This window comes from Saccopteryx leptura, chromosome 9 (assembly GCF_036850995.1).
Source record: "Saccopteryx leptura isolate mSacLep1 chromosome 9, mSacLep1_pri_phased_curated, whole genome shotgun sequence".
Classification (NCBI taxonomy): Eukaryota; Metazoa; Chordata; class Mammalia; order Chiroptera; family Emballonuridae; genus Saccopteryx; species Saccopteryx leptura.
The window spans coordinates 79,213,135-79,355,038 of record NC_089511.1 but is presented as its reverse complement, the minus strand read 5'-3'; the positions used below and the strand labels follow the sequence as shown (position 1 = coordinate 79,355,038).

At 49.1% G+C, this 141,904-nt stretch overlaps 1 protein-coding gene and 2 pseudogenes across 2 annotated transcripts; 2 read left to right on the top strand and 1 right to left on the bottom strand.

Annotated features, from left to right (window-relative positions):
• The first annotated feature begins 16,759 nt into the window (after positions 1-16,759).
• Positions 16,760-17,988, top strand: LOC136381107 (cyclin-J-like protein pseudogene; annotated as a pseudogene).
• An 8,229-nt stretch (positions 17,989-26,217) lies between these two features.
• Positions 26,218-140,675, top strand: DLG5 (discs large MAGUK scaffold protein 5). 2 transcript variants are annotated; one of them, XM_066349183.1, is made up of 33 exons: positions 26,218-26,861; positions 75,381-75,449; positions 83,643-83,805; positions 85,326-85,469; positions 86,119-86,302; positions 100,550-100,809; positions 102,353-102,665; positions 105,338-105,484; positions 106,942-107,126; positions 108,716-108,841; positions 111,573-111,705; positions 112,145-112,272; positions 112,910-113,085; positions 113,453-113,556; positions 116,569-116,661; positions 118,888-119,904; positions 120,647-120,770; positions 121,097-121,241; positions 123,181-123,293; positions 123,883-123,972; positions 124,263-124,413; positions 126,202-126,364; positions 126,495-126,628; positions 127,302-127,448; positions 128,510-128,693; positions 129,281-129,429; positions 130,154-130,324; positions 131,170-131,366; positions 134,921-135,064; positions 135,292-135,419; positions 136,588-136,697; positions 137,400-137,509; positions 138,961-140,675. In XM_066349183.1, exons 1-33 carry the CDS (start codon positions 26,558-26,560, stop codon positions 139,062-139,064), a joined length of 5,910 nt encoding a protein of 1,969 aa, XP_066205280.1. In that variant the 5' UTR covers positions 26,218-26,557; the 3' UTR covers positions 139,065-140,675. The 2 variants fall into 2 exon arrangements, with proteins under 2 accessions (XP_066205280.1, XP_066205281.1); XM_066349184.1 differs by lacking the exon at positions 105,338-105,484 and having other exon boundaries at positions 26,222-26,861.
• Positions 64,670-65,916, bottom strand: LOC136380816 (probable dimethyladenosine transferase pseudogene; annotated as a pseudogene).
• Positions 140,676-141,904: the final 1,229 nt, after the last annotated feature.

Below are 141,904 nucleotides of genomic sequence, written 5' to 3'. Positions count from 1 at the left end.
TTTGTTTTTTAGATTCCACATGTAAGTTAAATCATACAATATTTGTCTTTCTCTGTCTGACTTATTTTACGTGGCATAATATCCTTTATGTCCGTCCATGTTGTCACAGATAACAAGATTTCATCTTTTTTATCGTTGAGTAATATTCCATGGTATGTGTGTGATATATATCACATCTTTTTTTTTTTTTTTCTTTTTTTGTGAGAAGAGGGGAGATAGAGAGACAGACTCCTGCATGTGCCCCGACCAGGATCCACTGGCAATGTCATTTGGGTCCGATGCTTGAGTCAACCGAGCTATCCTCAGTGCCTGAGGCTGACGCTCAAACCAATTGAGCCACTGGCTGCGAGAGGGGAAAAGAGAGAGAAGGGGAAGAGGGAGGAGAAGAGAAGTAGATGGCTGCTTCTCCTGTGTGCCTTGACCGAGAATCAAACCCAGGACTTTCACATGCCAGGCCAATGCTCTGTCCACTGTACCAATCCGCCAGAGCCTGTATCACATCTTCTTTATCCACTCATCTATTTATGGATATCTAGGTCGCTTCCAAATATTGGCTATTGTAAATAATGCTACAGACGGCCTGACATATGGTGGCGCAGTGGATAAAGCGTCGACCTGGAAATGCTGAGGTCGCCGGTTCGAAACCCTGGGCTTGCCTGGTCAAGGCACATATGGGAGTTGATGCTTCCAGCTCCTCCCCCCTTCTCTCTCTCTGTCTCTCTCTCCCTCTCTCTCTCCTCTCAAAAATGAATAAATAAAATTTAAAAAAATAATAATGCTGCAGTCAACAAGTAGGCACAGCTAAGTTATACTTCCCAACAAATTCATGCACCTATGAGTAATTACTATTGCCCCTCTTGTCCTGTAAAACAATATTGAAACTGCGAGAAGCAATCTTTAAAGTATTTCTCCACTAGTGAGGTCTGAGACCCTTGTTCGGACTATCATGGGGTCAGCTAAAGCTGAGTACTCTGTGATGTGGGTGGGACATTTGGCTCCCCTGCCCTCATCAGCTATTATAATTTAATACACACATACAGATACATGTATGTACGTACATTACCTAATGTGATGGGGGAAAATGCTATCTACTCTACTTTTTTGTTAACTATGTGTTTTCATTTTTCACAAGTGGCCTGTTTTTTTTCCTCCCACTGATTTGAGAGAGAGAGAGAAGCATCAACTCATTGTTCCACTTAGTTATGCACATATTGATTGCTTCTGTGTTTTGTTTTGTTTTTTTGGTTTTTTTTTGTATTTTTCTGAAGCTGGAAACGGGGAGAGACAGACAGACTCCCGCATGCGCCCGACTGGGATCCACCCGGCATGCCCACCAGGGGGCGATGCTCTGCCCCTCCGGGGCGTCGCTCTGCCTCGACCAGAGCCACTCTAGCGCCTGGGGCAGAGGCCAAGGAGCCATCCCCAGCGCCCGGGCCATCTTTGCTCCAATGGAGCCTTGGCTGCGGGAGGGGAAGAGAGAGACAGAGAGGAAGGAGGCGGGGGGGTAGAGAAGCAAATGGGCGCTTCTCCTATGTGCCCTGGCCGGGAATCGAACCCGGGTCCCCCGCACGCCAGGCCGACGCTCTACCGCTGAGCCAACCGGCCAGGGTCTTGATTGCTTCTTATGTGTCCTGACCAGGGCTCAAACTGGTGACCTCTGGATCAAGCCAGCACCGTGGGATCAATCCAGTGACTCCAGCACTCCGAAATGACTCTGTATCTATTATGTCACCAGCCAGGGCTACAAGTGGATTGTTTTGAATCCTCTGAGAGCAACCAGGACAGCATACATGGTCCCTTTATTTCCTCATCCCATTGCCATTTCAGACATGGTTGCCACACTTTGATAACTTGCTTTGTCTGGCATCAGGTGTAATAATCAGAGTTCCTGGTAAGAACCACAAACCAAATTTGGCTAATGATGTAGAAAAGGTCTTGTGCTTTTTTTTTTTTTTTTTTTTTTGAGAGTGAGAGAGGAAGGGAGAGAGATAAAAAGTATCAACTCATAGTTGTGTCACTTTAGCTGTTCATTGATTGCGTCTCATATGTGCCTTGACTGGGGGGCTCAAGCCAAGCCAGTGACCCCTTGATCAAGCCAGCGACCTTGGGCTCAAGCCAGCAACCCTGCACTCAAGCTGGTAAGCCTTTACCCAAGCCAGATGAGCCTACACTTAAGCAACTGACTTCACGGTTTTGAACCTGAGACCTCAGCATCCCAGGTCAACACTCTATTAACTGCATCACTACTGATCAGGCGTGTCCATCAACATTTTGATGTACTTAACAGGATACAAAACATCTTCTATATCATTAACTCTTTTTTTTTTAACTTTTATTAATTTTAATGGAGTGACATCAATAAATCAGGGTACATATGTTTAAAGAAAACATGTCCAGGTTATCTTGTCGATCAATTATGTTGCATACCCATTACCCAAAGTCAGATTGTCCTCTGACACCTTCTATCTAGTTTTCTTTGTGCCCCTCCCCCTTTCCCGTTTTTATGTCCCATAAATGTATGGAATAATGCAGTTCTTGTTTTTTTCTGATTTACTTATTTCACTCTGTATAATGTTATCAAGATCCCATCATTTTGTTGTAAATGATCTGATGTCATCATTTCTTATGGCTGAGTAGTATTCCATAGTGTATATGTGCCACATCTTCTTTATCCAGTCATCTATTGAAGGGCTTTTTGGTTGTTTCCATGTCTTGGCCACTGTGAACAATGCTGCAGTGAACATGGGGCTGCATGTGTCTTTACGTATCAATGTTCCTGAGTTTTGGGGGTGTATACCCAGTAGAGGGATTGCTGGATCATAAGGTAGTTCTATTTTCAGTTTTTTGAGGAACCACCATACTTTCTTCCATAATTGGCTGTACTACTTTACATTCCCACCAACAGTGAATGAGGGTTCCTTTTTCTCCACAGCCTCTCCAATATTTGCTATTACCTGTCTTGTTAATAATAGCTAATCTAACAGGGGTGAGGTGGTATCTCATTGCAGTTTTGATTTGCATTTCTCTAATAACTAAAGAAGATGAGCATCTTTTCATATATCTGTTGGCCATTTGTATTTCTTCCTGGGAGAAGTGTCTGTTCATGTCCTCTTCCCATTTTTTTATTGGATTGTTTGTTTGTTTGTTGTTGAGTTTTACGAGTTCTTTGTATATTTTGAATATTAGGCCCTTATCTGAGCTGTTGTTTGAAAATATCATTTCCCATTTAGTTGGCTGTCTGTTTATTTTGTTGTCAGTCTCTCTTGCTGAGCAAAAACTTCTTAGTCTGATGTAGTCCCATTCATTTATCTTTGCCTTCACTTCTCTTGCCTTTGGAGTCAAGTTCATAAAATGCTCCTTAAAACCAAGGTCCATAGTTTAGAACCTATGTCTTCTTCTATGTACTTTATTGTTTCAGGTATTATATTTAGGTCTTTGATCCATTTTGAATTAATTTTAGTACAAGGGGACAAACTGTAGTCCACTTTCATTCTTTTGCATGTGGCTTTCCAGTTTTCCCAGCACCGTTTGTTGAAGAGGCTTTCTTTTCTCCATTGTGTGTTGTTGGCCCCTTTATCAAAAATTATTTGACCATATATATGTGATTTTATTTCTGGACTTTCTATTCTGTTCCATTGGTCTGAGTGTCTATTTTTCTGCTAATACCATGCTGTTTTGATTGTCGTGGCTCTATAATATAGTTTGAAGTCAGGTATTGTAATGCCCCCAGCTTCATTCTTTTTCTTTAGGATTGCTTTGGCTATTCGGGGTTTTTTATAGTTCCATATAAATCTGATGATTTTTTGTTCCATTTCTTTAAAAAATGTCATTGGAATTTTGATGGGAATTGCATTAAATTTGTATATTGCTGTGAGTAATATAGCCATCTTGATTATATTTATTCTTTCTATCCAAGGACAAGGAATATTCTTCCATCTCATTGTATCTTTTTCGATTTCCCTTAACAATGATTTGTAGTTTTCTTTATATAAGTCCTTTACATTCTTTGTTATGTTTATTCCTAGATTTTTTTGTTATTGTTGTTGGAATCATGAAGGGGATTATTTTTTTAGTTCATTCTCAAATGTTTCATTGTTGGAATATAGAAAGGCTATAGACTTTTGTATGTTAATTTTGTATCCTGGGACCTTACTGTATTGGCTTATTGTTTCTAGTAGTCTTTTTGTAGATTCTTTGGGGTTCTCGATGTATAGGATCATGTCATCTGCAAAAAGTGATACCTTTACTTCTTCTTTTCCAATATGGATGCCTTTTATTTCTTTGTCTTGTCTGATTGCTCTGGCTAGAACCTCTAGCACCACATTAAATAAGAGTGGAGAGAGTGGACAACCCTGTCTTGTTCCTGATTTAAGGGGAAAGCCTTCAGTTTTGTGCCATTTAATATGATGTTAGCTGATGGTTTATCATATATGGCCTTTATCATGTTGAGATATTTTCCTTCTATACCCATTTTGTTGAGAGTCTTAAACATAAAATTGTGTTGTATTTTATCGAATGCCTTTTCTGCATCTATTGATAAGATCATGTGGTTTTTGTTCTTTGTTTTGTTGATATGGTGTATTACATTAACCGTTTTACATATGTTGAACCATCCTTGAGATTCTGGGATGAATTCCAGTTGATCATGATGTATTATTTTTAATATGTTGTTGTATTCGATTTGCTAGTATTTTGTTTAGTATTTTAGCATCTGTATTCATTACAGATATTGGTCTATAGTTTTCTTTTTTTTTGCTGTCCTTGCCCGGTTTTGGTATGAGGGTTGTGTTGGCCTCATAAAATGTGTTTGGAAGTATTGCTTCTTCTTCAATTTTTTGGAAGACTTTGAGTAGAATAGGAACCAAGTCTTCTTTGAATGTTTAATAGATTTCACTAGTATAACCTTCTGGACCTGGATTTTTATTTTTGTATTTTAAGAGGGGCACATACAAAAGGCAAAAGGAGCTCTTAAAAAGTAATATATATATATATTAATATATATATTAATAGGAATATTAGAAGGGAAGAACTGAGGAAATCTCCCAGAAAGTAGTGCAAAAATATAGACATGGAAAATTGAAGAGAAAGATAAGAAAACTAATGACTAATCCAGGAAGCCCACCTTCTGAATAATAAGAGTTCCAGAATAAAACAGAGAAAATGGAGTGGAGAAAATGATCAAAGAAGTACATGAAGAAATTTTTCCAAAACTGAAGGCATGTTAAAAGTGTCCATTGAGTGCCTGACAGAATGGATGAAAATAGACACATGCCAAGACAAATCATTATAATTCAGAACACTGAAAACAAAGAAAAGGTTCTACGAGTTTCCAAAGGGATTCGGGAACAGGTCAGGAATTAAAATGGCTTAAATGTCTCAAGAGAACCACTGGAAGTTAAATGGTACATAAGCAATGCTTTCAAAATTCTGAAGGAAAATTATCCCCAATTGCAAATTTTATACCTAACCAAACTATCAATCAAGTTTGAAAGTAGAAAAAGACATTTTCAGTCATTTAAGATAAAAAATTCTTTTCACATATGCAGGAAGCTGCTGGAGGATTGGCTTCACCAAAATAAAGTAGTAAACCAAGAAAGTGACAGAAAACAGGGAACAGGAATCTGACACTGGCGAGCATTGTAGAGAATCCCTCAGGGTATTAGTGAAGAGATGTTGCAGGTTGAACACAATACAACACACCTAGAGGGCAGCCAGCCTAAATCAAATTAGGTAAAAAACTCCAGGAGAGATGTCTTCAAGAAAATAAAATTAGTAGGATACCATTTTAGCGTATCGAGTGGAGATTTCAGTAACTGGAAAAGGTTGGCATTGAGTACAAATAAAAATAAGTGAATGGGTTAGGGGGGTTAATTATTAACTCCAAAAGAAATAAAAACTTATGCATGAAAAGAGAAGTAATGATAGTCCATCCCAGGGCTTATTTTGTAAACACATGGAAATAGTGTTTATCTAGTGGTAATGTAAACACCAACTGTTACTGTAACCAAATTATTATCCGGCTATATTGGGAGGATGAGAGCCAGGAAGTGAGAGTGGGTTGTTGGACTGAGAAAGACAATAAGTAGTGCCTAAAACTTAAAAATAATCAAGTAGCAATAAAAACTACATTATTTAGGAAATTGTGGTAAATACCAAAGGAATGAGCCATCAACATTGAAGGGGTATATCGCTGATGAGGGAGATGGCTCTTCTTAAGTCTTACCCCACTATTTGACTCTGAGCTATATGAAGGAATAACTTTGGTAAAAATTAAAACTTTGTCCTGATTTTTATCTTAGAACGTACAAGCTTAGGCAGGCAGATACAGGAAACAATGTTAAGGAGAGAGAGCTGAAGAATGCAGGATCCTAAAGAAAGGTTAGTAGCAGAGGAAAGCGTGTAGGTGACAAGAAGAGTGGCACTTCCAAACAGAGGCGGGCCCAGGCAAGTAGCAAGACCTCTTTGGACTCCTCCTGGAAGCCAGAACACAGAACATAACCTCTCAATTTGCCCTTCAGGATTCCCCCAGGGATAGCAAGTGAGAGCATCCACAGGAAAGGTGGCAAGGGGTGGGAGCAGTGGTGGGATCCAGCTGGGCTGCACCAGTTCAGGAGAACCGATACCTAATTTTTTGTTGAGTTCGCTGAACTGGTTGTTTATATGGCACTTGTAATCAGGGATCTCTCTAAGTTGGGCACCTGGGCAGCCGCCCAATGTGGAAATCACAAATTTACATTCTTCACTCTTTTTTAACATTCATCTGTGCAACAGTGTATTCTAAGTGCCCGTAGCAATGTTCATTCCATCCATAGGTGAAAACAATTGCAAGTGAGGACGCCAATCAAGAAGCAATATGGAAATATCTTAAATAACAGTTTTTATTGCTTTTTATCAGGTATTATTTAATATTTTTTCACTAATATTTTAAAAACTCTTTCTTATAACATAATCTAGTTTTGTGTACCTCTTTTATTGTTCTTATTTAAGTATCAAATGCCTGAAATAATAAACTACCTTTTGGTATATCATTTTTTTATACTTAAAACGGTCATTAGGGCGGAGAGCCGGTTATCAAATTATTTGAATCCCACCACTGGATGGAAGTGCCTGGAACCTAAAGCAGCCATAGTTCTCCACCCTTTCCTCTGCTCCTCTCCATCCGCTGCTCCATCCTCCAACAGCCCCTGCTCCAGGTCAGTGATGACTGTGCTCGGGCTTACAGAGATCAAACTGGCTGAGGGGATTAGGATGCACTTCGGAGCTAGCAGATAAACCTGGCTTTACTTTTGTCCCTCACTCTCATCCCCACATTCTCTATTCCCGGCCATGGTCAGGTCTGTAACATCTGGGCAGACAGCTCAGCCGGCCCACCTGCTCAGCTTCGCCAGACATTCCACACCTAGACGGTGGTGCCAGGAGTAAAGCTGCAGAGAAAGGGAAGATATTAGGGAGAATTAAGGTGAGGAAGTGAGTCAGCCCAGCATAAGCCGGCAGGCATCCGGAGGAGTGCTTACACAGAGGTGGCAGTCACTCGGTTCAGCTTCCCAGTTGGCCTGGGAGTGTTGCTGGAATGCTACTCGCTCTGCTCCACTGAGCACTGGGGTGGGGAGAGCTGGCTGGACTCCTGCCCCCTCCTCAGCTCTTAGAACATCCCTGGTGGTTTGGGGGGCATAGGGTCCTTGGATTTTGCAAACCAGTGAATTTCTTTCTCCTGGATTTGTTTGCCTGGAGCAAGAAGAAACCAGACTGAAGAGGTGTTTCTAGGGAAGAGCTGCCTCCTCCACTCCTAGGAGCTGCTCACCAGGAGGACTGAAGATGGGCCTTTGGCGCCTGGCTGGGGGGAACAAACCCCTTGGGGCTCATAGGAAAGCTTCTGTTTTGTATAGAATGTGTTCTTGCAGTTCAAATTCAGGTTTTTGACCTTGGACAAGACACAAACCTATTGGAGACTATTTCTTCATAGAACACATCTTGGAAATCAAAATTACCTCATCTATTTATGGTCAAATTCATTCATTCACTCAATCCATAAACACTGATATACCAGGATCTGGGCTCATTTAGCAAGAATTTTTAAAAAGTAAAACACCGCACACTCATTAGAGTGAAACAAAATAAAAAATAAGAAGTATTGATGAGGATATGTAGACATGGGAACTCTCGGGCACTGTGGGAACATAAAATGGTGCAGCCACTGGGGAAAACAGTATGAGGTTCCTCAAAACAGTGCACATAGAATTACCATGGATCCAGCATATATCCATATGCTTCTGGTCATCCACCCAAAATAACTAAAAGCAGGGCCTGGAAGAGATATTTATATCCCCATGTTCATCGCAGCATTATTGGAATAGACAATCCTCAAAAGCAGCTCAACATCTACTGAAGGATGAATGGATAAATAGATGTAGTAGTTCATACAATGGAATATTACTCAGCCTTAAAAAGGAAGGGAATCCTGTCGCATGCTACAACAGGGGTGAACCTTGAGAAATTTATGAAATGATTCAGTCACAGAAAAGACAAATATTGTATGATCCCATTTATATGAGGTACCTAGAGCAGTCAAATTCATAGAGACAGAAAGTAGAAGGGTGGTTGTCAGGGGCTGGGGAAAGTAATGAAATAAAGATTTGTTCTTTAATGGGTATAGTTTCAGTTTTGTAAGGTAGAAGAGTTCTGGGGAGTGGTTAAACAACAATAAGAATGTACTTAACCTTACTGAACTGTACACTTAAAAATGGTTATGATGGTAGCCCTGGCTGGGTAGCTCAATTGGTTAGAGCATTGTCCCGATACACCAAGGTTGAAGGTTCAATCCCTGGTCAGAGCACATACAAGAATCAACCAATGAATGCACAAATAAGTGAAGCACCAAATCAGTGTTTCTCTTTTTCTCTCTCTCTCTAAAATCAATCAATAAAATTAAAAAAGAAAATAGTTACAACAGTAAATTTTATGTTATGAATATTTTAGAACAATTGAAATAATAAACACACACACACACACACACACACACACACACATATATATATTTTAAAAAGAGACTCAATGCCTTCTACTAACACACCCAGGTCTAGCTGGACAGAAAGACAGAAACATAGCCACACTACTTAATGCCTGGTACATAATAGGTGCCCAGTGATAAACTGTTGAATCCTTGTTGGAAAGTGCTAAACCAGAGGTCTCCAAACTTTTTACACAGGGGGCCAGTTCACTGTCCCTCAGACTATTGGAGGGCCGGACTATAAAAAAAACTATGAACAGTCCCTGGCCGGTTGGCTCAGTGGTAGAGCGTCGGCCTGGCATGCAGGAGTCCCGGGTTCGATTCCCAGCCAGGGCACACAGGAGAAGCGCCCATCTGCTTCTCCACCCCTCCCCCTCTCCTTCCTCTCTGTCTCTCTCTTCCCCTCCCGCAGCCAAGGCTCCATTGGAGCAAGGTTGGCTTGGGCACTGAGGATGGCTCTATGGCCTCTGCCTCAGGCACTAGAATGGCTCTGGTTGCAACAAAGCAATGCCCTAGATGGGCAGAGCATCGCCCCCTGGTGGGCATGCCGGGTGGATCCCGGTCGGGCACATGCGGGAGTCTGTCTGACTGCTTCCCTGTTTCCAACTTCAGAAAAATACAAAAAAAGAAGAAGAAGAAGAAGAAAAAAAACCTAGAAACAAATCCCTATGCACACTGCACACACCTTATTTTTTAAAGTAAAAAAACATAATGGAAACAAATACAATATTTAAAATAAAGAACAAGTAAATTTAAATCAACAAACTGACCAGTATTTCAATGGGAACTATGGGCCTGCTTTTGGCTAATGAGATGGTCAATGTCCGGTTCCATATTTGTCACTGTTAGCCTTAACAAGTGATATGACGCGCTTCCAGAGCCGTGATGGGAGTGTCCCGCGTCACTGGAAGTAGTACTGTACGTGAGCGACATTGCGCTTTGCGGCGCCGCCACATACAGTACAGGAGCACAGGATGCAGATTCAACAGTTTATCACTGGGCACCTATTATGTGCTCCTATGCTCCTCTCACTGACCACCAATGAAAGAAGTGCCCCTTTCAGAAGTGCAGTGGGGCCAGATAAATGGCCTCAGGGGGCTGCATGCAGCCTGCGGGCCATAGTTTGGGGACCCCTGTGCTATACCCAAGAATGAACATGGTTTAGGGGAGCACAGAGGAGGAAGCGTTTCATTTTGCTAAGGGGTTGGGGGCTGGGTTATGGAGGAAAGGACATTTGAGCTGCATTCTCAAAGACGAGCAGGTTTTAACCAGACCAGAGAATTCTAGTATTATACCAGCTTTAGGACTTTAGGGAAATTCACTAATCTCCTTAAGCCTCAGTTTTCTCATTTGTAAAATAGGGGGGAAAAGATTACAATATTTTGAGAGTCCAGTGAGGATTAAATGAAAGAATGTATGTCAATACCTTAACACAGGACTGGCACATAATATATACTCATTTAATGGTAATTTCCAGTATTGTTGTTATTATTATTACCATCTATAAAGCCAGGGGCCGCCGTCAAGGCCATGCAGGTTCCTATTAGATTCAGGCAGATGGTAAAAGAACTCTTTCAGTACCCACCAATCTCAGCAGTCCCCCGCCAAACAGGCCTGGCCAAAATCTCAGGGCTCCCAGCCCCTCAGCGCTCTCTCTCTCTCTCTCTCTCTCTCTCTCTCTCTCTCTGCATTTGCCAGCAAAACAGGTTGAGGAAAAAAACCCTTCTAAACCAAACAATAGCAAGCAATGGCCCCTCCCAAGCAGGAAGGCAATCCTCAATTTGCAATCTGCTGCCCGAAGACAAGCCCCCCCCCCACTCCGCCCCAGCCTTCCATAGAAGATACACACAAGGCGTTGACCCAATACAGGTGAGCAAACCTAAAAAAAACCTCTTGTTTACCCAACACCATCATCATCATTATTATTACTGTTTTTTAATTTTTTAATTTTTAATTTTTATTTTTTACAGAGACAGAAAGAGAGTCAGAGAGAGGGATAGATAGGGACAGACAGACAGGAACAGAAAGAGATGAGAAGCATCAATCATTCGTTTTTCATTGCGACACCTTAGTTGTTCATTGATTGCTTTCTTGTATGTGCCTTGACCATGGGCCTTCAGCAGACCGAGTAACCCCTTGCTCAAGCCAGCGACCTTGGGTCCAAGCTGGTGAGCTTTGCTCAAACCAGATGGGCCACGCTCAAGCTGGTGACCTCAGGGTCTTGAACCTGAGTCCTCTGCATCCCAGTCTGACGCTTAGTCTATCCCCTGCGCCACCGCCTGGTCAGGCTATTGTTACTGTTTTATTTTGGTCTACGTTAGGTGACAACAGTTATAGCTAAAAAGATAAATTGAGTCAGATTACAAAGAGCCTTTAAACAGCCAAGAGTTTTGTCATATTTTTCTAGCAGTTAGGGAGCTTTGGAGGCAGACTTATTGGAATATGATAAATGGACTTGTTTGCAGTTGAGTTTTTACCGCATATTTACCTGGGCTGGATGTGTGGGCTTCTAAGATATCCCATCTAGTTTCAGTGCCATGTTTATGTACCAAAGGAACTTTAATAACCGATTTCTTAGGAGAGGCCTCTGGGGAAAAGTCCTAGACTTAGAAAGTCAGGAGTAGAGAACCCTGAGAGGAGGAAGACAAGACTATAACTGAGGGAAAACATCCTTTAACAGTGGCCATGTAGACACCACACTTTCCTAGATGAAAAGATAGTACAGTGTTTAAGGATGTGGCCTGTTAAATATATATTTTATTCACCAGCATTTTGTGTTGTGGCATATGTACGTGTGTGCACATTTGTGTGACAAGAGTATTAGGCAGAATTGCTTGGAAATTCCCTTCTGAGCAAGGGCATCTGTGGCAGAAAGTATTCATTGCCCTACAGTTGTGTTCTCTCTTCTTTAAATGATAGAACTCCCAGTTTATAGGTAGTCATAGGACATGGAAAATAAAGATGATGTTTCCTAGGGTCACGTGCAGTGAGTTATCCGTGAGATTAAGTCTGACCACTGGGACATAAGAGGAAGTCTCTTGTTTTCTGAAAGTGTATTCAGAAAGTGTATTCAGTGTATTTCTGAATACAGTATACTGTATCTTCTGAAAGTGTATTCAGAAAAAGTGATGAAACTGTCTTTTCTCCTTCTTGTTAGCTGAAATACAGATGTGATGGTTGGAGATCAAGCAGCCTCATGGGAGTTGAAGCAGCTCAAGCCGCGTGTGGAGGAGAGTGGAACAAGGTGGAAGGAACCTACACCATGGAGTCACATATATCAGGAGTCACATACAGCAGCAGTGTCAGTAACCACCAAAGGCTGGACACAACTCTAATAACCATCAATAGGAGAATGGCTAAATCCGTGGGTGTTTACATAAAAGAATCTAATGAGCATCAGTGAGCGGGAATGAACTACCACCAAAGCATCTACGTGGGGAACACTCCAAAAATATCACATTGCACAATAAAGCAAGCCACAGAAGAAACTGTGAAGTCGTAGAAAATTCAAAACCAGGCAACTCTAAATAATGTGTTACCTAGTGATACATGGCCAATCTACCCAAAAAAAAAAAAAAAAAAAAGGCAAGAAAATGGTTCAGACCAGATTCAGGACAGAGGTTGGAAGAGGGAAAGAAAGGGGTGATGGGCTGTCACAAAGGAGAATGCAGGAGGCTTCTGGGGTTCTGGCAAGGTTCTAGTGCTTACCATGGTGGTAGGAGAGGGGTGGCTATACGGGTGTTTGTTTTGGAATTACTCTTTGAACTCCACACATGCGCATTCTGCTTTCTTCTGAGTCTGCAGGAGAAAGGCAGAGGAAGAGGTAAGAGTCTGCTGAGACAGTGCAGGGGAGAGAGGAAGACTACCTCTTCCCTCTTCCTTCCCTGTCGGCATCATGACTCATTCGACCTACTACTCTGTTCTGCTCAATTATTGTTGACTATTAATGCATCTGTCTCCCTCTGTCATTAATATATTCATTCAGCTGATAATTACTGAAAATCCCAAAGTGTCAGAAGGAGGGAAGATGGTGACAGGAGGGAGTTAACTAATAAAAGCAAACAAACCTGGCCTTTTTTCTCCTGTGGCTCAGAGTCTAGCAAGAGACAGACAGGCCTCATTTGGCCCTGTGCCTTCAGAGACTGAATTCTAGTAGAAGTGGCAGCACCAGAGGTTAAGGAGTGATCTAGCTGGGACCTTCTTGCAGCTCTTTGCCTCTCCACATAGCACAGCACTGGGGATTGTTGTTTAGGGCCCATATGCAAGTCAGGATGAAGTTCTCCAAGCTTAACATACTGGCTACATTGACTGTCCCTAAAAAGGGACTTCACAAAGTCCCAGTCCTGGGTTAAGTTTCCCAGACTACTGATTAGACTCATCTGGGGTGCAGGGACTCAGGCCTCTGCCCTGGAGGGCCTGGCCTAGCAGGTCTGGGCTGGGGCCCAAGAATCTGGGTATCAAATGTACCCCTCTGCTGTCACATGTATTATCTATTGATGCATACATTCTGTCCTCTTCTGAATATAAGACAAATTTCACCATTTGGAAGGCCCTGAAGTGATTGGTGGGAGGATTAGCAGGGTGGCCTCCTCATTCCCAGAGAAGTGCTAAACCTGAGGTGGAGAAAGCCTTATTCATTTCTGTCCTCCCGGACTTCTCGTGGTGGTTAGCACGTGTCTACGGAACCAAAATGAACTAAGAGTGAATGAGATAGAACCTTAGGAGCAACTTCCCTCAGGTTAAGTCAGCAGGAGGGTTTCCTGGCCCTAATAGATGAGAGTGGGTTGTACAGGTGAAGAGGAGCCAGAGGAAGTGGGGTCCCAAGGGGAGGGCAGCGTAGGTAGGTCACTGGAGCCCTGGGGGAGGTGAGGAGCTAATAGGAGATGAAGTCGGAAGACAACAAGCATTGAATGTCCATCTAAGGAGTTGCATGTTGTCCTATAGGCAACAGGGAGCCAGTGAAGACACGTGAGGAAGAAGAGAGTAAGTAGCACAGTGTTCTGAGGAATGGATGGCGCATGGAGGAAGACCATGTGGGCCAGTCCTGGCCCAGGAGACCTCATCCAGACAGCTGCTCAGACCTGAGCTTCAGCACCACGGTTGTCAAACTACCAATCCTTTGGGAGAAGGAACCAGGAAGTTATCGATTAGTATCAGATCCTTTCCAAATGTGACTTCAAAGTGGTTTTTGTGGAAGAAACACACCTTAGGAGCGTTTTAATGGGAAGGGGAAAGAAACTGTGAGGAGCTGGGGCAGAAGCCTTGCACGGTTGCTGCAAGAGTTGGGTTGGTGTTGAAAAGGACTGAAAACGGAAGTTGAGGACTCCAAAGGACGGCATGGGCTCGGGTACAAAGATCAATGAATTTAGGTGATGAACGTGAATACTTGCCCCTCTTCCCACAGTGATTGATTGTGTGGTTTTGGGCAAGCCACTCTCAGACCTTTATCTGCAGAAGGAGATGGGTAGCCTGAGGGCCTAGCCTGATGCTTGGTCCACAGCAGGCACTCATAAATAGTTGTTATTTATTTATTTATTTAGTTATTTATTAATCATTAATCTTTTCTAAGGTTCTCAAATACTCTGAATCTCTGATCTCCGAATTCTGCCCTGTCCCAGTACTCTGGGCAGGATTCATTACTAGATATGAGTTTCTCTCAGATTTCCTGTTTTAAAATCTTGCCTAACCAGGCAGTGGTGCAGTTGGCGGCCTGGGACACTGAGGACCCAGGTTCAAAACCCCAAGGTTGCTGGCTTGAGTGTGGGTTCATCTGGCTTGAGCATGGGCTCACCAGCTTGAGTACAGGGTCACCAACTTAAGTGTGGGATCATAGACATGACCTACTGGTCACTAGCTTGAGCCCAAGGTTGCTGGCTTGAACAAGGGGTCACTGGCTTAGGTAGAGCCCCCTGGTCAAGGCACATATGAGAAAGCAATCAATGAACAACTAAGGTGCTGCAGCTATGAGTTGATGCTTCTCATCTCTCCCCCTTACTCTCTCTTTCTCTAAAAAATAAAATAAAATAAAATAAAATAAAATAAAATAAAATAAAATAAAATCGTAGGGCATTTGCCTCTGGGCTATTCCTGAACTCAGAACAAAAGTGGTCTGGAAGAAAAATATCTTCATGATTGGGGAAGCTACCAAAAACCAAGTGTAAAAAAAAAAAAATGTATGTATATTTAGGTGAGAGGAAGGGAGATAGTGAGGCATATGTCCTGACCAGGATCCATCTGGCAACACGTGGGCCAATGCTCGAGTACCAAGTTATTTTTAGTGCCTGAGGCTAATAAGTTCCAACAGAGCTATCTTCACTGCCTGGTGCCACACTCAAACCAACTGAGCCACTGGCTGTGGGAGGGAAAGAGAAGAGAAGGGGGTACAGGAGGGAGGAGGAGAAGCAGACAGTGTGTCCTGACTGGGAATCAAACCTGGGACATCTGTACGCCAGGCCAACGTTCTACCCACTGAGCCACCAGCCAGGGCCAAACTAATATTTTTCTTAACAGGTATAGTTCATTTCATTGGCATAGCATTCCTAAAAGTTGTGTGAAACATGGCATTTTCATAAATAGAATTTCATTTTCAGTATCCTGGGAGAATTCATTGTTTTTAAAAACACTTCAAATAAATTGTTTATTTTTATACTTTTAAAATTTAATTTATTGGGGGGACATTGGTTAACAAAACCATACAGGTTTCAAGTGCACAGCTTAACATAGCCTCATCTGGCCCCTGGATGGTACGTCCTCAGCCGAAGTGAAGTCTTTTTCCATTCTCATGGATCTACCTCTCCTTTCCCTCCTCTACCTCCCCGACTCCCCTTTCCCTCTGGCTATCACCATGCTGTTGTCTGTGTCTATGTGATATACTTTCCCTCTCTCTCTCTCTCTCTCTCTCTCTCTCTTTCTCTCTCTCTCTATATATATGTATATATATATATTTCTTTGCTTTGCTTAATCCTTTCACCATTTTTTACCCAGCCCCCAACTACCCTCCCCTCTAACAGCTGTCTGTTTTATGTATCTCTGCTTTTGTTTTTATTCTGTTTATTAAATTATTTTGTTCATTAGCTTCCACATACAAATGAGATCATTTGTTATTTGTCTTTCTCTGATTGGCTTATTTCACTTAGCATAAGTGAATCCATGCTGTAGCAAACGGTAAGATTTCCTTCTTTATTACAGTTGAGTAGTATTCCATTGTGTAAATGTATTACAGCTTTTAAATCAACAAAATGGTGCTGGGGAGGGTGTGGAGAAAAGGGAACCCTTGTGCACTGTTGGTAGGAATGCAGACTGGTGCAGCCACTGTGGGAAACAGTATGGAGATTCCTCAAGAAATTAAAAATGGAACTGCTTTTGACCCAGCGATTCCACTTCTGGCATTATGTCCAAAGAAATCAGAAACACTAATTTGAAAGAATATATGCACCCCTATGTTTATTGCAGCAGTACAGCAGCCAAGATCTGGAAATAGCCCAAGTGCTCATCAGTAGATGAGTGGATAAAAAAGAAAATCCTTTTAAATGTCACATGTCTTAGCAAGAGAGGGAGGCCCCAACCACCCCGAGACTGTGGACCTGGTGGGACCCCAGCGTAAGCAGGGGTGCGGTGGCAAGCTGGGCTGCAGCGGTGGCCAGGGAGAGTGTGGGGTTTGGGAAGTGAGGGCTTAGCTGCCTGCTGGCACCTGCTAGCCTGCTGCCTCGCCTCGGGGAGGGGCTTGATGCCTGCAGCCCCCTACGCCCAGAGGGGGATGCGATGCTCCCTGAGAGCCCGGTAGCTGGGGTCTGGCATTGCAGATGTGGTGATGGAGGAGTCTTTGTGGGAAGGGTCTGTCGCCTCAGATACGCACTGCACTCTGCTCTAGAAGGAACTGAAGCTGCCTGCCTTTCCAAGCCGACTCCTGGCTCCTGAAGAGCCGTCAGTTCTTTGTGGGCATCTTGACCCTGCTGAGCAGCCACAGCCAGCTCTGCCCGAGGCCAGCACCTGGATGTCCACCGGCTGGACCACTCCTGGTTCACTATAACATTACCATCTCAAGCAGCTGTACGTTCTGGTGCCTCCTGCTAGCAAGGAAATTCGAGGCTAGGGAAGACCATATATACCCAAGCTGTAGCAGATACACAGAGGAGGATCCTGAGCAGCCCGAACTCTGCCCTCACCAAGGAGCTCCTGAGCATGGAGCAGCTGCTCCTGGAGGCCTTGGGCTGGGGCCTCTGCCTGCACACGCCCACCCACTTCCTAGACAGCTACTTCCTGGCCTCATTAGTTAGAAAGACCAGCACTGCCACAGCTGGCCCAGCACCTGTCCGCAAGACCAAAAAAGTGCCTCGAGGAGTACGCCCACTACTTCCTAGAGGCCAGCCTGCAAGATTGTATTTTCTACAGTTCCAGCCTTCTGTGGTCGCTGCAACCTGCATTGGGCCCTCTAGAATTTGTCTTCAGCTTTTCCCCGACTGGACCAGAGACCTGCAGAGGGTCTCAAACTATTCTCTGTGACATCTCAGCACATGCATTAAATCCTCATGGTAGCTTATGATAATGTCCTCAAGGATGTCATGAAGTCAGACCCTGGTGATGGTGCCCAGCCTACCCCCAGCCCCAACCCAAATGCTGTCCCAGCCATTTGCCTACCCTGCCCTCGGCCAGCCTTCTCTGGTGGCCCTAGCACAATTCCAAACTCCTGTGCAGGACCTGTGTTCCTATCGGGACTCATTGCAGGCCCACAGTTCAGGGAGCCTGCTCTCAGGGAATACTGGTTTATCCCTCCACACCCTATAATCCTCCCTCCAGCCTCTGGATGTTTGCCCTATGCCCCTCCCTATATCCCTCAGCATGCAGATGGCCACCGCAGCCCAGCCGCCCAGCCAAGGCACTGTCTTGAGACCACCTACAGAAGCAGCCCCACAGGCTGTTTCAACAGACAAAGCCTTATTGGGCCACCCAGGGAGGCTTTGGAGAGCCAGGCAAAGGACTGACAAGGATAGCTCGGGAGAGCAAGTTGATTGGGAGGCTATCCCTGCAGAACCTCGTTGCCCTTGATTAGAGAGGGTCTGTGCCCTTTTAAAATAAAATGGATCCAGAGCACAAGCCAATTAGATACTTCACCCAAGAGCATTCCTCTGGAAAAGTCTTCCACATGTGCCTCAGGTGCAGTAGGGTGGCCTGGTGGCCTTCCCCTGGAGCAGGGTCCCAGAGGCTCAAGAAACACCTGGCAAGAGGCCAGGAGACTGGGAGCTGGATGCAGACACCCACCTGCGAGCATGTCCGGTGTTTAGCATCAACGACTCCTTCATTCTTTGCCAATGAAGAAGACGGGGCAGCCTGATGTGTTCTCAAGACTCCAGTAGATTGCGGACCGGGTGCTTTTCTCCCCTGGCTCTCTGCAGGGGCCTGTGAGTGTGGGGTGCCTGAGCACCTGTCTTCTGAGGCATGGTGGGCGGCTGTCTTGCCTTTAAAGTTGAACCTAAAACCTTAGTTGCCCTTTTAGACATTTCACATGCTGCTGCTTCCCAAAGTGATCTAGCTTTTTGTTCAGTAAAACGTCTTGTTTACATACTATATCAGGGATTTTGTGATACTTGAAAAATCCTTAGGAGAAAAACAATGTTGATTGCCACACTGCCTGTCTCCTGTGCAGGCTGTCGGTTTTACCCTGACTTGTGACTGACCCATGGGTAATAACAGTGTCCCGTTTCAAAAGCATATTATTGGGGAAAGCCACTTCCAGTCTCTTGGTTCCAGAAGATTCTACACCTGGGATGCTATATTCACCTGTAGAACTTCAATAGCCACCCAGAGGTAAAAGGTTGTTGAAAGGTAGGCAAAGGTTTAAAACCAACATCCCACCCTGGCCAGATGGCCTGGTTGGTTGGAGCATTGTTTCAATGTGCAGAGGTTGTGGGTTCGATCCCTAGTCAAGGCACATACTGGAACAGATATCAATATTTCTGTTTCTCTCTCCCTTCCTCTCTCTCTAAAATCAATAAATTTAAAAAAATTAAAAAACAAACAAACTACCATTTCCACCTCCCTCTACTTGTTTCTAGTGTGTGAGGTTAAACCCTAGCTCAGCTCTGAGTTTGACCAACAGCAAAGGTAATAATGTGGAATATGTGCATAATGCCAGCTGGATTTGGGGATGAGAAGCAGAAAGTATATAACACCATCAGTGACAGGCAAGCAGTTGGTTGGATTGAAAGCCAGTATTTGAGTATCTGCAGCAAGGGGGCTTTTAGGACCCCTCTGGTGGCCGCATGCAATATGTTTTTATTCTGACCCTCTGCTTGTGCTCAGCATGTTATTTTTGCTAGGATTGGAGTCAGGGGACACAGTTCACCCAACAGAACTGGGAGGCGCAAAGAACCATGAAAGCATTTGCTTGTTTTTTTAAGAAGAATTCATGCTCGTGTTGTTGATTCACTTGCCCATCCAGGAGACCGGCAGTGGACAGTGGAGCTGCTAGGACAGTGGAGCTGCGCTGCTGAGCTGGGCTCGAAGGCGATGCCTGGACAGGAGGAACCCTCCGCATAAAGGCAGAGTCAGGAGAGAGTGGATGGGGTTTGGCACTGCCACTTTGTCACAGTCACATAGGAAACTGCATGCTCATTTGTCTTTCTCTTTTTCCTTTGCTAATCTGGTTTGAAGTCCAAATTATTGCATCTGTTTATTCTGCAGCTGGGAGTTTGTGAGAGGCCCCCAGAAAAAGGCATCCTGCAATACACACATCACTTGCTCTAAAAAAAATGTCACATCTTGGATGTTGGGCCACCTGCAATTTCCATGATGGGGTGGGAGATCATCTGAGAAAAGATTGCTTCTCTACTCACACACATCCAAGTGCTCATAAAGAGCACAGTTCGTATTCACAGACACCTACACTCATACTGGAACAATTCCACTCTGGCCCACAATGCCCTCACACTTCTGTCGTGGTGCATGTGCACGCTCACATGTGCACAGTCTTATAGACTACCTTGTTAACCACCAAAGGAATTGCACATGTGAAGCAGAGCACCAGGACCGGTTTCTCTGGGAACAAATGTTGCTTATTCATCAAAACATAAAATCCAGGAACAGAGACCCCTGAGACCCCAGTCCACTCAACCTGCAGTTTCTTTGGAATCCTTATTTGAAAACTTCCCTTCCAATTGCTGGTGGAAAACTGGATTCTGTTTTTCAAAGATGTCTTAAGTAATTAGCCCAAAAGCAAGCCCTGGTGGAAAAGTAGGTTTCCATTCATTCACCCAACAGGGTTTTGAAGTGCCTACCAACTGGCAGGCACTATGGTCAAGTTTTCGGGGTTTGAGAGTGTACCACTTAATATCACTTCTGTCCCCACAGAGCTTATGGTCTTTGGGGCTTGTTGGTCTTCTATTGCTACCTTAACATAATTTCCACAAACTTAAGAGCTTTAAAACAATCTACATTTAGTATCTCATAGTTTCGTAGGTCAAAGGTACAGGTTGGCTGGACTCGTTTCCCTGTTCAGGGTGCCACAAGGCAGAAATCAAGGTGTTGGCCAGCTGGGCTCTAATCCAAGGACTGTGAAAGGATCCACTTGCAGGCCCATTAGGTTGTTGGCAGAATCCAGCTCCTTGCTGGTACAGGACTGAAGTCCCTGCTTCCTCGCTAGCTGTTAGCTGTGACTGCCCTTTGTTTTTAGAGCCTCTCTCTGGTCCTGGCATGTGGGCCCCTAACCCTCAGAGCCAGCAAGTCAAATCCTTCTCTGCTTGGACTCCTCTGACTTCCTCTTCTACTGCCTCCAGCCTGAGAAATTCTCTGCTTTTAAAGGTTCATATGGAGTGGTAGAGTGTTGGCCTGGCGTGCAGAAGTCCCGGGTTCGATTCCTGGCCAGGGCACACAGGAGAAGCGCCCATCTGCTTCTCCACTCCTCCCCCTCTCCTTCCTCTCTGTCTCTCTCTTCCTCTCCTGCAGCTGAGGCTCCATTGGAGCAAGGTTGGCCCGGGTGCTGGGGATGGCTCCATGGCCTCTGCCTCAGGCGCTAGAATGGCTCTGGTTGCAGCAGAGAGATGCCCCAGATGGGCAGAGCATCGCCCCCTGGTGGGCATGCCGGGTGGATCCCGGTAGGGCACATGCTGGAGTCTGTCTGACTGCCTCCCCATTTCCAACTTCGGAAAAATACAAAAAAAAAAAAAAAGTTCATATGGTTACCGTGGGGCCACCTGGATAACCCAGAGTACTCTCCCTCTCTCAGTCTGAAACTTTAATCAGATCTGCACAGTTCCTTTAACCATGTAACATAACACGTTCCTTATTCACAGATTATGGGGACCAGGGCATGGACATCTTTGGAGGGGCATGCTGTCTACTACAGGCTATAGAGAAGTAAACTATTTTAACAATACACACTGAAAAATATTAATCAAGGGGAGGTAAAAAGTTGCAATGAGAGCAAGGAGCAGAGACATCTAGACCTTTTCAATAAGGCATGTCCAGCTCCCTAAAGCAGGTAACATCTAAGTTGAAATGTGAAGAAAGGTCTCTGAATCAAAGGGTGAACTCTTCCAGGCAGGACTGTGCTTGCTGAAACCTGGAAGGGGCTGTGCCTAGGACTTCTATTCGCTTTGGTATCTTTACTGGGTTTCTGCCCGGTAGCATCTTTAGCAGGGGCTGGTGGACCAAGCTGGTATGCAGGGGAAGGCAGGGGAGGGTGGGGGGGTCCTGATGCTTAGGTTCCTAGAGGCAGGGGCTTTGCAGTGGGTGGACTTTGGGTTCTAGCATTGAGCTCCCAACCTGCCTCACATAACCTGGGGCACCTGAGATAGTTCGTGAACCTCTCTCCCTTTGCTTCTGTTGCCACTTCTTTTTCAGGTGCCCTCCTTCCCCATTTTTTCCACTTAGAGCAGATATTATTTTTGAAAGGGGCCTCAATGCAAAATTCTGTAGTTCATTCATTCATATGTTCACTGAGTAATTACAAAATATCTGTTGAGCACCTAACCCATGCCAGGCACCTGCTAGAGGAACATAGCAGAGAGCAAGGAAGAAGGGGGCCCTGCTCACCATCTAAATACAAGTGAAATGGACATCTTCCATTCAGAAACCTGGAAACCTCTGCTCAAAACTTGTTGCTATGGGCTGTGGAGTCTGCCTCTCAGATGGATGAGAGCAGAAGCCACAAAAGAGTGACACCTATTGCCTGACCAGGTGATGGCACAGTGGATAGAGCAATGGACTGGGAAGCAGAGGACCCAGGTTCGAAACCCCGAGGCCACCAGCTTGAGTGCGGGCTCATCTGGTTTGAGCAAGGGGTCACTTGGTCTGCTGTAGCCCCCAGGTCAAGGTATATATGAGAAAGCAATCAATGAACAACTAAGGTGCCGCAACAAAGAATTGATGCTTCTCATCTCTCTCCCTTCCTGTCTGTTTGTATCTGTTCCTCTCTTTGTCTCTGTCACACACACACACACAAAAGAGTGACACTTACCATCGACTGAACATTAACTGGGTAGATACTATCATTGATACTCTGATTTTACATATGAGGGAACTGATGCATAGGTAGGTTTAAACATTACCCAGATGATAGGTCGCAAAGCCAGTTTTTAAATCAGGCATTCTGACTGCAGAAGTTGCCGGCTCAAGGACTACTAGGGGGGGTTATATGTATGCCAGATACCAGGCATTGTGCCAGGGCTTTGTGTAAGTCCTGGCATTGGGTTCTCCTAATAAGCCTACCATTCCCGATCTAAAGATACAGAAATATAGGCCCAGGAGTGTTCAGTAATGAGCCAAGGGACACATAGCCTGTGGGTGTCAGCATTGGAGTCTGAGCTGCTACCTGTCCAGCTCCAAAGCGATTCCCCTTCAGGATGAGGGGAGAGAAGAGAAATGAAGAGTCAGCTGTGGGGAAAAGGAGCCAGTGGGGAATGAAAGGGTAGAGGAAGAAAAAGAGGAGGTTCTCAGGGTGGGGTGACAGCGAGCAGAGCTGAGGCTGGCACAGGCGTGAGGAGAGGCCCTGCGGTGGCAGCAAGGGTTACCGTGGAGAGCAGTGTTCGGTGCAGTGCTGTGTGCAGAAGCTGGAGTATGAAGCTCAACTGAGGACTGAGTGGTCTGTGATCATGTGGTGGTCCCCACATCAGGCAGTGCATTGGAAAGGGGGGGCTTTGAGCATGGGGAGACCCCAGCCTGTTTGCTGACAAAGGAGAGGAAAGCATGAGCCAGAGCAGAGGGGACTGTGTGTGTGTGTGTGTGTGTGCGTGTGTGTAAGGTGCAGGGATTGTCTCCAAAGCATGGGAAGGCTGGTCTCAAGGAGGAGAAATGCTCTTTTTCTAAGATCAGAAGAAATCAGGAAAGGTGGGTTAATCTGTGGAGAAATCCTTAGTGAGAGAGTGATGAGACAGGGTAATTTGTAAAATGCGACTCCCATCTTTGTCCTTCATACCTCCCCCACTGTGGTGAGACTGTATTAATTTCCTGGGGCTGCCACAACCAATTACTACAAACTGGGGGCTTAACTCAGCAGAAATGTACTTCTCACAGTCTGGAGTCCAGAAGTCTGAAACCCAGATGTCGCAGGGCTGGCTCCTCTGGAGGCTCCTCTGGAGAAGCTGTTCCAGGCCTCGCCCCTAGCTTCTGCTGGTTGCCAGGGTTCCCTGGTGCTCCTGGGCTTATAGATGCCTCACTCCAACCTCTGCCTCGGTCTTCACATGGTGTTTTCCTGCGCTTGTGCCTGCATCCAATCCCCCCTTCTTATAAGAACACCAGTCACTGGATTAAGGCCTACCATAATCTATGACCTCATTTTAACTTGATTACTTCTACAAAGGTTTTATTTCCAAATAAGGTCAAATTCATAGGTGCTGGGAGTTAGGATTTGAACATTTATTTTTTTTAGGGGGAGGGAGAGCACAATTCAACCCAGAACAGGACACAAAGAATATAGTGTGTGGGAAGGTGCCCTGAAGGGTATAAAATGCTACAGGAATTCAAGGTCATACCAAAATCACTAGTTCAAGAAAATTTAACATTGAATATATTTCTAAAGTAAACTATTTCTTCCAGAATTTATGTTTTGCATAAAACTCCAGAGCTTCCAATAAAGGGTTTGTTGAAAGTAGTGTCCATCACTGCACAGCCCCTGGGCGAAAGCACTCTTAGCAAATGGACTTCCTCGCTGCTTGCTTCCTGGGAAGGCTTCCAGGGACAAAACACACATGCCCCCCACCTTCCTTTTAGGGGTTACTGGGAGAGAGCCTCCCTCTTGCTCCCTCCTGTCTCAGGCACTCCTTGCCTTAAGTTGGGGACTTCCTGTTGGTTCTAACCATAAACCAAATTAGTCTCAATTTCTCTCCCCCAACCACCACTTTTTCACCTTCCTTCTACCTCCTAGATTTCTAGTTAATCCAGCTAAGATCAGAAGTCCAGATGTGTCTGGAAGGGTGGGTGTCTTTGTGGATGATTTAGGCTCTGCAGTTGCTTAAGGCAGTGGTGGCCATAAGGGGGAACCACCTCTTAGGGACAGGAAGAGGAGGCACGAGCTAGGCAGCCATCTGAACCCCAGGCACTGTGCAATAGCCAACTTTCCCCTCTCCTAGAACCTTGTGCTGCCATGGAAGCCCCAGACTCTCTGATCAGGGTGGCAGCTAAAATATTTTTTTCTGCCACTTTGGAGTCCATTTTGGGTCAGGGAAGCCTTCAAGAGTTTGATCAAAGCTATGGACCTCTATCCTAGAAATACACATACATATCCACAGAAGAGTTCAGATAATTTCAAAAGCTTCACTCACACCCTCTAATTTATTCTTGAACCCAAGGCTAGTAAACCCTGATTTGAATATACTCTCTCCATTCCGTTCTCCTGAGGAGAAAACCAAATTCAGCCAGGGTAATCAATTTGCACTCCTGTTGTGCATCTACTTAAAGGGAACCCAAAACTGAGGTGCAAATTTTGGTATTCTTGTTCTAACTACAATATAGAGTTGGTTTTCATTAAATAAAAGTGACTCCTCCCCTTTAAAGAAGGGACTCTGATGGAGAACTTTGCTTTGGGGGGAAGGAGAAAAAAATGATGGAAGCTGGAGTGGCAGTGACACCTGTGGCATCAGTGTGTATAAATGAGACTCCCCCGTTACAACACAGCCATTTGCAATGGTGGGACCCCACTCTGCACTGGGTGCAGTGGGGTTACTGGGAGCAACCAGTTGGGGTTCCAGCTTTCAAGGACCTTACCCACTCTGAAGGTAAAAGTATGTGTTCACAAAGGACTGTGATGGAAAGCTAAAAACCTCCTTGGAGCAGGGCTTGAGACCCTCACTGAGGGGATCCCAGAAGCAAAGGTTCCATAGTCCACTGATTTGCCTCTTCTAGAGACTAGCTAGAATCTGGGGGTGCCATCTAGCAGGGACAGCATCTCTGTTGCACCAAAGATTAATGGTTCTAGAGCAGACCTCCACAACTTTCTTCTTCATCCAGGAACACACCCCTCTTCTTCCCTTTAGAAGCTGGGGACCAACTCATCTCAAATGGGGTGGAGGAGAAAGATCCCGGATAACTGAAATTTAGGGCATTATATTGGGAAAATCTCTCCGTAAGAGTCCCTTGGAGGTGGGGAACTCTCAGATTCCGGGGAGGTTTTAATTGGGAGATGTTCAGGTGTGTGTGTGGGGGGGCATTCACCCTCAGTTGTCTCCAGGCTTTATTTGTGAGTTTTTAGATTAGGAAACCCTGGTTTGGGGTCAGGGTTTTTTGTTTTTTTTTGGGGGGGGGTACCCAATTGTTTGAAGACTGGCCGTGTGCCTGGCCCGACTGAAGGGGCTGGGGGCGTGTGGTGGGGGGTGCGTCTGGCGGTTTCCCGCAGGGCCCCTAAATCTGCATCCCTCACCCGCATTCGCACCTGGGCCTCAGGGACTAGGAGGGCAAGCGAGCGCGACGTCCCCGCCTCCCGGGAGGGCCGGGGGAGGACCCCTCCCCTTGTCCATCCCCTCAGGCCGGCCGTCCCGGCGCTCGGAAGACGCCCGAGGGTGGGGGGGACGGGGGCGGTGGAGAACTGGGCGGGCGACGGCCGCGGGGCCCCGCTGAGCCGGGCCGAGCTTGAGCCGTCGGGGGCCTGGCGAACGCAGCCCGGCCACTTTGCCCTTGGAGTTGGGATCTGGTTTGGGGAACGGCGCAGGGGCCGGGGCGTCGGGCGACTTTTGTCGCGGGGCCGGGAGGGAGCGGCGGCGGCGCGCGCGCGGAGGGGGAGGGGGAGCATGCCCGGCTGGAGCCCGGCCTCGGGGCGCGCCCGGGCCGCCGTCCCCACCTCCGCCTCCTCCTTCTCCTCCTCCGTCTCCTCCTCCTCCTCCTCTAGTCCCGCCGCCGCCGTAGCCAACATGGCTGCGCTCCTGAGCCCGGGAGGCGGCCGCTGCTGAGCGCCACCCGCCGCCCGGGCCCCCCGCGCCCCCCGCGCCCAGGCCCCGGCCCATGGCCCCCGCCGCCTGCCGGCTCCCGGCGCGCTAGAGCTGCAGCCGGGCGCTCGCCGCCCAGGGCGCCGCGGGGCCGCTCGGGAGCCCGAGAGCCGTCCGCGGGGCGGGGCGGCCCGCCACCATGGAGCCCCAGCGCCGGGAGCTGCTCGCCCAGTGTCAGCAGAACCTGGCGCAGGCCATGACGGAGGTGGAGGCCGTGCTCGGGCTGCTCGAGGCTGCGGGAGCGCTGAGCCCCGGCGAGCGGCGGCAACTGGACGAGGAGGCGGGAGGCAGCAAGGCGGAGCTGCTGCTCAAGCTGCTGCTGACCAAGGAGCGGGACCACTTCCAGGACCTGCGCGCGGCGCTGGAGAAGACGCAGCCTCACCTGCTCCCCATTCTCTACCTGAACGGCGTCGTCGGCCCGCCGCAGGCAGCCGAGGGCGCCGGTGAGTGTGGGACCCCCGTCCGGCCTCTCGAACCTGCCGTCCCCGACTTCGCTCTCCTGCTCTCGGAGGGGGGGACTGGGGAGGGCCACTCCTTCACCTGGCGCTGGCCGCGGGGACAACCTCTCCTCCTCTAGCTCGCCTGGGGAGGGAGCGATGCGCAGACCTCTACTTCACACCTCCTCCCCTAGTCCCGCCGTCGCTGTGAACAATGCCCTGCTCTGCAGGCCTGGGCTCTCGGGTGCCAGGGCAGCGGGGTCCTCCCCAGACCACCAGGTCCAACCAGGTCCAACTTCCAGGGGACCGCTGAGGATGTCTGTTAGTCCCATTTCGAAGGCTCTTCACCATTCGCCAGTCCTTTGAGAACCTCTGTTAGCCTTTAATCAACGATACAGGCTGGAAGAATGGAACCTGGGTCAGGACCGGTATTTCTGAATTTTGGTCCCTACTACCTGGTTTCAGGACCTCTGGTGCCTTTTAACTCTCTGTCTGTCTCTGCTCTCTCTGCCCAGAGCTCAGTTTGTTCTCCAGGCTTGGGGTTGATTATGTGCAATGCCTACTAGGTTTCTTTGGAAACTGTGGGCCTGGAAAAGTTGGGGAAGTTGCATTGCACCATGGGAAAATCCTAGTAGTGGCTGCTGGGGCTCAGATCCCTCCCTGACCTGCAGAGCTGTGTGAGGAGGGAAGATCCGTGGCAGGTTCCCTTGGGTAGTGAGTGACCGATTTGTGAGTTTTCATGTGTGGGGGTTATGCTGGGTGTTTATGACAAGTGGTAGGCTTGGACTAGCCTGGTTGGGGAGTGTGGAAACCCAGTCTTTTGCACAAGGAAGCTTCAGGAAGGTGTAGCACTGAGGAAGACGGGAACAAGCATTTATTAGGCACCTACTGTTGTGGCAGGGACTCTGGTTTATCATATTTGTTACTACTCTGTGCCATTATTCTCACCTTGCCAGAAAGAAAGTCTGGCTTGGAGTTGTTAAATTGCTCAAAGTGTTGGATGCCAGTTTTCAGTTATGACCTACTGTTTTATTTAACGCGTTTGGAGCCAGGAAGCAGCAAGTGCCACTATTTCTATGTCTTGTCCTTATTTTAAGAGGGAACTGAGAGGGTTGACAAATTGCTGTGAGCAACTTGTAAGCCAAAGGCTGATGAGACCCATTTATATGGCTGTTAAAAGCTTCGCTTATTAAGGGGATGATTTTATAAGCTGTTCTTGATAACAGCTTTAATGTATATTGACCTTTTTGACCCCACTTTTTATAGTGAAGGAAACTATATAGAGAGACTATAGAGAGACTAAACTGCTGGCCACACAGTACATCATTTTATTGGTGGCCCTTTGTCTCCACTTTGGGTTTCTGATTCTCTAGCATTTACACCCCTCAAACCTACATTCTGTCCCCCAGTTATGATCATGTCTGAGTTGCTGGGCAAACCCATTCCACTCTTAGAATGGTGCTTTTGAAGATGCAGAGAAGGATAGGATAGAGGGAAATCTCATTTGGGTAATTTTTTTCCCTTTTTAATTGCTTTTACCTTTCTGTACATTTAACTCTCTTTGAAGGAGGAGGTTTATCAAGGAGGCATGGAAGTTAGAGCTCAGACTCAAGTCTTTGTTGGGATGTGTTTGAATTAACATTAGCTTTAATCTCTGGAATAGATTGATGAATTACCAATAATTAGTTCCTCCCCTTTTCCTTGACTGATGGAGAAGATGGGCCTCACAGGACCAAAGTTCTAGGAGATGGTCCTGACTTCGAGGAAATGGAATGGAGTTTGGATTTTATCCTAAAGGGTAGTGATTTCAGACTGTTGTTTTACGTCAATGCAGAGTTCTATGGCCTTGCAGAGGGTCATGACATTCTCAGAAAAATAACTTACAAGGGGAAGCTAAGTTTGTTTTCGTTAATACTTTAGGAAAAATATAGGATGGCATTTGTCATGGCAAGATACTGTCTAGAGCAGTGGTGGTCAACCTGGTCCCTACCGCCCACTAGTGGACGTTCCAGCTTTCATGGTGGGCGGTAGCGGAGCAACCAAAGTATAAATAAGAAGATAGATTTAACTATAGTAAATTGTTTTATAAAGATTTATTCTGCCAAACTTAGCAAAAATCCAACATAAAGTACTTGGTAAGTAATTATTATTATATGCTTTAACTTGTTGTAACTCTGCTTTATAAATTTTATAAAGTAAAGTTACTTCCCTCCTTTATAAATCACCATTACTATGGAACCGGTGGGCGGCTAGAAAATTTTACTACTAACAGAGATACAAAGCGGGCGGTAGGTATAAAAAGGTTGACTACCCCTGGTCTAGAGCTTCCAGTGGAGAAGTAACGTGATGTGCAAGTAAACAGTAGAGTACTGGGATCTTTGTAAAAGATGACTTATGGCCCTGGCTGGTTGGCTCAGTGGCAGAGTGTTGGCCCGGTGTGTGGAAGTCTTGGGTTCAATTCCTGGTCAGGGCACACAGGAGAAGCGACAGGAGAGCTTCTTCCCCCTTCCCCCTTTTATCTCTCTCTCTCTTTTCCTCTCCTGCAGCCATGGCTTGAATGATTCAAGCAAAGTTGGCAAGTTGGCCCTGGGCACTGAGGATGGCGCCATGGCCTCGGCTTCAGGCGTTAAAATAGCTCTGTTGCCAAGTAACAGAGCTGTAGCCCAGCTGGGCAGAGTATTGCTTGGTAGGGGCTTGCTGGTGGACCCATTTGGGGCACATGACTGAGTCTGTCTCTGCCACCCCACTTCTCACTTATGGAAAAAAAATGACTTATTGTATAGTGGTTTTCCAACTTTTTATTTTCTTTTAGTCAGGGAGCACTTCTTATGGGGCAGATCTCAGTACATAAAAGAGCTTCTCTGGTTGAAGGGATGGACTTACCCGTCTCATCCCTGAGAAGCCAAAGCCAGGGAAACCCAGCGCTCTATCCTGCCTCCTTGCTCTCCCCAGCAGTTTCTACTCTGCATGCAAGTCCATAGATCTGCCCATAAGTCAGCCTTAGTGCAAAGCCCTTGTGAGATCCTGAGAGAGGAGCCAGTTGGCTTTCTTTGTCACCAGCTCTACATCGGAGGTGTTGCCATCACCCACTTATGGGCTTCCTTGGTGGATTCCGCACCCTGTGTGGGTGTGGAGTGTCGATCCCCTGCCTGGCACTTGTATGCTGTGGGAGTTTGCTGTGCTGCAGGCAAATGATGTTTGGTAGCCTCCGACATGGGGCCTGGAACTGGAAGGATGCTGGCCTAGGTGGTACTGGGCAGGTGAGCATACCAAACTCATCTGTTCTGCTCATGCTCAGTTAGAGCCTTGGACGTTTATAGAGTATGGAGGTGACTAAGAAAACACAGTGTTGTTTTGTTTGATGGGGTCAAGGGGATCCCTATATCAGGATTGACAGTACATTGCTGTTCAGCATATTGTATTTTTCCGCATGCTTTAATATTTCACTTAATTTTGTGGTAACCCCAGTGAGCTGAATGATGTCTTTCCTGTGCTGTGTTGGGCTCTGTGTCCCCACTGGTGAGGTGTGAAGACAGGCCAGAAGTTGCAGGGCAGAGAGGAGCTGGTGTCAAGGTATAGCCCAGCGCTCCTGATTCTGTGTTGGGAGCACTTTTTTCTATTACCTGATTAGGCCCTCCCGCTATAGTTTCAGGCCATTTTCTGCACTGGTGAACTCTGTGGAATTATGTAGCCTTTCCTTGTCTATATACCTGTAAGGAGGAAGTGATCATCTCTGTCCTGCCGGTAGTAGAGATGGGAGAGAACTGATGTTTTCCTCCAAGTGGCTCAGGTCTTTAGGGCTTTCTCCACAGTTTTACCAGGTTCTTGTTTGTTCACTTGGAACCTACACAGTCCTTTGTTTTTTCTTCTTGATTCAGTTACTGACATTTGGGTTTTCTCAATTGAAGAACCGTGACTGCCTGCACCTGGAGTTGAGGGCGCCTTCCCGGCTGTGAGCCTCAGTGTCTTCATCTGTGAGATGGGGCTAAGGGTGCTACTCTTCCTGCCTCATCCACTGGGAGGACTGAAGTGCCTAGTTCTATGCTCGGTCCAGGTGGGGCCGGAGTGCACGTAGAGACAGGGATGTGTAGGATGTAATTCCAGCCTGCAGCTCACTGCCTGGTTGGGGGAATGGGACACTCAGGAGAGTGACATTATGATATAGATCAATTGAATGATACAATACAAGCAGGCTTTTTTCCTCTTTTTAAAGCTCTGCATACTACATGCTTTTCCCAAATACTCTCATTCTCACCCCACTCTGGTCCCCCCAGAGGCTCTTAATTACCATCTAAATGTGAAGGGATCCCTAAACCATTTCACATCAGATCTCTATTGTGGGGAAGAAGTGGCAGAACTTGGTGATTGTCTGCAGGCCCCGGTAAGTGTGTGCTCACAGCTGAAAATTTCTTCCCCTCTCCTTTGTGCCTCTTCTTCAGTTTCCTGCACCGGAGTTGCAGGCATCCTCAAACTACAGCCCGCAGGCCGCATGCGGCCCCCGCAGCACTTCCGGAAGGGACACCTCTTTCATTGGTGGTCAGTGAGAGGAGCACTGTATGTGGCGGCCCTCCAACGGTCTGAGGGACAATGAACTGGCCCCTGTGTAAAAAGTTTGGGGACCCCTGGTAGAAAATGGAGACAGGAGAAGCCGAAGGAGGCTTTGTGGAGGGATAAGGCTTGAGCTGGGTGTAGAGGGAGCACTTTGAACACACAGAAGGAAGGGAGGAGGACATTCTGGGCAGCAGGCCTAGCCACAGAGGAGCAGCGTGTTTCCAGGTTATGGAATTGGGCTGGCTGGAGTGGAGAGGAGCTTGGCACTGCTCCGGTCGCTGGGGATGCGGAGGTGACCTGGAGGACCACAGTGGCTAGCTGTGCGTGGGGTTTGGACCTCTCTTGGAATTGAAGCATTGAACGCTTATCAGAAGTTAAAGCCAGAGGAATTTTTTATAAAAGAAATAACCCTGCCAGGTTTTTCCAGTAGGACAAGTACAGGTGGCTGCTGATTGTCAGGTGTGGATTATTTATTATTCATCAGAGGTTACCTGGGCCTTTTGTTCTCTCCCAACTCTCTTAGGTACCAGCCACCTTTCCTTCATCTACTTTGCCCTGGAGGGTCAGCAGGGACAGTGACCAAAGAAAAAGTTCCAGCCATTGTAATTTTTCTTTTGTGTTGCAAGGAATGGGTGGAGGAGCTTGGAAGCAATGATTGAGAAGTGTTTTCTAAGAGAAAGGTAAATTTCAGTTATTCCTCTATGCTTTATCTGAGGGAGCCTTTATTGCAAGTGACAGAAACTTAGCCTAAATAGTATTAGGCAGGAAAGAGAAAGTTATTATATGATATTCCAAAACCTTGGGATGGATTGGGAAAACTGGCCTTTGGATGGTTGATCCTGAATGCTATACTCTTTCCTATGTGCCTGGAACTTAGGGGCCTGGAACAGGGGCTTCCGTCTTCACAGCCCCTGACCAGAGAATAAAGGGAGCTCTAGCTAATTAGCCCAGGCAGAAAAATCTCATGGAAGGATTTCAGTTGGTCTGATTAGGGTCATGTGTCCACGTGAGGCCCAGTCATTGTGGCCCGGGCTAGAGGACTAAGATTGGCTCAGCCATGGACCCAACTAATAGGGTTGGGTGATGGAATGCTTTGATTAGCATTCCGTACTAGTACTGTATGGTTCTTTAAAGTGGGGAGAAGCAGTTCTCCAAAGGGAGAAGAGTGGGAAGGATGTTGTGCCAGATAAAACAGCTGGTGAATGTCCATATGATTGCTGTGATATGTGATGATCCAGTTAGCAGGCGAGGTCATTGCTAGAGTGGGATGCTGGGGAGGTGGGCAGACTTCACTAGGTTTTAGACTTTGAACAAGGCACTTAACCTTTCTGAGCTTATCTCCTACTCTACAGAATAATTAAAACCATAACTACCTCACTGTGCTATTTGATAATTAGTAAGAAAAAGGAGGAGCATTTGTCAGTGCGGTGAGCAGTACAGCCTGGAGTCAGCCTTAGAGCCAGAACCCTGGGATTCTCCCGGCATTTCAGAGGGTTTCGTGAGAGCTCCTGGTGAACGGTGCTGAGCAGGTGTCAGGGTTGCCTTCACTGTGGCTGTGGATCGCCAAGAGTAGGGTGTAATCTCTACAGCTGAACTCGCTGCTAATATTCCTGACGCCTGGAATAACAGAGTCTGGCCCAAGATAGGTGTTCAGTAAATTTCTGTTGAGTAGATGACTAGTCAGCTGTGTGTAGAATGAGTGGTGTGATGCTGCATAAGTTGCAGTTCCTCTTTAGAAATACGTGCAGATTTCTTAAATGGTAACTTCACAATGACAGAAGGCTGTGGGAGTGCGGGAAGGCTAGGGTGAGTTTCAGATTCACACACAGATGTCACTACGTACATACAGTATATCTGTGATGGAAGCAAGTGGTGTGACATTGGTGTCTGAAGTTCCCAAGGTCACCCATCAGGTACCGGCATTGTGGGGCTGGCTGCCAGGAGCCTTATGGAGCACCAACATTGCCTTTTATAGGATTGGAGAGCCCTTCCCTTCTGCATGTAGAATTTGAATGTCAGCTTGGTGTCCTCAAAAGAGTCTTTGGACATGTATCTGCCCCTAGCTTTGCAACATCTTGACATTGGATGAGCTTCTTAACTACCTGGGGCTTGTTTTTTTCTTTTTCTATCTCCCCTCCCTCAGTCCCTAGAAGTTTAGCCAGGACTGTGGACATGCTCATCCTGTGGAATCCCCAGCGCTTCTAAAGTGGCACTGGGACCAAGGAGGCTTGGTAATAGGGTTGAACTAGATTTTTGAGGCTTCTTCGGCTCTGACCATGTTATTGCTCTCTCATTTAGTGTTAGTGTTGAGTAATTTTTGATACTTTGGCTTTCTATTTCCTGAAAAAGGAAGCAGCAGGGGAGATATATTTGTCTTAGCTATTGATATTTTTAATTTCTTAAAATTTTTTTTTTTATTATTAGTTTTTAGAGAGAGAGAGGAAGGGGGAGAGAGAGAGAAACATTAATTTGTTGTTCCACTTATTTATGCATTCATTGGTTGATTCTTGTATGTGCCCTGACCGAGGATTGAACCTGCAACCTTGGCACTTTAGGTTGATGCTCTAATCAACTGAGTTTCCCAGCCAGGGCCTTTCTTACCTTTTTTGTTCCACCTTATCCAACCACCTATACATTCTGCAGGCCAGTGCGAGGGGGTTCTTCAGTGATTTCCCGTAACCTGGGAAGATGTGAGCCACAGAAATAGTGGATGTAGAGCCAGAGGTCTGAGCTGCCTATCAGTCTCTGTGGTAGGGATGCTGCGCATGTTCAGCAGGGAAGAATTTTAAGTAGGATTGGGTTGGGGGGATCGTGCATCTTTTTCATCTTTTACCTGGGGTAGATTGCTCAGCTTTAAATACTGTGACTATTGATTTTTTTGAGATAGAGTTCCGTGAGAGGAACCTTTTAAACTAGTAAACAGATGTTTGGCATGTTTCATGTTAGCCATCCAAATCTAAACCCTTGGTCTATAATTCAGAGGTGACTATTGACCTTGGTGTTTGTTTCTCATAAAGAATCATAACCCACTTGCTTTTTTCTATTATTATTAAGTGAGAGGAGGTGTGGCAAGACAGACTCCCACATGCGCTGGATGGGGATCCCCCTGTAAAGCCCACTAGGGGATGATGCTCTGCCCAGCTGGGTGTTGCTCTATTGCTCAGCAACTGAACTGTTCTTAGGGCCTGAGGGGAGGCCATGGAGCCATCCTCAGCACCCGGGGCCAACTCGCTCCAATTGAGCAATGGCTGCAGGAGGGGAAGAGAGAGAGAGAAAGAGAGAGAGAGACAAACAGAGAGAGAGAGAGGCGTGAGGGGGAGAGGTGGAGAATCAGATGGGCGCTTCTCCTGTGCGCCCTGACTGGGAATCGAACCTGGGACATCTACACACTGGTGCAGTGCTCTACCACTGTGCCACCTGCCAGGGCCTTTTTTTTTAAATTGTTGTAATAGATATATAGCATAACATTTATTATTTGAACCATTTTTTTCTATTTTTTAAAATTGTGGCAAAATATACATAATCTTCCCCCCCCATATAAACTTAAAAATATTGGGCTATAATTTAAGCCATGAGATTCTAAATTAAAACTTGATTTCTAGATTATCTTGAAAAACTTGGACAACTAAAAGTCTATATATACTTGGGCCCTGGCTGGTGTGTACACACACACACACACACACACACACACACACCCTGATATTTTCTATTTTAATCATCTTTAAGTATTCAGTTCAGGGGTAAGTACATTCACGTTGTTGTAACCATCACTACCATCCGTCACTATACCTATTAAACAGGAACTCTCTATTCCCTCCTTTCCCTAGCCCCAGGAACCACCTTTCTACCTCCTGTCTCTATGAATCTGACTGCTCTAGGTACGTCATATAAACAGAATCATCTACAATATTTGTCTTTTTGTGATGGGCTTTTTCCACTTGTCTCAGTGTTCTCAAGTGGCTGGAGTGGAGAGGAGCTTGGCACTGCTCCGGTCGCTGGGGATGCGGAGGTGACCCGGAGGACCACAGTGGCTACATCCTGTTGTAGCCTGTGCCAGGATCCCCTTCCATTTTGAGGCTGAATACTATTCTGTTGTATGTAGAGACCACATTTTGTTTGTCATTCAGCCATCAGCGGACACTTGGGTTCTTTTGCCTATTGTCTATTGTAATAATGCTGCTATGAACATGGGTGTACAAACATCTCTTCCAGACCCTGCTTTCATTTCTTTCGGATATATATTCAGAAGGGGAATTACGGATCATGAGGCAATTTATGCTTAATTTTGGGAGGAACATATTGCTTGTTTTGAGTTTTTAAAGGAAATCCATACTGTCCGCAGCACCTTGGCTTGGGAGTGATTGGCCTGGCTGGAGTCTTACTTCCAACATTTTCTTTACTTTTTCTTCAAAAAATTGTGTATTTTTTTTTCCAGACCTATTTTGGGAAGTCTCAGGACAGTTCCTCGGGACTTAGAGGAAGATTTAGTATCAGTAGTCATCCATAAGCCTCAAGAGTTATAACCGGTGTGACTAACCAGAAACTCTCAGCAGTATTCATATCTGGCAGCCAAGGGATGTTCACACATTTCCTTTGGGTTTTCAGTACTGATATCTCCATCCCCAAAGGCCTTGAAGTATGTGAGTTATTTCTGCTTTGTAGACACTTCCTTCTTATCCCAATCAGGGCTGGTTTGGTTTGGTTTTTCAGTCCTAAATCCAGGGTAACTATCAAGATTTTCTTTCAAAAGGCTTAGCTCAGCATTTCCTAAGGAAACATCTAAATGCTGGGTTGGTGGGACGTCAGTGGTATTACTCCATTAAAGGGTTCTGTAGGTCAGATGCATTTGACCAGTGCTGATTTGAGCAGGTTACAGGGGCTCCTTTACTGGGGGACCTCTTGAGAGCACTAATGAGCCAGTGTGCTTTGGGACTTCACTGGAATGGGTTCACTCTGCAGGTTTTCCCAAACTGATTTAACCACAAACCCCTCTTTCATTGAGCATTTTGCAACATCAGTGTTCTGAGAAATGCATTTTTGGGAAACTTCAACATTAGTGCACAGACTAGAACATTAATATATACCATTGTTTTTCAGATTTTCCCTCAGCTTTCTCACTTGGGAAACCCAAATCGTAAACTTTTCCATTCTTTTAAATTCTGATGCCAGCTAAAATGCGCACGTGTGATTGTGAGGCCAGTAGATTTTTTGGCTGTGTGATCTTACATAAGGTGTGTGACCTCTCTGGGCCTTAGTTTCCCCAGTGTGGCTTAACAAGAATGAAGTCTGGTTTCGTGTTGGTTGTTCTTTGAGAAGGTTAACCCTCTTCTTGTCTTCTCCAGGAGTGGACTCTGATCCCAGAAAGTGGAACATGGGCTGAGTGGTGGATGATACTGGAAGGTAGAACCAAGCTGAACTTAAGCAGAGGCCTTTCGTTCTTCCTCCCTTCATTCCTTTTAAATTTTATACTATAAAATTATCAAATATATGCAGAGATGGAGAGGGTAGTAGAACAAACACCCTGCTTTCCCAACAACTTTTGTTTTCTGTAGTATTTTAAAACAAATCCTAGACAGCATATCACGCCTCCCCAAAATACTTAAGGAAGTGTCTCTAAGAGGTAAGGCGTTTTAAAAACACATTGCCGGAGACCATTTCTACAACCCACAGTTTTGTCAATGTCATCTCATTCCCAGTTGATAGTCAGTTTTTCTTTTCTCAGAGATGTCTTTTTATTGATGGTTTGTTTGAATCAGGATTTTAATAAGATCCGCATGTTGCATTTAGTTAGTGTCACCCTCAGAGCCTCTTTTCCTTTTTTAAAAAATTTTTATTTATTGACTTGACAGAGAGAGAGAGAGATTTGTGTTTCACTTACTTATACATTCATTGGTCGACTCCTGTATGTGCCCTGACTGGGATCGAATCCGCAACCTTGGCATATGTGGGTGACACTTGAATCAACTGAGCTACCCAGCCAGAGAGGGCTCTTTTATAATCCCTAACAGCTCCCCTTCCCCGGGCCTTTTGTTTAAGGGAGAACTTAACCATCCAAGGTTCCTCAGGGCTCTCCAGAATTTCACTGGCTGGGGTGCTTTTACGGTGTTTCCCATGCTGAGAGAAAAGAGCCCCCACAAAGCCTCACCTTCCTTTGCCTGAGTGGGATTGGTGAATCACAGGTGGGCATGGAGGCTGCCCATGGTGGCAGCTGTGTTCCCATGACATCCTCTTGTCTTCATCTGCTTCCTCTGTTTACCTTTGTAGATTTCCTTTTGGGATAAACCATGCTCTCAAAAATGACAAATGACCACAAAGTGGCTAATGAAAAACCCACTCTCTGCTTCCTAAGATTGTCATGTGGGAAGGAGCAGAGTGAAACACCATCCGATGATTCCTTGCAGTAGGAAGTGGTTACCTTTTTTGAAAAATTAATTCTGTTTAAAAAATGTATATGGTTACTAGCTGGCCCTACACCAACATTACAGAAGAGAATGGTTAGCCGTTGATGCAAACTAGGCCCCTGCCAACATGCATCCTTCAGGTGGGGTAGGTGGGGCTGCGTGTGTGGGGAGCTGTGCGGTCAGAGATAATCACTGCGACTCCCAGCTGCTGCCTTGTCACAGTCTCAAGCCAGGGTGTGTTTTCTCGGCCCACAGTGTTTTTCCAGGTGTGGCGCCCATCTCTTGGGCGGCTCTCAGGCCTTTCTGAGTCAACTTTAGGTTACTTGTCTAAATAGCATCTGCTTGACTCCTTAAAATGGTCTGGGACCTCCACACCAATCTTCTTCATCTTTAGACTGTTGTGAATCTGCTGAACAAAAGTGATGGAAGTCTGTGCTACCCGTGATGAGTAATGTGATGACAAAATAAATAGAAAGAAACTGGGTTTTTATATTTTGATGTCAGAGGTCATACTTTAAAAAAGTTGAATGACCTTTTCAACACTCATGAGAACCTCCGTTCTTATTCAGGGTTACCTCTTTATCTTCTCATCTGGCCACAACTTTCATTTCCTGTTTATGTTTCTTATGCAGCTTAAGGCTGTTGAACGTCAGGGCTGGAAGGGGTCTCAGAGACCATTTTGCCCAAACTGCCTATTTTACAAATGAGTAACAGCAGTTCAGAGACACAAAGCGACTCTGCTGGGGTCTGTATCATGCCCCTGGTGAAGCTGGACACAGGGTCCAGGTTTCTTCCCATGCTGGGGTTCCTTCCAAGGCATCTTTGCCAGCCCCAGGCTGGCGGGGAGTCTGGTTTTTCCTGATCCTGGCGTTGTATTTGCAGGCACCAGCCTTTCCCATGAGGAAGAGCGAGTTACAGGGCCTTGCAGTTAATGGAGTGCTGCTACAGCCTCTCATTCCTGGCCATTGAAATAAATCTTCTGTCAGTTCATGTAATTGGCATTTGCGTTCTACAGATGGGCAGACTAGGCCAAGAGATGTTGCTCAGGGCCACCAGGTGCTCAGAGACTAGGCAGGTTTTGGAATCCTTCTCAGTTTCTTTGTGAAGACTGCAGTTGTTCTATGCTCTGAGCCAGCCTTTGAGTGTCCCTGTTGAGGTGTCTGTGTCCTGAGCCTTAGACACCCCTCCCTTTCTCATCACAGCATTATTCATTGAACATTCTGAGAACCTGTCACACAGGGAACACTGTTTGGATGCAGACATACGTGGTGACATCTGAATTAAGTGCTGAGTCAGATGATGGGTCTGATGTTGGGAGGAGGTACCTCCTTATCTCATTCTTGTGACACAGCAAAAAGCTTCCAGGGCTGATTGCTGTGGCTTCTTAGTGCTTAGTCACAGGACAGAGTTCAGGCAGGAGAATGACCCCACTGAGTCTCTTGCCCCGGAGGGAAAAGCCTTAAATAAAGATAAAAGGGTAAATGCCCCAGGATACTGAGTTGGGGCCCACCCCCATGGCCAACCTCAGTGGGAACTAGATCCAGGAAAAAGCAAGAAAGTAAAGAAAACCAAAATATGCTGGTTCTCAGTCTTTTTCATAAAAAAATATAGCTGAACCTGAAGCCATTTAGAATTTAGGTGCTGTGAGTGAGAGAATTTATATGTCTGTCTGATCTCTTAACTAATTTTTGATAGAAAATGGTAGACCACTATTGTAAGTCCTGTCATATCCCCCCCCCCCCCCCCCCCATTTTATGAGCCCGGGGAGAGGGAACAAAACAGTGACAGACAGTTCGTGCTTTTTATGGAGTTTTGCTTTGTGGAATTTCATGAAAGTTTGTTCTGTGCTGAGCCTCCCCCATAGTAAGGCTTGTCATGAAGACGCAGTAGAGCTGGTCACAGTGTCTCCTTACATGAGATCACACAGCCTCTAGGCTGTCTGTCCATTTGTCTGTCCACCCAACATATACCTGGTCCATGGCTCTGCAAAGAGCCGAGATGTAGAGATGAGAAAGACATTAGCTGGCATCACCCATCATCAACACCATAGACCCAATACCAAAATCTGAGTTCGCTTTGTTCCTTTAGCTGCAGTACGTATCCTGTTGTTCATCACAGCTTTTCATTTTGGGTTGCTCTATTCTCTCTCTGTTCTGCCTGTGCAGCCAGAAGTAATCAGCCTAGCTTATTGACATCCTATTCCTCATCTGCTGTTTTTTGGTTTATAGCAAATCACAAGTGCTTTTGGTTGCAGAAATCTGTAAGATTCTCAGAAGGGCAAAGAGAGATGGTTCTTGCACCCCAGGATTTTCTTGTCCCATTGGAAAGCCCACGTGTGAAGGAGCAGCTATCCAGTAGTACAGATCACGCAGCGCAGGTGTGGCTGCCCCAAGAAGAGTGTACAGTGAGTTGGGCACAGGCAGATGACTGGAGGGCTGGATGGGTGCTGGAGGGAGGCAAGGGGGAAGGCAGGCCTGGCGAAGGCAAGGTGAGACCCAGGGATGAGAGGAGAGAGTTCATTCTCTGAAGAGTGGGTCTCTATGGGAAGTGCAGGTGCCTGCTGGAGGCGGTGCAGGCACGGGGAGGTGAGGCCAGGCTAACCAGCCCCTGGAAGACCAGGGCAGACCCGGCCGCTGCTTCCAGTCATTCTCCCTGCAGTTGGGTTTCTGTGAGGCGTGCTCCTGGGGCTGGAGAGAGGAGTGGCAGAGTTGGCAGCGAGTGGGAGGGTTGACTAGAGTGCGGGGGAGGCTGCTGCGACCCGAGGCCTCAGAATTCCTAGAGGTGTCTGATTGGCTTTCTGTGAGTTGTTAGATGGATTGGAAAGCTAACATTTTCCTAACTTCCCGGTCTGATAATTACTGTGGGGCTATTTAGAAACCAGTGTCCATGAGTCCTCTGGGGAGCTTGAGACTAGTTCCCATCTGCTGCCTTCTCTTTGTGGAGGAGGTAGTGGTTGAGGAGTAAGATGGCTGATGGAGAATGAGTGATTCCAGTTGTGTCCCCATGGCCACCTCACGTAGTCTCTCTATACCTTGTCCTTATCTGAAGGGGCCCACAACACCACTGCCTTCCCAGAGCTAGTATGAAGGTAGGTGGGTAGTGCAGAGAAATGGTCACGTGCAGGTAGATTGTTGCGTGTTATGTAGACGGTGTTTCTATTTCACAGGGTGCGTTGCCTTTAGTTTTGTATTTACCATCCTATTTGATCTCATCAGCAACCCTTTGGGGGTCTTTACTCTACCTTGTAAATGAGGAAACAGGTGACAGAGGCAGGTCACTTGGGAGTCAATTTAGTGGAGTGCTTAAGAGTCTGTATCTAAGCCAATTATTGGGTTCAAATCCTGGATCTGCTACTTCCTTTGACCTTGAGCAAGTTTCTTTCCCCCTCTGTGCCTCAGTTTTTTCACCTGTGAAATGAGGATAATAATAGGACCTTGTATTGTAAGGACTAAAGGAGTTACTATTGTAAAGTGCTTAGAGCAGTGCCTGGCAGGCAGTAAGCACACTGTAAACATAAGCTGTTCTGGGTACTGTTATTAGTGCCACATTAGACTGGTTTTCAGGAGAGGTTGGCTGGTTTGTTCCCACACTCTATCCTCCAGTCAGGGTGTGGTCTGCAGATCAGTGTGGTCTCAAGCTCTTGGTTTCTAGACCGTGATGAAGTTAGCACAGAGATTTAAGAATAAGCATTTAGCAACCTCTAGAGCAATTTGACCTTGCTGGGACTCATTGAGCAGGTATAGACTGCTTCAGGTGCTGTCAGATCACATGGCAGTCACATGGGTGTGAGCTGTGCGTAATAGTCATCAGGTAATAGGACCGTGTGATTGCAAATGAAAGTGAGTGGCCTCAGAGCTCTTCTGCATTGCTGCTACCCTGAGCAGCTAGCTTCCTCGGGAGGAGCCTCTGCCCACTGGAGCAGGCGGGGCCCGTGGCATATTGCAGGCCAGTGTGTGATGGTTGTGCTCTGGCAGTCTGTGCCAATGCAAGGCAGCAAGGTCTCCCTACGAAGATTCTTATTAATGAGCAGTTGTTTCCATTCAGCTCAATTTATTGTGGGAAATGCTTATTGTGGCAAATTCTTTTCTTGCTGTTCTAGCTGGCGTAGTTCTGGCAGGTTTGGTGAGAATCCACAGTGAAAATTTCTTTCTACCTCTTACCCTGGCAGACACTAGAAAGCTGGATGATGTCAATGGACAGTGGTGTATGGGGACTTGGACACGCCCCTGTGCTGGTGCCGCCTTGCTGGAGCCTGATTCCCCCACCCCACAAGTCTCATGGCAGATCCGGCGAGGAAGGGTCCCTGGAAGTGCCTATGGGGTAGCGTCCCTCCCTGGGAGAGCTGATGGGTGTATTGGACATGGGTTGGCAGTCCTCCGAAGCACTTCTCAGTGCCTGATGAAACACACATGGCCATGGCATAGGTCATAAAGTATAGAGCTCAGTGAAGAAGGAAGGTGGGAGATGGGTAACGCAGTGCTGATATGCAGTTAATACAAAATGATACCAATTTGCAAGAACACATGCAAAAAATGATGAACACAAAAGAATGGTCACACAAGGGCATGGGGGAGGAGAGTGGGAAGGGAGATGGGAATAAAAGGAAATAAATGAAATAAGAAGGAGGAAAGAAATGGCACTTTTCTGCCCTGCTGCTTTCTTTGAGGGAAGGCCTTGGGTGTCGGGGCTGCACGGAGACCCCAGCTTCTCGTAGTGTGGCGTCTGTGTAGCTTGGCTTAGCCGGCAACTTCAAGCAGGTTGTTCGCCAAAAATGGCCTTGGTAAAGTGTTACTGGCCAGTAAAGTCACCAGTGAGGGTGGGGCAACTGTTCATGGTACAATGAACTCCGCAGATACACAGGTGTTTTTAATAATCATCTAGGTGAGGTTGAGGGTGGGGAGCAAGAGGTGAACAACGGTCGATTTAAACACAGCGTAAATGTGTCAGCCATGCTTACAAAACTGCACAATCTCATCTTAGCTATCGTGGTAAAATATGGGTGCTTGTCCTTTAAGTCAGTTAAAAAACAGCCCTGTTCCTTGTGTTTATTGAACTTAAGATGCCATGTACTGCCAAGTGTATTAAGGAGACAGGAAATTTTAACCTCAGGAAGATGGACTCCTGTTTAGGATATCGAGTAACTTTAATTGGCAGATACTGCTCTAGGGAAGGGACCGAGCTGCTACTGCCTGCCAGAAGTATCAGGTAGAGCAGTGGTCCCCAACCTTTTTTGGGCCACGGACCGGTTTAATGTCAGAAAATATTTTCACGGACCGGCCTTTAGGGTGGGACGGATAAATGTATCACGTGACCGAGACAAGTGTCAAGAGTGAGTCTTAGACGGATGTAACAGAGGGAATCTGGTCATTTTTTAAAAATAAAACATCGTCCAGGCCCTGGCCGGTTGGCTCAGTGGTAGAACCTTGGCCTGGCATGTGGGTTCGATTCCCGGCCAGGGCACACAGGAGAGGCGCCCATCTGCTTCTCCACCCTTCCCCCTCTCCTTCCTCTCCGTCTCTCTCTTCCCCTCCCGCAGCGAGGCTCCATTGGAGCAAAAGATGGTCCTGGCGCTGGGGATGGCTCCTTGGCCTCTGCCCCAGGCACTAGAGTGGCTCTGGTCCCGACAGAGCGACACCCCGGATGGGCAGAGTGTCGCCCCCTTGTGGGCATGCCTGGTGGATCCCGGTCGGGCGCATGTGGGAGTCTGTCTGACTGCCTCCCCGTTTCCAGCTTCAGAAAACAAACAAACAAACAAACAAACAAAAACCATCGTTCAGACTTAAATATAAATAAAACGGAAATAATGTAAGTTATTTATTCTTTCTCTACGGTACCGGTCCGCGGCCCGGGGGTTGGGTACCACTGAGGTAGAGCACAGGCTGGGCTGGGAAGGACTTTTGTCATCTTCATGGTTGAAAAGTAGTTGCTAGCTGCGCTCCCTCCTATTCTGACTGAGCTTCACATTTTAGGTCTGATGCAAGGTAATTAAAACATAAAAGTTACTTAGTTTAAAAAATATTATTTAGCCATGTTGATGTAGAGAATTTAGAGACGGTAGATAATCAGAAGGAAGATAAGTTGAAGGTAATGTTACTAACTGGAGATAACCACTATAGATTTGCTTTTTAAAGAGTGAAAAGGGAATTCTTTTTAGTGGGTGCACAGTATTGCCCTCGCAGGGTGTGCACTATGGCCCAAGTTCCCTCCTGTGGAGCCTCATTAGCGATTGCCCGTTCTCAGTGTAGGAGGCCGCAGTGCACAGCCTCACGCATAGGGCTTTGTGCACGTCTTATTTCCTCAGGATGCATGCTGGAAGTGGTGCGATTGGGTCAAAGGGTTTGGATGTTAATACAAATTGCCAGGTGGATGGCATTGATCCTGAGTCACTTTTAGGTTTCTCCAGGTGTGGTGTTTGGATTGTCTTCTTCAGAATCACCGAGGAAGCTTCTTAAAAATGACGATTGCTGGGCTGCGCCCTGGGTCTCCTGAGACAGAGCCTGGGAGTGGGCTGGCCTCAGTGGCTACATTTTTCACCAGTGCCCAGGAGGTTCTTATATTCAGTGCAAGGCATTTCCTCAGTGTCCGAGCCTGTCTTCTCTGGGGAGGACCGTGGTGGTTATGGGGTTCAGGGAGTCAGCAGGATAAGGAGAGCACAGGTGAGGGACCTACCTCCGGACACAGTTTTCTTTATCTGTAAAGTGGGAGTCTCCGAGTGGTGGTGATGAGTCAGATGGGCTTTCTGTATGAATACGTATGTGTCGTTTCTCCTACTGATGTCTCTTACAGGTAAGAGGGATCGTACTGGGCCGGGCCAGAGCTGGGAAGGGAGCTCTGGGAAAAGTGGGTCAGGACGGAGAGCTCATCTTTCCGCTTCTTCCCCAAGGGAACCGGGGCTGGTAAACTTGGAGCAGGGTGCAGCTGGCCTAGCCCTCTCTAGGCCCTGGTGTCTTTCTGTCCAGGTCAGCAGAGAGAAGCTGCTTCTGCCCCAGGATTGCTGCTTCCTGTGTCCAGAAGTGAGAGTGCCAGGAGGCCTTGGGGGCTGAGCCGTGTGGGGATGGGCTTCCTGGCCAGTGCCAGCAGGGGGTGGAGAAGGCCCAGAGGTCTCTCCCTAGTAGTGTGGCTCCCAGAAGTCACTGATGCTGCCTTCACTGCAGCTTCCCCATGTGGCTGTGCTGCTTCCTAGCTCTGGAGTTGATAGTCCTGATGGCTTGCTCATGTGCACTCAGCTAAGGATGAACTATTTGCCAGAAGGCTACTCTAGACCAACTGGCTGTTTACCAGTTGTCCCTGCAAAGGTCAAGTCTTCCTCTGACTGTGCTTTGTTTCCTGGTCTGTAAGTCTAGAAGGGAGGTCATTCATTTACTTATTCAAGCCAACATACTGAACTACAGTGATGACAAGATGAATGATCTACATTAGGGAGCAGATGGCAATGCTGTGGGCTTGGGGTCTGGTAAGTTGTGCTTCAAAGTACATCCGTGGAAGGGATTGATCTTGTCTTCTGGAAGGGAAAGTGGTTGGGGCTGGGGGTTGGTCTCATGGACAAGGTAACGAGAGCTGAGCTTTGAGGGTTGACTGGAAGTTGTCAGGTGATGGGTAGCTGCGTTGCAGCTGTGGGGAGAGAACCCTGAGGAAGAGCAGGGAGGCAGGAAGGAGCCAGGCATGCTGGGGGACCCTGGACACTGTGCTGACTGGACATGGCCTGGTCCAGGAGCGGCTGGAGGAGACAAGCTGGAGAGGAGGTGGAGGCAGGGCTCTGACCTGGCCTCCAAGTCTGCTTCTGATGCTTCTGAGCTATGTAGCTGAGAAGTTGGCACAAAATGAAATGCTCAATAAATGTTTGAGCCTGACCAGGTGGTGGTGTGGTGGATAGAGCATCAACCTGGGAGCCTGAGGACCCAGGTTCAAAACCCTGAGCTCACTGTCTTGAGTGCAGGCTCACTGGCTTGAGCTTGAGGCCGCTGGCTTGAGTTTGGGATCATGGACATGACCCCTCGGTCGCTGGCTTGAGCCCAAGGTCGCTGATTTGAGTCTCAGGTCGCTGGCTTGGCTGGAGCTCCCCGGTCAAGGCACATATGAGAAGTAAGCAGTGAACAACTAAAGTGCCGCAACTGCTGAGTTGATGCTTCAGCGCTCTCTCTCTCTCTCTCTCTCTCTCTCTATTTCTCTCTCTCTCTTTCTCACTAAAAAGAAAAAAAAAATGTTTGTCTCCTTCCTTTTAGTGCTGGGGTGAGACTTTTTGACTTTGTCCAAATAGGTCAGAGGGAGCCATGGAATATTGTGGAGCATGGGATTAATAAGATTGTATTTATTTGTTTGTGTATGTGTTTTTTGGTGTTGGTGTCTTTTGGTGGTCTTATGGAAGATACTTTTGGGGTCTAAGGTGGTGAGGGTAGAGATGCCGGCCAAGACTAGGAGGGATGAGAAGATCCTTCCCATCATGGTTCCTTGCTGTGTTTCTTGTCCACCAGCTCCAGTGGGCTGCTGGGATGGCCTGAGCTTTGGGCAAAGGTTTTGGGGGAGAGGCTAATTTGAAATGTGTCTGCAGTAAGCCAGCTACCCCTGAGGGAGGCTGCAGAACTGGATGAACACTTGCTGAGTGCTAGTCTGGTTGTGAGAAAGTGGGGTGAGTGTCAGGTGAGGGGCAGGAGGCTGGGCCAGAGTCCATGCCACAGACTGTGATAGCGTTGGTATGGTGTGATGGTAGACTTTTATGACTATTTATATTGGGTGCCTGGGAGTTTATATGGATGTCTCATAGGTCATCCCAGAAACCCAAAGATGAGGGGCTACTGTCCCTGTTGTACTGCTGAGGGGAACTGAGGCACAGAGAGGGGAAGTTACTTGCCCAGAGCCCCAAGCTAGAAAGTCAGGATTTCACCCCTGGGGTTTGGAATCCAGAGGGTACATGCATGGAGATGTGCTGGGACATTGAGCAGCCTTTGGGTCTGCTAGATTTGGGTTTTGGCTTCTCTTTCCTGCTGGCAGATTTCAGTTGCCCACAAGGAGGGTACCGTGCATAGGAAACTGCTCAGGAATGGGGCAGCTGCCTTTGGAGGTGTGGGCTGAACCTAGGCGGCTCTGGACGGCCACCTGTCAGGGGTGCTGTGGGAGGAAGGTGAGGCAGCACCTCCTGCAGAGATGGTTACATGCTGCTCACCACTGCCAGGCTCAAGACTTCCTGATGGATGCCCCTATTTCCCCCACCTCTTTGTCCCCACATGCCTCAGGAGCAAGTGTGGAACTGGGCTGGAGGTGAGGGTGCGATGTGGATGTTTGCAGAGGTAGGCAGAGATCCCCGTGCATGGAGACAGGAATAAGCCCATGTGTCTTAGAGAATGTTGCTGCTATATCCTGAATGAGTTCAGGGATCAGAAATCAGTCCTGCAGGTGGGCACATGCTTTAGGCTAGTCCACGAGCGGTCACAGTTTATGGAGGGGTGACAGGTCTGGACAATACCATTCCCTTTCTTCTCCAGACAGTCAAGATGCTCTTGCCTGTGGAGCCTGCCCAGGGCCACAGAATTCCTCTCACCCAGAATTCCAGCCAGTCCACCACGGCCAGTCAGTGACAGCTATTCTTGAGCTGTAAACCTCTTTGTCACATCTGGGTAGAAGGAAAATCCTGGCATGGTGACCACCTACCTGTTCAGTGACCTTGGGCCAGAGCCTTCCTTTCTCAGATCTTTGCATCTGGCACTTGGGGACCTTGCATAGCACAGCTCCCTCCAATCCCTCATGCACTGGCTCGCTGTCCCAGGCGTGCACAGGCCTGTTGAGAAGCGGGCCTTGGAAGAACGGGCCCTCCCTGCCTGGGGAGCGCGGGCAGGCCCTGGCCTGACGGAGGAGACCCAGGGCCCCTTGTGACTTGTTTGCCCTCAGGAGCTGCTCCGGTGCTGCTGCCAGATGGAGTCATCTGGGCGCTGGATTAAAAGATAACTATTGGCAGGAGAATCTGCCCTTTCCTGGCTCCACTGGACTCTGGGCGGCCCTCTCAGCTCGCCCTGGGGCACCTCTGCCTCTTCCCAGTCTCTTCTGCTGCGGGACAGCCCTCCAGGCAGGGCTTCCACTCACGTCTCCCTCACCTTGTCACCAGCCTCCCCTCAGTCAATTTAATAGCCCTAAGGAGCAAGTCGGCGGGATTCTCTTTTCCTTCTCTTCTCTTTCTGAGGAAATCAAAGCCCCGGGAATTTCAATGTGAGTGTGGTGGGACAAGGCAGAGATGAGGAAACCGAGGGCGACGTGCAGGGCCACTCCTGGGGCCTGAGAGCACGTGTCGTAGTCACTGGTGGAGGAAGCTGTCTGGCATCTCGAGGAAAATGCTGCTTTGACGCTGGAGTGGTCATGAGTGGTCTTGGGTGGTCCCGTGCTCCCGGACCCTGAGGAGGCAATCACAGGACTTGAGGGTTTGGGAGTCCCAGCAGGCTGTACTGTCTGTGGGCAGTGGAGATGGAGGGGAGCGCCTGCCTGGAAATTTCACCACCACCACCAGCTGACCCACTGGCAAGGGGACCAGAATATTCTGATAGAATATTTTCGTACTTCTTCCCTATGTGTCTCCTATCTTTGCACAGGCCCTCATTTGGGGAATCACATACCTTTTTTTAAAAAATTTAATAATTTTATCACTAAGAAATGGTACAGTAGACTTTTAAAAAATGTATTATTCCTTGCCTGACCAGTGGTGGCGCAGCTGATAGAGTGTCAGGATCCACATTTGAAACCCCAAGGCCCCTGACTTGATCCCAGGCTCATCCGGCTTGAGCATGAGGTTGCTGGCTTGAGCACAGAATCATAGACATGATCCCATGGCTGCTGGTTTGAGTCCAAAGGTTGCTGGCTTAAGCAGAGTGTTATGGGCTTGGCTGGAGGCCACCCCCCATCAGGGCATGTCTGAGAAGCAATCAATGAACAACTAAAGTGACTTAACTACGAGTTGATGCTTCTCATCTCTTTGCCTTCCTGCCTCTCTCTTTTCTTTCTCTCTCAAAAAACAAAAAAAAAGTATTATTCTTTATTTGCCTATACATTGATTTATTAAGAGAAAAAAAGTCTCTTAGGGTATTTTCCTTCTTGGGCAGATAAACCATGGCTGGACACATATAACAGTACTCACCTATTTTTATTTATTTATTCATTTAAAAAATTTTATTTTTAATTGCAGTTTATGTTTAATACTTGTATTAGTTTCAGATATATGGCATGGTGGTTAGATACTCATATACTTTATAAAGTGATCCCCCTGGGCTTCAAATACCTACCTGGCACCATGCATAGTTATTATAGTATTACACAGTTATGACTATTACACTATTACTGACTATATTCCCTGTGCTGTACTTGACATCTCTGTGACTACTTTGTAACTATGAATCTGTACTTCTTAGTTCCTTCACCTTTTTCACCCGGTCTCCCCATTACTCACCTATTTTTAAATTCACAGATATATTGCAACAGTTTAAAAGAATTATCTAGGCCAGGGGGTCCCCAAACTACAGCCCGCGGGCCACCCCTGAAGCCATTTATCTGGCCCCCGCTGCACTTCTGGAAGGGGCATCTCTTTCATTGGTGGTCAGTGAGAGGAGCACAGGATCCTGGAGTACTGTTTGTGGCAGCACCGCAAAGCATGGCGTCACTCACATACAGTACTACTTCCGGTGACGCAGGACGCACGCCTCACGGCTCTGGAAGCGCGTCATATCACTTGATATGGCTAGCAGTGACAAATATGGAACCAGACATTGACCATTTCATTAGCCAAAAGCAGGCCCATAGTTCCCAATGAAATACTGGTCAGTTTGTTGATTTAAATTTACTTGTTCTTTATTTTAAATACTGTATTTGTTCCCGTTTTATTTTTTTACTTTAAAATAAGATATGTGCAGTGTGCATAGGGATTTGTTTATAGTTTTTTTTATAGTCCAGCCCTCCAACGGTCTGAGGACAGTGAACTGGCCCCCTCTGTAAAAAGTTTGGGGACCCCTGATCTAGGCAATGGTATTATGAACTATTTTATTTTTCTTTAAATTTTTCTGTTTTAAACGAATTTCTAATGGTATTGTTTTTACTCTGCCTTTTTTTTTTTTTTTTTTACAGAGACAGAGAGTGAGTCAGAGAGAGGGATAGACAGGGACAGACAGACAGGAACAGAGAGAGATGAGAAGCATCAATCATTAGTTTTTTGTTGCATCACCTTAGTTGTTCATTGATTGCTTTCTCATATGATCCTTGACCGTGGGCCTTCAGCAGACCGAGTAACCCCTTGTTGGAGCCAGTGACCTTGCGTTCAAGCTGGTGGGCTTTTTTTTTTTTTGCTCAAACCAGATGAGTCCGCGCTCAAGTTGGCAACCTCGGGGTCTCGAATCTGGGTCCTCTGCATCCCAGTCCAACGCTCTATCCACTGCGCCACTGCCTGGTCAGGCCTCTGACATTTTGTTTTATAAATTTTCAGATCCACAGAAAAGTTGTAAGAATAGTAGTACAATAAACGTTTGTATAGTCTTCACCTATATTCACCAGTGGGTACCAGCCTGCATATTTGATTTTTCATTCTATCACTCTCTCCATTTATATTCACATACCTTTTGTTTCTGATTTATTTAGGAAAAAGTAGCCGTGAGGACACTTCACGTCAACACTGAAGTGTGCGTCCCTTGTGAGCTAGGCTGTGCCCCCTCCTCAGCCACCTCTGCTGTCATACCCAAGGAGTTCAGTGCTGGGGCAGAAACGTTATCTACTGTGCAGTCCATTTTAAGTCTCTCTGATTGTCCTTAACATGTCTATTTTAGATTTGTAAAAATCTAGGCCCCGTCCTGGCCAGATAGCTCAGTTGGTTAGAGCATTGTTCTGAAGTGCAAAGGTTTTTGGTTCGATCTGGTCAGGGCACATACAGGAACAGGTTGATGTTCCCATCTCTCTCTCTCTCTCTCCCTCTTACCATTCTTCTCTCACTAAAATCAATAAATTAAAAAAATTGAAAAAAACCTAGGCTCTATAAACATGTGTTTGGTTGTTATCCTAATGTTATTAAAAACATGGTTTATAAACTTGATTAATCATCAGTGATTGACATTTCTTTGTTAGAATCCATTGTTATAATATAGAGATGTATATACATGCTACTGATGGTCCCCTAGAGTAGACAGTCTTAGAGTTTGTGAAATTCGGGAGAGCTGCTCTATTTACAGAATCTGTGGCCTGAACAGTTGAGAGACCTTCCCAGGGTCCCAGTGTTGTGGTTTGCATGTGTTTTGAATTTCTTCAATTTATGAAATCTGATACCTCCCTGTCTGGACATTTTAAACTGTCCTGCTAAATTCTTCTAAGTATCCAGAGTTCAAATGTACCATTGCCTCGAGTGTTAGAGGTCATTTGACATAAAACAGAAAAACCAGTAATGTCTTCTACAAAGCTCAAAACCTCCTCCCTGCCTTCCTCCTTTTAGTGTGGGGTCACTGCCTCCTTAGCTGTGGACACCCTCCAAAGGGGGCTGCTCTGGGGCCACTAGCACCCAGGCCCCGTCAGGAAGAGGGAGGTCCCAGAGAAGAAGGAGGAAGGATGTGAGCATTGACTGGGGGAGGTGGAAGGGAGAGCAGAGAGAGAGGTGTCACCTTCGCCAGTGCAGTTCTGCACGTGGAGCTCGGCCACGTAGTTGGCCCTAGGGTCTGTTAGCTGAGGTCCTGCCCAATGCCTTCCTTAGGAGAGTAGTGTGGGGAGTGAGTCCTTGATTGGAATTGGTTAGCTGGCTTGAAGTCCAGCTGTGGGACTGGCCCATCACTTCCCTCCCTGAGTCTCTCATCCACTCATAGGGTTGCAGTGAGTATCCAAGAAGGAAATTCAGGTGAGTGCCTTGAAGTTGCAGAGGAAGGAGGTGGCCTTGCCCTCAGGACTGCCCACTGCGGGGCTGACAAGCTTATCACCCCGGCACCGACGGACACTGGAGCAAGACGGGCTTGTGCTGGAGAGGGCAAGCACCGGAAGTGGTGGGCAGGGATCAGGAAAGGGTGTTCCCAAGGAGGAGGGTTGCCGTGGAGGCCCCCACGGAAGCCCTCTCGGAGGAGGCCAGCCTCCAGCCTTCCTGGGTGGACAGGGTGGAGAAGAGGTGTAGTGGTGGCGGGCAGCTGAACGCCGGGGCTGCCCTGGGCGGTAGGGATTCTGGCCTGCAGGGGTGTCCCTGGAAACGGTGGCGTGAGAGGGTTGCCTCAGCACCGTGTGCTTGGAGGAAGGGGTTCCTTGGGATTCTGAGTTGTTCTTCCTACTCCATCTCAAAAAAATAAACTTAAAGCTTTATTCTTTGCTGACAGTAAAGCTTGCATATTCATGCAGGAAATTTAAGGAAGAAGGAAAAAGAAAAGCACACAAAATCCCTGCGGCCACACTGTTAACACTGTGCTGGGGGTAAATGGAGCTTTCCTTGTATGCCAAACAGTGCCAAATGTTATCTCGCTTCATCCTCACAAAAGCCTTGGGAGGCAGGTACTTCTATGATCCCTGTTTTACCAGTGAGGAGAGTGAGGCACAGAGAGGTTAGGGAAGGTGCCCTGGTCGCACAGAATGCATGATCTGGAATTCCCAGCAGGCAGGTGGCTGTAGAGCCCACACTGGTAACCCTCCCGGACACAGACTGCCTGTGCAGATAGCTGACAGGTGTATATGTGCACTCATGTCCTTATACACACACAGGCTAGGATTCAGATTCTAAGTGGCTGATGGAGGCCTAACCGCCATGCAAGGGGTACCAGTAGACATGGCAGTTTGCACCATCTTCTACCAATAGCTCCCTGTGTGAAACCCTTTGGTCGGTGGCCTGGGGTTTAGAAATAGAGTCTGGTGTACTTGCTCCGCTTGCTGAGGGATAGAGGTCTCCCATCTGTGGGAAGAATGCAAATTGGCCACATTAGGAAGAGGAGACAGTAGGGAGTGGAGGAGGGGACTCCCCAGCTTAGGACCACTGAGGAGGTGGGGTCTAAAACTGCCTCCCTCCTCCCCCATCTGCTGTCAATGATGTTAATTGCAGGAAAATTGGAAAACCTGGCAGTGGTGTCATCGGTGACTTCTAGGCCATAGGGTGTGGTTATTTCTTTCCTTGGCTATCTGAGCTTCCTTGGAGTTCTGTCCTTGTGCCTCAAGGCATGGAATGGCCCACAGCTGGTGCTTCCTTATGGCATCCGGGGACTGGCTGTGGGCCTGGCAGGTCACAGCCAGGATTGACGCCCAGAGAGACGTGGGATTGGCTGGTATTGCTGCTGTCTTGGGGACTAGCACTCCTTGACCCCTTCCCTCCCAGGCCCCTGCCCCATGGCCTGGGTCAGTTAGGACAGGAGTGAGTACAAGGGTTTCTATGGGCACTGCAGGAACTCGCACGGCCTCTGAGACCTTGTTTCTTCCCCATCTGTTCAGTGGGGCTGATCATGTCTGTTCTCCCTGCTTACCGGTGACCTGGTGGATGAGGAAGAGGCAGTGTTCCTGGGGAGTCTAGTCCCACTCACGCGTTGTCTTCAGAGCATGTATACGTTCCTTTCATTCCTCCTTGCTCTGATACTGGCAGGTAGGCAAGGTGAGGTTTATTTATCCTCCAGCTGCAAATGGAAGAAACTGAGGTCAAGAGAGGCTGCTCATATAGTGACATGGTCCACATGTTAATGTCAGAGGCAGGGCTGGAAAGAGGTCTGGTCCCTAGCCCAGTGCCCTAACCCTGCAGCACACAGCTGACTGGTTCGTGTGCCTTCCCGTGTTATCTAGCACCTGCTGCATTCAGTCTGAGAAGAGAGCAGGAAGCAGGTGACACAGGAAGCCAGAGCTCCACAGTCAGCTTTGTTTGCCCCTGACTGTGTGACTTTGGTGTGTCTCTGAGTCACTTATTTGTTGAGCACCCATAGTAATCTGACTCTGAGAGATGCTAGAGCTTCAGAAATTAAAGAAGTGACACCCTGGTGGCAGGGAACTCGCAGTTTGGGGGGACAACTTGTAAACCGTCCGTGCTCATACAGTGTACAGGGGCAGTGTCCAAGTGGAGCATGGTGGGCTCTAGGAGCTCAAAGGTGGGCAGAGCTTCAGTTTTCCCATCTGTCAATGGGTTTATTAATGGACCACTTTGAGTTTTGGAGTCCCTCTGCCTTTTACATTCTGTGGCTCTTCAAACACACCTCACATCAATCAAAATTTTATGTTGAAAGTGCTTCCAAGTCAGATGGAGAGAGAGGAATCTACTGTGTTTTATGTATTTATCTCTTCACAAACAATTACTCCTTCTCCGGTGAGACAAACACATTTATTTTACATGGCCAGGGAGTGTTTTTGTTGCAGATTGGTTTGGCATATGGCTGTGCACAGGGTAGAGAGGGATTGAGGGCCTGCGTCCGATGTGCTGCTGTGGGTCTGAGCCAGGGTGCGGTGGGATCCCATTAGTGGGTGTCCTGGGGAAGCGGCTGCCATCCCGGGATCCTAGGCTGTCTGGCCTGGGTGGGTGTCTGTCCTCCCGAGTCTAGGCCTTGTGGGCACCGCAAATGTCGCTTGTGAGAGCAGAGTGTGGTTGGTGGTCACTGTGGGCCCTAATTGCTCTAGTCAGTCAGGCTTCAGGCAGGGGCCGGGCTGGGACCAGGTCTGCAGGAGGGGCAGGGCAGGGGAGGCTGTGAGGGCCCAGTGCCCCAGGGCTCTCCCTTTCCAGGCCTCATGCTGGGGGTCATGGTCAAGGTTGTCTAAAGCTCCTCAGAGAGCAGGCTTTCTGGTCACCAGTGTTTCATTAAGGTGAAGCACTGGGGGCTGCATTTCAGTAGTGTCCCAGGGCCTTTTTCTTGGTGTCCTGTGGAGACCCGAGGGATATGTGGTTGTAGAGAGTGACCCGGGGTGAATTGCTGCTCTCCTCGCTGCTCTGCCTGTGCGCGTGTGTCTAGGAGGGAGGGAGAAAGGTGAGTGGCCAGAGGCGGCAGGGCCCTTATTAACTGCCCCCCTGGAGCAGACCCTCCTGGGCCCTCACCTCTGTTCCTCTGCACCGAATCGCCACTGTGGAATGGCTGCTGCTGCGTGCTGTGGGGAATGCAGAGCTAGCCAAGAGCTCCTTCCCGGAGATGTCCTCAGCAGGACTAAGGATGCGATGTGTGGTCACTGCAAACTGCGAATGTGCAGCCCCTTGCTCGTAGGTTATTAAGAATTTTAAGATGGCTACAGCAGAGTGTGAAGCCAAGCGCAGCGCCTTGTGAGACCGCACAGCTCGTGTGCCCAGGGTGCCAGCCCTGGTCCCACCTCACAGGGGAAGCCAGGCCCAGTAGACATCAGTCAGAATCAGGGAGGAACAGGCAAGGGAGATCATAACAGGTCATTTCCTGATGGAAGGAACTGGGATGCTCCTTGGAGAGGTTCCATTTCAAGCTGAGCGTGGAGGGATGGCTAGGACTTTGGTGGAGATTGAGGTGCTGGTACAGGTGGGAACGCATAGGCGTGGGCGGGGAGTGATGAGCACCCAGCCTTGTAGCCTGGCTGGAGGCCTGGGTGGTGGGAGGTGGCAGGGGGAGGGTGCAGACAGATTGGTCCCAATTCTCTAAGACCCTGAATTGCCAGCCTCAAGGGAGGCTTTACTGTGCAGCCAGGGGCTCCTGGGCACTTGGGGTGGTGCAGAGCTGGGTTCTGGGGAGCATTCTCGGTACGTGGTGCTCAGTAACATTCCAGTAGCTGGAAGGACTGATGTTGAGATACTTGACATTGATTATTCACTTAGTCATTCTGAGCCATTGTAGAGGAGAAAGCGGAGGTGCAGAACAGAGGTGTTCTGTACTTGACCCACGGTGTTATGTGGCCGAGCTGGGATCTTAGAGGCCTGAGCAGAATTGGGAGGTGGCTGAAACAGTTGGGCTGGGAGAGGTGTTACTGGGATGGTGCCAACAGAGAGGAGTGACGAGTGTGAGAAGGTGTGAAGGTAGCTCAGGTGAACATTGCCACTTGAGTTGGCTGCAAGGTCAAGAGTTTTCCACAGCTGAAGCAGCCTGAATCCTGGGGGGTGGTCATCCTGTTGTAGGTTGGAATCAGCAGTGGTGGGGGGCATCCACTTTGAGAAGCTTCTTGCCTATCTTATCAGTAATCCTGCCAGTTGGTAGCTCTTGGATTTTTCACCTTAATCTGTCTCTAAATTTTTCCTTTTTCTCATCATCACCCTTTGGGCATGTAAACGCATGAGTCTGTTCTCTGGGCCTCTTATTTATTTTTCTTTTTGCAACTCTTGGTTCTTTTTTAGCACCCACACTCGTTGGGTTTTTTTGCTGAGTATGGGGTTCTGGCCTGGTTAGAACAGTTGGGAGAGATGGAACTGACTTTGAGCAGTCTCAGCGGTTGCTCTTGGGTTTTAGATATTCCTGTGCTTTGAATGAGTTCCGTATCTTTGGCCCCTCCACCCACTGGGGCCAGTAGTGCCCCTCCCCATCATGTGTCTGACCACTAAACTATGTCCCCACACATTCCTCCCAAGGAGGGCTAACTCCTCATATCCTGTATCCCAAGACCTGGCCAGGTTACTCATGTGACAAGTTCTAGACTTGTTCACGTTACCACCTTTCTTCTGTCCTCAAGTGTCAGGGAATACTTAGTGTAGAGGGATGAAACAGCCTGCACCTGACCCTGCCTGACCCCTTGCTGGGCCTGGAAGGTGAATCCTACACAGTCTCCCCGCCTGGCAGGTGATCTGCAGAGCTTGGTAACTTGACACTGCATTGATAATTGTCTGCTTAGGTCACATCTAGCCCTTGTCACTGCCCAACCACCAGGACCACAGTTTCTCAACTGGGCTAACTGGTTGAGCCACTGTTCTGGGCACTCATGGGAAACAAGTGGCCTTTGTGGTGAGCTGGTGGACAGGGTGGCAGTCAGCATGGGCAAGGTGGCTGCACAGGCAGGCCTTCCAGGCTGTGCGGGGCCCAGGGAGCCGGGAGGCCCACAGCGACCCTGTTTTTCTTGATGATGTGGGACACAGAGTTGCAGGGACTGCACCTCCCTTTCTGGTGGCTGCTGAGGCAGTGTTTCCCACTGTTTTAAAGTCACTGGTGTTCTGCGTGGCCTCGACCTGGGAGGTTCCTGGTGGGCCCGGCACTTCTGTGTGCTAGTGTTTTACCAAGTCTTCTTGAGGTGCAAACAGAGGGGAAGTGAGACTTCAGGAGATTTAAATGTTTCCATTTTGACAATTCTTCTTAGTTACCTTGAGAGAACACTCCCCCTAAATGCAAACCCCCAGTGCACTGTACATTATAAAAGACCACACACTTGAAAGGAACTGGGTAAGTATTAGTTGACTTGGTTCAATTCGGTTTAACACATGAAACTTGAGAAGTTGTATTTAATAATAGGGATTGGGATGGTCCTAGATGTCTTTGCCCCAGAATTTCGTTTACTTGACACCCTCAAATGGTGTAAAGGTGGATTTGGGCACAGAGGTTTGTCTTTTGAGAACTGTTTTAAGAGGCTCCAGTGAATGATCTTAGAATGAAAAAGTGGCTGGCCCTTTAAAATGGTTCCAGAAGGATCGGTATCATTAACTAAAACTATATCCAACAGCTTTGTCCAGTGAATATTAGTAATTCTTTTAACCCCTTCACCCTGTTCTTTCCTATGGGAATTTCCTGTCATCATAGTTTTGTTGCTCCCCATCTTGCAACAATTTCTTGCAACTCTTGGTTCTTTCCTACCTCCCACATTTGTCGCAGCTGTGCGTTCTGTGTTCTGCGCTGAGTGTGGTGGTTCGCGCATGGTTAGAACAGCGGGGGAGCTGGACCTGGCTGGGGCATACTTTTCTCTGTCATTACCCTCTGCAGGACGGGGCTGGTCGTCTGGAGGAAGGTGTGCTCACTTAGCCTGGGGCATCCACGCAGGAGCTGCCGAGAAGGGGTAGCTGTCTCTTCCCACATGGACCCTTTTGAGGTGATTGCTTTGAGATTGACCCTGCAAGGCTGGGTGAGCAAAGAGCCTCCTGCTGCATTTTGCCTCCTAGGCATTCACTGGCTCTTCCTGCACTCCTGACAGTCCTCCCTACCTACGGCTCTCATCTTTGATGTAGTTGCTGTGAACAGAAAGCTCAGAAAATACAAGAACAAGTTGTCGACTTAGAATGTTTGCCCCCAAGGAAAGCACATGTTTGCACAAAACCCTGTCTGACAGTTTCCATTTAAACAAGGAAGTTGGGGGCCCAGCAGGCCTAGGAAATATGAAAATTGGTGCTTTGTTGGGCTTCAAGCCTGAGTTGCTCCATGTCTCGGTCCTGTCTGTCAATAGAGATTCAAACTTTCAGATGAAAATCACTGACTAGCTGTGGGCGATGTGTTGCCTGTCGCTGGGAGCCTGCTCATCTGTCCCCCACGGTCTCCTCTTTGTTTTCCTGCAGTGTGATAGAGTGGAGTGTATTTTCTGGAAATAGCCTGGCTGGGATGGTTGGCCTTGCCAGCCTTATTTCTGCTCCCGTAAGTTCCTTTTCTCATAGTGGGTGATGGGACACTGGCAAAGGCTGCTTGTACTTAAAAAAAATCTTAATAGCCTTTCCAAATATATTCCCTTGATCACTTATTTATTTGCACACAGGCTGAAGATTTAATAGAATTCCGTAGCTTTTGTTAAGCATTTTTTTCTTGTTTAAGTTATATTTGTTGATTTTAGAGGGAGGGAGGGAGAGAGGGAGAGAGAGAGGAATATCATTCTGTTTCTGTGTGTGCCCTGACCAGGGATTGAACTGGCAACCTCTGTGCTTCAGGATGATGCTCCAACCAACCAAGCTATCTTGGCCAGGGTAACCTTTTTTTCTTAAGAATATATATTTTTTCTGATTATCAAAGTAGTGTTCATTAGATGGAGGAGGAGGGGGAGGGGGAAGGGGAGTGGGAGGAGAAGGAGGAGGGGGAGGAGGAGGAGGAGGAGGGGGAGGAGGAGGAGGGGAGGAGGAGGGGGAGGGGGAGGAGGAGGGGGAGGGGGAGGAGGAGGAGTTGTTCAGTTCTCTTAAGTCTTGAATTCTCTTAAGTATCTGCGAGAGGCCTGAGGCTGGGGAAGAAGGTACAGTGGTCTCAGACCCTGGTCTGAGGAGCGGGGCCATCCAGGGGATCATACTGTGGCTGCCGGGTGGATGAGGGAAGGGCAGAGGAAGCAGGGTTTCGCTTAGCGGCAGCTCAGAAGAAGTTAGAGGTTGCAGGCTACATCTGGTTTCAAGTCTAGCTGATTGATCTAGGGCTAGTTCCTTAACCTCTCTGAACTTAAAGATCGCTGTAAATTGGGACTAAAGGCAGCGCCTCGTTCCTGAAGTACTCAGAGTTTTAAGTAAGATACCATGTTAATTTGTGGTTTTTTCAAGGCTTTCACTGTGGATGATGTCTACATTGGACAGGGCTGCGCAGAGCCTAGCGCAGTAGCAACTGTGTTAGTGTGACAGGGCTGCTGCAACAAGGTACCGAGGTACCGTAGACTGAGGGTGGGGGTGGGGGCTTTCTAACAGCAGCCATTTACTGTCTCACAGTCCTGGGGGCTAGAAGTCAGGGTTGGTTTTCTGAGGCCTCTTTCCCTTACAGATGGTTGTCTTCTCTCTGTGTCCTCAAATGGTCTTTCCTCTGTGATATATGTGTCTGTGGCCAAATTTCCTTTTATAAGGATTAGGGCCAACCATACTGACCTCATATTAACTTAATTACTTCTTTTAGACCCTATCTCCAAAATAGTCACATGCAGAGGTACTGGGGGTTAGGACCTCAAACATAGGAGGAATTTTGGAGAAAACACAATTCAGCCCTTCACAGCAATTATTTCTGTTATGCATGGTTCTGTAATGGTGAGAGGTGCTGAAGCTGACCTTGGCACTGTCTCCAGCTCAGTGGGATGACTTGGCTCGGCTGTGCCTCCCCTGGACATCTGCAGAATGCCAGGACTGGGTGGTATCGGGGTCCTCTTAATCTCTGAGGAGGCTGAAGTGTAACTGGAAAACATAGAGCCAGCTCTTACTCTTTCTTCAAGCTTGAGCTACACTGGGCCTGGGGGTGGCAAGCACAGTGATGCAAGCTGGGGTTTCCCGTCCACAGGGAGGACACTGGGCATGTAGCTGGCAGGGCTGCTTGCAGATGGCCAGAGGACCAGGAAGGAGGGGAAACTGGCACCTTTGGGGACCGGAGTGGTTTCGTTTGCTGTTCTCTGTGGTTGTAGATATGGATTTTGTTTTTTCTCTCCTTGCACAAAATAGTAAAATACTTTTCTCTTGTTACCTAAGATCAACTTTTTTCCTGAGGGCTGCTTCTGTGTGGAAGGTACCCACTCCCCTTTGTGCGTTTGAAATACTTCTCTTATATCCTCCCATTTCTTGGAGTTGACTTGGGGCAATTTGAAGACATTGTGTGACCAGATTTGGTCTAGGGTGGGGTAGGATAGCTCTTTTTTCTGTATTTGAAGAAGGAATGACCGTGGGTCTGTTGTTTGAGCAATGGTACATGACTGGTCATGCACCCTGTGAGCACTGGATTTGCTGGAATACTAGGTGTGGAACAGTAGCATGATGGAACTCTTTGTTACTGGTTTTAGCAAGAGGGATGCTTGAGGTGTTTCCCCTTTATTTGGTGGGGCCTGGAGGTGGCTGTACAAGTAACAACACTCACTGCCTGAGTGTGTTGGTGAAGCGGGTCTGTTGCCCAGATTCTTATTAGAAGCTCCTCCCCTCGCTCTGGGAGTGACAAAGGGGAACATTTGATACCTGAGCGGCTTTCTGTTGGTGAGAGTGTGCAGCTGTCCTTTTTGTAAAACACTCGAAAAGGTCCCTATGGTTTTGGAAATGAATTCTTTCCACCCACTTCTGAAGGTCACCCTTTCAAAACCCACCCACGGTGCCATGTAAATAAGAGGTGAGCCCTCCTGCATGGTGCCACCTTATCCAAGAGGAAGGTGCATAAAGGTCCTGTAGCTCATCTTAGGTAGACGCCCATCTGCTTTGGGCAGGGCCTCCCACGATGCTATGAAGGGCCCAGCTCTGCACTCTGTTTTTCAGGGCCTCAGAAGAATAGGTGGGAAGAGATCATTGTCCTTCTATTTTCCTCTGAGGGCCCTTTTATTCCTGGTGTCATTTAAAGAATGTCAAGTTTGACCTGTGGTGGCACAGTGTATAAAGCGTCGACCTGGAACGCTGAGGTCGCCAGTTCAAAACCCTGGGCTTGCCGATCAAGGCACATATGGGAAGCAACTACTACAAGTTGATACATCCTGGTCCTTCCCACCCTCCATCCCCACCCCCTTTCCCTTCTTGCTTGCTCTTTCTCATCTCTCTAAAATCAATAAATAAAACCTTTTAAAAATTTTAAGAAATGAAAAATGTCGAGAAACAGATTAGATTTGGAAGACTAGAGTAAGCTTGTGAGAACCGACCACTATGAAACTGTTTCTGTTGGTGGACCCTATTAGAAACCACCCAGACTGGGTGTGATGCTTGCCTCTGTCTTGCCCTCAGCAGTCATTACTGACCATTGTGGGCTCCTTTCCTAATGAGCCAGGTGTGCCTCACGTTCTTTCAGCACTGAACTTAGTACTTCAGGCAGTTACTATGAGACATGGCCATTTCTTGTGTAATCCACGCCCTCCGATTCTGATGGGGAAACCAAAGCCATCATTGCCTTACGTTGACCAAATCAAATGTTTCTTTGCGTTCTGTGACCCGCCCCAGCTTTGGTGTGGCAGTCTGGACTCTACAACCACTTTCTGTCTCTCTGCCTTCTAGAAGATTTCTTTCTCTTGTTCCTTCTGTCTCCCTGAGTGATCTCTCTGTATCTATTATGTGTCTCTTCCAGAAATTTCTATTCCTTCTTGTATCTTCACATGTCTTATGTCCCAGGATTTTGTCCTGTGTGTGCCTGGAACAGTATTTCCTACATGGGAATACATTCCTATTTAGGAAGTCCTAGCTCTGGCCCTCCCCCTTCCTTCCTTTTTTCTTACCCAGGGGCTGCACATTACCATTTAGTGACCCTGGACTTGTAACTCACATCTGTGGGGTGACTCCCATGTGGACTGCATTAGCCTGGAACTTTCTCCCCAGCTCCAGACGCTGGTGTCTGACCATCACCAGGCCTCTGGACAGGGATTTTCTTTAGCACATTCAACCTGAATCATTTTTGTTTTTTCCTTTTTTGTATCTGATTTATTTCTCTTAACTCAACTTGAATTCTAATCTCATTGTCCCTCTTAACTGGTCTTCTTAAGTCTTCTTCCTCTGTTTACTGTAGTACCTTCCCAGACACCCTAACCGAACCCCCCAGCTCTTCCTCCATTCCCCCCACCCATGGTCTCCCGGATCCTATCCTCCTCGCCTCTGCACTCCTGTCCCCTCTCGGCCTGCACTCCTTGACCGGTGGCTCAGGCGAGATCTTGCAGGAGTATCCTGATTGTCTTCTTTACTTCTTGACTTTCCCTCTTTTCTTCTTTCCTGTTTGTAGTTACTGGGGGCAGTTTCCAGAAGCTCATCCCTGCTTGTGCTCAGAACCTTGGGCATTCTTGAGTCTCAGGGCTGAGGAGGTGGGGCTTTCTCTTGTTGTAGGGACCAAAGTCATGATAGGATTGTGTGAAGCTAATGGGATTGGACTGCCCTGAAGGACCAGAGATTCTGGATAATAACTATAATGGAGAGGGAGGGAGATTTGGGGGTCCCATTTTATTTTTTTGGTAAGGCACACATAAAATTTACCATCTTTATAATTTAAAATATATATTTCAGTGGTAGCAAATACATTCATAGTGTGCTACCATCACCACCGTCTATCTCCAGGATTCCTTTCATCTTGTAAAACTGAAACTGGACCCTTAAACAATAATTCCCATTTCTTTCTTCCTGCCCAGCTTCTGACAGTTATCACTCTACTTTCTGTCTCCATGATTTTGACTACTCTAATTACTTCATATAAATGGAATCAAACAGTATTTATCTTTTTGTTACTGGCTTATTCTACTTAGCATGATGCTAAAAATTTATCTATCTTGTAGAATATGTCCAAATTTCCTGCGTTATTAAGGCTGACTAGTATTCCATTGTATATATAAACTACGTTTTGCTTATCCATTCATCAGTCAGTGTGTACTTGTGTTGCTTACACATTGTATTGTGAATAATGCTGCTATGAATATGGGTATAGGAATGTCTCTTGAGATGCTGCTTTTAGTTTTTTTGGGTAAATGGCCAGAAATGGATTTATTGCATCATATGGTAATACTATTTTTAATTTTTTGTGAAATCACTATATTAGTTTTCAAAGTCACTATACCATTGTTTTGTTTTGTTTTGAGAGAGAGGGAAAGAGGAAGGGAGAGAGATGAGAAACATCAAGTCATAGTTGTGTCACTTTATTGATTGCTTCTTGTACGTGCCTTTACAGGGGGTGGGGATTCAGGCTGAGCCAGTGACACCTTGCTCAAGCCAGAGACCTTGGGCTCAAGCCAGCAACTTTGGGATTACATTGATGATCCCATGCTCAAGCTGGCGACCTTGGGGTTTCAAACCTGGGACTTCAGTGTCCCAGGTCAGTGCTTCATCCAGTGTGCCACCGCCAGTCAGGTAAAGTGGCTATACCATTTTACATTCTCACCAACAGTGCACAAGAGTTCTAATTTCTCCACATTCTCAGTAACATGTATTGTTTTCTTGTTTGTTTTTTTTTGTTTTTTGTTTTTTTTTGACAGAAGCCAGCCATCCTAAGAGGTTTAAAGTAGTATCTCATTGTGGTTTTGATTTGCATTTCTGTAGCGACCAGTGATGTTGAACGTTTCTTCATGTGCTTATTGGCTGTTTGTATATATTCTCTGGAGAAATAGAACTTATTCATTTTATTTGCCTATTTTTGAATCGGGTTGATTTTCTATTGTTGAGTTTTAAGAGTTCTCTATATTTTCTGATATTAACCCCTTATCAATTTGTGATTTAAATATTTTCTCCTATTCTGTATATTGCCTTTTTACTGTTGATGGTATCTTTTTTTTTGAGGCATAAAGAATGAAGGTATTTTTATTTCCTTATATAAATAAAATAACCAGATATTATATATAATATATTGCTATTATATTGATAAAGATTTAATTAAAACTTGGTTAAGACATGTTTTGAAATTCTGAACCTTATATTTTAAAAGTAGCTTAAACTAAGCATCAGGTATACGAAAAAGTACTAGAAATTTTAATTAGCCAGAAGTTATAGGAATACTGGGGTCCTGTAGGGAAAAGGAGTGGTTGCGTTTTTTTTTGTTTTGAAGCTGAAGGGCAAACATTTTAAAATTTTAAATCAAGTTTTGATTTACAAAACCTTTGGAAATGTCATTAAACCTATGACAGTCTCCCCAAGAAAAAACATACAATCTTATTTATAATTCATTTTAGTCTAGTTGAGCATCCTCATTTTACAGGTTAAGGAATCATACCCAGATGTAATATGTCCGGCACCACATGGTCTCAGTGGCAGACTCAGTCTTACCCAGAACCTTGATGCTGTGATGCTACAGGATAGCTAAAAGAGTAGGCAGTAGAAGTTTTATAGCATAAACAGAGAAACAAAACATTTTAAGAAAATTGTTTTACTGTACACATGAATTACAAGGAGGAAGGATATGGGGAATATGTGACTCGGTTAAGCGTATTTTAACTTTACAACATGAGAGACAAAGGCCTAAAGTAATTATAATGTAATTACAGTAATTATAATGTAAAAATATAAGAGTGGCCTGACCTGTGGTGGTGGCGCTGTGGATGAAGCATCAACCTGGAACCCTGAGAGTTGTTGGTTAGAAACCGTGGGCTTGCCTGGTCAAGGCACATATGGGAGTTGATGCTTCCTGCTCCTCCCCCTGCCCTTCTCTCTCTCTCTCTAAAATGAATAAATAAAACCTTAAAAAAAAAGAAATAGAAGAGTAACATCTTTCTACAATAACCTGTTAGAAGTGATACATTTAAATGTGAAGTTGTGTGTGTCTGCGGCTCTTGACGTTTATCTTGTATAGACAGGACTCTGCCCTATGTCAACCACAATCAAAATAACTTGGGTACTTAAAATTGACTTAATTATGTTAGAAATTCAGGGTAATAACTCTTAACAACAGTAGTATTAAATCAAATATAGTCCAGCAGTGTCCCAGTGGATGACAAGCATACTTCATCTTTTCAAATTATTAAAAATGATCCAAGTTTCTTTTCTTGAGTTTGAAAAATTTTGTTTTCCTAATACCTAAGAAAAATGGATACCTTCTGCATTGAATCCATGTAACAATCTGATAAAGTCATCTATGTCCATGGAATGGGCCCGCTTGTCCCTAAAACCTGTGCTGGTTAGGATTTGCTGTATTTTACCTGCTATGCTGAAATCTTCTGGTATTATAGTATTACTGACCGAACAGTGAATTCTGTATTTTTTTCCAATAGCTGCTGTACTGCATTTGACTTAAATGCAGCAGACAGTGTCTTGTTTTTCCTAACAAAGGTGATTCTTAATAGGCCATCCCATTCCTGAAAATTGATAGGTGGCGGCAGATTCTTAGGTTCTACTCTTACAGCACTGGATTCAGCCTTGGGTGGTGGTCTAAAGTTATACTCTACAGCTTTCATTAGATGGTCCGCCCGTGCCAAAAGCTGTGTATTAATTGAGAGTCTGCAGTACAACTTATCTCCAGGTGTAGCAACTGGTCGGAGAGCAAATGCTCTTTGAAACATAAGTATAGCACATCTGAAAAAAGGTCGGTGCAGCAACAGCTTGAAAACAAAAAGCAAAGATATCTGATAAGGTAAATTTGCCACACAAGCATCAAAGAATGGCAAATCAGTTTTCAACACATCACCCACCATTACTTGAAGTTTGCTGGCCAGAGGTGTGCCCTGAATGCTTTTGTGAAGTTCAGCTACTAGCTTTGGGTCGAGTTCATAGGCAATTACCTTTTTTGCCTTTTCTAGCAACCTAACAGTCATATTGCCAGTTCCAGGTCCCACTTCCAGTACCACATCTGTTGATCTTAAGGCAGCCTTATCGATAATGCTATTAACAATAAGAGGATTTTTCAAAATGTGCTGCCCAATCCCTGTGTTGAACATGAGTCCTCGGCGCTCTGCAGCTCACTGCGGCGGCTGCTCGCCCCTGACTTGATCTTCGGCATCAGGCCCAGGATGTCAGCCAGGAGACAGGCCGGCTTCCCCAAGTATCGCAACATGTGGGAACCACCTTCCGCACCAACCGCTCGGTTCCTAGCCCCTTGATGGTATCTTTTGATGCCCAAGTTAAAAAAGTTTTTTTTTTTAAGATTTTATTTATTGATTTTGGAGGGGGGGGGAGAGAGAGAGAGAAAGTGGTGGGGTAGCATCAACTCGTAGTAGTTGCTTCTCATATGTGCCTCGACTGGGCAAACTTGGAGTGTCAAACTGATGACCTCAGTATTCCAGTTCGCTGCCCTGACCACTGCTTCACCACCGGTCAGATCCAAATTAAACATTTTTAATGAAACCCAGTGTGTCTATTTTTTTCTTTTGTTGCCTGTGCTTTCAGTGTCAAACCCAAGAAATCATTGCCAAATGCAATGTAATGAAGCTTTTGCCCTGTATTTTCCTCTAGGAATTTTATAGTTTTAGTTCTTACCTTTTAGACTGATTCACTTTGAGTTAATTTTTGTATATGGTGTAAAGGGTCCAAGTTAATTCTCTTGCACGTAGATATTCAGTATTCCTGGCATCATTTCTTGAAAAGACTGGTCTTGGCACCTGCCAAAAATTATTTGACCATCTATGCAAAGGTTTATTTCTAGCCTCTCTATCTATATGTTTGTCTTTATGTCAGTACTACACTGTTTTGATTACTGTAGCTTAGTAGGAAGTTTTGGAATCTGTAAGTGTTTTACATTGGTTTTAATTCTTCTTTCCCAAGATTGTTTTGGCTATGTGGAATTCCGATTAAAATTAGGATAGGTTTTTCTATTACTGCAAAAAATGTCATTGGAATTTTGAAGGGATTGCATTGAGTCTGTAGATCACTGTATGTGTGATATGGGAATCTTAACAAAGTCCTTTCCTTTTTATACATTTCCCTGTGTTGTTTGTGTTTTGAATAAGTAGAAAAAAAGGAGATGGAATTTCTGATAGAGAAGAGGCTAGTGGTCAAGAGTAGGAGAATGAAGGGAACTGGAAAGATCAGCAGTGGAGTCAGGGAACAGGGAGATTAGGGTCTCTTGAGCAAGTTGGAACAGAACATTTGTGAGCAGTTCTTTTACACTTACGAAGAACATTCAGCATCTGTTGATTTTATTTGCTTGGCACAACCATCCGTGAACTACAGATAAAGACTTTTTATAGTCCTAGTGTACAGATGTACAAACAGTAGGATCAGAAAAGTTACTTGCCCCTGGTCACCCAATAATAGTTGGCCATATTAATGAGAGCCCAGGTCCATCCAGCTCTTGATCCTGTGCCTTTCCCACTGTGCAGAGTTACTGTGCACCTCCCTCCCCTCTGGCAGGCATCTTCTTGGTGGGTTCATACTCAGCAGGAATATTGTGGGGCAGTGTTAGGGAAGTGGGCATTTCTCTGTGATCTGAGTCCTGAAGACCCAGGCTGAGTTGTCTTGATCAGTGATTTTCAAGGTACCACACAAAGCAGATAAGGAGTGGTGTTGATGCTGTTGGAGGAAGAGGGGGCAGTAACAGCTCGTTGCTGATGAAGACAAGACTTTTCCTTTGCAGCCTTTGTGGACTAAATGTCCCTGACCTGTCTAGCCTGGGGTATTAAATCCTCGTGCACTTCCCAGCTCATGCTATGAGACTCAGGCTGTCCCCTGAGCTGTCATTTCCTCTGGCTGACTCCTCAGCTTACCCTGATTGGAGATTAATGAAAAAATAGCCATGTGATGGATGGCATGGCATTAAGGGGATAGTGAGAGTGAAACATCTTTTTCAGTTCTTTGTATTCAGTCTGGTCATTAGAATTCTGATCAGGTTTCTCAAACCCCATTGGTTCATTCTACCTCCTGCTGCTTTCTAAGCCAAGATGGAAATATTGATCTAGTTTGTTCCAGAGATTGTACTGGTCTTCCCTGGGTGGACCAAGGTTAGCTGATGGCCTGAGGAGTGACAAGTTGGAGGGTAGAAGCCAGGAACAGAAGACAAGGCTGGCAGAGGAGGTGCAGCAGAGATGACTAGAAACCAGCCTTCCTTCCCTTCCTTCTTTCCCACTGTTGGAAGACATAACCTTGGCCACAGTGATGAATGCTGGCTCCTAAGCCTCTTCCTGGCACAGCTGCTTATCAGAGTTTCTGAGCCATCAGTTGTGACTCCAAATGCTTCTCTCCTCAACATTGCCATTGAGCGAGGGGGTGGCTGTTGCCATCCTCTGCTGTCCATGGGAGGAGGAATTGGTGAGTTTCAGTTTTTCTGATCTTATGGAAAGGAGGTAGTAGAGTTAGTGGATGAAGAGTTATGTTTGAATCTGGACCCACTGCTTACTAGCTTTGTGGTATTGAGCAGGTTACTTGGTTATTTGCCTCTCTGAGCCTGTATTTCGTCATCTAGAAAATAGGTTGTTAATAGTCTCTTTCTCATAAGGTTGTTAGGGGGATTAAATGAAATAATCTTTATAAATAGTGCCTTTCCTGTGACAAGTAATCAAAAAATGTTAGTTGCTATAAATAGTCAGTGTGGCACTACATTCAAGAAATACCCTTGAGCCAAAACCTGTATACATTGATGGCTGTCCTTAACGCTGCCTGAATCATTTCTGTCCACTTGATACCTAGGAAAGTTCAGGGAGTAGGTGGAGTGCAGGTGCAATTTGAGCAGAAGTCAGGAGAGTTGTATGCCCCTCTTACCTTCATCATCAAGCGTCCTGGGCGTATGAGCCCACCTCTAAGCCCCTACCACATGCCTTTGTGTCCAGTCTCTGCTCGGCCAGTTGGCTCTCCTGCCTTACTGCCTGCTCCTCCTTGGTCGTCTTTGTTGATTCCTCTTTTCACCTGCAGCCCCGAATGCTCATTCCTTGGATCTCTCCACTACCCTCCCTGTCCACACTCCCTCCTTGGGTTGTCCCATCAAGTCTCATTGCTTCTAATGCAGAGCATGTGCTGACAGTTCCCAAACGAGAGATGTAGTCCCAGCCTCACCCCTGCACTTCAGCCCATATATCCGGCTGCTTATCTGACATCTCCACTTGGGTGTCTGTAGTTGCCTCAAACATAGCTTGGCCAGACGTGAACTCACGATTCCCCACCTCTCCGCTGCTGTTCCTCCTGCAGGCTCCCCATCTCAGTAACACCAGCCTCCTCCGTCCATTTCCAGGCTGAGAACCTTGGAGTCATTCTTCCCATCCCTTCCTTTCCTGTTCCACATTTAGTCTGTCAGCAGACCCTTCAGCTTTACATCCAAGATCCCCCCAGGCCAGCCCCTTCTCACCAGCCCTACTCTCGTACTCCCCTCCTGGCTGCCAGCACAGCGGCCTTGGTGTTGCATTTGCTGTCTGACTGGGTTCCCGGCTTCCAGCCTTCTCTACCTGTGATCCTGTCAGAGTGTCAGACCGGGTCGCCCCTCTACTCAAACCTAGAGGTTTTTTCCATCTCACTCAGTAGAACTCAGTGCCTCTTTATGGCCCACGAGGTCCTGCCTGAGTCCTTCATGTTCCCTACACAGATTTCATTTGTATATCTCGGAGCTACCTGCAAGGTAACTCCGTTCACCACCATCATTCACCATCAAAAATGGACTGCTGGTCCTTGTGGCCACAAAAAGCGGGAAATAAGCATCCTCACTATGATGTTTCAGCAAGCTCATTATCTTTCTTCCAAAACTTTCTGGAGGATACTGAGTTATATGTCAGTTAGGGAGAACTAATATTAACTCTCGGACTTGACACTTTGGGGAGTGGACTGTGCATACTAGGGTTGAGTCTTTGCCTGGCCCAAAGGTACCAGTGGGCCGGCCTCCGGTGCCTGTCAGGGAGTGGGGGTGGTTTCACCCGGAGCAGGTATGTAGCGATCCTGAAGCGGACTTCCTGGATCGGTGCCCCAGCCTTTGTGGCTGCTCTGTTCCAGAGCCATAGTCACCCAGACTTCCCTGAAATGTTGGGGCTCATCAGCCTCCAAGTTTGGGTCTCAGGGTTCACAGCCTTAGGCCGTGTTTTAGAGGGAAGGAGGCTGAGGCCCTGAATTCTGGTTCTGCAAGAGGGCTTCTTAGCAGCCACAGGAACCCACCCTCCCAGCACCTCCTGAGGTCTTTCTGAGTGAGGGTGCCCACACTCTGGGGGCAGCCTGGGCACCCAGCGTGGACATGGGCGTCGGGGTGGCAGGAAGCAGCAGCATCTATCAGTGCCATGGAGCCAGGGCCCCTCACCCTCTCTCTCCCCACAGCTAGTCCTTAGGCTGAGCTCAGCTCGCAGTGTTTGTCGAGTGTCCTCTCGGTGGGGGGAGGGGACAGGGAGGGAACAAGCTCACTCTGGGGGTATCCAGGCTTGCACAGGGTGACAGGTGTGCCTTTGTCTCCTTCAGGCTGATCTGGCTTCTCGGGTGGTTATCCACGTTCACTATCCTCCAGGGCCAGTTCTAGACCCCTTCCTCCATGAGGTTTCCCCTGACTGCTCTTCAACCTTCAGAGCTGGTCAGCAGCGTTAGAGGGACCAGGAGTGCAGGCTTTGGGCTAGACTGCCTGCGTTTGTATTCTGTTTGCTCCTCCATAGCTCTGCCATGACCTTAGACAAATTACTTACTTTTTCTAACCCTTAGTTTCCTCCTCTATGAGGTGGGACTAACGTCAGCCTCATGGTTGACGCGGGGATCAACCCACAGCACTCATGGAGCTCTCACACATCCTGGCTCTGGCCTGTTAACTGCTAATTATTATTGTTAGTGAGGTCCATGCCGTCTAGCAGTTGGTCATGGTGAGCTGTGTGACCTCGTCAGGCTGGTACAGCTTCCAACTTAGGTAAAGAAGAGACTGAGACAGACAGGTTGGAAGGTCTGGTTTGACAGTAATAGCAGCAGCTGACAGAGTGCTGGCTGTAGGGGTCCTGTTTCCAGCCCTTCCCAGCCCTTTCCCATTAACTTAGTTGATCCTCTATGATGTAAATACTCTTATTATCCCATTTTACAGATAAGCACAAGGAGGCTGGGGGAGGCTGAGTGATTTACCCGAGGGCATAAAGCTGCTAAGGAGCAGAGTTGGGAGTTGAACCCAGGCTGGCTGGTGCCCCATCTGTATTCTAGTCATTACTGCCTTGATTTACAGACGAAGGCCCTGTGCTCAAAGAGGGGATGGGACTTCTGCTGAGTCCCCAGCAGGTGAACACCCTCTGCCGCCCCAGCTTCTCCCCTTGTTAGCACACCTGACTCAGCGCTTTGCAGGGCTCAGGCACTCATCAGGGACCTGGTGGACAGTGACCCCACCGCCTCCCATCACTCGTGTGCCTCTGTGATTCCTCAGGTGTGAGCTAGGAGAGGGGACCAGCATGAGGCAGTGGCCTGGTGGTGACTCCCAGTAATCCCCGCCCTTTCACAGCCCCTGAGCGGACGGTGGCTTGCCTTCTCTGTCTCCTCAGGTGCCTTGGGGAGGGGCGGTGCACATCTTCCCAGTGACCAGAGCTGTCTCAGGGCCGCTGGGCACCAGCCTCTGTTCACCCTCCTGCAACCGAGGGAGGACTGTGCTGGTTCCAGGCTGGAACAAGTCTCTGCGTTGGGCATTTTGCAGGGAGAAAGTGTGAGTCTGGGGCCTTGACAAGCTTCAGGTGAATGGAAGGCTGTGTTAGGGACAAATTTCTGTCTCTTTTGGGCCCCACAGGCTGATTATCACTTGGGTGATTTTACTGGAAGTTCTTTCCAAGTGGTCTCCATGACCCAGTGGGGCTGGGTCACAGAGTAAACACAATCAGCGCTGATGGTGTTCTTGGGAGGGATGCAGACAGTGCATGGCCCAGGCCCATCCCGGAGTGTGTCGGCTCCCTTCCAGGCCTCTGCCTCGGCTTCCTTTGCGTTCCACCTGCTGCCTCTGGTCAGCCTTGGCACCGGCATCCATTTGTGCATCCAGGGGCTTGTTAGAAAGGCAGAGCTCTCAGGCCCCACCCTAACCTGCCTATTTAGAACCTGCAGTTTAACCAGGCCCAGAGGTGATTCCTGTGGCAGTAAAGAGCCCCTCTGTTCCACATGGCCATGAAAACCAGGCTCATGCTTGCTCTCTGTTGCTGGAAACATTTCCAGATCATCCGACCTTCTCTGGGTCCTCTCAGGACCTCTGCACAGGCTGTGGGAGGCTGTGGGGCGTGTCCTGAGTGGCAGTGCTTGCTGTCCTGTGGGTGTGAGGGATGGATGGCAAAGGAGTGGGGCAGTTCAGTGAGGGAGCTCATTAGTCTGGGCCCCTTGAGCAGGTGGGGGTAAGTGCCCTCAGGGAGCATGGGAAACTATCCAGTATGGCTGAGAGTGAGGGGCTGTGAGGGGCAGAGCCATGTGGGCCCGTGAGATAGGACTCCTGTTGGCCTCCTGATTTGATTGTGAATCCCCAGAGGTAGATGACGCTTGACACCCATCCCTCAGAAGCACCGGCTTTGGAAAGACACTGTATGACTTTGGAGTAGTGACTCCTTTGTTTCTTCCCGAAAGTCCTGACCACACAGGCTTTTTAAGACCAAGTAGCTGCAGAGACAAAGCATGACCAAGACGACGTTGTCTTTGGGCTCTTTCTTCCCCCTAATGACGTCTAAGGTCCTGGGAACATTGTAGAAGCTGGGCCCTGTCCAATTTTAATCACTCCCTGCTGGCCCTCACCCCTAGCTCCCTGGAGCCTTGCCAGCTGACTTGGGGTGGGTGGTGGTGCCCAGATGCAGACAGAGATGTCACAGCATTCCTGGGTCAGGCCCCAGAGCTTCAGCAGCACTTGGGGGACAGGGAAGAGGAACAGAATGTGTTGGTTGGCCAGTTGACTCCTCTAGCTAGGGCGGGAGATGGGCGGAGAAAGAGACTGGTGTCTGCCAAGTTTAATTAACAGCGGAAACTGGCCATGGGGAGGGAAAGACCTCTGCAGAGCAGGGGCGGTTTACTGGAAGATGAGGCCCTGCTGATGCCAGTAATGAGCAAACAAGCGTTCCTGTAGGAGCGTCTCCCAGAACACCGGCCACGCTGTCCCTCCTGTTGCAAGCAGATGGGGCTGCGCTCAGATCTTGGAGGTGTGAGTGGGAGAGTTTATTCATGCCTGCTTTTCTGAGTTGGCGTCTTTTGAAAACAGTTACCATCATACCAGCCAGCTAGCCTTCCTTGCCCCATCAACGAAAGAAGTAATTAAGAAAATGGTGATTGAGTTTTAAAAATAGGCATTGTGTTGCATTCTTGTTCTCTGAAGATATCAATGGATTGTCTGAATTGCTTCTGACTTTTATTTTATGGATCTTTACACGACACTTAATGATCTGGGAATAGAGATGATTTGAGAAATTTGTGATGCTCATTGTTTAAGACAAAAATGCAGAGATGTTGGACAGTAAAATGAATAGTTTGGGTTGAACTTGAAATACAGGAGGTATTTCATTGAACATTGTTATTCCTTTTTTTTTTTTTTTTTTAAGTAGGATCAAGGAATTTCAGGGCTGAATGGGATTTTCTGCTTCTGTTTCTCTTATGATGTGCAGATTCGCCTCTGAGAGCCCTGCCAGGTGTGCGAGGGACAGCGTGGACTGTTTTGCCATCCTGACCTGCAGCTTTCTCTAGCACTTACCTGCTGTTTCCAGCCCTGCTGCTGGAGGCCATATCGACCACATTAAACCCCTCTGACAGTCCTCTTGGCAGACAAAACACTTGCCCACTCCCCAGATCATCCTCCTCAATCCAGGAGAAACACCAGCAGGTTCTTCAGAGAGTCTCAGAAAATGAGGTGGTGCGGTCACTGGTCATTCCTGGCCACTGTCGTTGTTTCTGCCATTACCAAAGTCCCCTTTTCTTCTTTTCTTTCTCTGCCTGTTATCTTTTTCATGTGGGCACACTTGCTAGCTCACCTGCACACTGTATACCACCATTGTCCACCTCCTTACCCTCCAAGGGTGGTCTTTATTGCCTCCCCCCAAATCTTCCTGTTCCCTCCTTACCTCCCAGGACTGCCCCTCCTCCTCTCCATCTCCTCTGTCTACTCCCGTTTCCCTCTTCTTTCCCTTCTGAGGATGTGCTTGTATAGGGTGACTAGTCAAGAGTGGAGATGGGAGAGAACCCTTTAAATTTGGCCCTTAATGTCTGGTCCTGGAGCTTGGGTTCCCATTAGCTCTTGGCCGCATTCTGACACTGAAGTCCTAAGGCTTATTCCAAAGTTTTATTGCTAAAATCCCATCTCGGGCTCACCCACTTGGCCCAGTACACAGACTGCTCTGCTTATAGTTCTTTTGGTTCCAAGAACAAAACATTGCATTCTGCCATTATCTTGTTTTAACTGACCCACCATCTCTGCGTGTTGTGCTTTTTTAAACTCCCAATTTAGCCTCTGAGTTTTTTCACCCTCTCAGTTTTGTCACCTGTACTCTTGGTAAGCAAAGCACACTAATCAGTGGAGAATGTAATCACTGATAGGACAGGGAAGGGACCTTATAAGCCATCTGGTCAAATGCTTCATTTTACAGACCAGGAAACAGTGTCAGAAAACTGAAGCGCTTTGCTCAGCATCACCCAGCTCCTCGCTCATAGACAAGGGCTCTGTGTTCACAAACTGGGTGTCCTGACCCACAGGCTTTTCCTGATGCCAGGCGGGTAACATCTTGTCTTTGAAAATACTTTAATTCAAATCAAACCATCATGGTTGTGCGTCTACAACCGAGAGTTGGCAACATTGTGTCAACAAACAACAACAACAAAAACAGGCTCTTTCCTGCCTGGCCTGTGGTGGCGCAGAGGATAACATGACCTGGAATGCTGAGGTCACAGGTTAGAGACTCTGGTCTTGCCCCGTCAAAGCACATATGAGAAGAAACAAGCAACCAGTGAACAACTAAAGTGAACCAACTATGAGTTGATGCTTCTCACTCCCCCCCTCTGTAAAGTCAATAAATAAAATCAAGTGCTCCCCCCTGGCTTTGATGACAGTGTAATTGCTCATGATTTGACAAGTAACTTTTAGTAAGGGGGTAGACACTGACTAAATTATTTAGGATTGAGCTTGAATATACAGTTAGACCCTAAGAACAGAATAGTCAGGCAAAAAAAAAAAAAGTTCACAGATGTTTAATTTATGCTCTGTTAAATTCTGGCCTGAAAGTCAGATCATATTGATATAAATCTGTAGGGAATCCCCACACCTTGTTCTAACCTAGGGCGTGTTGTTCCCTTGCTAAGCCTTCCCCAGATGTCCCAGTAAGAAGCCCGCTGACTGAGTCCACTCTGCCTGCCTGTGTATAGTCCAGTCTGCAGAGCTGGAGGGTGGCAGAAGGTGAGGCAGAAACACCAAGGACGAGGAGTCCCTGCCGGCCGTGCATCCCCGCCTGGCCCCTCGGATGTGCTCTTTGGTCCCTGGTATAATGCGGACTCTCAGCCTCGCCATGACTGAAGATCAGTCGGTCTGACTGTGGTTTGTGGTACAGACAAGAGACCCCTCAGGCGATGGTAACAAATGGTCTTCCTTTCTGTCCCCAGGCTCCACCTACAGCGTCTTGTCCATCATGCCGTCAGACTCGGAAAGCAGCAGCTCCCTCAGCAGTGTGGGTGAGTACTGCTTCCTGGGGCTCCCCTCCTTCCTGAGGACCACCAGGGTCATGGAAGGGGAAGTTGGCCCTGACCTTTTTCGTACTGACGTGATCTTCTGTTGATTGTGTTCACATTTGCTCTCATCAGCAGTACGTCATCTTCATGGAGGAGGGCAGAAACCTGCCTGTGGTGGTAGAAGGGAGGTGGTGTTGGGGGAACCACATATTTTGCTCTTTCTTCACCTGTCAGAGCATAGGACTTCTCAGTGAGCCCCTACCCACACCCCTGCTGAGGCCACTGTCCTTGCGACTGGCCCCTTTAGGGACTGTCCTTTGTACAGCAGGAACAGTGCACGGGGTTGTTGCCTCGGGGACAGGTGTAGCCAGTCATGCTGGCAGGGATGTGTTTCCAGAAGGCCGTAGGTGAGGCCGGCCCTGCTTTCCCTGCACTGAACCCGTCCCAGCAGGAAGATGTCACAGTCTCCCAGCTCTCCCACCCCTCTGTGGCTCACTCCCTCTGTGATGTGCCCTCTGTTTCAGTCCATCCCCGTGCAGCTTCTGAAAGATACACCTCCAGGGCGAGTCCTGGACTCAGAAATCACCTAGTGCATCTGGCTTTCTTTCACATAGACATGTGGGGAAGTCACTACTCGGAGAGGAGGCTCATGCCCGAGATGCCAAAACTAGCCAGGGGCAGACCCTTCACGTCCTAATTGGCTAACACTACAGACCACCTCCAGTGTGCCAGAAGTGGGCTTGGGACAGAGTGGTGACCGGGCAGGTGTGGTCCCTGTGTTTGCAGATCTTAGTTAGAGTCTATTGGGAGACAGTTAAATGAGTAAATACAAAAAGTAAGGTCAGAGTGATCAGAAGGGAAGTCAGATCCAGCGGGGGTACTGGGTTCATTTGCCAGGGCTTCTGTAGTTAGCACCACAGTCCGAGTGGCTTATACAACAGCGAGGTGGATGGTAGATGCTCACGGTCTGGAGGCTAGAAGTCTGAGGTCAAGGTGTCACGTTACCTCTGAAGTCTGGAGGGGAGGTTTCTATTCCAGGCCTCTCTCTGGCTCTGGTTGTTGCTGGCAATCTTTGATGTTTCTTGGTTTGTAGACTCATCACTCAGTCTGTCTGAATCTTCATCTTCACATGATGTTGACTTTGTGTATGTGTCTCCAAATTTCTTCTCGTAACAAGGACACCAGTCATACTGGTATGACCTCATCTTACCTGTATCATCAGTAAAGACTTTCCAAATAAGGTCACATTCCTATTTTCTAGGGATTAGGACTTGAGCATCTCTTTGGAAGATATAGTTCAGCCTCTCACAGACTCCCTCATCCTGTGTAGGGTTCAGGGAGCAAGGTCTTCAAGTAAAAATATCACCTCTTCTCTTCCATGTATATCTCCCTAATTAAGAACATTTGGGAAAAGAACGGCAAGTTATAGTCACTGTGAGAGAAATTGGTGGGTGGAACCTTGAAGACAGGTAGCGAGGGCCTGGTCGGCCCCCGGGTTAGCGTTAGGTCGTTAGGTGGTCTGTTCTGTTTCAGCTCTTCGCGTGACCTACTGAGAACTCACCACGCTTTTGCCAACTGAGGGTCTCCACGGTTGCAGCATCTTTCTAGTCAGCCTCTCTGGGCGGTTTTCTAGGCTGCGTGCGTGTGGCTTCTCTGTGGCCTACCCCAACCCATGCAGCCTTCGTTGAGTAACTGCCCCTGAGTCACCCCACGGGTTGCACACTTGTTTCAGGCAATCCATATTTTATCCTCCATTCATTTTGACCTAATTTCTCTGGTGCCTTTTATTTCTCATTTTGTATAACCGGGGAAATTTTTTTTTTTAATGTTTTCTTTTTTTTAAAATTAATTTATTTATTCATTTTAGAGAGGAGAGGGAGAGACAGAGACAGAGAGAGAGAGAGAGAGAGAGAGAGAGAGAGGAGAGACAGAGAGAGAGAAGGGGAGGGAGGAGCAGGAAGCATCAACTCCCATATGTGCCTTGACCAGGCAAGCCCAGGGTTTCAAACCCGCGACCTCAGCACTTCCAGGTCAACGCTTTATCCACTGCGCCACCACAGGTCGGGCTGGAAATTTTAAGAAGAGATATTCTTGGGTAGCATTTATAAAAAGAAACTTCAATTTTATGCAAATTGGAGTAGCAAGAGAGATTTCTCATTAAACAGAGAGTTCTACTGGTTTGTTGGCAGGGCAGGGAGCTGAGAGCTTCCTTCACACCCGAGCAGATGTCTCGTGAACGTGCAGCTTCTGGTTGATGGGAGGCAGAGGAGGCTGGTCCCTGACTCCTGTGCCCTCGGGCCCTTCCTTCTTTGGTCCTTTGCAGTCAGCAGGGCCTGTTTTCTCTCAGTTCATCAGAGGAATGGAAGCCTCTCCTGTCTTGGGCGTGTGCTCAGTTCTCACAGGGATCACAGGGCCTGGCACCGGCTCTTACCATCCAGCCCGGTGTCCCTGTGCATTCAGGCCACTATGACAGAGTGCATGGCTTAGGAACAAACATTCATTTCTCATATTGCTGGAGCCTGCGAGGCCCAAGGTCAGGCATTAAGGCAGATTCAGTGTCTGGTGGCACTCATTTCCTGCTTTAGTGGTGGCACCTTCCTGCTGTAACCTCACGTGGCAGAAGTCAGGAGAGAGCTCTCTGGATGGGGTTCCTTTGTAAGACACCTATCTTATTCACGAGGGCTCCAACCTCGTGACCTAATCACCCCCAAAACCCCACCTCCTTGTACCACACCTTGAGGGTTAGGATTTCAACATAGGAATTTGGGGGGAGGGCAAACATTCAGACCATAGCAACGGAGAGGTAAGCGACTGGCTATTCTTCCCTGTGTAAAATGGAAAGAAACAAATAGCTCAGGGGAAGGAGCAGTTATTTCTGGTGAGGCGCGCGTGTCAGAGTAAGTTTCAGGGAGGAGGGGACCCTTGAGTTGGGCCTCCCAGCAATGGTACACCCAATGCAAGAGCAGCCAGGAAGCAATAGACTGTCTCTGTGGGTCTCTGTTTGGGTTTCTGCCAAGTAGGTCCTGAGCTTAGGATTCTAGAGCAAGTAGCTTATCTGGGAGGGGATCTCAGAGCTGGGCCAGGCTGCAGCTGCGGCCTTGGAATCTAACCGTCTCTCATCTCTGTCCTGAGAAGAGCTGAGCTATGGGAGGGTGTTGACAAAAGAGGGCATCTGCCTGGGCTTCCATAGTTAGAGAAGGGGCCCTCCCTGCATTTCATCAGTGGGTGATGCGTTTAAATGCAGTGGCTACTGGACAGCCATTGAAACAAGAAGGGAAAAGCCACTCTGGCCAGCAGATGCAACTTTGGTCCAGACTAGAGGTTCTCTGACTTTATCAAACATCAGAGTCACCTGGAGGGCATCACCCTCAGGGGTTCTGATTCAGCATGTCTGGGTGGGACTTGAAATTTGCATTTCTAACAAGTTCTCTCTTAAAGCTAAGGTGTTTTTTGTGTGTTTGTTTTTAGCAGCACTGGCTCAGGGTGTGGAACTGTGTTTCCCCCAAGGCTCCTGCTCTTTTGGGCTGGAGGTGAGATGGCTTGGCCTTGCTCTCTGCTGCCTGTGATGACCATGTTCTGCTGCTCCCTTGCTTCTTCCCTGACAGCCTGGGCCTGGAGGTGGACAGAAAGTTTACCTGGGCATCCTCACTCCACCTGACCCCTTTGGGCTGGTACTGACTTTCTCCTTGGTGGCAGTGACAGCTGCTGCTGCTGCTTTTTGTTCTTTTATTTGTTGATTTTTGGAGAGAGAGGGAGAGTGAGGGGATTAATTTGCTGTTTCACTTATTCATGCATTCATTGGTTGATTCTTTTTGAATTTCTTTTCTTATTTTCCAAATGAGAGGAGAGGTGATAGAGAAACAGACTCCTGTATGCGCCCGGACCAGGATACACCTGGTAACCCCTGTCTGGGGCCAATGCTCTGACCATCTGGGGCCAAGCTCACAACTGAGCTATTTTTAGAACCTGAGGCAAAGCTCTGCAGAGCCATTCCCAGTGCCTGGGGCTAATGTGCTTGAACCTGGGGCTAATGTGCTTGAACCAGTTGAGACATGGCTGTGGTAGGGAAAGAGAGAGACAGGTTGAGAGAAGGGGGGGTAAAGAAGCAGATAGTCAGATAGTCCCTTCTCCTGTGTGCCTGTACTGGGAATTGAACCCGGGACATCCACATGCTGGGCTGACGCTCTACTGCTGAGCCAACGAGCCAGGGCTAAATTTTTTTTTTTCCCAGAAGAATTATTATTTATTTATTTTTAAAATTTATTTATTCATTTTAGAGAAGAGAGACAGAGAGAGAGAGAGAGAGAGAGAGAGAGAGAAGGGGGGCGGACCAGAAAGCATCAACTTCCATTTGTGCCTTGACCAGGTAAGCCCAGAGTTTCAAACAGTGACCTCAGTGTTTCAGGTTGGTGCTCTACCACAGGTTAGGCCATTGGTTGATTGTGTATGTGCCCTGACCCGGGACTGAATCTGCAACCTTGGAGTATTGGGATGATGCTCTAACTGACTGAGCCAGAAGCCAGGGCCCTCCTTGGCTTCTGGCACTGTGGGCCCGCAGGGCTCTGAAGCAGAGTTGCAACCTGTGCAGCTATAGCTAAGCAGCCTGTGGAGCTGGCTTGAGTGTGATGATGAGGGAGCCGAGGACAGTGAGGCACACCACTCAGCTACTAGGCTGCTCACTGAGCCTCATGGTCTGTGGGTGGCCATACCGGCTAAGGCGACCAGGAGGAGCCAGCACTCATGTAGTGGTGCACTGGTTCTCCTGCTGTCTGCACGGGTTCTCCTGCTGTCTGCACTGGTTCTCCTGCTGTCTGCACTGGTTCTCCTGCTGTCTGCACTGGTTCTCCTGCTGTCTGCACTGGTTCTCCTGCTGTCTGCACTGGTTCTCCTGCTGCTCTCCCTCACACCAAGGCCCAGATGGGCGATGGCTGTTTGTCCAAAATCCAGGGCCTGGGTCAGCTCTTCTGGCATCTTCCACCACCCTTTTTGGGGTTATTTTAGTGTAATCCAAATCCCTTACCCCCTGAATTTCACCTTGGACATCAAAAGGGGAAAGAAAATCTGCCTTCTCAAGTGGGTTCCAGATTTGGGAAGAGGAAAGAGAGAGGTGAGGGAATGGACAGTTCAGCATTTGAATCCAAAGAGCAGCTGTCCCTGTATAGGAGAGAGAAAAGGGCACTTGACATTTTCTGGATGACTCACTTGAAATTATTTTATATTGCTTTTTATTTAAAATGTTTATCATAACTGTAGTGACCTGTGAAGGGTTGACAGTCTACCTCTTTACCGTCACACCACTCCTGGGTGATGGCTTCAGTTTAGGGTACCACAGGTTTTTATAACTTAATATTTTAAAAAGTCATGTTTATTAACATAAATTACATACAGTAAAATTTATTCTATTTAGTGTATAGTTCAGTGAGCCATGAGAAACACATATGATCATTTAACCACTGTCACAATTAAGATACCAAACGGTTCCTTCACCCCAAGAAGTTTCCTTCTGTAGCTAACTCCTTCCACCGCCAGCGCCTGGCGACCACTGATCTCTTTTCTGCCTATGGTTTTACCTCTTCCTGAATATCATAACTGGAATCACGTGGTATGTAACCTTTTGAATCTGGCTTCTTTCACTAGACACTTAAAGGCATTGGCAGTTACATCATGCTATTATGAATATTAGTAGTTTGCATCAATAGTCCATTCCTTTTTATTGCTGAGTACTATTCCACTGTAGAATGTAATTCTATTGTTTATCTGTTCACCAGCTACTCTGAACACGTGTGTGCTGGTTTTGTGTGAACATACATTTTCACTTCTATGTAACGACTTAGGGAGGGATTATTGAATAGTGTGGTAAATGCTTTTTTAATTTTGTGCAAGACTGCCAAAGTGCTCTCTAAAGTGCCTGTATTATTGCATATTCCTACCAGCAGTGTTTGAAATTTCCATTTTTTCTGCATCCTTGCCAGCATTTAGTGTTGCTACTTTTTTATTTTAGCTCCTCTACAGTGATGAAGGGACTCGATAGTTGTCCAATACTTGTAGGTCTGTTGTGAAGAAAAGGAATTACAGTTGTACCTTGTGGTCCTTAGGGGTAGAGCCTCGGTTAGTGGGCGAAACAGAGAGACAGCTTGTAACTTGGGCAGAGAATTATTTTATAGGGAAAGATTAGCTGGGCTTTGCTATGAAGTAGTCAGCTCCCTCCTAGTGGAGGAGTTCAGGAGTTCAGTCTTGGTGGCCATTTGGGGGATTCTGACAACTGTATGGGAGGATAGCTTCATCTTCAAGATGCTTTTCAACCCTGAGATGCAAATGCAAAGGGAAGAACCATATTTTTAGTTGGCTGAGGATAGAGTGGAATTTCTGCAACAGTGGCTATTGGAACTTCCTACCTTAGTACATCCAGGGACTCTGCCTGAGGTCTCCTATGGCCTCCTCCATCCTCTGTGTTTCTTACTGTGAAAGAACAGGGCATCCAGGCAGCCTTTCTTCGCATCAGAGAGCCTCCTGGTTGATGGCTTTTCAGGCCTGATGGCCTCACTTTTGTATGTTTCATGTATGTTCAGCCTTTGAAGCAGGAGAGGGGAAACAAGAGGCCACTTTCCTGGCTGTGCCGTCTTTCTGGATGTCATTGTCTTACTGGGTGGTCATAGCACGCGCGTGGAGGGTGCTGTGGGGGTCAGTGAGGTCAGGACAGAGTGTTTAACACAGAACCCAGCACCTGGGCTGTGGGGGCAGAGTCAGCATTCACTTTGTTGTCTGCATGATTGCCCCAGATCCTCACAGCAGCAGAGCGGTGGCCTCACCCTGCCTGGGGAGTGAGACGGGAGATCGTGGCTGTGCGTGGTGACAGATCTGATGATCCCCACTTCTGTCCTGCTCCTTCTATCCAGTTTCTGCAAAAGCCAGGGGATGCACCTTTCTGTTGTTCCACTTGTGAAAGGGGGTGAAAATCCTTTCTCTCCTTGGAGACAGGTTGTACCTGGTGGTGCCTTTTAGTTCCAAAACTTGAGAGTTGATGCTTCTCTCAGACTTCATGGACTTGAGCAGAGCATAGAGCAGCGCTCTCAAAGCCTGGTCTGCTGTCCCCGAGGTCAAAACTGCTTTCATAATGACGTATAGATGACAGTTGCCCTTCCAACGCGTGTCCACCATAGAGTGGGGTTTCCTGCAGGTTCCACTGTGGTGTGTGATTCTGCACAGATGAAACTGGCCTTCTACATGAAGCCAGATGTTGAGTGGCATTATAAAAATGCAAAGCAGGCCTGACCTGTGGTGGCGCAGTGAATAAAGCGTCGACCTGGAAATGCTGAGGTCGCCGGTTCGAAACCCTGGGCTTGCCTGGTCAAGGCACATATGGGAGTTGATGCTTCCAGCTCCTCCCCCCTTCTCTTTCTCTGTCTCTCTCTCCTCTGTCTCTCTTCTCTCTAAAAATGAATAAATAAAATTAAAAAAAAAAAATTAAAAAAAAAAATGCAAAGCAATGATGCTTTTCTTACTACATTTTTTGTTTTGTAATGGAAAGGGTAGTTAATTTTTCATTAAAAAAAATCTTGAGTACATAATTGGTTATTTTAAAATTTATTTTTTTTAGTTTTAATTTTTTATTATTATTTTTTATTTTTATTGATTTCACTGAGAAAAGAAGGGAGAGAGGAGATAGAGACAGAAAGACAGGAACATCAAGTTGTGTACCCTGATTGGGGATCAAACCAGCCCCAGGTTTGAAGCCAGCCGCCTTGGTCCTTAGGAGCTTCACTGGGTTCCAAGTGAACCTTCCTCCTCAGGGCACATCTTCTCTGCTCAGGGCTCAGATTGGCCTCTCCATGTCCAAGGTGGTTGGTAGTCAGTGCTTCCAGACTGGGCAAGGAGACAAGCGTTAGGGCCAGAACAGTTTCATCTGGGAGGTGTCAACAGCTGCGTTGGGAAGAGAGGAAGTCCTTAGGATTCTCAGCCAGGGCCAGGGGAATGGGAGGGTGAACGCCTGGGTGCTGGAGCCAGCCTGCCTGAGCTCGGGTCTTTGTTTCACCCTGACTACCTGACTTGGTGTCATCATCTGTGAAACGGGGTGCAAACAGGACATACCTGGCAGGGCTGTAGGGCGTAACTAATGTAAGCCAAAAGTCAGAACAGTGCCTGGCACTGGTGACACTGTCTAAATGCCAGTTCACTTTATGATTTTGTTTTTGCCAGGAACCACTGGGAAGGCACCGTCCCCACCACCACTCCTGACTGACCGCCAAGTGAATGAGAAGGTAGAGAACCTCTCCATTCAACTGCGGCTGATGACCCGAGAAAGGAACGAACTGCGGAAGCGTCTGGCCTTTGTGACTCATGGGACGACGTTTGACAAGAGGTAGTGATTGGCCAGTTCCCCTGCCCAACACTCACCAACTTGCCAATGGGCAGGGGTTATTATCCTGATGCCATCACTGTCCCCTTCCTCCCAGGGGGTCCTTAACTTATGCCAGGAGTGGGGCACAGGCTTGTTCTGCTTCCTACAAATTAAAATTGGAGCCTGTGGCCCAAATCACACAACTCGAGGATTGAAAGGTGTGAGTGTGTGTGTGTGAGTGTGTGTGTGTGTGTATGCATGCATGCATGTGCCCACGCCAGCCACTGTCTCCCAGAAGAGCCCTACTATTGGATCTTTATGTGGCTTGTAAACACTTTAATTGTACCCTGCCATATATGTGTTTTAGGAAGTTTATTCTATCTGGCTTCTTGGATTTGAAGAAAATCTTTGATTGCTTCTCTTGCCAGGAAGGGCAGTGCAAGGGGTGGGGCAAGGAAGAGTCTTTACCCATGGGCATGATGCAGGGGGGCTTCATGGAGGAGTGGGAGGGATGCAGAGGGGTGTGTTCTTCCAGAAGATGTGGAGAGGTCCTGAGCGGTTTAACCTCTTCCCTCTAGGAGCATCGGGGTGTGCGCCTCATTCCAAGGAAGTTGTCTCTGGGGCAAATATCAGGGCTGCAGAGCCTGCCCCTGGAGGCTGTTCTGATGAAGATTTGCCCCAATCAGATGGCACAAAAGGCAGGGCCAGTGAAGACACAGAGCACTGGAGTGCATATTGTACCAGCTGCCGCCATGCTACTAAGGCAGAGTGTGTGGTTTGCAGCTGCCATACAGCTGGCAGAGTCTAAACTATTTAGTCTGTGGCCCTTCACAGAAAAGGGCTGCTGATGCCTGCTCTAGGGAAGGGGTTCTCAGACTTGACTATGCACTGGAATCACCCGGAGGCCTTGTTGAAGCACAGATTGCTAGTTTGCCTGCTCTTCCTCCCTCCACAGTGTCTGATTCAGGAAATAAAGGCTGGCCTGGCAATCTGCATTCTGAACAGCCTCTCAGGTGATTCCAATGCTGGGGGTCCCAGAATCCCACTTTGAGAACCACTGCTCTGAGCCACTGTTCTTAGCTTTGACTGCAGATTGGAATGCCCTGGGGAGTTAAAAAAAAAAAACTCCTGACGTCTGAGTCCCATCCCAGGGATGCTGACATAATTGGTCTGGGGATTTTAGTGTATACCCAAGATTGAGAATCATTGAGAGGCTACACTTCATCACAGGTTTCTGGTGGACCCACTGTGTGCTCAGGCCTGTCACAAGATCTCCTGGGAGCTCCTAGATGGCACTTTCTCAGCTCTCCAGGCCCATGCAGGGAGCTCAGGCAGCCGAGGGTCTCTGTGTCCTGGGTGTTTGAATTCTGTTGGCCTCAAAGCAGCTGGGGCATCTGAGCTTAACAGGCACCCAGGGGCTGTGGTGCGCAGGAGACCAATATTTGGGAATCACTGGGCTAGAGTGACCTAGGACATAGCTTCTGGGGGAAAGAGACATTGCTTGTCACTGTGTTCACGGTGCTGTTTGCTGTCCGGGCCAGGCCCTACCATAGGCTGAATCCTGACTACGAGAGGCTGAAGATCCAGTGTGTGCGGGCCATGTCGGACCTGCAGAGCCTGCAGAACCAGCACACCAATGCCTTGAAGAGGTGTGAGGAGGTGGCCAAGGAGACCGACTTCTACCAGTGAGTGGGGCCTGCCTGGCAAGGGCTGTAGCATCCACAGAATGGCTGCCTCTTACCCTTCTTTATTTCTGGAGTTGGAACCTGGCCCCTGGTTCTAGTCCTGCCTCTGCCATGCAGAAGCAGAGTGCCTTCAGCAAGTGGGTTTGTGGCCCCGGTTTTCCTAAGTGCGGAGTGAGGCTTTTAACTCTTCACACCACCTGTTGCCAGCCTCAGAAGCATGGTAGGTCAGAAAGTGACTGCGAGCACGGGGCAGTGGGGCAGGCAGGTCCCTGGGGTTCTGGGTCACTGTCCTGGGGCTTTGCTGCAGTTCCTGCCATAGGAAAGGCTGGTGGGGAATCTTTTCTTTTGGTCTCCTGGTGCCCCTATGGGGGTGTTTGCTTGCCCACTTGCTGATGTTTGCTCAGCCTTATTACCTCAGTATCTGGAGGTACCAGGTCTGAACTATGTCAGGGCTTATCTCTCTCACGTATGTGTACCTTTTTGGTGTCAGGTCGTGTTAAAGTGGCTGACAGCAGGCTTGAGCCTGCCTCTGGGTGCTGGGCACCCAGCTACTATTGCTCCCGGCTGGCGGACTGGAGTCTTGGGCCTGCAGGGGCTGACCTGGGTAGGGTTGGAGGCTGTCAGGGGCTCACTGTGGGGGGGATCTCAGCACCCTCCACAGCCGGCTCCTGAGCGAGCAGACGCAGCTGAAGGATGACGTGGAGATGCTGAGGCAGGAGAACGGGCAGCTGCTGCGGGAGCGGAACCTGCTGCAGCAGTCCTGGGAGGACATGAAGCGGCTCCACGAGGAGGACCAGAAGGAGATTGGCGACCTCCGCGCCCAGCAGCAGCAGGTAGAGAGGGCCAGGCCGGTTGGCTGAGTGGTGGTCAAGGTCGGTCTCCCACACGTCCATTCACTCCTCCACCCACCCATCTACGCACCCATCTACCACTCACCCACCCCCTCACCCGTCCACCCCTCCACCCCCTCACCCGTCCACCCCTCCACCCCCTCACCCGTCCACCCCTCCACCCCCTCACCCGTCCACCCCTCCACCCCCTCACCCGTCCACCCCTCCACCCCCTCACCCGTCCACCCCTCCACCCCCTCACCCGTCCACCCCTCCACCCCTCACCCGTCCACCCCTCCACCCCCTCACCCGTCCACCCCTCCACCCCCTCACCCGTCCACCCCTCCACCCCCTCATCCGTCCACCCCTCCACCCCCTCATCCACCCACCCCTCCACCCCCTCATCCACCCACCCCTCCACCCCCTCACCCACCCCCTCACCCGTCCACCCCTCACCCGTCCACCCCCTCACCCACCCCCTCACCCGTTCACCCCTCCACCCCCTCACCCGTCCACCCCCTCACCCACCCCCTCACCCGTCCACCCCTCCACCCCCTCATCCATCCACCCCTCCACCCCCTCATCCACCCACCCCTCCACCCCTCACCCGTCCACCCCTCCACCCCCTCACCCGTCCACCCCTCCACCCCCTCATCCATCCACCCCTCCACCCCCTCATCCATCCACCCCTCCACCCCCTCATCCACCCACCCCTCCACCCCCTCACCCACCCCCTCACCCGTCCACCCCTCACCCGTCCACCCCCTCACCCACCCCCTCACCCGACCACCCCTCCACCCCCTCACCCGTCCACCCCCTCACCCACCCCCTCACCCGTCCACCCCTCCACCCCGTCACCCGTCCACCCCCTCACCCACCCCCTCACCCGTCCACCCCTCCACCCCCTCATCCGTCCACCCCTCCACCCCCTCATCCATCCACCCCTCCACCCCCTCATCCACCCACCCCTCCACCCCCTCATCCATCCACCCCTCCACCCCTCACCCGTCCACCCCTCCACCCCCTCATCCACCCACCCCTCCACCCCCTCATCCATCCACCCCTCCACCCCCTCATCCATCCACCCCTCCACCCCTCACCCATCCACCCATCTACCCACCTGGTCATTTAGCAGGTACTTCTGAAGGGTCCGCCTCACATGAGGCGCTGGGGAGTCTGAGCAGGTACTCAGCCCTTGCTCTCCTCGACTCTGCAGTCCAGTGGGGAGACCCGTGTTAATCAAGTGGTCACACGTATCTGGGTATCATTATGAACGTTGCAAGGTCTACCAAGAAGGAGGTGCTATACAGTGTGAAACAGGAATTATAGTTACTTCAGGGCTTGGGGGTCAGAGGGTCTGTAGCTTCTTTCATTGTTTGGATCGCATGAGATTACAGAGGGAGAGAAGCTTGGAAGCTTTAAAGCCTTGTGCAGATAATGTGCTGGGGCTGTCCTCGTTCTTTTGTGTGGGAGTGTGGCCTCTTGCTTTCCTAGCTGGTTTCTTTGCTTTGTTCAGCTCTGGTTTCACATTGAGAGGTGTGAGGAGCCAGCCAGTGAGAACACTGGCTCGCCGTGCATGGGGTCGGCCTCTTCTCCTCTTGGCACTGCCTGGCTGCCTTGGCTTGTGGTGGGGCTGGCGGCATGTTCTGTGTCCCCAGGTGTTGGATGTGCGGGGTTGAAGGACAATCCCGGGTGAGGCAGAGTGCTCTCCTAGCCCTGCAGTACAGCATAGGTCTGGTTAGGCAGAGAGCCCCACCCCCTTTAGAATCATATATGGGCCCCTGAGTTTAAGCACGACTTGGGGCTTGTTCAACACAGTTTGGAGCAACCTGAATTTACCTGATAACTTATCGTGAGGTTATCTTCATTGCTTTTTCACTTATAAATTAAAATTTTTTAATTGTGAAACTATTACCAACTTATAGATGAGTTTTAAGTACAGTGCGTTTTACCCCCTTATTATTCAAGAGTAAGTTGCTAGCCTGATGCCCTGTCATCCCTGAATGTGCTAATGTGTACTTCTTTCAAACAAGGGTTTTTTTTTAAGCCAAGGGGAGAGAGGTAGACAGAGACAGACAGACAGGAAGGGAGAGAGATGAGAAGGAACGACTCATAGTTGGAGCATCTTAGTTCACTGATTGCTTTCTTATATGTACCTTGACCAGCTGAGCCTGTGACCCTTTGCTCCAACCAGCAACCTTGAGTTCAAGCCAGCAACCTAGGGTTCAAGCCAGTGACCATGGGGTCATGTCTATGATCCCACACTCAAGCTGGTGACCCCACGCTCAAGCTGGCAACCTTGAGGTTTCAAGCCTGGGTCCTCAGCATTTGAGGTCGATGCTTTATCTACTGCACCACTGCATGGTCAGGGCAAACAAAGGTGTTTTAGATAACAGCTGTATAAACATCATCAGGAGGTTAATGCACCTACTACCATCTAGTCATCAGACCCCATTTTGCTAGGTGTCTCAATAGTGTCTTTAATAGGAAAAGGATCTTGTTTAGAATAAGTCATTATATTCAGTTGCCACATCTCTTTGGTCTCTTTAAATCTGAAACAGTTCCTCTGTCTTTGACCTGTGTGACCTTGATGCTTTGGAAGATTACAGGCCCATTATTTTGTAGGCTGACTGTAGTCTGGATATGGGCTATCGTCATTGTTACCTTTTATGAATCTTATGCAGGACCGTCATGGAAGTGATACTGCCTTCTTCTCTTTGCATCTTATTGATTGGGACTTGGCTTGGTATGACTGTTACTGATCATGTTCACTTTGATCACTTGACTAAGGTGATGTCTCCAGGCTTCTCTACTGTAAAGTTCCTTGTTTACCTCCCTGCCTCCGTGCCTCCCTATTTCGTGGGTTATACTCCACCCTGAACAGTAGAAGCCCTTCAGGTTTGCTTCTCCATCATTCTGTCCTGTCCTCCTCACTCTGAGTGCTTCCTGCTCTCTGGCACAAGGTGTTCCTAGCTCATCTTATAGTTTCCCTACCCTTGTCCTGGAAAATCAGCTATTTCCTCATAGTCCTCATTCCTTTCAGTGGAGAGTGGTATTAGCAGCAAGATCTGAATGCTGGGTGTACTCATAGCTGCTGAGATATCTCTGCTCGGGAATACCCAAGTCATCCCTGTACCCCCATATTGCACCTCTATATTTATGTGTCTCTCTCCCCAGCCCTTATATATCTGTATCTATATCTTCAATATATAGTATATATCAAAACCTATATTGTATATAGTATATATCAAAACCTATATATATATAGTATATACTATATACTATATAGTATACTATATAGTATATAGTATATATCAAAACCTATATATATATAGTATATATCAAAAACTATATTGAATATATAGTATATATTCAATATATAGTTCACATCAACACTTTTCAGTTCCGATTCAGTACTGCGGTACCACAGTGTTCATTCTAGTTTTCTCTTTCCAATTTGTAACTCCCTTTTACAGCAATGTGAAACCTGGGTCCTATTATTTTCATATCTTTCTTTCTCTTTCTTTCCCCCTCACTTCCTCCTCCCTCCCTCCCTCCCTCCCTCCCTTCTTTCTTTTTTAGTGAGAGAAAGAGACAGATAGGGATAGAGGTGAGAAGCATCAACTAATAGTTGCTTCCCTTTAGTTGTTCATTGATTGCTCTCTCATACATGGCTTGACTGGGGGCTCCAGCTGAGCCACTGACCCCTTATTCCAAGCCAGTGACCCCTTACTCCAATCCATTGACCCTGGGCTTCAAGTCAGTGATTTTTGGGCTCATGCCAGCAACCATGGGCTCTTATCAATAATCCCATGTTCAAACTGGTGAGCCCGCGCTCAAGCTGGATGAGCCTGTGCTCAAGCTGGTGACCTTGGGGTTTTGAACCTGGGTTCTTAGCGTCTCAGGTTGATGCTCTACCTCAGGAGTCCCCAAACTTTTTACACAGGGGGCCAGTTCACTGTCCCTCAGACCATTGCATTGGAGGGCTGGACTTAAAAAAAAACTATGAACAAATCCCTATGCACACTGCACATATTTTAAAGTAAAAAAACAAAACGGGAACAAATACAATATTTAAAATAAAGAACAAGTAAATTTAAGTCAACAAACTGACCAGTATTTCAATGGGAACTATGCTTCTCTCACTGACCACCAATGAAAGAGGTGTCCCTTCCGGAAGTGCGGCGGGGCCGGATAAATGGCCTCAGGGGGCCGCAGTTTGGGAAGTCCTGCTCTACCTACTCCGCCACCTCCGGTCAGGCTGGTTCTTATTACTTTTTAGGTATTGACTTACTTGGTCCACCCCACTGTGCAACCTCCTCCCATCTGCTCGTAACCCCTTCCCCACGCCGCCACCGCCCTCTCGTCCTTTTGGGCCCTCGTGCCCCACGCACTCCCTGCTCAGCCCCCCCCTTCTCACGCCCCTCCTCACCTGTGCAGGCTCTGATGCCCACTCGGTGGCTTCACAAGAGTACACCCTGCTGTGGCCCATGTTCTGCTCTGTCTCACCCGTGGCTGCCAGGTTAAATTATTCAGAAAGGGGAAGGACAGGGCTCTCTTTTAATTTTTATACTATTTTAATGCAGAATTAATATTCATTTTATAGCATAATAAAAGAATCCAACAAAACAGACATTTTTTAAATAAAAAGAATTCATTCTGTTTTACTCCCAAGACATAACTACCATGAGTGAGCTACAAGTGAAAAGTTTGAGATTTTTATATGTGCACATAGAACCCTTATATCATGTTAATTTATTTCACAAAGTAGAATCATGTGGTGGTTTGTTGCTAACACTGATTTTTTTTGCCAGATGTATATTGTGTGAATCTTTCTCTTTCAGTGCAAACTCTGTTTCCTTGTGTGTGACTGCTGCTGAGTGTGGAGCTACAGAGAGCACTGTGGTTGTTGGTTTTACCAGTCTCTTGCTGACCGACTCTTTTGCTGTTTTCAGTATTTCCCATTGTAAACTGTATTTTATTGAAAAGTTGGCTCATGTTGTTGAACTCCTTTCTCGGCTCTTTGCTGAGTCTTGTGTGGGATGCCCAGTGCAGCCCAGTGAGGAGCCCTGAAGTGACACACTTGGGCTATTCCGACGTCTTCTTCGTGTGCCTTTGGTTTAGGCAGCGTGGTTGTGTGGGATTAGGTTTGGGGAGGTAGTTGGTAGGCCCTGCTGGAGCCTTGGTGATGGGCAGGTTTGTGAGAGGGGAGGAAGTGCAGGCCAGGGCAGCAGGAGGCCAGCTACAGCACCCCTGCCACCCTGGGACCCGCCACTGTCCCCTGCTGCCTGGTCCCAGGGCAGCGGCTTCAGCTCGTTCCACTTCCCTTTCCCGTCCCCATAACAGTTCCAGGACCGAGGCCGCTGTGCTCTGGGAGCATTGCTCTGAGGGTGAAATGAGGTACCGAGAGAAGTGCTATCCCCATCCATGTTTGGTACCGTGTTGAGTGCGTTGCGTTCCCCTCCAGAGACCCCTCCCCTGCATGTCCACAGAGCTCCCTAGAGCAAAGGGTAGACTGTGAGTTTTCAGTTGTTGAGAGGCAAACCATTTTTACTCCAGAGGAAACCCTCTGCAGAAGCCCTGTGCAGCGGGCGGGATGTCCTGGGTGGTGTCGCGCAGGCAGGTGCGCTTGAGGCCGGTGGGCGCTGACAGTGCGTCCCTCACTGGGCCGAGTGCTGGCTGCCCGGCTGAAGGCAGGCCACCTGTCTCCACCTGTACACTTGGTCTTGCTTACTTGTTTGCTGACATTTTTTCCACCTTGGTCTGAACGTGGCTCAGTTAACCTTTTGTCTTGGGATTCAGTTTGGATTTTGTTTTTCTTTGAGCGATTCATACTTTGAAATGTGTTTGTGGCTCTGAGTCTAAAGGCAGCCCCACAGCCTTGCTAGAAAGGGGCAGAGCAGGCTTTCTGAGTGCAGCTGAGCTGATCTCATACTGTCGTCTCGGAGGTTAGAAGATACCACAGATGAAACGGTGGTGGTCCTGTGTGCCTGCATGTCCGAAGCACAGAGTAAATGTTTGCTGTTATTGTTTTTATTCCAGTGCTATCAAGGCTGATTAAAATCTCCTTTCACTGAGGATGGGGAGTAGTCACAGCCCTCGTACACTGTTGGAAATGTAAGATGGTGCAGTCACTTTGGAAAACTGTGTTCCTCAGACTCTTAAACACAGTACTGGATGAGCCCACTTTTTCACTTTGATGTATATACCCAAGAGGATTCCAAACACATGTCCACACAAAAACTGTGTGGATGTTCATAACAGCCACAAAGTGGACAGCTCCCAAATGTCTCCTGACTGATGAAAGGATAAGTGGAAGGTGGTATGGTCTGGGATTCCACACAATGGGCTGGGATTCAGCATTCAAAGGAGTTAGGTACTGGTACCTGCTACACTGTGCTAAATGAAAGAAGGCCGTCCCCAAAGCCCGTATATTGTGTGAGTTCATTTATATGAGTGGTCCAGAGTGGGGAAGTCTCTGGAGACACAAAGTGGACAATGGGTGCCTACGGCGGGGGGGGGGGGGCGGGGGGGCTGGAAGGACAGGGACTGCTAATGGGTACCAGTTTCTTTTGAGGGAGATGGAATACTCTGGAATTAGATAGTGGTGGTTGGTGCACAACCTGGTGACTATGCCAAAAACCACTGAATTGTGCACGTTAAAGGGTGAATTTTATGGTAGGTGAATTATATCTCAAAACAAGAGTCCAGTTATCACCTTGTCATTCTGTCTTCCCTTAGACCTTTCACAGCTTGTGCAAACAGCCAGGCTGAGCTTACCCCTCCGACCCCCACCTTTCTGGTTCTTCCCGAAAATGACACGGGAAGGTTTTCTCCTCCACCCTCCATCCTATTCCTTGTTCTCTCTCTTCCTGCAGCTGTGACCATGAGGGGGGTAGTTTATTATAGTGGTCAGCGAGTTTCCCCATCTCTGCCCAGCTGGACTGGTGCCCCTTACCACGTGCCACCTTGGGACCTCCACCAGGAGAGGAGGCACTGCTGTCTCTAGGTGAGTCTCTGAGCTGCCAGGGCCACCTGCTGTCCCCAGCCTTCACCAGGTCAGGGATAGGCGCCTGGGCTGAGCAGATCTCAGGCCTTGGGTAGGTCAGCAGCAGAGGAAGCAGGGAACATGGGGGTGGCCACAGGTCTCCTCCCCACAGGGCCTGAGGGCAAAGGTTGAGCTTGCTGGACAAGGCTGGTTTTGTTGCCTGTTTCCTCCCACGCCTTGTTAACTTGAAGAGGCCCTTGCGGGGTAAATGGTGCTGTTTGACTTGCATGTTTGCTTGAGGGATTTGTGGGGCTCCCCAGGCCTCTGCATGTGTTGTCTCTGAGGAAATGAGGCAGACCTGGGTGGGGGTGGGGCGCAGCACGACAGGCCAGGGTCTGGGCCTTCTCCCACTTGAGTGCAGCAGACAGGTCTCTCTCTCTCTCTCTCTCTCTCTCTCTCTCTCTCTCTCTGTGTGTGTGTGTGTGTGTGTGTGTGTGTGTGTGTCTCCGCGTGGCGGTCCCGTCCCCAGGGTACCTTGGTCAGAGTGCGCCATTGAATTCTTCGCATTTGCGTCAGAAATGTCCAAGAGATCCTAGGCCGAGATTGCGAGACAGGGCACTTTGCATTGTCTCTCTTGACTGCCACAATGCATAGTCTCACAAGAAAGGAAGAAAACCTCAGGCACAGTGAAGTCTCCTTCCCACACTAGTACCACCCCCTAGAGATGACCCACCTCTGAACTACTTGACATTTTCTATGTCATACCAAACACACAAACTTTTGTTTTATTTTCTGCCACCTGCCTTTTTTTTTTTAACTCTATATCATCGGTCTATTTTTCTGTAAATTTGGAACATCCAACAAGATACTTCATAGTTTAATTGTCAGTAATTTTTAACACCCTTCTGTGTGTGTTGAGACTCTGGGTTGTCTACACTTTTTCCTATTGCAGATGATTTTTGGTGGGCTCAGTTACATTCCTTTGTGGGTATTTTCTAAAGGGATTCTTAGAGGTAAAACTGCAGTGTCCAAAGCATTGCTTTTAATAGGTTCTGCCAGTTTATTTGGGAAACGTATTTTTTTTTTTGACAGAGACAGAGTCAGAGAGAGGGATAGCAACAGACAGAAACAGAGATGAGAAGCATCAGTTCACTGTTGCAGCATCTTAGTTGTTCATTGATTGCTTTCTCATATGTGCCTTGACTGGGGGCTACAGCAGAATGAGTGACCCCTTGCTCAGGCCAGCAACTTTGGGCTCAAGCCAGTGACCTTGGGCTTTAAGCCAGTGACCATGGGCTCATGTCTATGATTCCACGCTCAAGCCAGTGATCCCATGCTCAAGCTGGTGAGCCTGCGCTCAAGCCAGATGAGCCCATGGTCAATAAGGCGACCTCTGGGTTTCGACCTGGGTCCTCTACGTCCCAGTCCGATGCTCTATCCACTGCGCCACCACCTGGTCAGGCTCCCCTGTCTTTAAATACAGCTTTTTCTTCGGTAATTCATGAAAGTTCACTTCTTTTCCCAGATAGCCCAGGAAAGGTGTGTCTTAGCCTGTGATGGGCACGCCTCACAGAGAGGCCCTGAGAGAACGAGGACTTCTGACCAGTGCACATTTTTTTTTTGACAGAGACAGAAAGAGTCAGAGAGTGGGACAGACAGATAGGAAGGGAGAGAGATGAGAAGCATCAGTTCTTCATTGTGGCACCTTAGTTGTTCATTGATTGCTTTCTCATATGTGTCTTGACCGTGGGGCTACAGCAGAGTGAGTGACTCCTTGCTTGAGCCAGCAGCCTGTGTTCAAGCTGGTGAGCTTTGCTCAAACCAGATGAGCCCGCTCTCAAGCTGGCGACCTCGGGGTCTTGAACCTGGGTCCTCCATGTCCCAGTTCGATGCTCTATCCACTGCGCCACCGCCTGGTCAGGCTGACCAGTGCACTTTCTGACAAGGGCAGTTGTCCTGTGGGCCTCGCTGCAGGCAGTGGCTCAGATGTGGCTGTGCCTTGCTGTGTGGGTGGAACTAGACCGTGGCTTTGTGCCTCCCTCTGCACTTCTGTCCCCTTCTCACTCACTGGTCCCTTCACAGTCTAGGGGGAAGTCACCTCTAAAGACGCTGCCTGCTTGAGATGAGAAGTTTACAGCCATTCTCATTTGAGAATTCTGGGCCAAACTGATATATTCTCTCTCTTACGCAGACTTCCATTATAGCCTTAGCTGGGAAGCTAAATGTTTGATTGTTACTGAGAATGTGTGTGCATGCATTTGCGGGACTTCTGCTATGAACATAATCTAATGATCAAAAGGAAAAAATTCTAGACTAATAGGATAGTTTTCCAAGAATTCTCTGGAGTTAGCTACGGCTGTGATTCCCCCAGATTTTTTCAGATGCTTTTGATTACCTTACCACAGGCACACTTCTGCTCCCTGCTTGTAGAGGAAAGTTGAGAAGAGTCTGGGGGCCATGAGCCTTTTTGAATATAAAGATGCTGTTCTGTGGGGGAAGGTCTGCACGGTTAGCTGAGAATGAGAGGTTAGAAGTTGAGGAAGGTCAATTTTAGCTCACAATAAACAAGACCTCGTGCAGTTTCTACCTGTGGAATGTGTGGAGCATAGGCCCTTCTGTCCCTGAATCCCACCACACTGTCGCAGGTGGCGTGAGCGTCAGAGTGGATCTCAGGGTCTGCTCTGGGATTTCCCCTGACCAGCCCCATCTCACTGGGAACTGTGACCCTGGACTGTCCCTGGATTGCCCCTGGACTGTCATGCAGGTGCTGATCCAAGCTCCTCACAGGGCATTTTGGGATCATGTCTATGATTGCCTTTGAAGAAAGCTCAAGCCATGGTGTAGACTCCAGATTCTGTCATGGAAGTGGGCTCTGCTGGGCCAGTGCCCTGAATGTGGTCTGTCTTTGCATCATTTTAAGGGCGCCTTGAAAATTAGTTTGTTTTTTAATGAACCTTGAAAGGGGGAACTGCAGGAGAGCATTGGACTCGGCTACCCAGGGCTGCCACCTTGTGGGGACATAGGAATGGTGCCAGTGCCTTTGTTCTGCAGCAAACCACTGGGGTTCCTCACCTGGCTTAAAGGATGCGTAGAGAGTAAAAAATCTGAAGTGATTTTCAATTTATATGGTTGAGATACTTGCCAAGGGCAGTCCTTTCTAGAAGCTGGGCCATTACCAGATGTGAGTAGAGAGGCCCTGATTGACCTGGGAGTCAGGAGAGCCTGCATTCATTGGCTGTGCGTCGTGGTGCGTGTGTTGAGCACATGTCCTTGTGGGATGCCCTTCTCAGAGAGCCCTCAGTGCTGAGCACTGTGCCGGACGATGTCCGGTCCTCATTCTGTCCTGCACTCAGGAACCCACTTACTTTTCCAGTGATTTTTTCCCCCCTGTGATTTGTGGAGAATAATGTTATATCTTTTATCTCATACCATACACAAAACTATAGGCCAACTAGTTTAAAGATTTAAACATAAAACATGAACCAGTACTTGTCAGAAAAATAATAGACTATCTTTGTGTCCTCAAGGTAGGTAGGAAAGAACTTCTAGAATGAAACTACCAAAGGAAATGATTGATAGATTTTACAGTATTAAAATGTGAAAGTTTAATATAGCGAAGACACTACAAGAAAATTTTAAAGCCACATATTGGGAACAGATATTTGTGATAAATAAAACTAGGAATGATTAGTACCTGGAATTTAAAAATAAACCCTACAAAAAGAAAGGAAGAGAGAAAGGTAGAGAAAATGTATGTAGTAGGTAAACATGAGAGTTACTCGGTCTTTTTAATAATTAGAATGTAAGTTTAAAAAAAAAAAGAGAGAGCCTGACCTGTGGTGGCGCAGTGGATAAAGCGTCGACCTGGAAATGCTGAGGTCGCCGGTTCGAAACCCTGGGCTTGCCTGGTCAAGGCACATATGGGAGTTGATGCTTCCAACTCCTCCCCCCTTCTCTCTCTGTCTCTCTCCTCTCTCTCCCACGCTGTCTCTCTCTCTCTCCCTCTCTCTCTCCTCTCTAAAAATGAATAAATAAAATAAAAATAAAAGAGAGAGAGAGATCTTAGTTTTTGTCCATGAGATTGACAGTAATTTAAAACATCTGTTTCACAATAGCCGGGAAGTGGAAGCAGCCCAGGAGGCCTTGTTGAGTGAATGGATAAATGAAATGCAGTCCATACATGAAATGGAATATTACTCATCTTCAAAAAGGAAGGAAATTTGGTCACATACTTCAACATGGATGAACCTTGAGGACACTATGCTAAATGAAATAAATCAGTCACAAAAAAGATTAGTAGTGTATGATTCAGTTTGTAGGTGGTACCCAGAGCAATCAGGTGCAGAGAGACAGAAAGGAGAAGAGCGCTTTCCAGGGGCTGGGAAGGGGCCACGAGGAGTTGTTCAGTTTGCAAGATGAAAATATTTGCAGGATGGTTGCACAATAATGTGAGTATACATAGCACTACTGAATGTATACTTACAAATTAAAAGTGATTAGGACAGTTTCAGGTTATGTGTATTTACCACAGGAAAAATCTGACTGAACTCTTGATGAGGATATGTTGAGGATGGTAACTCTCGGAGCTTGTCCCACAGCTAGGTCATACATTGGTAGAGCGATTTGGAATTGTACAGAAAGTGAGAGTTTATATCCCAACACTCGGCCACTCTACTTCTAGAGAGAGATCTCATAGGTGTGGGAGAGGAAACAGGAACAACTGTTCATGGCAGTATTATTTATACAGCCAGAGCGAGCGAGCGAGAGAGAGAGAGAGAGAGAGAGAGAGAGAATGTCAATGTTCATCAAACAGAAAAAGGAGAGTGTGAGATGGATCAGTGCCGGATATCCTGCCTGCATTAGTGACTGAACCTCAAAACCAGCATCAGGAAAAAGAAGTACATGTAATGTGGTACCACTAGATATTTATGAGTACATAAGTGAAATAAATAAACTGTTGTGCATGGAGATGATTGACAGCACATCCAGGGGAGCAGTTCTGGAGGGAGGGGGTGGGATAAGAAGGGTGCATTGGGGGCTCAAGCAACACCACTGGAATGTTATCTTTCTGTGAAAAATATAGTTCAGCACATATGGCAAGATGTTAAGATTAGAGCTAAGTGGTGGGCCCTTAAAATTTTATTACTCTATTTCCTATGCTTTTCTGTGTGTTTGGAAGAGTCTCATTGTTTTTCTTTAAAAAAAAAAAGACTTTATGCAACAGAGTGGGGCTCAGTCGTTCTTTCCCATTTCTCAGTGTGCAGTCCTGTACGCAGCAGTGAAGTATTTTACAAATAATGAAGATTTTAACTGCCCAAGGAGCCTATTGTCCTTTGGTGTCCTTGTGAGGCTTTGTTTGAAGGAAAGGACTGGAAGCCCTGAGCGAGCTGGTTTCTGAGCGGGTAGTAGGTCTGGCCTTCCGTGTGTAAGAAAGCACGGCATCCGTGAGGCTCAGTAACGGGGCACGCCTGTCCTCAGTCGTTTCAGGTTCTGGTTCTCTGGGCTGCAGAGATCTTTCCATAACCCAGAGTGCACGCTGGGCATGCCGGGCGATTCCGGGACTGTTGGAGCTTGCACGGTTAGGCTAGCTTTTCTGGTTCAGCCTCTAGTTTGAGGCATACTGCGGAATAAGGAAACTGAAAGCCCAAGCAGAGGGACCTGCCAGAGGGCACGGACCCCCCGAGGTGCTCAGCAGAGGTCAGCAGGCCCCTGGAAACCTCTTGAGTCATCTTGTTTATTCTTGAGAACAGTGTCCTGGGTGAACCTGTAATTTGCTCTTGCTTAAAACTCTCCTCGGTTCCTGTCTCCCCGGGACACAGTTTTGGCTGTGAGTCTTGAAGCTGTGCCTGCTTCCCCAGCCTCCATTTGAACCCACTGTTCCTTGTCCACGGGGCTCCGGGCACTCTGTCCTGCCTCCTCTTGAGGCATAGAACACGCAGTGGTTCCTGCCTCAGGGCCTGTGTACTTGCTCACCTTTCTGCCAGGTGTGCTCTGCGCTGCTCTTCGTTGGAGTCCAAGCTCAGAAGTCACTTTCTTAGAGACCTTCTCAGGCCTCAACCTCTCTCACACCGGCTGCTTGCTGCTTACATCTCTCCAGCTCATTATCCTACTTTACTTTTTTTCTCGATGGCTCTTATTATGCTCAGAAGTTATTTTATTTTGTGTGTCTCTCTTCTTTTCATCTGCCTGCCTTGCTGTATCTGTCCCATCTGTGCATCCACACCCTCCCATCAGGATAAAGGTACACAAGCCACAGTCTTTGTGTGTCCTGTCCGCCTTCACTGGCATCTAGCACATCACTGAAACATGTCAGACATTTGTGTTGGGGCCCTGGGTTTGGTAATTGTCTAGGTGTCCTCACAGGACTCTGTGTGTAGTCGTCCTGACAGCTGAAATTTACTGCAGTGGAAGGACATAAAGCAGAGTCTGCAAAGAGAAGAGGTGTGTGGGACGAAGGGCAGAGGAAAGCACGTCCAGGTTCTCAAAGTCCTCCCTGTGGAGTGACACGGCATGCTCAGTTCCCCAGACCTGAATTGTGACAGCACTTGGGAACTGTGTTGTCAGGGAAGCCCCTGAGGTGCTCCCTGCCCAGAGTTCTTCCTGCGGCTGGCCCCGTAGGCGCTGCTCCTAGCATGCACTGAGATTCAGACTCCCGGGAGGAAGCAGTGCCCAGCCTGAGCTGTGCTGTTTGTTGGGTCCAGGCACTAGGAGCCCCTCTTATCACCTGGGGAAAGCTTTATATTGGTATAGAGAACTATTTGCCACTCAGGTTCCCAGACAACAGCCAAGGGTGAACTTGCAAGCAGGCCTTTCTAACTTCGCCTGCTGGGGCAACTCTCCTCTGCACACTGCTTAAGAAATGTTTATGAATGAGTGAATCACCCAGCCTAACTGCTGGGGTAACTCTCCTCTGCACACTGCTTAAGAAATGTTTATGAATGAGTGAATCACCCAGCCTAACTGCTGGGGTAACTCTCCTCTGCACACTGCTTAAGAAATGTTTATGAATGAATGGATCACCCAGCCTAACTGCTGGGGCAACTCTCCTCTGCACACTGCTTAAGAAATGTTTATGAATGAGTGAATCACCCAGCCTAACTGCTGGGCCTGCGGATCAGACCTCGAGACTCCAAAGGCCAAAGCTCGTGGCCTCCTTTTCCTGGAAGGCAGTTCTACTCCCAGACACAGGGAGGTAAGAGTGGTCAGTCTGTCCTTCCTCCTGCCCCCCAGACCCTTAGTAAGCGTGACTCTCTGGTCCCCAGGTGTTGAAGCACAACGGGTCATCAGAAATTCTCAACAAGCTGTACGACACGGCCATGGACAAGCTGGAAGTGGTTCGGAAGGACTACGACGCCCTCAGGAAGCGGTACAGTGAGAAGGTTGCCGTCCACAACTCGGACCTGAGCCGCCTGGAGCAGCTGGAGGAGGAGAACCAGCGGCTGCTGAAGCAGGCGAACATGCTGACCCAGCAGAGGGACACGGCCATCCAGCTGCAGCACCAGTGTGCCCTCTCCCTGCGGAGGTAGGCGCTGGCGGCCACTGAGGGTAGAGGATGGCCAGGGGCCAACTGGACTGGCTTTGCCTCAGGGCCACTTTCCCATGTGGGCATGTGGCTATCTGCAAGTCTCCCAGACACCCCAGAGAGTAAAAACAGCACAGAGATTTGTGCTTTTTCAATCAAAACATGCTTATTTCCAGGAAACATTTTCTTGACCCTCAGTGTATCCTGGGAGTTGTTGTTCTTCCTCTCAGTTGAACAACTTGGGATGTTCTGACCATCCCATTCCTGAGGGCTCTCATAAGCCTCTTCCCCTGTCAATCACCCACCTAGCAAATAGCAAAGTTAATTGTCATCGGCATTGTTTCTTCCAAAATTTTATTTTCTGTTAAGGTATATAATCGGTAGGGATGTGAGCCCTGGCCTCCAACAGTATTTCATAAAGTACATTCCTGCAGATTTGCCAGTGCCCTGGAACATTCATTGGTTTCGTATGAAAAGTCTTCTCGAGATAGAAACTTTTGGGAACTGCTAGGTTGCACATGGGCAGGTGCCTGTAGTGGAACTTCTCAGAGCCTTCATTCTGGTCCTGAGCACGAGCCTGTCCAAGAGGGGGTGCAAAATGCAGTGTTTCCCAAACATGACTCATCAGAGAACATACTTCTTTATTTAATGGAGCACCATGCTGAATTGGACCGCTTTCAGAAATGCTACTCTACAGCTATAAGCGCTTGATTTGCAGTTTCCTATGTGGAAGGGACCTCCTGGCTTGGGAGGACTGAGCTGTGCCCTCACACAAACCTGGCAGCTTTTGGCCAGCCACATGCCTCTCCTTTTTTTCTGTATTTGGAAAATGAAGTAGTTGGATTAAATAATTGTTAAGGCCGCTTTTATCTCTCATATGCTGTGGTACTAGCATTAAAAAAAAATAGTGTAGCCTGGCCCTGGATGGCTGGCTCAATGGTTGAGTGTCAGTCTGGCGTGTGGATGTCCTGGGTTCAATTCCTAGTCAGGGCACACAGAACTGACCATCTACTTCTCCACCCTTCCCACTTCCCTTTCCCTCTCTCTTTCTCTCTCTCTCTCTCTCCACTAGCAGCCATGGTTCAAGTACATCAGCTTGGGCCCTGAGGATGGCTCCATGGAGCCTCTACCTCAGGTGCTAAAAACAGCTTGGTTGTGAGCATAGCTCCAGATGGGCCGAGCATCTGCCCCACACGGGGTGTGCCAAATAGATCCTAGTCAGGGTGCATGTGAGAGTTTGTCTCTCTATCTCCCCTCCTCTCACTTGGAAAAAGAAGGAAAAATAATTACGTAGCTTGACTGTGGAAGAAATTTGCTGTTGTTTCTAGTAGAACAGAGGGCATGAAGTCCTCAATTCAACTTTTGGTATCTGTAAAGGCTGAGAAAAATTTCAGGTCCAGGGACATGGGTGCTCCGTGACTGTTCTCTCTTAGGGGTGTGTAGAATGACCTCACTTGAAACTTCATGCTTGACTGTCCAGCACGGCAGAGCTGACCAGGCAGGTCTCTGCCACCCCCCACGTCCTGGCTGCCTTTCCCCCCAGGTTTGAGGCGATCCACCATGAGCTGAACAAGGCCACGGCCCAGAACAAGGACCTGCAGTGGGAGATGGAGCTGCTGCAGTCAGAGCTGACTGAGCTGAGGACTACCCAGGCAAAGACCGCCAAGGAGTCAGAGAAGTATAAGGAGGAGCGGGATGCAGTGTACAGCGAGTACAAGCTCATCATGAGTGAGCGTGACCAGGTCATTTCTGAGCTGGACAAGCTGCAGACAGAGGTGGAGCTGGCCGAGTCCAAGTTGAAAAGTAGCACATCGGAGAAGAAGGCAGCCAGTGAGGAGATGGAGGCCCTGCGACAGGTAGGGGCCGGGCGCTGGCCAGCGGGCACTGCTGCCCGGGCTCTGGGGAAGCAGTGAGGGAGGAAGGGCCGTGGCACACACGGTGTCTGATAGCAGCTGCTCCGGAGTCAGAGTGGAGATCTTCTCATATGAGGCCTGCCTGCTGGCTGGGCTTCGGACAGTGCCTGGGAGAAGGCCGAGCTAGCTGCACTCAGTGCCCAGTTCTGATCTGAGCTACAGGGCTGCAGAGGGAGGTCCAGCCATGGTCTTGGCCCATCACAGTTTACAGTGTTACAGTGTGGAATAAATATCAGGTGACATGCCCAGACACGCATGTACTCCATGCACAAACGCTCTCACTCAAACCTATGATCAAGTAATTGTTGGTCAGTCTTGTGTTGAAGGTCTCAAGGACTTGCTCATTAAGAAGCAAGATCCCAGGGCCAACTTCCCAAAGCCATAGATACCTTTGACCCGTGAATCCAGAAGAGCACCCTCAGGGCATCTTTCTCCCCCTGTCTTTCAGGGGCAGCCCAGCTCCTGCTGGGAAGATGGTGTACTGTACTCTGCGGTTCCAGGCTTGCTCCTTAGGGACATGCCTCCAGGGTAGGAGCCTAGGCTTCAGTAGAGTTCGAGTTAGGCCACTTAGCTTGGCTCCTGAGGGGTCCGTGTGGGTTCTTTGCATCCTTCCTCCTAGTCCTGGAGCCTCGTCGCTGACCTCTCACCCCCAAGGGCAGATTTGAGATTCCCTTCCCATGCTGTCGCTCAGTGTTGTGGCTCTGTTTTAGAGCTGCTGAATTTGGTTGTAGCAGACTTTTTTTTCCTATTGAAATGCCTCTCATTCTCCTTTTCTTTATAGGTCAGTTGGAATGTAGCCTTCAGAATTGGTCTGTGAGAAGTGATAAGCAAGGTGGGATAGGTCGAACAAATTGGCAGGGGAAGGTGGATGTTGAACGGTCAGAGCCCGAGCCCCCTGGACCCAGCACAAGGAGCAGCTGATGCCCAAGGGTGGTTGGGGCTGTGTGAGGCTTTGTGTGGATAGTGACACTCCTGAGGCCCAGGGGGTGCTGGGCGTCATGGACGCAAGAGCACAGGCCCTGTGCTTGGAGAGCGGGCCTTCTCAGTCATGTGACCTCATACCTTTCTGGGCCTCAGTTTCCTCATCTACAAAATGGAAATGATGTTGGCCAGCATCTCTGTCATGGGTGGCTGTGACAGTCACATGATTTAATATTGAAACACATTTAGAACAGTGTCTGCACAAAGTAGGAATGATTTGAGTCTTTATTATTAAAGCGATTATTAGCTACTCTGGAATTGTTTTTGTAGGCAAAAATGGGCCAACTAGTGGCAATTTCCTATCAAGGGAATGAGACTTCCAGACCATCAAGGTGAAAGCTATTGTGAAAAGAAGAATTTACTTTGGTGAAATTTTTGAAAGACCATGATGAAAGAATTTTAATAAGTGAGTATAGTGTATTAGAACTTGGTAATTATCCTAGAAAAACCATCAAATCATTTTTACAGTTTCGCATCTGAGAGCTCAGTGGTTGGGAGAATGTTCTTATCCAGCAAGAAAAACAGTGATGAAGAGGAAAGCTTTGAGAGCCAGGGGTGATGTCTCCAGCACAGGCAGGGAGCTGGGCAGGACTGTACCAGGGGTGACGTCTCCCGCACAGGCAGGGAGCTGGGCAGGACTGCACCAGGGGTGACGTCTCCCGCACAGGCAGGGAGCTGGGGCAGGACTGCACCAGGGGTGACGTCTCCCGCACAGGCAGGGAGCTGGGCAGGACTGTACCAGGGGTGACGTCTCCCGCACAGGCAGGGAGCTGGGCAGGACTGCACCAGGGGTGACGTCTCCCGCACAGGCAGGGAGCTGGGCAGGACTGTACCAGGGGTGACGTCTCCAGCACAGGCAGGGAGTTGGGGCAGGACTGTACCAGCGGTGACGTCTCCCGCACAGGCAGGGAGCTGGGGCAGGACTGTACCAGCGGTGACGTCTCCAGCACAGGCAGGGAGCTGGGCAGGACTGTACCAGGGGTGACGTCTCCAGCACAGGCAGGGAGCTGGGCAGGACTGTACCAGGGGTGACGTCTCCAGCACAGGCAGGGAGCTGGGCAGGACTGCACCAGCGGTGACGTCTCCAGCACAGGCAGGGAGCTGGGCAGGACTGTACCAGGGGTGACGTCTCCAGCACAGGCAGGGAGCTGGGCAGGACTGTACCAGGGGTGACGTCTCCCGCACAGGCAGGGAGCTGGGCAGGACTGTACCAGGGGTGACGTCTCCCGCACAGGCAGGGAGCTGGGGCAGGACTGTACCAGGGGTGACGTCTCCAGCACAGGCAGGGAGCTGGGCAGGACTGTACCAGGGGTGACGTCTCCAGCACAGGCAGGGAGCTGGGCAGGACTGTACCAGGGGTGACGTCTCCCGCACAGGCAGGGAGCTAGGGCAGGACCGTAGCCCCGCGTGGAGTAGGAACTATGAGCTTGGCCGTGCCCTTTGTTGGGCTGTGGAGAGCACGGAGAAGCAGGAAGAACCACCGGCTCCCAAGGCGCACGCTCTGAAGGCGCCGGCGCCGCTCTGCTGCCTGCACTCATGCATGCCCTTCAGCCGGAGCCTGGTTCCCGGCCGTTGCAGGGGGCATTGGCTGGGTGTCAAGTCTGCCTGTCAGCTGAGGCAGGAATCTTTTCTAGGCACCGATCCGAGTGAGCAGTCCGGAGCGGACAGCTCCTGCCCTCACCCCAACCTTGGCAGCTTCCAGAGCTGAAACCCTCAGCTCCTCCTCTACTTCGTCTGGCTTTTCTGACGAGACCACTCCCGACTTGCCCCAAGTTGGCCAGGTTTGTGCCTGGGCCGTTTTGGCTCTAAGGTTTGAGTGGGCGGGACTTACTCTCCCCCTGGCCTGACAAGACCTTCTGGCATGGGCTCTGCCCCTGCAGAGGGTTCAGTGCAGCCCCGGGGCCTTTCTCCTGGGCCTGCTGCCTAGGTGGAGTGAGTGTCTTGTGAACACCAGCCCACCTCTTCTTTAGCCTGTGGCCCATCTGCCAGGGCGGCAGAAGGTCGTCGTGGGTGCTTTTGCAGACTGAGAGCTGCGTGGTGTGGAGGAGATGCACAGGAGCAGAGTCTTGGAGACCTGGGCTCTGGGCTCTGTTCCCCGAGGTGGAACCTGGGGGCAGCAATTTCCTGGCCCTGCGTTTCCTCATCAGTATAACAGGGGCTTGGACCTCAGCTCCCCAATTCCACTGCCCTTTTTAAGATGCCTTATTCCTCCTCTTCCCTCTCAATAAAACTAAGTATTGTACTTCTACCATTTCTCCTAAGGAAACTGTTTTTGGGGTGTTTTCATTTTGGAGCCTAGTGATGGTGGGGAGCACCGGAAGGGGGCGGAGATGGGGACAAGGGCAGCTGCTGCCAAATTCCCTGGCGTTGGCTCTGCCCCCACCTCCGGCCTTCAGCTCGAGCTGATTATCCAGGGTCCGATGGAAAGACCTTTCTTTGAAACCACATGTTAACACGTTTCAAATAGAAAACTATGTAAATATGAAACACAATAAAATGTATACTTAAGAAGGTGTTATTGTTAAACCTATTACTACAATAAATTCTTGAGAGAATTAATGAAAATAAAATTAAAAAAAACTTCCAAACTAAACAAACATTCAACATTGCATAAAAATGGGGGAGGGGGTCAAAACTGAAATCATTTGACTTGATCTTGGGAAATGCGAGTTCTCAGTGGAGTGAGCACCTTCCCTCCCCGAGTGAAGGTGTCCCCAGTTCCTTCTGGCTCTGCGTGGGAGATGAGAGGAGTTAGAAGCTGACTGCACACATTTTCCTATGTCTCCCTCGTCCCTGTTTCTTGGCTAAACTTTTGAGATCTTTTTTGAACTTGTATTAGCGGAGGCTGCGTTGCTGTCTGCTGTGGAGTCAGAGGGAGTGTTTGTCTTCCTTATTCTTAGTGCGCAGGAATGGAGGTGTCCAGGGCAGAGACAGCACTGTCTGGCCCTCCCCTGTCTGGTTTGTAATTTGCTTCTGCAGAAGGCCTTTGAGCTCAGGTAGGAGTTACTCTTGCTGTAGACAGTTGCTTTGTCATTTCCCCGTGTTTTCTAAGGATTAGAGGAGCATAGGGGGAACTCTGTATATGAGTGCTTCTTAGAAGTTGATTTGAAATTTTAATGGATCGCAGTGTTTTCCTACATCCAGCTCCCGCGAGTTAGCCCCAGCCTCTGCACCTGTCAGGTCGTACTTCTGAGCCAGAAGCCCAGGACCTCCTCTGCTTCCCCCTTGTCCCTACCAGATCAAAGACACGGTGACAATGGATGCTGGGAGAGCCAACAAGGAGGCTGAAATCCTTCGAAAGCAGTGTAAGGCTCTGTGCCAGGAGCTGAAGGAAGCCCTCCAGGAGGCAGATGTGGCCAAATGCCGGCGGGACTGGGCCTTCCAGGAGCGAGACAAGATCGTGGCAGAGCGAGACAGCATTCGGTACATACCCCGGGCTGGCGTGGGCTCCAGTCTCCCCATGGCACACTAGGCTGGAGGGGCAGTCATTTGTCACACTTCAGCCAAGGTGAGAGGGAATAGATCCTTCCTGTCTCACCCTAGGTGATGCCCTCCCCGCACCTCAGAAGCATTAGAATTTTTCACTGTCTCAATGTTCCTTTTCACTGCGCCCGAGACGTCCAAGTGTGCACTGAGACCCTTGGAAGTAGCACACGACCAGGCTCTTTTCTTAGGGGGCTTCTGCTGACACGACAGTCAGAACTGCATTGTCTCAGTCAGTATTCCTCGAGCACCTACTATGTGCAGGATCTTAGTCCCTTGAGCAAGGAGCCCTGGGAGAGCCTCAAGGCCCCCAGGTGGGTGTGATGTCTGAGGGGCCGGGCCAGCCCTGTGGGGCTGCAGGAGGTCTGTCAGGGTAGTGGGGATGGAAGCACATGAACAGGGAGTGCCAGGGCCACAGTCAGAGCTGTGATGGGGGCCTGCAGGGCACTAGGCAGGGGGAACAAATGGGGAGGTCTCCCCAAAAAGTATGGCATTTGAACTAGGGCTTACACACGAGTGGATTTTCCCATGTGGAGAGGGGAAGGGCATTGTAGCCTGAGCAAACGTCATGGACAAAGGTATGCTGTCCTCAGGGCAGAGCAGGGACCAGAGTGTGACTGGAACCAGTCTCGCACTTAGAGAGTCACAGGACGCAGCTGGCAGTGCTCCTGAGGGCAGGTGCAGGAGCCTTGAAAGGGGAGCCCAGAATGTGGACTGGGTCCTTGGTTGAGGTAGAGCCAGGAGAGGCAGTGGTGGTGGTGGGGATGTTGGTAGGGAGCAAGGATGTGGCCATTGGGAGTTTCTGAAAGATCCTTTGTGGCCTTTGAAAGGAGAGACTGATGTCTACCCAGGCCAGTCTGGAGATGAAGGTTCAGGGTGGGGCGATTTGGAGTTATGGGAGGGCAGCTGGCTCTCAGGGTCCATCAGTGACAGGATGCAGTTCTTGGGGTGGCAAAGAGCACAGACTCCGGCTGCCAGCTTCCCTGTCCCCACCTCCTCTCTGACTGGCTGAGATGGTCCCAGGTCCCAGAAGCCACATGTTCTTTAGCAAAAAGTTGTCTGCACTGGACACCCACGCAGAACTCGGGGCTGCAGAGATGCATAAGGCGTGACTTGTCTGGGTGGGGCTTGGTCTGGGTGTGGGGTAGGGATGGCTCTAGAAAGGCCTGCGTGTGGGCAGTTATGAGGCATTTGGCTCTAGCACCGTTGGAGCACATGGGCCTGCTGGTGAGCTGGGGGGAGGGTGGACATTAACCCCAGGCACACTGAGGGTGAAGCAGTGGGATGAGCACTGGACGTTTGGAGCTCAGTGCTCGTTGCCCAGTAACGGGGGCTGGCAGGTGCCTGCTCTCCTGGGTCCTCAACATCACCTCTTTCCCTTAGCGGGGTTGGCCTGATGGCCTTACCTCCAAACACTCAAACATTTCTGTGCGTCTGGGGCAAGGCAGACGCCTGGGGTGTTCACTGCAGGCTGGGGTCCTCCATCCCTCACCCCTCATGGTGACCTGGGCCTTTGCTCCCTCTACCAGGACACTCTGTGACAATCTGAGGCGGGAGCGGGACAGGGCAGTGACCGAGCTGGCTGAGGCCCTGCGCAGCCTGGATGACACTCGCAAACAGAAGAATGACGTCAGCCGGGAGCTTAAGGAGCTCAAGTATGCTGGGTGGGCGCCTGCATGGGAGTGAAGTGCCCATCTCTCCTCTCAGGGCAAGGCCTGGCTATCTGTCCCTTCTCTCTGCCTTACTCTGTCAAGCGGTAGAATGGGTCCGAAGGCTGCCTCTGTGTGGAGAGTTAATTAGAAATTTTTAGGCAGAGAAAATAACAATAGCCCTTTGGTGAGCACATGGAGGTGTGCACTGTGTGCTAAGGCTTATAATAAGGAAGGTCCCTGTTTCCAGCCAGTCTGTTTGGGACAGACAAGTGTGCATTGTTCATTCATTCCCTCCCTCCCTCATTCATTTATCACCTCATCAAGGACTTACTGTGTGCCTGTTCTGTGTGGGTCAGGCCTGTGGGAGGCCCAGGGGAAACGGCTGAGCAGGCCGACCAGGTCCCTGCCCTGTGGGACTCACAGCATGCAGGAGACGACCACAGGCAGGCCCATCAGAGAGACAAGTACATAAAGGGACAGCGACGACAAATTATGGGGCAGAGCTGTGCGGTGATTGTGACCACCACTCACTCAGTAGTCCATCCTTATTATTTGGATACCCATCTGGAAGAGACTATTTAGAATATCAGACAACTCCCCTTAGTGACAACATTGCTCCCAGGGGTTGTCATTTAAGACCTGGTGCCTCTAAGCAGTGGATTGCAAATGCAAATATCGAAGTTTAAAAAGAGAAATTGGCAGAGCTCAGTAGCCACCACTGCAGCCTAGAAACCAGGTTCTAGTGGAGGAGCAGTGGCTCTGTCCATTCCAGGAGCCTCCCAACCTGGCGGGGTGGGGGTGGGGGTGGGGGTGGGGTGGTGAGAAGCTTGTGAATGAGCGTGCAAGTCTTGCTCACTCGAACTGTGCCTTTCAGAATGGAGTGCAGCTTCTTCCCACTCATTAACATCTAACATAAGACAAGCAGTTTCAATTATTAAAAAAAAACCTAGAACCTGTGGGACTTGAGTGCTCTAAAGAAAATTTCAGAGGTTGAAGCAAAGCAACAGTCTCTCCAGGGACCCACCTTGAGTCTAGCAAGTGATGGAATAAATTAAGCCTAGGCCCTCTGGGGCTTCAGCATGGAGGAAGTTTCCGTCCTAATTGCACTGGAGTTGCGGGACCATCTAAGAAAGTCAGGTTCCTTTGTTCATTCAGCACATTTGTATTTGCGTCTCCTCTCTGCTGAGTTCTCAGACGCGTGGGATGCTGGTGACTGAGTTCGTGCTGCTGCACAGGGAGCCCTGTCTGCAGAAGCAAGAGAGGTGGCCCGGTGGGAGAGAGATGGGAGGAGTGCAGTCAGCAGTGAATGCTCAGCTTCCGGCCAGGAGGAGGCTCTGGAGCTCTGCCCAGGACGCGGAGCTGGCCAATGAGAGCACAGCCCAGCCATAGGTGTGGACCTGGAAGCTTGTTCACTTGAGCAGGAAACAAAAGTAGGTTATGAGTGTGCCAGGAGCCCAGTGGGCAGGGCTGAGAATTGGGAAGGTGGTCTGGGCTTAGGTTTTGGGAAGAGGGTGTTATATGAAGGTAACTGGGGTATAGGAAAAGGTTTCTAAGTCTTTTTCTCATCCTCTTAACGGGGTCTTTCTGAGAGCTTACGTTTTTGTTTCGATCAAATCCAATTTATTGATTTTTAATTTTCAATTTTCAGTGAATTATGTTATGCCTAAGAACCCTTAAACCAACCCCCAAAAGATTTTTCTGCTGTACTATTTTTTGCATTTAAATCTGTGATACGTTCTGAGGTTATCTTTCTATAAGGTACGTTTTTAGGTTGAGACTCATTGTTTTTGCCACAGACATGCAGTTGCTCCAGCGTCCTTAGTGGAGATTGTCCTTCCTCTGTTTAGTCACTTCTGACCTGCTGTGCTCTGGGGGCTATTTCCGGACCCTTTATCTGTTGCATTGATCTCTGTGTCTGTCTTCCTGGCAGCTCCACTCAGTCTTGAGTACTGTTGTGTGAAAAGCCTTAAAATCAAGGCGAGTGATTCCTCCCACTTAATTCATTTTAAAAATTGGCGTTGCTCTTCTACTTTCTTTGCCTTTCCCTATAAAAAAAATTTTTTTTTGTTATTTTTCTGAAGCTGGAAATGGGGAGGCAGTCAGACAGACTCCCGCATGCACCCGACCGGGATCCACCCGGCATGCCCACCAGGGGGCGATGCTCTGCCCATCCGGGGCATCGCTCTGCTGCAACCAGAGCCATTCTAGTGCCTGAGGCAGAGGCCACAGAGCCATCCCCAGCGCCCGGCCCAACTTTTTGCTCCATTGGAGCCTCGGCTGCGGGAGGGGAAGAGAGAGACAGAGAGAAAGGAGAGGGGGAGGGGTGGAGAAGCAGATGGGCACTTCTCCTGTGTGTCCTGGCCGGGAATCAAACCCGGGACTCCCGCACGCCAGGCTGATGCTCTACCACTGAGCCAACCGGCCAGGGCCTTTCCCTATAAATTTTAGAGTAGTCTCTGTATCTGTGAACTTGTCTTGCTCACGTTTCCATAGGAATTGCATTAAACCTCTAGATAAATGTAAGGATTTCTGAGTCTTAAGAAAAAATCAGTATAAAAACCCACTGATACCCAATAAGGCTTGGCCTGGCACTCCAGATTTGTTTGGGAGCCTACATGAAGTATGAGGTGACAGCCCCACTGGATGGCATGAGGAGTCCACCTGGTTTCCAAACTGTGACGGGGCAGGACATTTCCCCCTCACAGGCCCTTGCCCTGGCTCCCTCTCTTCCCAGGGAGCAGGTGGAGTCCCAGCTGGAGAAGGAGGCCCGGTTCCGGCAGCTGATGGCCCACAGCTCCCACGACTCGGCCATTGACACGGATTCCATGGAGTGGGAAACAGAAGTTGTCGAGTTTGAAAGGGAGACGGTAAGCTTTTTTCACGTCTCTTCTCCCTGTCCTCCTAATGTGAAGACTTTGGATGGGGGAGGGAGTAGAGGGCCCACTTGCAGTGTCCCCCAGTGTCACGGTTGTTAGTTTGGAGGTTCTCGGTGCAAGTACATCCTTTCCCTGAACTTGTTTGGCTGGGTTACAGCAGATTGCTTCCTGTGTCCTGTGGGTGTGCGGACACAGCATGTGGAGCGAGGAGTGAAGAGCAGAGCCCTGGGGGGTGCCGGGGGACACGTGTCTGCACTGGCCAAGAGGGTTGACTGACTGAACTGCTTATGGCTGCATCGTGGGGACTAAGTGCCCTGTCAGTCATGGTGAAGGGTCAGTCCCCACAGTAGAGTGAGTGGCTTGCGGTTAAGAGCCGATGTTTCTCACCACTGCTTTGTAAATTGTGCTGCTGCTGCTGCTGCTCTGACAGGAGGACGTTGATCTGAAGGCACTGGGGTTTGATATGGCGGAAGGTATGAATGAGCCTTGTTTGCCCGGGGACTGCGGCATATTTGTCACCAAGGTGGACAAAGGAAGCATTGCAGATGGCCGCTTACGGTAAGAGTTGCAGGAGCCCTGGTTCTGGAGGGAAGGTGGGGCCCTCCGACCCAACGAAAGGACCCGGAGAGCCAGGGGGTAGTTAAATGAACACATCACAGCGTCTGAGGGGCTCGGTCTGTCTGAAGCCTGTTCTTAAAGGACACTCTCTGGCTGGCAGTTGCCTTGGAATCTGACCTCCAGTCACCAGGCACTGCCTTTGTGTCTCTGGGTAGAAAAGGCTCAGATGGTATGTGTAAGTGTAGAATGTGCATTGCATGCTCCTTCCATGAAATACTAATGGTGATAATATAGTGCTTATTATATGCTCAGTAATGGTTTCAGCACTTTATGTAATTAATTCATTTATCTTTACATTTCTGTGAGGCAGGTACTGCTGTATTGTACAGATGAAGACACGGAGGCTCTGAGGGGTTAGGTCACTCAGTTAGAAGTGGCAGAGCTAGAATTTGAACCCAGGCAGTCTAGCTGCAGCATCTGTGAGTTTAACCACTTGTCCATTCTGGAAGTGGCTGTCTTTCTGAGTGTGTCCGTGGGGCACCTGCTTTCTGGCATTTGGCTTCCTGCATGGGAACAGTTGGCTGCCCACTGTTCCCAAGGCCTGTGTGCACACTGACCCCGCTGTGCCCCTCTTCAGGGTCAATGACTGGCTGCTGAGAATCAACGACGTGGACCTCATCAACAAGGACAAGAAGCAGGCCATCAAGGCTCTCCTCAACGGGGAGGGGGCCATCAACATGGTCGTGCGGCGGAGGAAGTCCCTGGGTGGGAAGGTGGTCACGCCACTGCACATCAACCTGAGTGGGCAGAAAGGTAGCGGTCCACGGAGGTGGGCAGAGTGCTTCAGGTGGCAGGGTGTCCCTTCCTCGTGCTGAGGGATGTGTGTTTTCAGACGCACTTTATTACTAGGGTTGAGGTGTTAAAGCTGCCTGACTGCAGCCCATGTGCCTCCCCGGCCTAGGCTCATCTCGGTCCTTGGTCTGGCTTGTCTCCCAGTGATTCACCAGACCAGCCGTGACTGAGCCCCTGGCTAGTCTGGCTCGGGTGCATGCTGGGATGGGCTGGTCACAATCTGCCAACATATTCTTTGTAAGAGTATCTCCCAAAGATGAGATGGGACACCCAGAAGGCCATGCGACCTGGGCAGGAGTTACAACCTGTGGTCCCATGTGGTTCACAGACAGCGGCATCAGTCTGGAGAATGGAGTGTACGCTGCTGCCGTGGTTCCCGGAAGCCCAGCTGCCAAAGAGGGGTCCCTTGCCGTGGGTGACAGGATCGTGGCGGTAAGTCCTTAGGAGCTGCACCGTCTACTGCATGCAGAGATAACAAATCTGGGAGGTGTGAACAAGATGTAATGAACACAGTTTTTATACTCACCTTGTTCTTTAAATGTGAACATTTAAATGTGATTTTTTGTCTTCTGATAGTATGTTTCTATTTAATACAGAAAATTAAGAAGTAAAAAAAAGTTTGGAAGGAAATAAAAATTCATCTTAATTGTTCCCACCTATGCGAAATCTTTGTTAACATTTTTACTGTATTTCTCTACAACCTTTGTTCTATATTTGAATGCATAGTTAGGTCAATTAAAAAATAGGTATCTGTATGTGATTTTTTAGAAATATTTTTACTAAATATTTTGCCTATTTATCTTTAAGTTTCTTTTATTATTTCCAAAGTACGACTCGTTTGCTGTAAAATAGTCAAGCAATACAAAAATATATAAAGTGGGAATTCTCTCTTTTTCCTTTAATCTTGTTCCTCGAGGTAATTTCTACCCATTTAGGAGAGGTACTCCCAGCCAGACCGTAAGAGCTCACAAGTCTGTATACAGAGATAGAAGTTTTTTTTGCTTTTTAAAGTATAGTAATGGAATTGCCTGACCAGGTGGTGGCGAAGTGGATAGAGCATTGGACTGGGATGCGGAAGACCCAGGTTCGAGATCCCAAGGTCGCCGGCTTAAGCGTGGGCTCATCTGGTTTGAGCAAAAAGCTCACCAGCTTGAATCCAAGGTCGCTGGCTCGAGCAAGGGGTTACTCGGTCTGCTGAAGGCCCGCGGTCAAGGCACATATGAGAAAGCAATCAATGAACAACTAAGGTGTTGCAAAGCGCAATGAAAAACTAATGATTGATGCTTCTCATCTCTTTGTGTTCCTGTCTGTCTGTCCCTGTCTATCCCTCTCTCTGACTCACTCTCTGTCTCTGTAAAAAGTAAATAAAATAAAATAAAAGTTTAAAGTTTAAAGTATAGTAATGGAATCATCTTATGTTGTTCTACAATTTGCATTCTACATTATGGGTCTCTTTCCAAAAATTATTCTGTGATTGACGGCCATATAAGTTGTTTTCAGTTTCTGCGATTGCAGACAGCCCTACTATATGGCCTTCACCTCTGTGAAACAGCCACTTTGGGGGTACTTAACAGCATCCCTGGTGACCAAAGCCCCACAGTGCTGTGAGTTTATAGTCGTAGGGCATGTGTATTTAATACTTCTAAGTAACTTTTAAACATTGAAGTCATATACATTTTTATGACACACACACAAAATTCCAGTTGTACAATAGGCACAGTGACAGCGACTCTTCTCCACTTCTAACCCCTATCTGTCAGTTCCCACCCTGCTGGCAGCCACTGATAACAACTTACTGCATTTTCTTCCAGAAATGTTCAAAATATGTATATCTTCCACTTAAAAAAACCACAACAGAACAAATGGGATCATAGTTTCCTCAGCTGCTCACCTTGTTTTTGTCTCTAACAGCGTGCTCTGTGGCTCCTCTAGGTGTGTCTGGTTATTTCAGGAGGCGCGTGTTCCCTTGTGGACAAGCAGCACAAGCTGTTAACCAGTCACCCGATGGACACCAGAGCAGCTTTGCCTTTACAAGTGGTGTTGCTGGGCCACAGGGCATCCCTCCATGGGGACCCATGGGGACCCATGGGCTCCCACAAGAGAGTGCTGCTGGGGGAGTTATTCCTGGGGTGGGCATATCGCTGGGCAGATAAGCATTTAATATTTGATATAATCTCCCTGTGCCTCAAAAAGGCCGTGGTCTCTTCAGTCCCACTACGTGAAGTTGCTCATTACTTTACGTCTTTGCCAATGTTTTGCAGATTTTGGGGGGTGTCAGACATTAAAAGCAATATGGTCATTTTGAAAATTTCAAGATATGAAAAAGTTATAAAGAAAAAAATCAAATTATTCTACTACTTCAAAATGGTCACTTTGCATATATTTCCTAAACTTTAGACCTTGAAATAATTACATAAATAATTATAATATCAAATAATATTAGAACAGATAAAACTGCAAAGGTTACGTGGGAGATCCTGTACACCCTTCACCCAGTTTCCCCTAATGGTTATATCTTACGTAACTATAATATTAAAGCCAGGCAGTTGACATTGGTACAGTGTGTATATTTAATTCCATGTCATTTTATCACGTTTGGGTAACCAATGAAAAGTCAAGACAGAGCTGTCTCATTACCATAATTTTCCTCCTGTTACCTTGTGTTAACCCTTTATAGTTACACTCATACCCTGTTCCCCTCATTCAGAACCCCGGACAACTACCCAATTTATTTTCCATCTCTAATTTCATTATCTTGAGACTAGTATATAGGTAGAATTGTACCACATGTGACCTTTTAAGATTGGCTTTTCTGCTCAGCATGGTGCTGGGAGACCCATCACATGGTTGGTGTGTGGACAGTGTGTTCCTTCTTATTGCTGGCTGTAGTGTTCCGTGGTTTGGATGCAGCCTGGTATAACTGTTCCCCTTTGCTCATAGACTTTTTCAAAGATTGGAGCACATCTGAGAGAGACGTGGGCAGAAATTCACGTGTAAGCAGTTGTGACGAGTCTTTGTGAACAAAGACGGTATCATCTCACATGGTACTCTCTAGTTGACAAAGGCCTTTTACACCACGATCTCGATTTTCAGTCTCCTTCCTCCCCTGGGAGGCACACGTGTTTATATCCATTTTGTGCATGAAGGTGTTCCGAATCCTGGTTTAGCATCACAGCAGAAAGCAGCGGAGCCGATCCTGGACCCTTGGTGTTCTGGTCCCAGTCAGATAAACGCCTTCCTGTGGAGTGATTTTAAGGCTGTGTATTTCCTTTGCGCAGGAGCTCCTCATTTGGATTCCTCTGTCCTTACTGGGGAGGCACTTTCTGTCCTTTTGCAACTTCAGGCTTGGGCACCTTGCACACCTAGGCCCACTGTCCATCCTGGGCTGGCCGCGGCAGAGGTCCTGTCCTGGTGGTGGGTGACAATCTATCTGTTTGGCCCTAGATCAATGGCATTGCACTGGACAACAAGTCTCTGAATGAGTGTGAGTCTCTGCTGCGTAGCTGCCAGGACTCCCTGACCCTCTCGCTCCTGAAGGTAAGGGTCTGCCCTCACGGTCTGCGGGTGGCAAACCCTCAGCTGCACAGGCCTGACTTGCTTTCCTGCGTCGCTGGGATCCTTGAAGAGGGGTGTTGATTTACAAAGTACAGGGTGCTCATGAGCCCTGACCAGAATCCAGTTTAAAAACAAAAACAAAAAACTAGCTATGGAAGGACATCTGGGGGACTGTGGGGTGCTTTTGAACCCAGACTAAATAATTAGTTGATCTTAGAGAATTGTTCATTTTCTTGGGTATAATGACAGTATTGGGGTACAGAGGAGAATGGCCTTATTTTGGAGAACATGATAAAGTTGTTAGGGGTGAAATGCCATGTTTGTAACTTATTCTTGAATGTTCTGCAACATTGACAGATATAGACAGTTTTTAAATATACTGTTGAATCTAAATGGTGGGTTTATGGGTGTTCATTGTGCTTTTCTATCACCTTTTCTACATAGTTTTCTATATAAGTTGGAAAAAATAGCTTCATTAAACTAACTTTTAAAAAATTAATTATTTAAAAATTAATAGACCTTTTTAAGGAGCAGTTTCAGGTTTACAGGAAAGTTGAGCTAGCATAAACAATTCTCATATTCCCTCCACTGCCCCAATTAGTAACATCTTGCATTAGTGGGGTTCATTTGTTACAGTGTTAATGGGTTAATATTAACTAAAGCCCATAGTTTACATGAGCGTTTACTTTTGGTCTTGTATATTCTGTGGTCTGGACAGTGTGCGATGACAGGTATCTACATTATATAGTATCATACAACATAGTTTTACTGTAATGAAAATCCTCTGTGCTTCTCATCCCTTTCTCTCGTTCCTCCAGCCCTGGAAACCACTGATCTTTTAACTGTCTACAGAATTTTGTCTTTTTAAGAATGTCTTATACTTGGACCAGGTGGTGGTAGTAGGTAGAGCAGGGGTCCCCAAACTACGGCTCGCGGGCCGCATGCGGCCCCCTGAGGCCATTTATCCAGCTCCCACCGCACTTCCGGAAGGGGCACCTCTTTCATTGGTGGTCAGTGAGAGGAGCACATTGACCATCTCATTAGCCAAAAGCAGGCCCATAGTTCCCATTGAAATACTGGTCAGTTTGTTGATTTAAATTTATTTGTTCTTTATTTTAAATATTGTATTCTCGTTTTGTTTTTTTACTTTAAAATAAGATATGTGCAGTGTGCATAGGGATTTGTTCATAGTTTTTTTTATAGTCCAGCCCTCCAACGGTCTGAGGGACAGTGAACTGGCCCCCTGTATAAAAAGTTTGGGGACCCCTGAGATAGAGCATCAACCTGGGACACTGAGAACACAGGTTTGAAACTCCAAGGTCACCAGTTTGAGCGCGGGCTTATCTGGCTTAAGCATGGGATCATAGGCAGGACCCGATGGTTGCAGGCTTGAGCAAGGGGTCAGCTGGAGCCCTCTGGTCAAGGCACATATAAGAAAGCAATCAATGATCAACTAAAGTGACGCAATTACTAGTTGATGCTTTCTTATCTCTCTCCCTTCCTGTCTATACCTGTCTGGCTGTTACTCTTCCTCAAAAAAACCCCCCAAATAAATAAATAAATAAATAAGTTATAGTTGGAATCATACAATTTATAGATTTTTTTTAGATTGGCTTCTTCCACTTAATGTGCACTTAAGTTTTCTGCATGTCTTTTCATGATTCAATAGCTTATTTCTTTTTATTGCTGAATTACATGAATATACTACAAGATAGGTTTTTTTTTCTTTTTTTTAAAGGTTTTACTTATTGATGACAGAGAGAGAGACAGAGAGAGAATGGGGCGTGGGGAGGCAGGGGAAACATCAACTCATAGTTGTATGTGCCATGACTGGCCACTCATGGGGCCTTGAACTAGTAGTGGTCAACATTCTACCCACTGTGCCACCACAAGTCAGGCAAGACGTGTATTTTTAATAATGAATTTTTTTTCATTTAATACTTTTAAAAAGTATGCAGGACATTATATAGGTAATTTCAGAAAATACTCAAAGTCAAGAGCTCTTCCTGGCTCTCCTGTGGGTTCACATGACCAGGGCCATAAGGAAGCCTTCCCTATGAGGATGTGCGCATGCAGGCGTGTGTGGCTGCCTGTCTCTGTGTGTGGCCCATCTCTGGCCATTGCTCTACCTGCAGGGGAATTTTCGATGGCAGCACCAGGTCCTGTGGTCTCGTCCTCTTTTTCTCACTTCCTGCAATCCCTGCTTAGGTGTTCCCTCAGAGCTCCTCGTGGAGTGGCCAGAACATCTTTGAAAACATCAAAGACTCTGATAAGATGTTGAGTTTCCGAGCCCATGGCTCGGAAGTCCAGTCCCAGAATAAACGGAACTTGATGCAGCACAATAACTCCACGCAGACTGACATCTTCTACACAGACAGGCTGGAGGACAGGAAGGAGCCGGGCCCCGCAGGAGGTAGCAGCTCCTTCCTGCACAAACCCTTCCCCGGAGGACCCTTCCCAGCCTCTCCCCAGACGTGTGCCAGTGCCTCTGAGCGTAGCCTGAGCTCCTTTCGCTCAGATGCCTCTGGGGAGCGTGGCTTTGGGCTGGTGGACATGTGTAGCCGGCAGCCGCTGCTGTCCTTTGAGACCGAGGCTGGTTCCTGTGTGGCAGCAGAGACCCTGGAGAAGGCCGAGCCCGAGAGCACCAACAGCGGCGGGACCTGGCCCAAGGCTGTGCTCAGCTCCACTGCAGGGCCCGAGAAGCTCTCTGTTTACAAGAAGCCAAAGCAAAGAAAGTCTATCTTTGACCCTAACACTTTCAAACGCCCCCAGACACCCCCCAAAATAGACTTCGTGGTCCCTGGCCCTGGGCCTGCTCATTCCCCCCAGCCCTCTAAGAGGGTGGGGCCTCTGACACCCCCAAAACCTCCCAGGAGGAGCGACTCCATTAAGTTCCAGCACAGGCTGGAAACCAGCTCTGAGTCAGAGGCCACTCTGGTGGGCAGCTCCCCGTCCACCAGCCCCCCGAGTGCCCTGCCCCCCGATGTAGACCCTGGGGAACCCATGCACGCTTCGCCCCCTCGCAAGGCCAGGGTCCGCATTGCTTCTAGCTACTACCCTGAAGCAGATGGGGACTCCACCTACCTGCCCGCCAAGAAATCCTGTGACGAGGACCTCACCTCCCAGAAGATGGATGAGCAGGGACAGAAGCGTCGCCGGCCAAAGTCTGCTCCCAGCTTCCGGCCAAAGCTCGCACCGGTGGTGATTCCTGCTCAGCTCCTGGAGGTAGAGCCCACACTGGGCTGGGGCTGGGGGTGGGACGGGGTTGTGGCCTGTGGGAAGTCCCCCAGCAGCCTGCAGGAACATCGCCAGGCTTACACTTGGCCCTGACTGCTTTGCTCTGAGCATCTACCCTCGGGAGGAGAAGGGGCAGGTGGAGGCCAGTGGGAAGCAGTCCTTCCTAGGAGATTGTAGAGTAATGTAGGTGTTCATATTCCTGGGGATATGACGCCGAGAAAGAAACACATTTGGTGTAGCATTGAATTTGCTTATTCAGCAAGAAGCTTTTGAAACTGTACAACAAAACCAGGTGACATGGACCTGCCTTGAATAGTTTAGGGAAGAGGAAGACACTCGTGAGTCTGCTGGCAGTAGAATAGGCTGGCCTGTTGTGGGTCCTGTAGTCATTTCCAGAAGGGAGAGATTGCTATGAGCAGGAGAACAAGTCCACGCCACTCCCCGCAGACAGAGAGCTTCGTGCAGCTCTGATGCACACATGGTCCACCCTCTGCACACATGCATGACCCCTCTTTATCTGAAAGAATCTCTTGGTGGTTTTCTTCCAGACTATTTTTGAAAGAAGTTTTTTCCTTCCAGGTGTGTAAGACAACTTGAACGATCAATGACATCTTCTGATTGTCACTTCATGTGTCCTAGTGGGAAGAGCTAGTGCCTAGGGATAGAATTGCTTGCAAACACTTCCGCATTTCCCTGTTCACAGCCACTCCCTCTGCCTCTGGTCTTGCAGGAGCAGAAGTGCGTCTCAGCCAGCGGAGAGCTCTCCCCAGAGCTCCAGGAGTGGTCCCCTTACTCGCCAGGGCACTCCGGCCGGCACAGCAACCCTCCACTCTGCCCTAACAAGGCATCTGTGGGTGAGCCAGCCGGGCAGGGCTGGGGGGAGAAGGTCTCTGGGCCCCCAGGCCCATCCAGTCCCTAGAGCAGCAGAGGCAGTTGTTCCAAGGAGCAGCTGTGTGTCCTTGACCCAGAGGTCCACCTGGCTAGCATTGCCATCCTGTAGGTGAGGTTTAGTCTTGTGCCAGTGACATTACTTAGCTTTGCAGAGTGCATAGCAGCCCAGGAAATAGGGAGCATCAGAGAGAGCTCTCCCAGTTTACAGATGGAGAAAGGCCGGAGGCTTGCACGGTCTGGGGCTGGTCAGGTGGTTTGGGGCAGCTGTTCTCACCCAGCCTATTTTTAGGCACCGTTCCCCGGAGTATGACCCCAAGTGCCGCTGTGAGCTCCACCCTGAGGAACCCCATCTACACTGTGCGTAGCCACAGGGTTGGCCCTTGCAGCTCTCCACCCATCCCCAGAGACATCGTCCCCCAGGTTTTGCATCCCAGGTATGTGAGGTCACTCCCACACCTCCTTTCATCCCAGCCATCCACGCCTACCTGGATATAAAGCAACCGTGTTAAAGAGGCTCATGGACAGAGCAGCTTCCTTGCCTGGTTTGGAGTGGGCTGGTGTGAGCAGCTCTGGGACCCTGGGGAAAGGGACTTTAATGGAGGCTCTCTCTTGGTTCACCAACATGGATCATGAGGAAGTTTTTAAGAAGATGTGATAGTGATAGTAGCCAGTGTTTCATTGTTCACATTGTTCACGCGCCAGGCACTGTGCTCAGACCTCTATAAATACCTTATTCAATTGCCACAGCCACCCTAGGCACTAAGGACTCTAGTCCTTTGTTCTGTATAGATGAGGAAGCTGAGTCCTAAAAGGTGAGTGGACTGACTCAAGCTCAGTTTCATTCATTTATTCAATTATTTGACAAGTTTTTATTGAGCACCTACTATGTCCCATAGATTGTTCTAGCTCCAAGGGGATACAGTAAAGAACCAAATAAGTTTGTTCTCATGTGACATTTGTGTTAAGTGTGGGAAGCAACAGAAAAAAGTTGCCAGTGATACTAGATGTTGCTGAGTAGTTCTGAAAACCGTAAAAGAAGGCAGCAAGCTTGGAGGAGATTGGAGGGTTAGATTGGGTGGTGGGAGGCCCACTGGAGGGGGGTTATGCTGCTCTGACCACAAGGCTGAGAAGAGGCCACTGAACAAGACCCGGGGGAGAGTCCCAAGGAAGGAAGACTGTGGGTGTTGCTGTCCAGGCCCCTGCTAACAGTACAACTCTTGGGAGAAAAGGGGAAGCTTGACAAAGGTATGGTGAGTAAGGAGGTAGCCCAGGTTACAGGGCACAAGTCCTCCAGGGTCTGCAGCCATAATAGTTTGGGTTTTATTCTGAGTTCAGAAGAGATGGCTGGAGAGTTTTAGGCAGGGAAGAGATATAGTCTTGATTGTGCAATTAGAAGAGGACATTGTTGGCTAGACTGCAGGCTAGCTGATGTGGGTGGTGCCTGGGCTCTTTGCCCTCTGGTCTCCTAGGCCTGTCCTCCTGAGGGAGGCTCAGAGGTCCCTCTGGAAGGTCCTCTTCCTCTCTCGCCTCCCCCACGCACCCCAGAGGGGAGGCTTCATCTCCCCAGGCCTCCCAGGCCTCAGACCCTCTGTGTCCCCTGCAGAAGCCCCCCTGCAGGAGGCCAGGCCTTGCTGAGGCAGAGGTGGAGGTGCCACTCCTGCTCCGTCTGTGTGGCCCTCTCTGCCATGTGCAGGTCCTCGGGAGGCCTCCTCTGGCAGGGCTGCAGGCAGGCCGCGGTCCCCAGCTGACAGTGCTCCGTCTGTGTGGCCCTCTCTGCCATGTGCAGGTCCTCGGGAGGCCTCCTCTGGCAGGGCTGCAGGCAGGCCGCGGTCCCCAGCTGACAGTGCTCCGTCTGTGTGGCCCTCTCTGCCATGTGCAGGTCCTCGGGAGGCCTCCTCTGGCAGGGCTGCAGGCAGGCCGCGGTCCCCAGCTGACAGTGCTCCGTCTGTGTGGCCCTCTCTGCCATGTGCAGGTCCTCGGGAGGCCTCCTCTGGCAGGGCTGCAGGCAGGCCGCGGTCCCCAGCTGACAGCTGAGGCAGAGGTGGAGGTGCCAGTCCTGCTCCGTCTGTGTGGCCCTCTCTGCCATGTGCAGGTCCTCGGGAGGCCTCCTCTGGCAGGGCTGCAGGCAGGCCGCGGTCCCCAGCTGACAGCTGAGGCAGAGGTGGAGGTGCCAGTCCTGCTCCGTCTGTGTGGCCCTCTCTGCCATGTGCAGGTCCTCGGGAGGCCTCCTCTGGCAGGGCTGCAGGCAGGCCGCGGTCCTCAGCCTACAGCCAGTGGCTCTTGACCTCTTCTGCCGACCCACGCTTGTCACCTGTGTTTCTCCCCAGGGGCTGTGTCCGGTCCTGGCCCCTCACCTGTCTGGTTCTCTCACAGTGTCCAGCACCAGGGACGCCTAAGCCTGGACCTGAGCCACAGGGCCTGCAGTGACTACTCTGAGATGAGAGCCTCCCACGGGTCCAACTCACTCCCTTCCAGCGCCCGCCTTGGTAACTGCCCACTAAGACCTCCTCACCGTCGGGGTCAACAGCCCTTCCTCCTCCCGCTATTGTCCTGCCCGGCCTCCTGGTGGCCTGCCCAGGGTCCTTCCCTCCTGGGCTAAGGCTGGCCCCACATGGCACCTTCCCTTTGGCCTCCTCCTGTGTCTCTTCCCTTCCCCAAGAGGCCACATGGTTGTTCCTGGGGCCCCTGGTCTCGGGAGCCCTGCTCCCTGTCCCTGAGCTTGTGGTCGTTCTGGGGGATTCTGTACTGCTAGTCACTTACGGGCAGCGCAGCCCAGAGCAGAGTCTGGTGCACGCCCGCGTGAGAGCAGGGGAGCGGCCGCCTCTTTCCCTGGGGTCACTGTCCCCGTTCTGAGGGGGAAGTGAGATTTGTGTGGTTCTGTTCAGGAGCAGGCTGGGCGGTAAGGATCTGCTTTTTCCTGCCTGTTGCATAGTTAGGCCCCTGGGGGATATGTGACTGGGCCCTGCTTTGTATTTTGTCACAACCGTGCATCCGTCCTCCTCACCACTAGAAGGTGTGTGTGTGTGGGGGGGGTATACTCAAGGCCTAAAGTTTTGTCCCCTTATGGAACCACAGGGTCTTCAAGCAACTTGCAGTTCAAGGCAGAGCGCATTAAAATCCCGTCCACACCAAGATACCCTCGGTCTGTCATGGGCTCTGACAGAGGTGAGCACCTCTCTGCACTCCCCTCCCCACCTGTGGTTTCATGCTGTTCTCGTGGCAGAGTGTCCAGGCATCGCTGTAATGGCCTCACATTGCAGCCGGTCAGTAAACATGATTGAGTCCAGCCTCAGGCCTAGTCATATGGGGGGAGGGAAGGGCCTTATGGAGCCTAGCATCCGCATTTAAGGCCACAGAGTGGTCCTTGTGTCCAGATCGTGCCTCCCTCTGGGTCTTGGCTGCTGGAGAGCTGAGAGGCAGGCTCAAGGCCTCGATACCCCACACCTTTCTCGCAGGTTCGCTGTCACGTTCTGAATGCAGCACACCTCCACAGTCACCCCTCAACATCGACACCCTGTCCTCTTGTAGCCAGTCCCAGACCTCAGCCTCCACGTTGCCTAGAATTGCAGTCAACCCTGTGGCCCTTGGGGAGCGGAGAAAGGACAGGTGAGCGTGACTGGGCATCTGTGCTGGGCACAGTGATGGACAGTGCTCCCGCAGTGGGCCGGGGCTCAGTTTGTTGATAGAAGCCACAGGAGTTGGAGTTCCAGCTGAGCTGGTCCTGGGCGAGGCCTCTCTTATTTGGGTCACCTGGCATGCACTGAGGTGCTGCCCCAGTAACTTGTCTTCTCAGCCACAGCATGTCCTGCACATCACTCCGTGTCAGTGATGCTAATCTCACTTGTGGCGGCTTCATGGTGGCCAGTGTATGGTGTTCTGACTCAGTTACCTGTTCTTTTTTTGAGGTGTGTTGTTTGGAGGTGGAGCAGAGGAAGAGACATGAGTGAGGAAGGAGGCCCCCAGACCAGAAACTAGCCCCTCTGTATTCACAGGCTGGCCTGGGCAGGCGGCCGGCTCCCGGCTCTGGGCCACGGCACCCTTCTTGTTGGCTGGGGTGTGAGCATAGTGTTGGAGTGGTTGTCCAGTAAAGAGTCTTAAAACTAAACTGCCTGACACTGATACGTGTTGGGTCTTGACGTGATGGGGGTACGGGCCAGGGACTGAGCGTCTGAGCTGGAAGGCCGAGGTAGGCGTTGCTGAGCAGGTGAGTTTGGGAAGGGAGAATGCTCTGGAGGTCAGGAGAGAAGCGACCACAGGAAGGGTTTCCATCTCATCCTCTGAGCAGCAGGGCCATAGCCCGAGGCCACTGAGCTGGAGAGGCTGCTGTGCCTGTGGGTAGCAGCTGCGAGGTGGTTCAGGGCCTGCCCTCCGCCCGCTCTCCTGGCCTTTCCTGTGTGGGTCTGCAGGGAACGCCCCCTGCTGGAGAGGCTGCTGTGCCCGTGGGTAGCAGCTGCGAGGCGGTTCAGGGCCTGCCCTCCGCCCGCTCCTCTGTCCTTTCCTGTGTGGGTCTGCAGGGAACGCCCCCTGCTGCGCTCGGGAGGGCAGCCTCAGGAGATGGCTCTCCTGCAGGTCCTGCCTAGGCTTTTGGCCGGGACTTTGTCTTGAAAAGAAGCACTCGGGGCAACGTGAAGTGCAGTCACTGGCCGTCTGTCTGTCTCTGTGTTCCAGGAGTCTGTGGTTGTCCTCCTCCAAGCAGCCATGTCTCCGCCACCCCAGGTCCCTCCTGAGACTGCCCGTGGCTGCCAGGCCCAGGCCCCCCTCCCCGAGGAGTCTGAGGTTGGCCTGACCTGAGGCCCCTTCCCGAGTCCCCTGGTGCCCTTGGCACATGGGCAGCTCCCCTAGGCCAACAAGTGCATGGTCATTGCTACACTCTGAACCCCCTTTCTGAGGGCTTGGGTTTACAATAGTTTGGTTTCCATGATCATTTTACATCACCCTGTTACTAGCGAATATAAAAACTGATGCTTTATATTGTCTCTTCTTGGGTGAATGTCATCCCAGAAGCCATTTCTTTTTTCCAAGGGCACCTTTAGACCCCATGGGGGTGGGGGTTGTAAATTGCATATTGTGAGGGAGCTCTGATCAGATGATGAAAATCTTGTGGTTTTTCTTCTGTGTATGTTAGTATTTGTATTTCAACTGGACCATTCTCTGTGTCTGGGACTGGGTGGCGTCCGTGTCCACTTGGGGTGTTGTGTTTGTGCAGCATAGGCTGCAGGGATGTTTATTGCTGTCATGCAGAGGGGGGTCATCATGTTCCCGTCCAGCTGTGTCAGTTAGGAGCCCCTGGTGCTTCCTGGCTCTGCCTGCATAGCTGATTGCATGCCTTGCCTCAGATCTTTTCCAACCTTTCTTTTGGGTCCAAATCCCCAAAATTGTTGTCTCCCTTCCAAGGCCCTATGTGGAGGAGCCACGCCATGTCAAGCTGCAGAGGGGCTCAGAGCCCCTGGGCATCTCCATCGTGAGTGGAGAGAAGGGTGGTGTCTACGTCTCCAAGGTGACTGGGGGCAGCATTGCGCACCAGGCCGGCCTGGAGTACGGAGATCAGCTGCTGGAGGTGAGTGGGAGCTGCTTCTGCACTACTTTCTTCCTCCCTCCTTTCTTTCCCGCCTCCCTTCTGTGGAAAAGCAGTGCTTCCACATTCCCACCTCTGCCACATCCCTGAGCCCCCTCTGCCTCTTTCCTAGTTCAATGGCATCAACCTGCGCAGTGCCACGGAGCAGCAGGCCCGGCTCATCATCGGGCAGCAGTGTGACACCATCACCATCCTGGCCCAGTACAACCCACACATGCACCAGCTCAGCAGCCACTCCCGGTCCAGGTGAGTGCCTGGGCCCCCCGAGCCGTCTGCGGGGGGGGGGGGGGGGGAGGTGAGATGGGTGGCAGGTGCGTGGCTCATCGTGGGGGGTCCAGGGTGCCAGCTGCAAGTTCTGGGCATTATTCTGCTGTAGGAGGAGAGTGACTAGCCCTGGATTTTGGGGAAAGGACATATGAGAGGGAAGAGGTCTCCTCCTGAAAGAGGGTATGGAAACAGATGGCTGGGTCTCCCTGTGCTGCCGGAGGCCCCACACCCTGAGGTGTGGATCCATGAGCAGACACTGCCTGTGTTTGCCCTTGTGCTGTAGGTTAGAGGGCAGGTGGCAGGAGGGAAGATACGCCCCTGCCATGCAGCACTGCACGCAGAAAAGGGGGATGAGAGGCACAGAGGAAAAGGGACAGCGAATTTGTGTGTCCCCCAGGCTGACACCTTCACAGAGGATCCCAGAGTTGAGAACAGGTGATGAGGAGAGGACAGGCAGATGCTGCAGAGGGGGTGACTTGAGCCCAAGTTCCCCAAGTTCCCAAGGCATCTGCTGTTCTCAGGGCTTGGGGCATAGTGTCATGTAACCGGGTTCCTGTTCACAGCCCAGCCCCGGTGCCCACCGGAGAGGGCGTGGCTCCAGGCGGCTGAAGGCTGTGTGCTGCTCCTTATTCTTCCTGCCCTGTATCCCCAGCTCCCATCTGGACCCTGCCAGCACCCACTCCACTCTGCAGGGCAGTGGTGCCACCACCCCAGAGCATCCCTCTGCCATTGACCCACTGATGGAACAGGACGAGGGCCCTGGCACGCCCCCGGCTAAGCAGAGCGCCCCCAGCTCCAGGTCAGCAAATGCATGCTGCCAGCCTTCCCCTGTGTGCCTTGGTGAGTAGGGTGGGCCAGCAGGGCCACTGTCATGGCCTGAGCACATCCTCTGAGAGGTGTGGACACTGGACAGCCATGTCACCATGTGCTATAGACCATACAGTAGGCTATCAGGATTGGAGTGGGAGACACACTATTCCTTCTTTCCTCCCTCCTGCCCTTTCTTGCTTTCTCTTTTTCTCTTGTACATGCCAGGAGGGGGCAGTATAGGCCACGGTGGAGCAGTCAGGAGTGTGACAGGGTGGGACAGCTAAGTTATACCGTTAAGGATGAGCAGGGTTAGGTATGCACAGGTGAGCGTGGAGAACAGGCCAAGGTGTGATCAGCTTTCCCGTGGGCAGGAGGAGGCAGGGCACATCCTGGAGCTAGAGGGGGATGATGAGAGGGCCACATGGGCCACGGCAGGCAGTCCTGCACAGCCAGGACCTTGACCAAGCCCGACCTCACTCAGAATGAGGCCAGCTCCGTGTCCTTTGCACCGGAGTCTGTCACGTCGGAACCTGCTGCAGCGCATTGTAATCACCCGCCGGCTTTTCCCCTGCGTCCCCTTTCGCCAGGCTCCGTTCCTACCCCCTTTCCCTCACTCAGTCTGCCGCCAGCTTGTAAGTCTCCCCACTGCACTGAGGTCGTCGGTGGCAAGGGGCCCTCCCTTTGGTTTAGCACGGTCCCCGGGCCTTGAGCTGCCTAAGAAGTTGTGTTGTGGTTGGTGGTACTGGCTCTGACGCTCCTTAGGCAGAACTGGGTTAGGAAAGCAAGTGCAGTTGGTGGGAGCGCACAGCCTGAGGCAGGCGGTGACAGCTGGGCCAGAAAGCGGGGGCTCTGTGACCTGGGCCCCTGTTTTCACCTCTGCCCAACCTCAGCAGCCTGTCTAAGCTGTGCAGCCTGGCACGGTGCCACCTCTCCACTCCCTGTGGTCTGCGACCCCCGCAGACACGGTCAGGGCCCGAGTCACTGTTTGCCGTTTTTGTGCCCTCCTCCCTCCCTGTGCATGATTGAGGAATTCCACTTTGTTTCCTGAAGGACGGGGGGAGATGCCAACAAGAAGCCCTCGGAGCCACGAGTCGTCTTCATCAGAAAGTCCCAGCTGGAGCTTGGAGTGCATTTATGTGGTGGGAACCTGCATGGTGTGTTTGTGGCCGAGGTGGAGGATGACAGTTTTGCCATGGGCCCTGATGGCCTCGTGCCGGGGGACCTCATCCTTGAGGTGGGTCTGAGCGGCTGGGCCGCAGGCCCCTTGCTGCTCACCAGGCCTCCTGCAGTCTAGGGTGGCGCAGGAGGGGGAGGAGCGCAGCCTCTCACTTGGCGACCCTTGTCAGTGTCGAGTGCTGCTGAGACCCTCTGGGCAGATCACGGGGAAGTGGGCAGGGCCCCAGTTGGGCACTGGCGTCCAGAGGGAAGGTGCTCTGCGCTTGTCGGCATCAGGACTCTGATGGACAGTGTCATCTGCCTGTCACTGGGTCTTCTGTGCGATGGGGGGCTGGGTGGCAGGCACGGAAAAACACAAGCAGCATAGTGAGGTGAAGTGCAGCATTGGGAAAACAGGGTTTCTCCTAGGCCACAAAAAGAATACAAACACTGATTAACCCACCTTGGTGGGGGTGAGACAGTGCCATCCTGGTGTGGAGGACAGAGCAGACACTGGGCAGGTGACAGCCCCACTCTGAAGGAGAGGCAGACAGATTTCTCCATGAAGGGGATGTTGAATTAACACCTTGCCCCCAGCCTGCCCCTCATGGGTGCCCAGGCTGCCCCAGGCTCCTACCGTCTGACCCGTCCCCTGTCCCTGGGCAGTACGGAGGCCTGGACGTGCGCAGCAGGACGGTGGAGGAGGTGTACGTGGAGATGCTGAAGCCCAAGGACGGCGTCCACCTGAAGGTGCAGTACCGCCCAGAGGAGCTCGCCAAGGTCAAGGGCCTACCTGGTGACAGCTTCTATGTCAGGTGCCAGCTGCCTGGGCTTCCAGGGATTCGGGCCAGGGGAGGGGCTTTGGATGAAGACTGTTCCCAGTAAATGTCTCTGTTCTTGCCCCAGAGGGTGGGGCCATGATCATTATTTGGGCCCCAAACTGCAAGCAAGATACTTTTGACTTAGAAAATCCCTCGAGGGCCAGTTGGGTTCCTTCTTTAGGTTTGGGGACTTGGGGGATTTTGAGGCCACGGAGCCCCATTTTCTGGTGGGGCGCCCTCCTGTCCTGGTCTTCCCTTGACCCAAGTCTGCTGGTCTCTTTGCAGTATGTGCACAGTGCCCTGAAGTACTGTGTGAAGTGTGTGGGGCGCTAGTCCCTGTCTGTAGGACTCCCTCCTTGATGGGGTGTGACATGTTTCCATCCTCGGGAGTTTCTAATCTGTAGCAGCCGTCAGCCTCGACTTTGTGAGGAAGGCGAATGGAAAGGCTCAGATGGAAGTGCAGACGCAGCCTGTGTCCTTAGCAAGTTCTGTGTCTGATGGGCATGAGGCAGCACTGGTCCACAGGAGCCCCAGCCTCAGGGAGCAGAGGCAGCTTCTTTGTCCTGTTATGTGAAGCCTGGGCTCACTTCTTTGGGAACCGCCACCAAAATGAGGAGAGAGGACAGGTCTGGGGAAGCTCAGAGCAGGAGAGGGATCCAGGAGCATAGCCACCAAGGCATGTGGCCCCTGATCCTATTCCCTCTGTCATCTGGTCCAGGGCCCTGTATGACCGGCTGGCAGAGGCGGAGCATGAGCTGAGCTTTAAGAAAGACGACATCTTATATGTTGACGACACCTTACCCCAGGGCACATTTGGGTCCTGGATGGCCTGGCAGCTAGATGAGAATGCCCAGAAGATCCAGCGCGGGCAGATCCCCAGCAAATACGTGTGAGTGTTTTGTGTGTGTGGATAGGGGGGCTAGAGGGGCGTGTGGCACCTGGTGCCTATCTCACAGGATGGAGGACTCATTCTGCTACTCATCTCGGCTTCTGGTTTCTGTGTCTTGCCAAAATTGCTTGTCTAAGAAGTTGCTCCTAGTGTAAATCAGCGCAGCACACAAATCAGTCCTTTAGAAGCATAGCGGCAACTTAGGAGACAACTTTTTTTGTTTTTTACAGATTTATTGGGGTATAATTCATGTGCCATACAATTGACTTGAAGTGTACAATTCTGGGCTTTTAGTATGTTCACAGATATGTGCAGCCATCACCAGTCAATTATAGAACATTCTCATTACTAAGGAAGAAGCCCTGTAGCCTTTAGCTATCCCCCTTTGTCCTCTGTCTTCCCTGCTCCTTTCCTAGCCCTAGGCAACCACTAGTACACTTTTGGTGTGTGTAGAGTTCCCTGGACTCTGGTATGTGTGGTCATAATATAGCTCATGCTCTGTGTGACTGGCTTCTCGCACTGGGCCTATCCACGCTGTGGTGTGCATCAGTGCTTTGTTCTGGTGGCAGGAAGCATGACTTGTGCCACCAAGTGAAGGCTTTCTTAGCGCCTTTCGATACCCATCTGAATATAGAAACGGGCCTGTTCCGAGAGCTTGCCCCCAGCCCTGTGTTTGTGTCTGCCCACAGCCGTGGCTCCAGAGTCCTCGGTGGCATGGGTGGGTGAGGTATGCATGAGACCTCCTGGGGAGTATTGGAGGAGCTTGGAGGGGAGCCCTCACTCTCCGCAGGCCGGGCAGGAGATGGTCCCTTCCCAGCACTGCCATTCCCTGTGACTGCATGCAGGATGGACCAAGAATTCTCCAGGAGGCTCAGCATGTCCGAAGTCAAAGATGACAACAGTTCCTCAAAGACACTGTCAGCGGCTGCACGCAGGTCCTTCTTCCGAAGAAAACATAAGCACAAACGCAGCGGGTCCAAGGATGGGAAAGACCTCCTCGCATTGGACACCTTTTCCAGTGATTCCATTCCACTCTTTGAAGGCGAGTGGCTGAGCTCTCTTTTCCAGCGGGCTCTTGGGATTGGGTGTGCTGTGGACCAGATTCCTCACAACAGTGACTTAAACAATATAGAGGCTTACTTTGCTTTTGCACAGAAGTAGTCTAGAGTTAAGTGTCTGGGTTGGAATTGTGGTGCTACTGTCTTCAGCCTAATGTCTTTCTCTAAGATGTGGCTTCCATCCTCAGGGTCTCCCATAGTCAGCCATGTCACTGCAGCTCCAGCCATCATGTCCATGTTTAGGCTGCAGAAGGGGGTGGCAGTGCCTCAGCTGAGTGTACCTCTTTAACCAACTTACCCAGAAGCCCCACCCCGCGACTTTACATTTCATTGGCCACTTGTGTGTGCAGGAGAGCTGCAAAGATGGGGTTTTAATTGGTCCATTGTTGGCCTCCAGTGACACAGGTTCTGTGAGTAAGGGCGGACAAGTATTGAGTGGGCAGTTCAATATTTATCTGGGTTGTCATGACATTCTGGCTGTTACTAACAAAAGTATTTATGACTATATTGTCTAAGTTTAAGGAAAACATAATTATCAACTAGAAAGCTTTGATATGCTTGTTAAGGCCAGTAGGGTTGGCTAAAGGTCACATCCAGAACACAGAGATGGTTTGTTTCTGTTTACAACCATCTTTTGTGAACAGAAACTGTACACTTTTGTCACTATTTGCTTCACAGATTTGGAAGTGCTAATGTTAAATGAATACATATTTAAAATTGTTATGTTTTTCTGGAGAATTGATTCCTTTATCATTATATAATGTCCTTCTTAGACTTTTGTGACAGTTTTTGTCTTACATTTTGTCTGATGTAGCTGTGACCACCCCTGCTCTCTTTGGTTTCTAATTTGTGGGAAATATCTTTTTTCTATCTATTTTATTCTATGTGTATCCTTAGACCGAGAGTGAGTTTTTTGTAGCAAGCATATAGTTGGGTCTTGTTTTTCTAATCCATTCAGACAATCTATGTCTTTTAATTGGGGTTTTAACCCATTTATATTTAAGCTAATTATTGATATGGAAGGACTTAGTATTGCCATTGTGTTGTTTTCTGTATGTCTTATAGCTTTTGTCCATCTTTTCCTTTTTTGCTGCCTTCTTTTGTGTTTCATTAATTTTTTGTTGTGTCATGTTTTGTTTGCATCTCATGTCCCTTTGTGTATATTTTGTAGTTATTTTCTTTGTGATTAGCATTGTAATTACATAAAACATCTTCAAAGTTGCAACAATTCATTTTAAAGTAATAACTTGATTTCAATCTTACATAAAAATTGCTTTACATCTCTGACCGCCCTACTTTATGTTGTTGATGACACCAATTGCGTTTTTATACTGTGTATTTATTAGCATAGATTTATAATTATTTTTATGCTTTTGGCGTTTAGTATCTATACGAGATTTAAAAGTGATTTATGCATCTCTACCATGTTCCTTCCAAATTCTCGGTTTGTCTGTATATTTACTGTTACTGGGAGTTTTATACTTTCATGCTGGTTGGATTCAGTGACTAGTGAGATGCTCTCAAGCCTTGTGGGTCTGTTATTATGAGGACTTCTTTCTTTATTTTTTTTTTCATTCTTTCTCTCTCTCTCTCTCTTTTTTTTTTTTTTACAAACCCTTGTGTTGAGGGCTGACTTTCAATAGATCGCAGTGAGGGAGCTGCTCTGCTACGTACGAAACCCCGTAAGGATTTCTGATGAAGCAGATTATTCAGGGAGGAACAGGAATCTTCTAAGTTGGTTACCTGCAGTATGGAATGTTAGCAGTTGTTCCCTGATCCTTGTTCAAGTCAGTTGAGGGAGAGGTGACTTATTATTCATAGACAGGGAAATGCACAGACAGATGCAGTGCACTCTTGAGCGGAATGTTCAGAAGGAATGAAAGAGATCAAAAGGAATCAATACAGATGCATTTGAGGAGCACCACTGAGTGAACAGGGGGTTGCAGAGTACTTACAGGGTCTGTCATGTCATTGTTGTTGAATACATACATATGTACAACATATTTTCTAGCCTTTTTGAACATATAAAAATCAACATGTAAGCCTGACCAGGCGATGATGCAGTGGATAGAGCATTGGACTGGGATGCAGGGGACCCAAATTTGAAACCCTGAGGTCACTGGCTTGAGCACGGGCTCATCTCTGGTTTGAGCACAGCTCACCAGCTTGAATCCAAGATCGCTGGCTTGAGCAAGGGATCACTTGGTCTGCTGGAGCCCCCCCGCTCAAGGCACATATGACAAAGCAGTCAATGAACAACTAAGGTTCTTCATTGATTCTTCAGCGCAACAAAGAGTTGATGCTTCTTATTTTTCTCCGTTCCTGTCTGTCCCTATCTGTCCCCCTCTCTGTCTCTCTGTCTCTGTCACAAATAAAAAATCAACATGTAAGAATAAGAAACATTTGGAAGGGTGTACTTCCTCCTTGGAAGGAAGTGATGAGGACCAGTGCTGGAGAAAGGTGTCGGAGAGGGTGTTTGGCTTTATCTGTAGTATTCTGATTTCTAAAAGAGGGGATATATTCATTCCTCTTGGAGGGTGTTCTTTGTCTTGGGACTCCTTAGCACTCTTAGTTAGAAATGCACCGGTGTTCCTAAACACTAAATGTGGCCAACAAGCCCTCTCCTGCATTGTTGGCAATAGCTCAGGTCAGCAGGTTGAAATAATCTGTACAGAGAAGCTTCTAGATGCTCCCCGAGAGACAGCTCTGTTCTGGGGGTTACCCAGAGACCCAGGTCCCTTCTGGCTGTGCTCTGCTGCTTCCTGAGGGCTGTCCTCATCTGCAGGATCAGAGCTGCCTCACCATACCTGGTTCTGTCCATTTCAGCCCACAGGAAAGTGGTCAAGGAGGTGGGAGCTTCACCTCTGCTCACTGTCCTGGGCAAGTCAGGGTCACGTGACTGCCCACCTCCAGGGGAGGCTGTGCATGGCAATCCTCAGAGTGCAGAGAATGGGGACTGAGGGTGGGCTGAGCAGGCGTCAGACACAGAAGGAAGAATTTCAGCAGAAGAAAGTGCTGAGATGACTTGGGTGTTCACAGACAGGGACAGTTGTGCTGGACTCCAAAATGACCGTGCCCTGGTGTGCCCAGGATGTGGGACTCATTCTAAAACTGGGCCCGCCTGACCTGTGGTGGCGCAGTGGATAAAGCGTCAACCTGGAAACACTGAGGTTGCCGGTTCAAAACCCTGGCTTGCCTGGTCAAGGCACATATGGGAGTTGATGCTTCCTGCTCCTCCCCCTTCTCTCTCTCTCTCTCTCTCTCTCTCTCTCTATCTATCTATCTCTCTCTTTCTCTCTCTCCCCCCTAAAATGAATAAATAAATAAATAAAAAATTTAAAAAAAATAAAATAAAAAAAAATAAAAAAAAATAAAACTGGGCCAATCCCAGGCAACCTGGGGTGAGCTGGTCACTCCCTGGCTATGGATTTGTGGGTGCTTGCAGTTAGCAAGGCCGGGGGAACAGTGCACCCCCAGTCAGCCTCCCTCCCTGTACTCCTGATGGGTTTCCACCACACTGACCCTCTCTCTCCCTCAGATTCCGTGAGCCTTGCCTATCAGCGGGTCCAGAAAGTAGACTGCACCTCCCTGAGGCCCGTTCTGATTCTGGGGCCTTTGCTGGACGTGGTGAAGGAAATGCTGATGAATGAGGCGCCTGGCAAGTTCTGCAGATGCCCCCTTGGTAAGCGGCCCCTCCGTGCCTGTCCCTGTGACCGTGTCCACCGTCTCCTAAGGCCAGGTCCCAGTGTTCCAGAGCCCTCCTCACTGGGCTCAGACCAGCGATGGCTTCCGGTTCTTTCTCTGGGAGGGAGGACAGCAGGATGAGGCTCCTCACAGCCCTTCTGCCCAGTGCTTTTCCCCAGAGCCACTGCAGGGCAGGCTCCTGACCCCTGTGGCTGTGCTTGGCAGAGGTGATGAAGGCCTCCCAGCAGGCCATTGAGCGCGGTGTCAAGGACTGCCTGTTCGTCGACTACAAGCGGAGGAGTGGCCATTTTGATGTGACCACGGTGGCTTCCATAAAAGAGATCATAGAAAAGGTACCCGTTACTTCAGATAGAGGGTTCGGTGCCTGTTTGAGCACTGGACTTGGACCACCCTATGCCTTTAGGCCTCTGCCTGGATGGACCCGCTTGGGGCTTGTGCCCGTTGCTTCTGTGTGCTTGCACTTTCATAGAGAGTTAGTCTGGGAGAGGAGTGTAGGGTCACCTTGTGTACAGGTCCCTTCTCCCCTTTTGACAAGAGCTCTGAACTCTAAGAAAGGCCTCTCCCAGGTAATTCTACAACAGGGTTCCAGGCGTGTCTGCTGAGCTTGTATGTAGAACTTCCTATGGCCCTTATTCCGGGGACAGGGCACACAGTTTCCATCAGGGCCCTTGCCCCTGAGAGGCCAAGAGCCCTATTGCTGTGCATCTGTAGGCTCTTCAACATCCAGGGTCCATTTGCAGGTAGCATGAGGGAAAGTAGGGACAGCACCTACGTGGGTTAGAAATGCAGCCCTTCAGGGTATGGGCGCTGCCCTGGGCTGCAGCCTTCTCAGGCTGTCTGCTGACTCCCTGGGCTCTGGTGTCCTCCTGTTGAGTAGTTGGCTTCTTACAGCTGTAGGTGTAGGTGGCCCGTTGGAGTGATGAGCTCCGGTCAGGGGCCCAGGATGTTAGCCTGCCAGTGCTTGGGCCCCTCATTGGAGCTTTTGGAGGCTGGGAAGACCACAGACACAGTGCCCGTGGTCTTCCTTTGCCCACTCTGCCTGGAGCCCCAGGACACCTGGGACACATTGTAGTCACAGACCCACCAAGTAGACACCTTTCCCCCAGGCCCTGCTGAGGGTCTCGAGTCTTCATTTGCTCAGGCTGGTAGAAGTAAGGTTTCTGAGGGTAGGAAAGGGTGCTTGCTGTTCTCCATCCAGACCCCATTTGGCCCCGACTCTCAGCCTTGACCCGTTAGAACTGACAGCTTGTGGGGAAAAGTTTGGGGGGTAAGCTTTCCCCATGGTTTGTCGTATGGTCTTCATGAAAGATGATTGCTTCCTTGTTTGTGGGTGGAACTTTATGGGTTCATTTATGGAGTCAGGTAAGAGCAGTGTGAGTGAGAGGTGGGACCTGTTGGTGGCAGAGAAAGGTGGAACGTGTCCCCAAGAAGGGCTTCGGTGTTTCCGAGGCCCAGCCCCCTGGCTTGGCCCTGGCGCTCATGCTCCCCCTGTCCCCTCAGAACCGACACTGTCTGCTGGACATCGCCCCCCATGCCATTGAGCGGCTGCACCACATGCACCTCTACCCCATTGTCATCTTCATCCACTACAAGAGTGCCAAGCACATCAAGTAGGTGGCTGGCTCCTTCAGGCTGGCCCAAACAGCCAAGGTGGCAGGGGTGGGGTTTTGGGTGGGGGTGGAAGAATGAAACTGACCTGTCAGCCTTGAAGATAGGCAGCTGTATGGGAACCACCCTGCTGCCTCAGGCTCGCGTCTGCAGTCAGGCAGTGTTAGCCCAGCTCTGCCCCTCACACCCTGCCTCTGCCCTGTTTGGGCGCTGCCTCAATTCTAAGCATGTCCAGCTTGTCTGTAGAGCTGCCCTCCCACCCCACCCCAGCCCTGCCTCCCCTCCTCCGGCCTCTCAGCTGGTGCTCACAAGGACACAGGAACTAGCTCCCTGGCCAGGTCCAGCTCCGCCACAAGCAGGTTGTGACTCGGACGGGGCTTTGCTCTCACTGCCCTTCAGGTTCCGTCCTGGTTGGGCTAACAGCTCATCGAGGCCCTCTCCATTTTGCCTTTTTGTGCTTCCAGGCTTCTGGTACCTGCTCTCGGGGCCACGGGGGTGTCTGCTCACTAGGTGCATGCCCTGGGGTGCCCACATTCCCCCTCTTCCCAGAACTCTCCGTGGGGCCTGCAAGCTGTTGCTGTGCTTTATGCAGGGAGCACTAGGCCCCTGTGGCCCTGGGCGTCCTGTTACTTTGCACAGAGGAAGGGCAGAGGAGGGCCTGGGGAAGTGAGAGGCTCAGTGTGGCTCCCTGAATGTCCCTGTAGGGAGCAGAGAGACCCCATCTACCTGAAGGACAAGGTGACTCAGAGGCATTCCAAAGAGCAGTTTGAGACGGCTCAGAAAATTGAGCAGGAATACAATAGGTACTTCACAGGTAGGTGTGCCTGGGCTGGGGAAGGGGCGGTGGGGAGGGGAGGGGGTCAGGTGCCCTGATGACATCATTCTTAGAGGTGGTGATGGCCCGTGCTCTCTGGACGCCTGGGAGGGCTGCTGTGGGCACTGGCATGGCAGAGGTCTTGTTGCAGGCACAGGGCAGAGCTCAAAGTGTTGTAGTGTGACAGGCAAGGTTCACTGATTTGGCCTCGGGTCATGGACTGGCCTTGTCCACCCAGATTGTTTTGCATGTGCAGCGGCAGGCTTGTCGCACACCCTGGAACATAACTTCAGTGTTCCCGGGTGGGCAGCTCGGTGGTGGTGGCTGTGACCCTCTGTTCCGGCACCCTCCAGGGCAGGGCAGTGTTGTCGTGAGGTTAGGGTCAGAGAATCTGCGCCCTTACTATCTTTAGTCTCTGAAACGAAGCAATCCAGGGGAAGCCTGACTCCCACTGTCATCGACTCTGGCCTCCGACCTCTTCCATAAACACAAGTCGTTTGTAGGGGCGTTAATAACACTGCGGTCACAGAGAGGCGGGACATGATTTTAATTAACTTGTAGAGGTGTTGTCATCTAGTTTGTTGCTTCTTATGTAACTTCTTATGTTATTTCAAACCCGCCTCGGTGCTTCTGTCTGCATATGTGTGGATGTATTTTAATTTCTAATCCATCACAGACCAGTGTTTAGTCAAATACATTAACAGTTACTAGAGAAATGGAAATGTAAAACTCCAAAACTTAGAAAATACCACCCTTGCCCTTTTATTAGATTCAGATGCTCGTGTACATTTCTAGAGCAGTTTCTAAACACTCCCCAGCAGCTCCTGCACGGACCTTGGTGCGCAGCTGGGACGCTGGTCGTCTGCCGACGCTGTGCTCTGGAGCACACTGCGCCTGGTCCAGTGTCTGCATGACCCGTGCTGTGAGAAGCCTGCCAAGCATGGCTGGGTCCGTGGCAGCATGCCATTGTCCTTGTTGGGGAGTCCCCGCTGGTCCATGGATGTCCAGCTCCTAAACCTGCCCTGCTTCCTGCGCAAGTCTGTGACTGACTAGGACCCCTGACGCACCCCTCACGGCTCTCCGGGGCTCTGGGCTCCCTGTGCTAGACTAGGCACCAGGCACACTTGCATGTGAGGCCAGTGGTTGAGTCCTGGTTACCCTGTTACAGGGGCCAGGGAGCCTGGCAGAATCTGACACCAACCTTCATTTACGCCCATATTTTCAACATCCTACTGAACAGCTGGCCAGAGACACAGAAAAAGTCAAAGTGACTTGTGTTCAACTCTTTAATTTTTTTTTCTTCCCTGATTTCCTGCTGATGGAAGAGAGTGGGTGGGAGTGAGGCAGTGGTTCAAAACAGGCGGAGGGACAGGAATAAAGGGCGTGTTGACTTGCCTCACACCAGGTCTTTCTCTGCACTCAGTGACGTGGGTGTTTGGGCTCTTTCGCAGGGGTCGTCCAGGGAGGAACCCTGTCGAGCATTTGCACTCAGATCTTGGCATTGGTCAATCAAGAACAAAACAAAGTCTTGTGGATCCCAGCCTGCCCGCTGTAGAGAAGCAGTGTGCTGCGTCGCGACCGCGGCTTGTCTGCCGGGCAGCACCTGGTTCAGCTCCAGCAGCTCAAGAAGGTCTGTCTGTGTGTGGCCCGAGGGGAAGGATCCGGGAGCAAGGACGCCAGAAGCACCGCCTTTGAGTCAGAGGGCTGCAGACACGGGACCCAGCCCCAGCCCAGCAGACCGTCTCCCTCACACATGTGCTTTAAGACAAACAGAAAACAAAAGACTTTGATAGAGAGGTTCAACACCAACCTTTCATTAGCCAGCTGATCAGAGATGCTGCAAAAAGAACCTTTCATATCACAAGTTTACAAGCCTCTTCTAAGTGTTTGGTTGTTTATGTTTACTTGAACGGCCCGTGCTGTCGGGGCCCAGCCGTAGATCTCCTGTGTTGCCTTTGTGTTGGTTTTGTTCCTGTTTTCAGCAAAACAACTCTGAAACCTCATTGGGCTACTTTGCTTTGGAAGGTTCTCGTTAGTGGGACCAGAGTTCTGAAAAACTGTGCCTCCTTGGTGGCACCTCCTGGAAGGACATTGCGACTGCAGATGCATGGACGTCTGTGGTGGCAGAACCAGTGCCTTGGTGGGTCGACTTGCTCACGGCAGTGTTCTCTCCTCCTCTCCCCAGTACAGCGACCTCGGCAGTCTCACCAGCCTGTCTCAGACGTTTCCTCCTGCCGTCCACTTCCTCTCTTTTCTTCTCCATCTGCAGTTATCATTTCAGCATCCTGGCTGGTCTGCCAGAGCCTCTTGGGTTCCGTGACAACTAGTCTTGGGCATGACGTTAAGCCGAGGCATGCCATCGGCTCCTCTGTGGGCTTGTAAATAGTGACGGCCTCTATCAGTGCCGTGCTTGCAGGGTACTAAACTCTGTAGAGGGGCAGACGTCAGCTCTGCATGAAAAGTGTTTCAAACTTTGAATTGAGAGTGTTGGGGGTGCCTAATGGTGAGTGTTGTCAAAATTGCAGAGTGGGATCTTGTGGGATCTTTTCATTCATCTTGGCTGTAGCACTCACAGCATGAACACTACTCACGGGGATGTCTTTATTTGGGATTCATTTGTTTTGATTTGGTTTTTTTTGCACTTCTGATGCTGGATGTATCTGGCTGCAGATTGGATGTAGCCCCTCCCTAAACTGTGTGTCCTGTTAATTATAGGTACTGTACTGGGCTCCATGTAAGTGTCACTGCGGTAGGACCTATATTTTAATACTGTTCCTAACATTTCATTTTACTAGCAAGAAATGTTTGATTTCATTTTATTATTTGTAATTCTAGACACTAGACTGTAGTTTAGCCATCCTGACGTTTTTTTAAAAAAGGGATATATTTTCTTGCACAGTTGTTCAAAAAGAGACACATTTCAGTCCTCAGTGCTGCCCTTCATTTTACAGGTACGCGCTGCGGCGCTCAGACCGCTGAGGTGGGCCGTGGGCTGCCCGGCCTTGCTCCTGACCCCGCGCCGGGCGTCGGAGCCGCAGGCAGAGGGGCCAGGCCGGACAGTGTGCACAGGTACTGTTCTGACAGACTGGGATTTCCTGGACTGAAACCTGACTTTGTATCAAAAATTAAAGACTTTAGTACAATAAATAAAGGTCAATTTCTGTAACTTGTTGTGATGAAGAGACCTGTATTTCACTGTTTGCTGTCTTCCTGCTGCCTCTGCTTTCCCTTATTCCTGAGTTCAAGGTGGTTTCTTCCCCAGCAGCAGGTAACTGAGCTGGCTGATGGGTGAGGTTCTTTCCAGAGCTGGTGATAATCAGAGCCCCTTGTACCTGCTGCGTCAGCCTCTGACTGCCCGCGCCCAGCCCGGCCACATGCCTTCCTCCCTGCATGCCTCCAGCAGTGTGGGTGGTGGTTGCAGCTGGGGGCTGATGGATGGAAGACTCGGAGCCTGCCCTCAGGGGCTCACACTCAGTCTGCAGGGTGGGACTGGGCTGTGAGGAGAAAGGGGAGGGCACCCTGCATGTTCTCGGTAAAGGCCCTGCCTGGCATGGGAGCTGCGGTGCGACACCATCCACATTGCACAGCTCTCTGGGGCGACCTGCTTGGGCCTGGAAGCCTGTGTTCCAGGTGGCGGAACAGCTGGGGAAAGTGGCCAGGAGGCCAAGACTGGCCTTATTAAGTGATCTGAGGCCTGCATCACAGAAGAGCCCTCTTAGGCTGCTCTTTTTTTGTTGGAGGAGATTGAGGGCAGTGTTCTGGAAAAGTCTTGCTGCTGTGATGGCCGAGCCATTGGGGGCAAACTTGCTGCTGGTCCCTCCCTACAGGTTCCGCCATGGACCTGAGGCCACTAGAGGCATAGAGCTGTGTGGGGCCAGCACTGGCTGGGACCCAGGGTGCACCCCTCCCCACGTGGAGCTGCCCAGACTCCGCCCGTTTGCAGAGGGGCCAGCTGCTGCGTCATTTTTACCATGTACAAGGTCGATGGGATGGGGGGGGACTGTTTTAGGAAGAGTGTCTTTGAAAGAGCTTAGTGATGTTACCCAAAACTTAACTGTGTGCACTTGCAGCATTATGAGTAATTTTATTTAAACATTTGTGTTTTCAAAATTTTCTGTGGGAAATTGGTTTTCATTTACAATTACAAGGAAAAATCCACTACACCTTTTTAAAGTGGAGGAGCAGTTAGGTGGCTGAAATCACACCTGTTCCTGGGTGCCCCGAGGCCTTGCAGGGCAGCCCAGGTGCACTGCCGCGCGGCACCCGCAGGGGATTTGTGCCGTCTCTAAACCAGGATGAGGTCGAGTGGGGACAGGCCACCGCCGCCTGACTCAGCACCAACTCGGTGTCTGTCTCATGCAGGCTCAAATCAGTGAGGGCCTGGACAAATTGCTG

Bases quoted from the DNA above. Each gene is read 5' to 3' on its own strand.
- DLG5 (XM_066349183.1), top strand. From the start codon at position 26,558: ATGGAGCCCCAGCGCCGGGAGCTGCTCGCCCAGTGTCAGCAGAACCTG. The intron at 100,810-102,352 runs GTAGGCGCTGGC...CTTTCCCCCCAG, and splicing joins TGTGCCCTCTCCCTGCGGAG to GTTTGAGGCGATCCACCATG. The intron at 130,325-131,169 runs GTGAGTGTTTTG...GACTGCATGCAG, and splicing joins CAGATCCCCAGCAAATACGT to GATGGACCAAGAATTCTCCA.